The 129,455-nt window shown below is 38.3% G+C and overlaps 1 protein-coding gene across 1 annotated transcript; it reads left to right on the forward strand.

Moving 5' to 3' along the window:
* Nucleotides 1-9,554: 9,554 nt before the first annotated feature.
* On the forward strand, nucleotides 9,555-85,768 carry LOC136330032 (selection and upkeep of intraepithelial T-cells protein 1-like). Its single transcript, XM_066266552.1, has 11 exons — nucleotides 9,555-9,588; nucleotides 14,535-14,615; nucleotides 26,251-26,598; nucleotides 29,043-29,324; nucleotides 41,241-41,351; nucleotides 46,565-46,657; nucleotides 47,438-47,545; nucleotides 60,460-60,582; nucleotides 78,907-79,062; nucleotides 84,634-84,710; nucleotides 85,481-85,768. Exons 1-11 carry the CDS (start codon nucleotides 9,555-9,557, stop codon nucleotides 85,766-85,768), a joined length of 1,701 nt encoding a protein of 566 aa, XP_066122649.1.
* Nucleotides 85,769-129,455: the final 43,687 nt, after the last annotated feature.

Below are 129,455 nucleotides of genomic sequence, written 5' to 3' on the forward strand. Positions count from 1 at the left end.
TCTGTCCCTGTCTATCTCTGCCTCTGTAAAAAAAAAAAAAAAAAAAAAAGAATGCCAGATGATAGAGGAGCAAAATTTTTAAAGTGCTAAAGAAAGAAAACCAATCTATATATATATATATATATATATATATATATATATATATATTAGATGACCTTGGTTTTTAATAATTATCCAGCAAAACTTACTTTTTTCCTTTTTGGTATATGGCTATATTAAACTTATCACATGCATAGATTGTGGAATCACCACCACAATCATAATATGGAGACATTCCATCAATCCCCAAAATGCTGTATGTGTCTCCTCACAGACACACCCCTAACTCCTAGCAACATTGTCATATTTTGTTTTAGAGAAAGTCACGCAGTGGAACCATGAAGTGTGTTACCTTTTGAAAATAAATTCTTTCATTCAATACAAAGCATTTGAGATTCATCCATATTGTGTATTGATACTGCATTCCCTTTTAATTCTGAGTAGTATTCCATTGTATAAATATGCCCCAATTTGTTTATTTATTATCTCATTAAAGGATATTGGATTGAAAGGATATCTCATTTCCACAAATTTGATTGATTGATTCCAGTTTTATTGAGGTATATTAACAATTTTTACTTGTTAGTATACCTCAATACTAACATGATGTTTTGTTTTTTTTTCTGAAGCTGGAAATGGGGAGAGACAGTAAGACAGACTCCCGCATGCGCCGGACTGGGATCCACCCGGCACGGCCACCAGGGGCGACGCTCTGCCCACCAGGGGGCGTCGCTCTGCTGCGACCAGAGCCACTCTAGCGCCTGGGGCAGAGGCCAAGGAGCCATCCCCAACGCCCAGGCCATCTTTGCTCCAATGGAGCCTTGGCTGTGGGAGGGGAAGAGAGAGACAGAGAGGAAGGAGAGGGGGTGGAGAAGCAAATGGGCGCTTCTCCTATGTGCCCTGGCCGGGAATTGAACCCGGGTCCCCCGCACGCCAGGCCGACGCTCTACCACTGAGCCAACCGGCCAGGGCCCATGATGTTTTGATATATGTCTACACTGTGAAATAATTATCACAGTCAAGCTAATTGATATAGCTATTACCTCACATAATTACATTTTGGTGTGTGTGGTGAAAATACTAAAGATCAACTCTCTTTTAAAATTTCAAGTGTACAACACAGTAGTATTAATATACTCAGCATGCTGTACATGATACCTCCAGAGTGATTCATCCTGCACAGCTGAACCTTCATGCTGTTAGACCAGCATCTCTCCATTTCCCCCACACTGCCAGCCCCTCCAATGCCCATTCTCCTCTTTACTTCTATGGGTTTGACTTTGCTATATTTCATTTATGAGTAAGATGATAAAGTATTTGTCTTTCTGTGTCTGGCTTAGTTCACATAGCACAACACCCTCTAGGTTTATCCATGTTGTCACGAAGTGCAGGATTTTGCTTGTGGGATTATTTGTGTAAATTGCTACAACTTGGAAAAGTGTTTGACAATATCTATTAAAAGTGAACATATGTATACCATAAGAGCCAGTAATCCATGTCTATGTATCTAACAGCTGTTAGTGCTTTTGTCCAAAGACATGTACAAAAATATTCACAACAGCTTTATTTATGTACATAAATAAATATATATCACATGTGCCAGGTATCTTAACAATTTTATTTCACAGGGAGGAGGAAATGGGTGTAGTCAGCATCTTAACACTTTTATACATAAAAGAACAGGAACCGGGTGTAACCTCTGCCTCTCCCACAAAGTAGATGACTGCCCTCTTTCCCACCTGATCAGTCTCCTGCCCTGCCTCCTGTCATTCTCATCAATACCCAGCAGGTGGGTGCAAACTCCTTTTGCATCTGCATCTGCTAGGATCTATACTGTCATGCTAGCCCACACTCGGCCTTTATCTGCTCATCAGAATTTCAGCTCCCGTATTCACACGTTTCAGTGCTGATGGTACCTTCTCTTCTTCCCACGCTCCACCCAGGTAAGTCAGTGCTTGTATCTCTTCTATTCTTGGCAGTTTCAGGCTACCTTTTCCCCCTGCAAACCCAGCAGTGTTCAAGAAAAAATTATGATTTTGTTGATTATCCAGCTTTTCTTGGTTGTTAGGCTTAGGGCAACACTCTGACTTTATGGATCCCACGCAGAAGCCAGAAACCTTTAACATTGTATTTGAACAAGAGGAAATTGTGAATTTTGATGAGGTTTATTCATCATTCTTTTGTTTTTATGGTTGGTTATGTGACCACTCTAAGAAATAATTGAAGATCATATAAATCCTCCTACACTGTTGAACTCAGTTTTCCCATCAACCACACTGAAACTCTGACTGTAAACAAGAGTGAAAGCAGGTGTCCTCATTACCTAATGCAACAGACGGAGATAACAACACATGAAGTCTCTTCTTTGCAAGATGAAGCTTGTTCCTCCACATGACAATGTAGTCCCACACTCAGGATTGGAGAATAAAAGTAGTCACCGAACAGCAGAGTAAACAGGACTCGGAATGTCCCCAATACCATTCCCAATACCTCCAAGTGAGAAAACTTCATTACTCTGCCTCTCACATGCTTCCAGTCACAGGTCCTAGAAAATTGTAAGGGCGTGTCAGAAATGTTCATTAGCTATAGAGAAATAGTTTTCAATGTGGTTTACACAATGCAATCATCTGGAGAAACTTTAGAAATTACCAATGGCATCAAAAAAACAGAACTTGCAGAAATAGAATAGAATGGTGGTTACCGGGGACTGAGGGTTTGGGAGCTGTGGAGATGCTGTGTAAGGGTACAAACTTGAAACGGGAGATAGATTAAGTTCTGGAGATCTAATGCACAGTGTAGCTATTATAGTCAACAAAACTGTGGTACAAACTTCAAAGTTCTAAGAGACTATATCTTGATTATTCTCACCACAAAAAAAGAAATGACAATTGTGAGATAGGATAAAGATATCAGCTAATGCTATGGTGGTAGTCATATTGCAATATATAAATGTATCAAATCAACATATTATATGCCTTCAACTTATACAATATTATATGTTAATTATATCTCAAATTTTATAAAAGAAGGTTACTATAATGAGGAACGCAGTGATGAAATAAAAAATGATAAAAACTGAACAAAGTTTGTAAACTAGTTAACAGTTTTTAAAAAGTGGATGTTTATAAATAAAATACTGTTCACCCATAAAAGGAAAGTAAGTACTGGTCCTGGCTACAGCATGGATGAAACTTGAAAGTGTTTTCTGCTAAGAAAAAGAAGCCAGTCATAGAAGCCACATATTATATGATTCCATTTATATTTATATGAAATGTCTACAATGGGAAGATCAGTAAAAACATAGTAGGTCAGTGATTGCCAGGGAATGGGAAGAGGTGAAAATTGAGAGGCACAGATTCTTTGGGGGGGTGATTAAAATATTCTGGAATAAGATAGAGGTTATGGTTATACAACTTTGTTAATACACTAAAAATCATTGACTTGTACACTTTTAAATAGTAAATTTTATGTTATATGAATTTATTCTTAATTAAAAATAGATACACTTTTTTTTTCTTGAGGAATCTCCATACTGTTTTCCACAGAGCCTGCACCAGTCTGCATTCCCACCAGCAGTGCAGGAGGGTTCCCTTTTCTCCACATCCTTGCCAGCACTTATTCTGTGTTGTTTTGTTGATGAGCGCCATTCTGACTGGTGTGAGGTGATATCTCATTGTGGTTTTAATTTGCATTTCTCTAATGATTAGTGATGTTGAACATTTTTTCATATGCCTATTGGCCATCTGTATGTCCTCTTTGGAGAAGTGTCTATTCATTTCTTTTGCCCATTTTTTGATTGGATTGTTTGTCTTTCTGGTGTTGAGATTTACAAGTTCTTTATAAATTTTGGTTATTAACCCCTTATCAGACGTACTGTCAAATATGTTCTCCCATTGTGTAGTTTGTCTTTTTATTCTGTTCTTATTGTCTTTGGCTGTGCAAAAGCTTTCAGTTTGATGTAGTCCCATTTGTTTATCCTGTCTTTTATTTCCCTTGCCCGTGGAGATAAATCAGCAAATATATCGCTGCGAGAGATGTCAGAGAGCTTACTGCCTATGTTTTCTTCAAAGATGCTTATGGTTTCACAACTTACATTTAAGTCTTTTGTCCATTTCGAGTTTATTTTTGTGAATGGTGTAAGTTGGTGGTCTAGTTTCATTTTTTTGCAGGTTGCTGTCCAATTTTCCCAACACCATTTGTTGAAGAGGCTATCTTTACTCCATTGTATGCCCTTACCTAGATGGGACATAAAAATGAGACTCAGAGACATGACAAGAATGTGATGATAACAGGGAGTGGGGTGGAGGGGTGGGGAGGGAGTGAGGAAGGAGAGGGAGGGGGTGGGGGGAGGGTAGGGGCACAAAGAAAACCAGTCTGAGGACGATTTGACTTTGAGTGAGGGGTATGCAGCATAATCAAAGGTCAAAATAATCTGGAGATGTTTTCATGGAACATATGTACCCTGATTTATCAATGTCACTGCATTAAAATGAATAAAAATAAGATTTAAAAAAATAGATACACAAAACCAAAAATAAATATGTAAGGAAGTAAGTCAGTAAATAATGCCAATGGCATTCCCTTCTCCAAAGCAGTTCTAAAATATTCCCTAGTTGATTCAAATGTCTGATCTGGATGGAGAACCTGATACAGAAGTTATCAGAAGTGCAAGGTGGGTCTTTCTGTGAGGCAGAGGAGTTCCTGTCCTTTACTGAACAGAGGATCAAGGATAAACCATGAGCTATAGAGCCAAATAACTAAGGCCCTCTTGAATACATATTATCTCCTCATATTTCAAAAGTATATTTAAAACGGTCTGTCTCAAACAAAGCATACTTCCAACCACGACATTTTACCCTCATGTATAAAAACTGCTCTTTCTCCCTTAAGCCACATCTCAAATAGTATTCTCCCCAGTTATATGCTGACCTCTGGGAGAAATCCTGAAACTCATTTCCCTCAACTCTACCTTTCAATTCTATGTCCAAATGGTTCTCAAGTTTTTCCAATTCTGCATCATCTGCTTTGCCTCTACTTTAAGTTCTCATTGCACTTGCCCCTGATTATTTTTTTACATATGCATGTATGTATATGTATATGTTTTTGTTCAGCATATACCCATATGTGCTTTATAGTCCATGTTTGTGTATGTATAAACAGTCATATGTGTATGTACAGACATACAGTATATATACCTATATCATCACTTACACATGTACATATATACATCTATAGGCTATGTAAGCATGTGCATAAAATACATATGTACATTTATTTATATTTATGCAAGCATGCATGCATAAATATGCATAATTTATAAATATGTACATCTATTTACACACACATGTATATGCTTATATATATAGCTATATACTTTAGTATTATGTATGAATATTATCTATGTTATATGAAAATTAGATATGTATATGTATGTATGTGTATAGATATATTTAAATATATATTACATACATTTCTTATCACTCAAACCACGGTTTTCCCTTTGTTTCTCTGTAGAACTCATCTACCTCATTCTCTGATCATTATCTTCCACTCCTGCCATAGTAAACTACCTGAATATTTCTGAGTTGAATATTTTCTCTCTCAAATGTCTTTCAAGCTGTTGCTCCCTTAGTCTGAAACCCTATTCATCTCCTTCTGTGCCTCTTCTTAAACAGTCTAACTGTTCATCTTATTTCAAGACTCGCTCTCAGCCATTATCACCTCGCAGAAGCCTTCCTTGAATGCCTGATCTGATTTTAGTGCCTTTTATTTGTGCTTTCAGTTTCCTTCCTGTCCAAGTACAGTGCAGCATTCAAAATAAATTATTTATTATAGCCCTTGTGTTCAGCACAAGTTGCATAAAATACATCAATCATATTGCGTTGCTTCCCTTCAGAGTGGGCAAGTCCTGCTAGTACTTGTGAGGTTAGTACAGTGAGGCCAGGTGCAGCCACTGAAGTTTAACAAAGACTCCACCACAGACTGGAGCAGCCAGTGTCCTTGGAATTTCCCTTGGAAAGGAACAGACTGGCAGAACCAGGTGCTCGGAGGTGGAGGGCAGGCAGCAGTGAAGAGTTTGTTAAGTAGTCTGCCTGGTTCCGGTGCGGTCAGTACTTCAGGTGACTCATCTGGGACTCATTCTCCAGGGACAACGGAGAGCTGCCTGGGGTTCCCTGGTAAGTGTCAGTTTAGGATCAGTTTTCTCTTCATAGATAGACATCACCTCTTTCTTCCCTTCCTCTTCCTTGTACCTTCTGGGAGACCTCCTGTCCCTACATGTTAAGGGACTTGATAGATATAATTACAGACTAGTGAGATGGTGTGAACAGAGGTGTCAGTTACCTCTAGGGAAAATCTTTTCTCAATGTTTTTTTGTGGACCATTTGAAACTCACTCTACAGTATTGTGTCACAGCAAATGCTGGGCCCCATCTGCAGAGCTGCTCTGATCAGGTGTGAAGGAAATGTTACTCTGATGCATGCTACTCCCCATCACCTGATCGTAGTCAGCAGTCACCACTGCACAGCGTTCTTTGCCACCTGAATTCCACTTCTTTAATGTAGCTAGCTGAGATTAACAAAAATAGGTAAGGACAAATGCCTCATTGTAGAATATTTATGATGAGTTTTAGAATATTATATTTGCTGAATTATTGTCTGTCAAAATATAACACGAATGACTTTCATAAAAAATATTTCAGCCCATCCTCAACAGACTAGGAGGGTAAATCAAAAACACTTTGTTTTGCTTAAAATAAAAACAAAATTGACAGAAAAATGGTGAATTAGACACTACTGTTTCTATAATAGGAAAATTGCTGTGCTAATACTGGTTAAAAACATGCATCTCTTCTTTTTTTCTTTTTAAATTTTACCATTGGTTTGAGAGAAAGAGATTGAAGGGGGGAGAGAGAGAGAAGCATCAACTTGTTATTCCATTTAATTGTCCCATCTAGTTGTGTACTCATTGGTAGTTTCTGGTACATGTCCTAACCAAGATGGAACCCACGTCCTTGGTCGGTATGCAGGGAGGGTGCACTATCTACTAGGCAACCCAGCCAGGGAGACATGCATCTATTCTTTTGGGATAAGATTCATTTGCCTGTCAGGCTGAATGTGATTTGTACTAACTTTTACAGTCCTTTGCTAACATATTTGCTTTTTGTCAGAATATTTAAATGTTTTATATTTTTTACATTATACATAACAAAATTGACTATTTTAAATGTACATTCAGTGACATTACAATCATACTGTTGAGCAACCATCACCACCATCCATCCAGAACTTTTCCATTGTCCCAAACTGAAACTCTGTAACCAATAAACACTAAGTCTGCATTTTTCAAATGTGTTTTAAAAATATTATACACTGCATGAAATATATACCTGATCAGGATTCTCATTTGAGTGAGATTAAAATTTCTGCAAGGTTTCAAAGGATACTTACTATTACAAATTCACTCCTGTTAATCTCTTTTTCAAATATCTATATTGGCTTTCATCCCAATTTTCTTACAAATTCCCCTTGGAAAGGTAGGGGAATGGGTGTGAATGGGCAGAAGGGGGTAGCCAATGCAGTCCACCACCTTTGCCTCTTACTTAGCAAGAGTCTCAGCCACAACCTAGTCCTGTCCTTCAGCTTGCTGAGAAGTTTGCATCCTTACCAAAGGGGAGCCCAATCCTACGAGCTACCATATCATGCTGGATATTATTTTAGCCAGATTTCCTGCCTGGGACTTAGATCATCACAATCAATATAATTCATGTAAAGTATCTGGGAAAATAGGTAGAAGTCCTGGTTAATAAACATAAAACATTACTGTTGTACATCCAGGTGGTCACAAAGGTCTAACAAGGTAATGGTTGCTGCCGTCTTACACTGTTTATTCTGTGTTTCTCTTCCCTCCAGTCAGTGCCTCAGCTACCTGGGTTTCTTAACCTGATGTGTCCTTCAAATCCTTGTTTTTATGGAGCTGAGCCTTTGGTTGTCTTACCTTTATTTGAGTTGTTCCAGTTTTGCATTGACTGGGACTATCGGTTCAGGTACCTCCCTGTTCCCTGGATCAGTTTCTCCAATCCTCCAGGGGCCCACCGTTTTGATCTTGGTTTAGAGATATGAGAAACCCCAAAGTGGCCAAGGGACAGCCTCAGCTTCTGATTAGTAAGATTCCTAGCACCAAGAAAACCTAAGACTTTCAAAAATATGAGGTGAAGAATATAAGAAGGGAGACAAAAATTCTTCAAATAGGTTGTATAAAGCCTTGTAGTGAGTGGATCTCATACCTCTTCCTTGCTCTCCAGTGCTATACAGTCTGCATAGTTGGGCAGCCACTAGTTCAAAGCACATCCTACATGTCACAGGGAATCCTCTAGCAGGGGTCCCCAAACTACAGCCTGCAGGCTGCATGTGGCCCCTTGAGGCCATTTATCCAGCACACGTCGCACTTCCGGAAGGGGCACCTCTTTGATTGGAGGTCAGTGAGAGGAGCACAAGATGCATCCGCATCCTGTGCTTCTAGTGTACTGCATGTGGTGGCCCTCCAACAGTCTGAGGGACAGTGCACTGGCCCCCTGTGTAAAAAGTTTGGGGACCCCTGCGTGGTATCGGCTGTCAGCTCCTATATGGTGTCTTACATAATCTTTTATCAGATTCTGTTTTCAGCTGTATCTGAATCACAGGCACTTGCTAAGAGTAGTGAGTTTCATGGTCTTGATCCCATACTACACTCCTTTGCTGTAAAATGCATCTGCAGATCAGAGGCAATGTTGTGAGGGATACCATCAAGATGAATAAGGCACTTTGTACATATATGAATGGTTGTGCATAAAGAAATGCTGCTTGCAGGAAAGTCAGTTCCAGTGATAGAGTAAGTGTCTATCATTGTGAAGACAAATTAACGTCCCTTCTATGATAAATGCCACCAGCCCACCTGCCAGTCCCCTGAAAATAAAAAGCTGAACAACTCAGCAGGGTGATAGCCATTTGCGCTGACTGCAAGGACATCCATGTTGTTGATCTCATGCTTAGCCTTGTTCATGCATGTCCAAACATCTTTGTCCCATGGTTTTGGGTACCAGGATGTTCTCCAGTGTCCTTAACTTGGCTTAAAGACTTCGTGAGGTGGAGCATAGTTGTTGCTCAAACTCTATAACGCTTAAAACTAGACCTTGTATCAGTCCTCATAGGCAGCTCTTATGCCAAAGGAGAAGATGTGTGACTCTTTCAGAGCTGCAGTAAAGAACTTGAGGCTCCTCACAAGTGTTCTCAGTGGATTGTTCATAGATTTTAATTTCCCTGTTTCCATATGTCCATCTTCTTGGGCAGTCCATAGAAGCTGGAAACTCTACAATCTTTATAATTACAATTTTGCTATACTGACAAAGCTATTGGTTTTCCTTCCCTATGCCTTGCTCTCAACTGCTCTTAATTCCAATATTGGCAATTTGAACAAGTTTGGTGCATGGCTTGCCCATTTGTCTCCTGTAAGAACGTTAATTCTGTCCCCCTAAGTACATGAACAACCCAACTCCAGACTCACATTTTGAAGGTTTGTTAATGGGAGCCTCTTTCAATAACAATTTCTGTATCATCCAGGGTTCTAGCAAGAAAGATGACACTCAACTTTGAGGAGCATTAAATAAGATGATTTATAAATGTATGAACGAAGTGTGGAGAAACCCTTAGGCAGAGTGCAGTACCTGGAACTGAAATAGAGGGGCTGTGACCATACACCTATGCCTGAAGGAAGGGGGCAGAAAGCAGTAATTAAACCTGAGGACAGAGAGGGCCGCATAGTGAGGATTTTTTTTTTGTGTGTGTGTAGAAATTATGACTTTTGGTAAGGCATACAGCTAACCACAGCAACCCAGAAAGATCAAGAACTGAGACAACAGCAGTCTCTCTCTCTTTCATTCTGCAATCTCTGGCTTACTTATCTTTACTAAATCTGACTAGAATCCAGAGGGAAGGGAATCAATTGTTGTAATTCTTATAGGTCAGTTTTCTGGGAAACTGAACATGGAGACTGAATCAGGAGAGCAAACAGGAGATACCGAGAGAAGTTCATGTGCTAGACACACTGCAGAATTCCATAGCACATATTGGGATGAGAAGATATAATTCCAATACTTAAAGACTTAAAGACCTAATGGTGAAGTCACATACATGTCCTAAAAACTGTAACAGAGTGTGATGTGTATAAAAATGTCAATATAGTAAAGAAACACACACACTCAACAATTGCATAGAAACCTTAAATTTGACCTGTTCAAGGCTCAATTGCTTTTTCCCCATATCCTGCCAAGATTAATGACATAATTTATCCACACACAATCACACATTCTGAAAACCCAGGAGACATGAAAATATATTTCTCTCATTCCTTATGTTCAAAGGCTCATTGAGTCCTAGCAGTTGTGCAATTATTGTGTCTCTTATATACTGATCTTTCATTGCTTATCCAACTTCATCGGCTTGGGCTGAAACATTTGTTACAGCTTGCCATGTGATATTCCTTTTCTGACCCCGCCCTGTTCTCCAGAATCATATTTCAAATACGCAAATCTGGATATACTAGGCCAAAGATAACATCTTCCTTAATAGCTAGAGAGAACATTTTCTTTTTTTATTATTATTTTAGTGAGAGGAGGGGCGGCAGAGAGACAGACTCCCGCATGTGCCCCAACTGGGATCCACCTGGCAAGCCCACTAGGGGAGATGCTCTGCCCATCTGAGAATCTTCCTCCATTGCACCTGGAGCCATTTTTTAGCTCCTGAGGTGGAGGTCATGGAGCCATCCTCAGTGCCCAGGGCCAACTCACTTTGGCCAATTGAGCCATGGCTGTGGGAGGAGGAGAAAGAGAGAGAGAGAGGAAGAGAGAGAAGGAGAAGGGGTGGAGAAATATATGGTCACCTCTCCTGTGTGCCCTGACCAGGAATCAAACCCAAGATATCCACAAGCTTGGCCAATGTTCTACCACTGAGCCAATTGCCAGGGCAGAGATAAAATTATTTGAACATTTGTTATGTTCCCCTTTGTAAACTGAATATTCAACTAATTTAACTCTATCGCATATGTACTTTTATTATCTGTGTTTCCAGACAGTGAACTGAGGCACAGAGAGCTTATGTCAATGACCTGAGGTCACAGATCTAGTAAGTAGCAGGGCCAGGATTTGAATCTAGTTTCAACACTCCCACTTTTCATCACTATAAAATACTAAACTTCCATAACACTAGGAATTAAGACTACAAGTATTTTATTGTTCTTATATACTTAGTGGTGCTTATACTTTAGTATTTACCAGGCACAAGTCTGATCACTTTAGATAGAGTAGTTCCATTAATTTTAATAATAAATATAATAAATATAAATCCCCCATATTCACAGGTGAAAAAATGGAATCAGGGAGAGATTTAGTAACTAGCCTAAAACTTATATAAGAAAATAGTAAAGCCAGGATTGAAACTGAGGTGCCATCTTTCCAGAACTATGACTGAACCACCAGGCATACCACCTCTCAGTTCCTTAGGAGCTCCTTGGCCTAGAGAACAGAGGCTCACTTCCCACCCTGGGCAAGTGAGCCCCTTCACAATCAGCTCTCTGCCTTACCCCTGAATCTTACTACACATATGTTTTCTTCAATTTCTCTTGCTTAGTAATGGTTCCCTGTGCTAAATCTGATGTGTGTCTACACTGCCTTTACACTTTACGAGAAATGTTTACCTCAAAACATAGACACAACATCACTAGTGAAGCCTTCATGGAGTTTCTTGCTACCATGAGGCTGAAGAGTGAATGGCTCTCTCCAGGGTCCGAAGAGCTGCCCGCATACACAGCGTGGCATTTTCACACTATTGTAACCATTCACCTGTCTCTCCACTCATATTTGTGTGCTGAGTCAATAGCCAAACCTTTATAGAACTGACAAAAAGCCTGCTTCATGTTTGACTGTGAAAGACAATTTCATTCTATCCTAGTATCTAATGGCCATATGAGTCAGCCCATCTCTCTCTTATTATGAGTTCTCCAGAAGCAGAAAATTTAGAGGGATTGTACCCACTAAGGGAAGACAGTCATATTTCCTTCTAAAATGGCCACTTGGTTCATCTGTCCAGAAAATAAGGCTAAATCTCTGTCTTAAACTTTTCTGTAACTATTTTTTTTATTTATTCATTTTAGACAGGAGAGAGAGAGAGAGAGCAGGAAGCATCAACTCCTATATGTGCCTTGACCAGACAAGCCTAGGGTTTTGAACTGGTGACCTCAGCATTTCAGGTCAACACTTTATCTACTTACTGCACCACCACAGGCCAGGGTACTTTTCTGTAACTGAATATAACTAATTCTGGCCTATGCTTGGATCTCTGGGACCTGGGAAGATGGGACCAATTTCCTAGATCTGTGTCCACTTTCCCTAGGGAAGCAGCTCACCTGATGGAGTTTACAGACAGGAAGACAATCAATGTCTAGCCTGGAGGAAGCAATCCTTCAGTGGGAATGAAACTTATGGCTGGACTTGGTCATATTAGTGGTCATTCTTAACCCTTTGAGTAGTACGAACGTTCATGTACATCCTTGTGCCTCCTGACCATCCAGAGTATGATTGTACATATGTAAGACAACGCCTTTGTTAATAACCAAGAAAGCGGGCCACTGAGATAATCCACATGGTTCTCCAAGTGGCTGCATTCCGCAGTGCAGTATTATTTCTGTCGGTGGTCCCTTTTTAAAAAAAATTCTTTTTATCTTTTAAAGCATTTAATTTTATTTTGTGACAGAGCCAAAAAGAGGGCAAACAGAAAAGTGGAGAGATGAGAAGCATCAATTTTTCATTGCGGCACCTTAGTTGTTCATTGATTGCTTTCTCATATGTGCCTTGACCCCGGGCTTCAGCAGACTGAGTGACCCCCTGCTCCAGTCAGCGACCTTGGGCTCTAGCTGGTGAGACCTTGGGGTCTTGAACTTGGGTCCTCTGCGTCCCGGTCCAATGCTCTATCCACTGCGCCACCGCCCGGTCAGGCTTATTTCCGTTGGTGGTTCTTAATCTTAGCTGTGCAGTGGTGTCTTTACAAGACAAGTGCACCCATTACAGTCATGAAATAGTGTTGTAAATAACTTGCATAGGGGATATGAAACGACATAAATGCCTCATTTAAAAAAAAATAAACTAAAAGCATAATCTCCCTAGGAATGATGCTAGGCACGAGTACAGTGTAGTGTGGCTTTGGATGGCGTCCCTTGGGACAGTTCTGTGCCAAAGGAATGAGAAAACAGCTGCGGGGGTCCTAAAGCGCATCACACTTTTGCCATAGATAGACAGGCACTAGAAAGAACTAACTGGAAGTTAAAACGGTGGACCTGAGTCTTTCTCATATCTGAACTGGCTTTGTATTTGCTGAGCTGTTGGATATGCACTGATCTGTGGATGGCATGCTTGGGGTGCAGATATTGAAGATAAAAATAATAAAGGTGTGAAGAGTTGGGTTGACCACAAGGCCTGGAGCAAGAGTTTTAAGCAAAGGCAGACCTGAAGATTTCCAGGTGTTTATGACAGCAGCCATGCAGCTGACGAACTGGGTGAGAGGCAGCTGGATGGATGGATGTTCATGGGATAGATGATCAGACAATTTTGAATTTTAATAAATTTTTATAAATCAAAAAAAGGTAAATGTATGTTATTCTTGTTTCCATAAATTGGTTATCAAACAAACATGATTTTAGGTTAATAAAACCGGAACTGGAACTAATTTTATTTTTTGAAAAAAAAAAAACAACTCACTTCCGGGGGTTAGCAAGCATGAATAAAACTCACTACTCAAAAAGTTAAGAGTAGGGTTGCCACATATTAGCAAATAAAAATTATAGGATGTCAAATATGCATACCAGAAAATTATTCACTCTATGGACAAAAAAAGAGGTTCTATGGAATGTAACCTCATAAAGTGATCTCATCATAAATTCTTAACCTGGCATGTCATAGTGAGTAGTCATGCCACAGGCATATAACTTTTTAGTGAAAGGTTTATCATTGCCCATAGGAGCTCTTTCCATTGTTTCTGGGCATCTAAGTTAACACACCTTTGAAATAAACTGCAACCGTCAAGACAACCCATAATCTTGTAATCTATCCTGTAATCCAATCCCCGCCTTGCTTTTGCCCACTTTCATGTATCTTCCTCACATCCCTTTCTTAATTTCAAATGCATAAACCAAGTGGCAAAACTGTTATTCTCTAGAGCATTTGAGATTTTGCTCCCTGGCATATGTCATCAGTTTGGCTCAAATAACTCATAAAAATTATCTACAGATTTGGGCGTTCTTACATCAGTAACTGATTATTTGATATTCAAATTTATCTGAGACACTTATATTTTCTGGCAACACTATCTGAGAGCTCATTACTGCAGAAAAAAGAGATGGAAATATGTGATTTCTGAAACTTCTTATTCCTGCTTTCGCTGTTTCTGAACCCTCCTCATTTGTTATCACAGGTGTAATGGAAACTACAGGACTATCTCTCACCAGAGGCTTTGCTGTCATGCTCCTCCTTCAGATGATCTCACCAAGTTCAGGTATGACTTTCTCTCCTACCTGTATGAGCCGTATGCCTGGAAAAGCAAGGGCCAAACGAAAGGGTCAAGCTCTTTTGACCATTGTTTCTCAGGTTCAATACATAGTTATGTGATGAGGACGTGGACCATAGGATCCAGTTTATGGTTGGGAAAGATTAATTATTTCTAACCAGCAAGTCTCCTTTATCATGGAGCTGGATTTGTGTTAGGTTCCAGGGAGAAGAAACAAATAAAGAAGACCTAATACTTGCCATTGAGAACCCAGTATTCATAATTAGGAAACATGGTTTATCTATTACTTATAATACAGTGATAAAATGGTTTAGGATATAGATCCATTTTGCAACTCATGTGTGTTATCAGCACAGTAGGCATCACATGAGAAAGGATGGAATAGGTTGGTGGGAACTTGACAGGTGATAAAATTTACATGTGTAAGGAGATCAATCAAAGCAGAAATAAATATAGATTATTTAGAGACAAACAAAAGCTTGAGACAACAACTAGCATAAAACATAAACTTTTCTAGTAAAATTTACTTGTTAGAGAGAAGACATCTTACTGATGCACAATTTTTTGGTGCCCTGTCTTGGGCTGATAAAAGTAATGCTGTCACAAACAGCTTGCATATGGGTTTTCACAAACCATGTGAGTGCATTGGTAGAAAATATTGTTGTGGCCCTGGCCGGTTTGCTCAGTGGTAGAGCGTCGGCCTGGCGTGCAGAAGTCCCGGGTTCGATTCCCGGCCAGGGCACACAGGAGAGGCACCCATCTGCTTCTCCACCCCTCCCCCTCTCCTTCCTCTCTGTCTCTCTCTTCCCCTCCCGCAGCTGAGGCTCCATTGGAGCAAAAGATGGCCCGGGCGCTGGGGATGGCTCCTTGGCCTCTGCCCCAGGCGCTAGAGTGGCTCTGTTCGCGACAGAGTGACGCCCCGGATGGGCAGAGCATCGTCCCCTGGTGGGCGTGCCAGTGGATCCCGGTCGGGCGCATGCGGGAGTCTGTCTGACTGCCTCCCCGTTTCCAGCTTCAGAAAAATACAAAAAAAAAAAAGAAAGAAAATATTGTTGTGAGTAGAACTGCTGGTCAAGGTTATGTGCTATTTTGTTATAATAATGCAAATGCTTTTCTGAAGTAGTCACCAATGTACATTTCCACCACCAGCACATATGAGTTTGTCTGGTGGTGTCACTATCTCAGATTTCACAGATATGGCAGGCATCAGAGCACTTTATCTTTTCCAAAGATACAGATGAGAAATACACTTCATATTGATTATTATATTTTACCATTTTATTAATGAGTGAAATTAAGTATTTTTCAAAAAAAAATGTATTTCTTTTTCTTTGAACTGCCTGCATATGTCTCCTTTGTATTGTTGGTTTTTAAGAACTCTTCAATTTTAAAAATTAATTTTTGGTCTTTTATACCTGTTCCACATATATCTGATGAGTTTAAAACTTAATTCATTGACTTGTTAATGACTTGTTAATAAATTCATGGTTAATAAATTCAATGACTAGCCTGACCTGTGGTGGTTCAGTAGATAAAGTGTCAACCTGGAACACTGAGGTCACTGGTTAAAAACCCTGCACTTGTCTGGTCAAGGCACATATGGGAGTTGATACTTCCTGCTCCTCCCCCCTTTCTCTCTCTCTCTCTCTCTCTCTCTCTCTCTCTCTCTCTCTCACCTCTCTCAAATGAATAAATAAATTAAAAAAATAAATTCAATGACTTGTTAATGGATCCATATCCATATGTTTTGAATACACAGATTGTTATTTTTGTCTTGTATTTTTATTCTACTTTGTGGATTTAAAATTTACCCCTAACCAAATTTTTTTTCTTCATTGAATTTTTAAATTTTACTAGACTTTCTTTTTTAAAAGTTTTAGGTTTATAGAAAAATTATACAAAACACATAGTTCCCATGTAACTCCATTTTCTTTTTCTAACCCCCCTCCCCAATTTCCACTGTTTTTAACATTTTACTTGAGTATGGTACATTTATTACATTTAGTGGACAAATATTGATAGATTACTATTAACAAAGTATAGGTTTCTGAGTTTTAACAAGTTGTTAAATAAATAAACTCAAATGGCCTCTGTATATTGGTCCCATGTTGCTTATGTTTTTAAAGCAGGTTGTGATCCATTAGCTCAAAAGTCTACCATCATCAAATTTTTATATATCCAAGTGTTTTAAATGTATTTCACATAAAAATATTTTAGCAAATTAATGACTGTCTTCATTGTGTACTTAATGAAACGGCACCCAACATTTGCTAGCCATAGGTAAGCTAAGCCCTTCAACTCTAAAGACCCCAAGCCACTGCTTCCCTTCAGCACTGTCAACTCCCCACTGTGCTGGGAGTGACGTTACCCAGACACAGAAGACCCTTCTCCAACGCATTTTCCCCCTGAGAGTTCCCTTGCCCTCCTCCCTTCTGGGTGGTGTTCTCTGTGCCTCTAGAACAGTGGTCTCAATGTGTGCACCAGGGTGCACTGGTGCACCCTAGAAGATTTCCAGGTACGCCCTATGGTATTCCAGAGAAATATGTGCCTGTTGGCGACCAAAAAACCAACAGGGTTTTTGGAGTTTAGATTTTGGGGAGCAGAGGTGTGGGAAATTGGCTGTAAGCTGACAGTCTGCCCAACCCCCCACCTCACTTGCCTGATTAGGTTGCAAAAGGCTGTTAAGCTGTGGTGCTGGATTGTTTACACTAACCCCCATGTTCCCCAGAAAGACTGGAGGCAAGTTTCTTCTATCCTTTGTTTGGTGTAAAGTTAAGATGTTATGTTTGGTGGGGTTTTTCTGCACTCAACACAATTAAGAGTAAAAAGAGAGGAATTCTTCAATGTATTGATGAGGAAATGAGAGTTTGCCTTTCAAATATATGCCCAAACATTGAAGAAATTGCTAGCCACATCAGGCTCATGTTTCTTGTAAACACAAGAATGAAAAAACTTAACACATCTGTACCAGGACCTGTCAAATTTACTAAATCTTACTAAGATGTATCTATATATATAAAAAGATAACATTTTTGTCATTTTTAAATTTTTAACCCCTATTTTTTATGAATTCTAAAGAGCATAACTCAAAAAATATAACATAAAAATGTTTTTTAATGTATTTATTTCATTTAATTTACCATAAAAGCACACTTGGACTTTTTTTTTCTTTAATATTTGACTTAATTATTATAACATATTTATCAGAAATATGTAAATAGTGCTCCTACTATTTACAATTATTTGTAGGATTTTAAATGCACCCCGACTTCAAAAAGTTTGAGAACCACTGCTCTAGAAGTTCTCATGCTGGGAGACTGCCAACTATGCACTCTGTCAAATCTTGCTCAAATAAAAGCTTATTATATGCTACTGCCACCTTGTGGTCACATATATTTCCTCTATTCATCCTGAAATCTTCAAATTTACCATATAAATACATATTACATACTCACTATTACAGTATCACACAGAATTAATTTACTACTTTAAAGATGCCTTATGCTCCATCTACTCATCTCTTGCTCCCCCTGAAACTCTGGTAAATATTTTATACATCTGTCTTTACTGTTTGTATATTTTTGCTTTTCCCAAAATGTCATATAGTTTGAAGCATATAGTGTGTTTTCAGACTGGCCTCTTTTACTTAGTAATATGCATTTAAGTTTTTTCCATGTCTTTTTTTCCCCTTATTAAATTAAAAAATCATTTATTTTCCAATTACACTTGACATACAATATTATAGTAGATTCAGGTATACAACATAGTGATTAGTCATTTTTACACCTTACAAAATGATTATTCCGTAAGTGTAGTACCCATCTGACAGCATACATGATTACTACAATATTATTGACTACATTCCCTATGCTGTACTTTACAGTCCCGTAACTATTATATATTTATAACTGGCAATTTGTATTTAATCTTTCAACTTTTTCACTCATTCCTCAACTCACCTCTCATCTGTGGACCTCTCATCAATTTTTCTGTATCTATGGGTTTGTGTGTTTTTTTTTTTTCCTTTTTTTAGATTCCACATATAAGTGAATTCACACCTACCTTTGTCTCTCTTTGTTTGCCATATTTTACTTAGCATATCCTCTGGGTTAATCCCTGTTGTCACACATGATAAGATTTCATTCTTTTTTCATGGCTATGTATTATTATATTCTATATATGTGCCACCTCTTGATCCCTTTTGTCTATTAATAAAAACTTAGCTTATTTCCATATCTTGGCTATTGTAAATAATGCTGAAATGCACATACAAATGCATATACATATTTTTCTATGCAAAAACTTCTTGGTTTGACCTAATCACAGTTAAAAAAAAATTTTCCTTGCCCCAGGAGATTGAGAAAACATAACTAGGAGTGATATCAGACAGTTTACTGCCTATGCTTTCTTCTAGGAGTTTTATGGCTTCAGGTCTTACATTTAAGTTTTTAATTTGGATTTTGAATTTACTTTTGTATATGGTATAAGAAAGTAGTCCAACTTAATTTTTTTTTTTTTGCATGTGCTTGTCCAGTTTTGCCAATACTATTTCTCAAAGAGACCATCTTTACTGCACTGTATATTCTTGCTCACTTTGTCATGGATAGATTGACCATCTAATTGTGGGTTTATTTCTGGGTTCTCTATTCTATTTCAGTAATCTACCTGTCTGTTTTTTTTTATAAATAAATTTTTATTTTAATGGGGTGACATCAATAAATCAGGGTACACATATTCAAAGAAAACATGTCCAGGTTATCTTGTCACCCAACTCTGTTGCATACCCATCACCCAAAGTCAGACTGTCCTCCATCACCTTCCATCCAGTTTTCCCTGTGCCCCTCCCCCCACCCCTCCCCCTCTCCCTCCTTCCCTCCCCCTGCCCTCCGTAACCACCACACTCCTGTCCATGTCTCCTAGTCTTGTTTTTATGTCCCACCAATGTTTGGAATCCTGCATTTCTTGTTTTTTTTCTGATTCACCCATTTTACTCCATATAATGTTATCAAGATCCCACCATTGTCTGTTTTTATGCCAGTACCATGGTGTTTTGATTATTGTAGCCTTGTAGTAAGTTTGATATCAGGTAGCGTGATACCTCTTATTTTGTTCTTTCTTTTTTGCTTTGTCTATTCAAGGTCTTTTGTGGGTTCATATACATTTTTAAATTATTTGGTGTAGTTCTGTGGAAAATGCCATTGGTATTAAATCAGTAGATTGCTTTGAGTAGTATGATGTCACTTGCAAATAATGACAGTTTTACATCTTCCTTTCCAATTTGAATGTGCTTTTGTTTTTCTTGTCTGATTGTTATGGCTAGGAACTCCAATATTATGTTGAATAAAAGGGGTGAAAATGGGCATACTTGTCTTGTGCCTGTTCTTAAAAAAATATATCTTTCAGCTTGTTAGCTGTGTGTTTGTCATAGATGGTCTTTATTATGTTGAGGTATGTTCTCTCTATGTCTACTTCACTGAAAATTTTTTTATCATAAATGGATGCTGAATTTTGTCAAATGCTTTTTCTACATCTATGAATATACAGGGGGTCCTCAGGTTACAACATAGTTCTGTTCCTATGACAGTGACATAACTCAAATTTTGGTATAAGTAGAAACACATCCTAGCCAAACAAAGCAACACAAATTTAACACTTGTGCTTTAAACACTCCAAAATGGTGTAGGTAAGCATACTGGGAGATGCCAACTCCCTCACTGATATGTCACGTTACTGCATATTCTTCTGCTGAGTGCAACCAAACTAGTTTGCCCACATAGTCCATAAGTACAATGCTAACAGCATAAGCAGAAACACTCACTTCTCAATTTTTTAAGTTTTTATGGGAGTGAGCATTGTAAACTAGAAACATCATATATCAAGAGTCTCGTAACCTGAGGACCCCCTGTAATTGTGATTTTTATCTTTCATTTTGTTAATGAAGTGTATCACATTAAATGACTTATGGATATTGAACAAACTCACATCACAGGAATAAATACCACTTGACCATTGTGTATGAGAGGAGGGAAGGCAGAGAGACAGACTCCCGCATGCACCCCAAGTCACTTGCAAACTCCCTATGGGGCGATACTCTGCCCATTTGGGGCTGTTGCTCCATTGCTCAGCAACTGAGCCATTTTTAGCACCCAAGGCTAACTCACTCAAACCAATCTAGCCATGGCTATGGAAGGGGAAGAGATAGCTAGCTAGCTAGCTAGCTAGCTAGCTAGATAGATAGATGATAGATAGACAGAGAGATAAAGGAGAGTGAGAGGGATAGAGAAGCAGATGGTCACTTTTCCTGTGTTCCCTGACCAGGAATTAAACCCAGGACACCCATACACTAGGCTGACACTCTACCACTGAGCCAACTGGCCAGAGCCTGTGTATGATTTTTAAATATATTGCTGAATTTGGCTTACTATTGAATAATATTTTGTTAAGGATATTTGCATCTAGGTTCATCAGAAATATTGGCCTATAGTTTTATTTTTATGTAGTGTCTTTCTCTGGTTTTGGTATCAGGGTAATGCTGGCCTTGTAAAATGAGTTTGGGAGATTTTCCTTTTCTTCAAATCTTTGTAATAGTTTGAGAAAGATAAGTATTAACCCTTTTCTGAATAGTAAAATTCACCTATGAAACCACCCAACCCAAGACTTGTTTGTTGGCAGTTTTTTGATTAATGTTTTAGTTTCATTAGTAGTTTTTACTCTGTTCAGATTTTTTTGTTGTTTCCTGATTCAGTCTTGAAAGATTACATATTTCTAAGTATTAAACTATTTCTTCCAGCTATTCAATTTGTTGGTATATAACTAATTATTCATAGTATTTTCTTATAATCTTTTGTATTTTTGTAGTGTCAGTTGTCACTTCTCTTTTATTTCTGATTTTATTTATTTGGGTCTTCTCTCTTCTTTTTTCTTATAAGTCTGGATAACCATTTATCAAGTTTGGTTATCTTTTCAAAGAACCAGTGCTTAGTTGCACTGATCTTTTCTATTGTTTTATAGCCTCTATGCTGTTTTTCCAATCTAATCTTTATGTTTTCCTTTCTTCTGCTCACTTTGGGATTTGTCTTTCTTTTTCTAATTCTTTTAAATGTAAGATTAGATTGTTTATTTAAAATTTTTCTTGTTTGTTGACATAGGCCTTTATTGCTGTGAATTTCATTCTTAGAACTACTTAGGTGGTGTCCTATAGAATTTGACAGTATTATGTTTTCATTTTTATTTGTTTTAAGATAACTTCTGATATCTTTTTGATCTTACTGTTAATGCATTCATTGTTTAGTAGCATGTAATTTTTCTAGTTTTCTCCTAGTAATTAATATCTAGTATCTTATCATTGTTGTTAGAAAAGATGCTTGATATGGTTTCAATATTTTAAAATTTACTGAGACTTCTGTTGTTCCCTAACATATGATCTATCCTGGAAATTTTGGTGTAATGTTCTAAAAATAGTTATTAAGTACATCTTCTCTAATATGCCATTTTAAAGGCCAATCATCTATGTCTTTTCATGACTGGATAGCTCATGTTTTCTTATTGATGAATAATATTCCATTGTATGGATGCACCACTATTTATTCACTCACTTATTGGAGGACATCTTGGTTGCTTCCAATTTTTGGTAATTATGTATATTTTTTGTATATTTTCAATTTTTGGTAATTATGAATAAAGACACTGTAACATTTGTGTGCAAGTTTTGTATGGATGTAATTTTCAACTCATTTGGGTTATACCCAGATGTTTGATTGCTACATCATATGGTAAGCACATATACTGCTCACAAAAATTAGGGGATATTTTATTACTTCATATTCATTTTGAAATATCTTCTATTTTTGTGAGCATTATATTTAGCTTTGTAAGAAGCTATTTAATCATCTTCCAAAGTGCTTGTACCACTGTGTGTTTGACCCACAATGAACAAGAGTTCCTTTAGATCTACATCTTAATCAGAATATGTTATTGCCAGTGTTTTGGATTTTAGCACTTAATAGGTTGTGGTAGTTGACAGTTGAGGACTCTTCACTTCTACTATGCAATGGCCAACTATTTCTCCATCCTCCCTCAATGAGTGGAGCAGGGGACAAAAATGAGAGTATCTTTAATGGTTCCTATTCCCCATACCTTTATCTAGTCAGGGACTAAATATCAACTTTGAGAGTTTTCATTTCTAAACTGAATGAACATTTGTTGTAGCCCTGTTGCATCAAAAAGATAAATCAAAGAATGCAACATCTTAATTTGGGGACACTTGTAGGAGCAAGTGCTAGTGGTCTAAGACATCTTGCTGGTGATAGCCAAGAGACTATTGAGGCTATGTGTTGAATACAGAATTCATATAACAAGAGAATAGGGAAGTAAATAAATTAAACCTGTAATTGGTGAAAATTTTCCATACACTGCTCACAAAAATTAGGGGATATTTCAAAAAGAATATGAAGCTATAAAATATCCCTTAATTTTTGTGAGCAGTGTAGTTGAAGAAAAATGAGAATTATCCAATTCAAAAAGCACTATGAAGTAAAACCTAAATTTATACATAAATTCAGCATAGTTAAAATGCAGTGAATCTTAAAAGCAATCTAATAGAAAGAATGTTTATCAAGGAAGGAGCAGCAATTAGATGGCAGTTTTTTTTCTTTTTAACAACAGCAGTGGAAACTATATTTTTATATTTCTTAAAAGAAACAATTTGATAAACTATCATTCAAGTGCAAAATTAGGCTATTTTCAGAAAAATAAAACAATTTATCTTCAATAAAAAAGATTAAATTGATATAGTCTCAGGGAACTAATTATAAATGATCAGTATAAAGGTGTTTTATAAAGCTGGGTAATGTGAGTAAATTAAACAGTTTTTTCTAAAAACAACAAATATTTACAAAAGTTAGCTCAAAATATAGAAAACCATTCTATGTCAATGGTCATTTAAGTTAGTAAAGTGGAAAAAATATTAAAGAACTATCTAAAAACAAGCTTTGAATTTAGTTATATTTTTTCTCATTTTCAAAATTTTACAGAACTAATTTCCATGCCTTGTGAGGAACTCAAAAGAATAAAGAAAAATAGAAAGAATTTTAAATGATGTAACAATGACCATTAATCTAGATATCACAATCTGGAAAAATAATGCTTAAAAATAGGTAAATTTCACTTATGAGTATAAATTTAAAACTATGAATAAAATATTATTAAATCACAGTCAGTAACTTGTTTAAAATAATATTTACCAATTCTTATTATTGTACTGATCTCCAAATTGCTCAACTTTATTTTTAGAAAAATTGTGATGTAATACCTTATATCAATAATCCTAATTAGAAAGGTTCTATTTATATCAACGGTTTTTAAAATGGTTTAACCTCCATTATATTTTCTCCTCCATTTTTATTTTAACTCCATCTTTTTCATTCATGTACATTCTCTTTCTTCTCTTCTTCAGTTGTGTTTTGACACTCCTTCAACCATTACTCATTCACATTGATATGCATCTTGTCAATTTTTATGAAAAAAAAATTGTTGAGATTTTGGAAGTATAGTGAACTTATATTTTATTGAGGGAGGGAGATTTGAAACTTTTAAGAGATTAATTTTTCTCATTCATGAAAATTGTATATTGTTTTTCATTTATTTAATATTCTCAGGCTTAAAATATTGTCATGCATATTGTAAGTGCTTTAATATATTTTATCAATAATTGCTATTGCATTTTTAACCATGTCTGATCTTTCATTTCTTTTCTTACTCTATTACTGGATGACTTGTGTCTGGATGTGAAGTATATTTCTTTGTCATGCAAATTTGAGACACGTTTATTTTCTTATTTAAATACTTCTGTATTTAAAATCTTTCCATATGAATCTATAATACTGCATATTTACAAATAAATTAAGTTGAAATACATACATGAATAAACAAATATATTTTGTTTCTCAACACATAAAGATTTAACATACACCCAAGTTTTATTTTCTCTTTCAATGAGTTGAATGGTATGTGGCGTTCTGCTGTAAGGGAAAAAAGCTAACAAATTCATTTTGAAGTTTGTTATAAACTCATATATAATGACTGAGCAATGTTTACCCATCTTTGAGTCCAAATATTAAAAAACACTCCACCAACAGTGTGAGAGAAAATAATCTAGATTGTGTAGAAGTCCCCCCTACATAGTCTATTAGAGTGATATTTGAGAGATACAGAGAAATAATTTTTTAATTAAAAAATACACCCATAGAGAATATTTTTAAATTCTAAGGAGATAAGAAGAGAAATCTTTCAAGTGTCAGGGTCAGTGTGGATTTCTGCTGTCTAAGCAAGAATGGTTGGCAATTGGCCTGAGGCTGAGAGGAAGAACAAGGGAAAGATCACACACAAATATTTTTTGGAGAAGACTCTATTTGCCTGAGAAGATCAGTGAGCCTATATTATCTGATTAAGCACTTAGATTATAGAGTTCTTTGTTAAGACTAGTGGAACACTCTCTAACTGGTCTCCGTTTTCCTATTTTCCTCTCATTTTCATCTTGAGTTTATTTAAAGAGAATCAAAGAAAAAGAAAATACAGTGTGTCCATGAAGTCATGGTGCACTTTTGACCAGTCACAGGAAAGCAACAAAAGATGCTAGAAATGTGAAATCTGCACCAAATAAAAGGAAAACTCTTCCAGTTTCTGTAGGATGATGTGACAGCATGTGTGCATGCACAGATGATGATGTAACACCGTGTATACAGCGGAGCAGCCCATGGCCATGCCAGTCGAGATGTGAACGGTACAGAGGAAAGTTCAGAGTGTTCTGTGGCTTGCTAAATTCGAATCCATGACCAAAGTGCAATGTGAATATCGGCATGTTTATAATGAAGTGCCACCACATAGAAATAACATTACTAGGTGGGATAAGCAGTTGAAGTAAACTGGCAGTTTGGTGGAGAAACCCTGTTCTGGTAGGCCATCAGTCAGTAATGAGTCTGTAGAGGCTATACGGGATAGCTACCTAAGGAGCCCTAAAAAATCTGTGCATGAGTCACATCGAACTGCACTGAATAGGTATGAAACTGGGAGAGTTTTCCTTTTATTTGGTGCAGATTTCACATTTCTATCATCTTTTGTTGCTTTCCTGTGACTGGTCAAAAAGGCACCATGACTTTACTGACACACCCTATCGGCAATCTCTGACAAGATACTAAAATAGTTAGGCAGTCCTATAGGTGATATTTGTAGGGGATGTTTAGAACCCATTGATACCTAAAAAAGTGGGAACACATATTATTCTTATTAAGTCAAGTTAGAAAATAAATGTGAAATTATTAGGAACAGAAATATATATATATATGCATATTAGTACAATATATAAATATGGCAGAATGGCCTGCAACACCTCACTGAAAGATGTGAAATGACGTGTCTGTATATGTTTGTGTAATTATATATATATTTATTAGAAAGGCTGTGTGAATAATTATTTATATACATACATATATCTATATACATATATGTGTGTGTGTATATATATATACATATACATATCTATATTATATATAGATATATGGTGATTCAAATACAAGGTGCCATTTGGCTCATCCTCTCAGTATTCTGTTATCATCTCCCTTCCCAGGATGGTTTACAGTGACTAGCTTACAGGGACCAATCTTGGCTCCACTGGGTGGAGTAGTTGAGCTCAGCTGTCAGCTGTCCCCACCACAAACTGCAGAACACATGGAGATACGCTGGTTCAAAGATCGCTACACACAACCTGTTCACCTATACAATAATGGTAAAGACCTGTATGGAGAAACTATTTCCAGGTATGTGGAGCGGACAGAGTTCCTGAAAGAAGCTATTGGAGAGGGTAAAGTGACCCTCAGAATCTTCAATGTCAGCGTTGATGATGATGGGCAGTACCATTGCTTCTTCAGAGATGGTGATTTCTATGAGGAAGCCGTCATAGAAGTCAAGGTCACAGGTAAGGATGAATGCCTTTGAGGTGTTTATGCACCCATGATTCTCAACTCATCTGAAGCTGAATATTAGGAAAGTTCTCAATATTTCTATTTTCATATTATATTCATGGTTAGGTTAACAAGTTCTAATTCATGCATTCCCAGTCTTTGAACAGGGAAGAGTGCAGGATTAAGAATGCAAATTGTGGCCTGACCAGGTGGTGGCGCAATGCATAAGAGTACCGGACTGGGATGCGGAAGACCCAGGTTTGAGACTCCGAGGTCGCCAGCTTGAGCGCGGGCTCATCTTGTTTGAGCAAAAGCTCACCAGCTTGGACCCAAGGTCGCTGGCTTAAGCAAGGGGTTACTCAGTCTGCTGCAGCCCCACGGTCAAGGTACATATGAGAAAGCAATCAATGAACAACTAAGGTGTCACAACAAAAAACTGATGATTGATACTTCTCATCTCTCTCTATTCCCATCTGTCTGTCCCTATCTATCCCTCTCTCTGACTCTCTCTCTGTCTCTGTAAAAAAAAAAGAAAAAGTGCAAATTGTGTCTGCACACATTACCTTTATCAGCAAGAACTATTTTTCTATGTCCCCATACACTGTTAGATCTGTAAACTATCAACAGAATCCTTTCAGGATTTATTACTATTTAAAAAATTATTTCCGACAACATGCTAGTGAAACCTGATTTTGTAAACTACCTAAATCTTTATAATAGTCAATAGTCTCCCTAATAATATTTTTTTTTTTTTTAGCGTATGCCCACACATGAAAGAGAGAGAAGGGAAGGGAGAGAGATGAGAAACATCAACTCATTTACTTTAGTTGTTCATTAATTGCTTCTCATACGTGTCTTGACTGGGGCGGGGGTCCAGCTGAGCCAGTGACCCCTTGCTCAAGCCAGTGACTTTGGGATCAAGTTAGTGACCTTGGGCTTCAAACCAGTGACCTTTGGGCTGAAGCCAGCGACCTCAGGGTTTTGAACCTGGATCCTCAGTGTCCCAGACCAACACTCTATTCACTGAACCACTGCCTGGTCAGGCTAAATTGATATTTAAATTATCAATAAATAAACTTAAAAATCAATCCTCAGTCTCACTGATCAAATCTCCGGTGCTTAATAGTCTCATGTAGCAAATAGCTATTGTGTCAGACAGAACAAATATCAAATATTCCAATCATTGCAGAAACTTTTATTGGAAGAGCTGCTCTGGCATAACACTTTAAATCTTTATTATTCTTTCTTTACCCACACATTTAGTCAAGTCTTATGTCCCAGGCAATGTCCTAACATTTTTCAAAAACTAGTCTATATTCTCTAAACTGAAATGTACTGCTTTATTTTTATAGAATTGTATTTTCTATTTCATGTACATACCTATTATATACAAAAATGTACATATAGAATTTAATTAAAGTTGCAAACACATTTTATTATTTGTTACTTAGAACTTAGGGCAGTTCAGACATGAGTAATGATGAAGATATAAGAAAAACATTAGGTTATAAATTCAAGAGGACTGAGGTCTTGACTGTTCTTGTTCATTATTATATTCATAGACATAGCCCAGTCTCCTAGATTTAGGAAATAACCAATATACTTTTCTTAATTTATTTTTAATTGAATTTATTGGGATGACATTGGTTCATAAAACCATACAGGTTTTAAGTGTACAACTCAAACATCATCTGCATACACAATCGTGCACTCATCACCCAAACGAAAGTCTCTTTTTGTCCCCATTTATCCCCCCTTTGCTCATTTCCATCTGGCCCCCACAACCTCTCCTTCTGGCTATCACCACACTATTGTCTGTGTCTATGAGTTTTGTGTATATATGGATATGTGTGTATGTGCTTAAGTCCTTCACCTCTTTTTATCCAGCCCCCTAAACCCTCTCCCCTCTGACAGCTGTCAGTGTGTTCTGTGTATCTATGCTTCAGTTTCTATGTTGTTTGTTAGTTTATTTTGTCATTAAATTCCACATAGAAGTGAGATTATATGGTATTTTTCTTTCTCTGAATGACATTTCACTTAGCATAATAATTTCTAGGTTCATTCATGCTGCCACAAAAAGCATAGTGTCCTTATTTACAGCTGAGCAGTTCCACTGTGTAAATACACCACAGCTTTTTTATTAACTCATCTATTGATGGGCACTAGGGCTGTTTCCAGATCTTGGTTATTATAAATAACGCTGCAATGAACATAGGGGTGCATATATTCTATTGAGTTAATAAATGGAACAAATAGACATTTTCTCCCCTAACTTGTTTGTATAGCTTCTCAGTCTGGTTTAGTCTGTGGTTTGTAGTGAAAATCAGGCCCACAGTGCTTGGTTATCAGCCTATTTAATGGAATAGTGATTAGAGTGGGGGAAGGGAACTTTCTTTATATTCTGTTTCCCCCTTTTTTTCACCTACAAACACTACTTTTCCCCTTTCTTTCCAACCAGCTACAAGTTTAGAAATACAGATTCTTGTGCATCCTCCTAATACCAAAGGTGTATTGGTGGAATGTAACTCAGAAGGTTGGTTCCCACAGCCTCAAATGGAATGGAGAGACAGCAGAGGAGAGATCATTCCACCTGTATCAACATCCCATTTACAGGGTACAAACAAATTGTTCAACATGAAGATGACCCTTCTCCTTAAACAAAGCTCCCATGGGAATATCACATGCCACCTTCGAAACCCTCTAACTGGTCAAGAGGAAAGGACAAACATTGTCTTAGCAGGTGAGAGCTGTGTGTTTATTCTTCAAACAATGACCATTGTCATAAAATTTATAAACTAAAGAGAAAAATTAATATACTTTTCTTCACTTGGTTTCTAGGATATTACATTCTCTTGGTTTTATATATCATCTTGCTCATTTTCTTTCTTATCCTCTTCTGTACTTTATCTTTTATCTCTGCCTTTTATTTATTTATTAATTTTACTAGGGTAACATCAATGAATCAGGGTACATATGTTCAAAGAAAACATGTCCAGTTATCTTGTCGATCAATTATGTTGCATACCAATCACCCAAAGTCAGATTGTCCTTCGTCACCTTCTATCTAGTTTTCTTTGTGCCCCTCCCCCTCCTCTTTCCCACTCCCTGCCCCCCCGTAACCACCACACTCTTGTCAATGTCTCTTAGTCTCATTTTTATGTCCCACCTATGTATGGAATAATGCAGTTCTTGTTTTTTTCTGATTTACTTATTTCACTCCGAATAATGTTATCAAGATCCCACTATTTTGTTATAAATGATCTAATGTCATCATTTCGTATGGCTGAGTAGTATTCCATAGTGTATATGTGCCACATCTTCTTTATCCAGTCTTCTATTGAAGGGCTTTTTGGTTGTTTTCATGTCTTGGCCACTGTGAACAATGCTGCAATGAACATGGGGCTGCATGTGTATCAATGTTTCTGAGTTTTGGGGGTATATACCCAGTAGAGGGATTGCTGGATCATAAGGTAGTTCTATTTTCAGTTTTTTGAGGAACCACCATACTTTCTTCTATAATGGCTGTACTACTTTACATTCCCACCAACAGTGAATGAGGGTCCCTTTTTCTCCACAACCTCTCAACATTTGCTATTACCTGTCTTGTTAATAATAGCTAATCTAACAGGTGTCAAGTGGTATCTCATTGTAGTTTTGATTTGCATTTCTCTAATAACTAATGAAGATGAGTATCTTTTCATATATCTGTTGGCCATTTGTATTTCTTCCTGGGAGAAGTGTCTGTTCATGTCCTCTTCCCATTTTTTATTAGATTGTTTGTTTGTTTGTTGTTGAGTTTTATGAGTTCTTTGTATATTTTGGATATTAGGCCCTTATCTCAGCTGTTGTTTGAAAAGATCATTTCCCATTTAGTTGGCTATCTGTTTATTTTGTTGTCAGTTTCTCTTGCTGAGCAAAAACTTCTTAGTCTGATGTAGTCCATTCATTTATTTTTGCCTTCATTTCACTTCCCTTGCCTTTGGAGTCAAATTCATAAAATGCTCTTTAAAACCAAGGTCCATGAGTTTAGAACCTATGTCTTCTTCTATGTACTTTATTGTTTCAGGTCTTATATTTAGGTCTTTGATCCATTTTGAATTAATTTTAGTACAAGGGGACAAACTGTAGTCAAGTTTCATTCTTTTGCATGTAGCTTTCCAGTTTTCCCAGCACCATTTGTTGAAGAGGCTTTCTTTTCTCCATTGTGTGTTGTTGGTCTCTTTATCAAAAATTATTTGACCATATGTATGTGGTTTTATTTCTGGACTTTCTATTCTGTTCCATTGGTCTGAGTGTCTATTTTTCTGCTAATACCATGCTGTTTTGATTGTCATGGCTCTATAATACAGTTTGAAGTCAGATATTGTAATGCCCCCAGCTTCATTCTTTTTCTTTAGGATTGCTTTGGCTATTCGGGATTTTTTATAGTTCCATATAAATCTGATGATTTTTTGTTCCATTTCTTTAAAAAATGTAGTTGGAATTTTGATGGGAATTGCATTAAATTTGTATATTGCTTTGGGTAATATGGCCTTCTTAATTATATTTATTCTTCCTATCCAAAAACAAGGAATATTCTTCCATCTCATTGTATCTTTTTCGATTTCCCTTGACAATGCTTTGCAGTTTTCATTATATAGGTCTTTTACATTCTCTGTTATCTTCATTCCTAGGTATTTTATTTTTTTTATTGCATCGTGAAGGGGATTATTTTTTTGTTCATTCTCAAATGTTTCATTGTTGGCATATAGAAAGGCTATGGACTTTTGTATGTTAATTTTGTATCCTGTGACCTTACAGTATTGGCTTATTGTTTCTAGTAGTCTTTTTGTATATTCTTTGGGGTTTTTGATGTATACGATCATGTCATCAGCAAAAAGTGATACCTTTACTTCTTCTTTTCCGATATGGATGTCTTTTATTTCTTTGTCTTGTCTGATTGCTCTGGCTAGAACCTCTAGCAACAATTAAATAAGAGTGGAGAGAGTGGACAACCCTGTCTTGTTTTTGATTTAAGGGGGAAAGCCTTCAGTTTTGTGCCATTTAATACAATGTTAGCTGATGGTTTATCATCTATGGCCTTTATCATGTTGAGATATTTTCCTTCTATACCCATTTTGTTGAGAGTCTTAAACATAAAATTGTGTTGTATTTTATCGAATGACTTTTCTGCATCTATTGATAAGATCATGTGGTTTTTGTTCTTTGTTTTGTTGATATGGTGTATTATGTTAACTGTTTTACATATGTTGAACCATCCTTGTGATTCTGGAATAAATCCCACTTAATCGTGATGTATTATTTTTTTAATATGTTGTTGTATTTGATTTGCCAGTATTTTGTTTAGTATTTTAGCATTTGTATTCATTAGAGATATTGGCCTGTAGTTTTCTTTTTGTGCTGTCCTTGGCCGGTTTTGGTATGAGGGTTATGTTGGCCTCATAAAATGTGTTTGGAAGTATTGCTTCTTCTTCAATTTTTTGGAAGACTGAATAGAATAGGAACCAAGTGTTCTTTGAATGTTTGATAGAATTCACTAGTATAACTGTCTGGGCATGGACTTTTATTTTGGGGGAGGTTTTTAATAGTTTTTTCTATTTCTTGCCTACTAATAGGTCTGTTTAGACTTTCTGCTGCTTCTTGACTCAATCTAGGAAGGTTGTATTGTTCTAGGAATATATCCATTTCTTCTAGATTGTTGAATTTAGTGGCATAAAGTATAGTATTCTATAGTATTGTAGAATACTATTTTTCATAGTATTCTACAATAATTCTTTGTATATCTATAATATCCATGGTAATTTCTCCTCTTTCATTTTGGATTTTGTTTATATGAGTCCTTTCTCTTTTTTCCTTGGTAAGTCTTGCCAAGGGTTTGTCAATTTTGTTGATCTTTTCAAAGAACCAGCTCCTTGTTCTATTATTTAGTTTTTCTGTTCTCTATTTCATTTATTTCTGCTCTGATTTTTATTATCTCCTTTCTTCGGCTGGTGTTGGGTTGTCTTTGTTCTTCTTTCTCCAGTTCTTTAAGGTGTGAAGTTAAGTGGTTCACTTGGGCTCTCTCTTGTTTGTTCATATAGGCCTGAAGTTGTATGAACTTCCCTCTTATCACTGCTTTTGCTGCATCCCATAGATTCTGATATGTCGTATTGTCATTTTCATTTGTCTATATATATCTTTTGATCTCTGCGCTTATTTCTTCTTTGACCCATTCATTTTTTAAAAGTATGTTGTTTAGTTTCCACATTTTTATGGGTTTTTTTCCCTCTTTTTTGCAGTTGAGTTCTAGTTTCAAGGCTTTATGATCAGAAAATATATTTGGTACAACATCAATTTTTCTGACTTTGCTGATGTTGTTTTACTGGCCCAACATATGGTCAATTCTTGAGAATGATCCATGTACACTGGAGAAAAATGTATACTCTGTCACTTTGGGATGAAATGTCTTGTAGATGACTATCATATCCAGGTGCTCTAGTGTTTTGTTTAAGGCCAATATATCTTTATTGATTCTCTGTTTGGATGACCGATCTAGAGCTGTCAGCAGTGTATTGAGATCTCCAGGTATGATTGTATTTTTGTCAATTTTTGTTTTAAGGTCAATAAATAGCTGTCTTATATATTTTGGTGCTCCTTGGTTTGATGCATGTATATTAAGAATTGTTATGTCTTCTTAATTCAGTGTCCCCTTAATCATTATGAAATGGCCATTTTTGTCTCTGAGTACTTTTGGTGTCTTGTAGTCGGCATTATCAGATATGAGTATTGCTATGCCTGCTTTTTTTTGGATGTTATTTGCTTGGAGTATTGTTTTCCAGCCTTTCACTTTGAATTTGTTTTTATCCTTGTTGCTTAGATGAGTTTCTTGTAGCCAACATACAGTTGGATTTTCTTTTTTAATCCATTCTGCTACTCTGTGCCTTTTTATTGGTGAGTTTAATCCATTTACATTTAGTGTAATTATTGACACTTGTTGGTTCCCTATTGCCATTTTATACATTGCTTTTTGTCAGTTTTGTGTCTTGTTTGATTCTTCTCTTTTGTTTTTCCAGCCTTTGTTTTTGTTTGGTTGTATTCCATACTTCTTTCCTCTGTTGCTATCTTTTTTAAATCATGTGCTTCTGTGGTGGTTTTTTCAAGGGTGGTTACCATTAATGAAAAGGGTTTCTACCCTGTTCATTGTAATGCACTATCTTGTGAGTACTTCTGTATTCCATTGTCCTTTGCTACTGTTAATTTCTGTCCTCTCCCCCCTTTTTTTTGTTTGTTTTTGTTGTCACAGTTTAAATTTGGTTTTATTGTTTTCTTGGTGGAGCTTTTACTTGTGGTTTTCTTTTGTTTTGTTCTTTGTATCTGGTTGGAAAACTCCCTTTAGTAATTCCTGGAGTGGGGGTTTTCTGATGATAAATTCCCTCATCTTTTCTGTATCTGTGAAATTTTTTTTTATTTCTCCTTCATATTTGAAGGATAGCTTTGATGGGTATGGTATTCGTGGCAGAAAGTTTCTCTCTTTCAGGACTTTAAATACTGGGGTCCACTCTCTTCTAGCTTGTAGAGTTTCTGTTGAGAAATCTGATGATAATCTAATGGGCCTTCCTTTATATGTTATATTCTTCTTTTCCCTGGCTGCCTTGAAAATTTTTTCCTTGTTGTTGGTTTGTGCCAATTTCATTATGACATGCCTTGGAGTAGGATTTTTGGGTTTAAGAAAACTCGGTGTTCTGTTTGCTTCTTGAATTTGAGGCTTTAGTTCTTTCCACAGGCTTGGGAAGTTCTCATCTATCATTTGTTTAAATATGTTCTTCATTCCATTTTCTCTCTCTTTTCCCTCTGATATACCTATTATTCTTATGTTATTCTTTTTGATAGAGTCAGACAATTCCTGTAGGCCTTTCTCATCTTTTTAAAAATTATTTATTTATTTATTTAATTTATTTTATTTTATATATTTTTGCATTTTTCCAAAGCTGGAAATGGGGAGGCAGTCAGACTCCCACATGCACCTGATTGGGATCCACCCAGCATGCCCACCAGGCAGTGATGCTCTTCCCCTCTGGGGTGTCACTCTGTTGCATCCAGTGTCATTGTAGTGCCTGAGGCAGAGGCCACAGAGCTATCCTCAGTGCCCGGGCCATCTTTGCTCCAATGGAGCCTCGGCTGTGGGAGGGGAAGAGAGAGACAGAGAGGAAGGAGAGGGAGAGGGGTGGAGAAGCAGATGGGCACTTCTCCTGTGTGCCCTGGCTGGGAATCAAACCCAGGACTCCTGCACACCAGGCCAATGCTCTACCACTGAGCCAACCAGCCAGGGCCCTCATTTTTTTTTTTAATTTTTGAGTCTCTTTCTTCTTCTATCTGTTGTGACTCAAGTTGCTTGTCTTCTATTTCACTAATCCTACATTCTCTCTGGCCTGTTCTATTAGCTAAGCTTGTTACCTTGTTTTTCAGCTTATAAATTGAGGGTTTTTTTTATCTCTGTTTGATTTGTTTTTATAGTTTCAATTTCCTTGGTCATATATTCTTTGTGTTCATTGAGTTGTTTTCTGAGCTCCCTAAATTGCCTTTCTGTGTTTTCTTGTATATCTCTGAGTATTTTTAGGATTTCTATTTTAAATTCTCTGTCATTTAGCTCCAAGGTTTCCAATATATTAAATTTTTTCTCCATAAATTTTTCCTCATCTATCTGTGCTACCTCTCTGTCTTTTGTATCCATGGTATTTGATTTTCTTTTTCTTAATGGCATCTGAGGGTGGTTTTGTTGATAGTATTAATGAAAATTAATAAAGAATAAAAAGTTTTTAAAAAATTATAATTTCCTTTTTTTCCCCACTCCTCTCCTCTCCCCTCCTTCTTGAGAAAATCTTGTGGTGAACTGTGAATTATATTGTGCTAAATAGTACAAAAACTACCTATAATGGAGGGCCTGAGTTGGGGAGAAGTGATAAACGGGCAAAAAAGGGGGGGTATTGACCCACAAAATGCAAAAAAGGAAAAAATTTGGGTCAAGAATAAAATGATTTGCTTTTAGGTGATGGTTAACTAAGAGATATAATGGGAGGAATAAGAGGAAAACAGGAAAAATGGAAAAAATTAAAAAATTACTATTGTATTTAGTGGAGCAAAAACTAGATAAAATGGAGAGCCAGGGTTCGGAGCACTGCTAGTGAGTTAAAAAAGCAAAGTAAAAAAACCCCAAAGCACCACAAAGAAAAATTTGAGTCCCAGATAAATTAATTTGTTCGTGATTGAGGATTGAATTAGAGGAAAAGTAAAGGAGAAAAGAAAAAACAAATATAGAGAGGAAAAAAAAAAGAAAGAGGAAAACACAAAATAAAGAAAAAAGAACAAAAGGAGAGAGAGAGAGAGAGAGAGTTAAGGGTTTTGGAGTGCAACCCTCATAGAGAGAAAGGAAGAAGAAAGAAAAGATAATGGGAGATATAACACTTATGGGTAGTATAGTTCAAGGAGAAGAGAGAGTAAGACCGACAGAGAATTAAACAACCAAATTGGAAAAGGAAGAAAATAATCAAGACAAGAAAATAAGAGAAACAAACGAACAAATATAATAAAATGGGATAGGTTATAAAGTCTGTGGGTTATTCTTGATTTTGAGAGGTTATCTTCTTGATCTTTCTTTTCTCTCCCTCTTCCTGGTCAGTGACTCTGTACCCCGGGTTCTGCCCCTGTGGCACGTTTAGGTAGAGGTTTGCAGTTGATAAGTCTCTATGGCGATGTCATATATTGGGCTTCAGTCTCGTTGGCAGTTGAGGCTCATTAGCATTTATAGGCTCTGACAGTGAGAGAGTCCATTTTCCCGGAGCCTCTCTCCTATTCTTTTCTTCCTGAATTAGCAGCCTGATGATCCAGCTATGGGGTTGCTGCTGCCTCTTCCTGGAGAGTAAGAGGCTCAAAGAGCTGGAAAATCCCCACTCTATTCCCACTCAGCGCAGGGTTCTGGGTAAGGCTCTGTCAGTCAGGGCCGCTCCATAATCAGGTGGGGCTGGGAGCCAGTTGTTTTTAAGGTGCCTTTCTATGCGCCTCTAGGCATGTCCCGAATGCCTCAGTGCTCTGTGGGGCCCTTTTCCCCAGGCTTTTGGCACTTTGTAACCTGTTTTGGCTGGGTAGAAGGTGCCCTAGTCACTGTTTGCAAAGCAGGAGGACTTACAAGCTGCCAAATCCCTCTTTTTATTTTATTTTATTTATTTATTCATTTTAGAGAGGAGAGAGAGAGGGAGAGAGAGAGAGAGAGAGAGAGAGAGAGGAGAGAGACAGGGGGGAGGAGCTGGAAGCATCAACTCCCATATGTACCTTGACCAGGCAAGCCCAGGGTTTCGAACCGGCGACCTCAGCATTTCCAGGTTGACGCTTTATCCACTGCACCACCACAGGTCAGGCCCAAATCCCTCTTTTTAACATATAGCCCTGAGTATGCAAGCTCTGCCAATCAGAGGTTGCCTCCACCCCTATATGCATAGCATAACAAGAGGTACTAAAAAATATCTCCCCTCTTGTCTTAGATCGCTGACCTGAGAGAGATCTTGTCAGTTAGGGTTCCATAGGTCAGTTGGGAGGTGAGCAGACTGTGGGTAAACTAATCCTTTATGGGTGTGTTAGCTTGTATGGCTGGGTGAGGCACCCCACCCACCTGGAGAAGTTCAAGCATAAGGAATTTTGCTTTTGCATGCTGCTCTTCAGGGCGCAGGGGCGACCCCCGAGACTCCGGTCAGAGCCCATGCAAAGGCCTCTGACTCTGCCCCTCTGTCCGGTTACACGGGCGCCCACTCCTGGGGGAATCTCTCGCCCAATCTCCATGCTCGCTGACCAGGATATCACGCCGGCTGCCTCTCACTCCGGGTGAGGTGCCCCACCCGCACGAAAAAGTATGAGCGTAGGGAATTTCACTCCCGCTCACTCCCCGCGTGCCGCTTTTCAGGGCACAGGGGTGACCCCGAGACTCCGATTTTGGCCCACACAAAGGCCGCTGACTCTGCCCCTCTGTCCAGTAACACAGGCACCCACTCCCGGGGCTCTAGGAGGAATCTCTCGCCCACTATCTGCACGCACCGACCAGGAGATTGGGGCGGATGGCTGCCCCACTTGTTTTTCTTTGTCTGGATTTGGCGCGAGCATTAGCTTATGTTGACTGTGTTGCCACAAGCACAGTTTTTCCTAGGCTTGGATGTCCATGCCACAGCCTGGTTTGGGCGTTTGTGCCACAGCCTGGTACTATTCACACCCTATGCCCACCTCAGTTCCTATACTCCCAGTTCCCAGTGAAAGCAGCCCTTATTTAGGTTAGTGAGGAAGGCAGAGTGTTTCTTCCTTTGTCTTATTTCCTTCGGGGTTGATTATATATTTAGTCAACTTTTCACTCAATCACACCTTTGTATTTAGTGTGGAACTGCTGGAGGCTCCAAGGATAGATTTTTCTGTCTCTGGTTGAAGATCTTGTTGAATTTTGGGGAAGATTTATTGGTATCACTCCTTACGGTGCCATTTCTCTGATGTCACTTCCCTATTTCTGCCTTTTTTTTTTTTTTGTATTTTTCTGAAGCTGGAAACGGGGAGAGATAGTCAGACAGACTCCCACATGCACCCGACCGGGATTCACCCGGCACGCCCACCAGGGGCGACGCTTTGCCCACCAGGGGGCGATGCTCTGCCCCTCTGGGGTGTCGCTCTGCTGTGACCAGAGCCACTCTAGCGCCTGGGGCAGAGGCCAAGGAGCCATCCCCGCGCCCAGGCCATCTTTGCTCCAATGGAGCCTTGGCTGCAGGAGGGGAAGAGAGAGACAGAGAGGAAGGAAGGGTGGGGGTGGAGAAGCAAATGGGCACTTCTCCTATGTGCCCTGGCCGGGAATCAAACCCGGGTCCCCCGCACGCCAGGCCGACGCTCTACCACTGAGCCAACCGGCCAGGGCTATTTCTGCCTTTTTGATATAGGAGTTCCCCAAGGATTAGTTAGTCTTTGAGTATTTTCTCTTGTGTCTTAATTCCATCATATGGATTTAAATACTATCAATATGACAACACTTCCCCAAATGAGAGCTCTGACCCAGACTTATCTCCCAAACTCTAGAATCATCTCTAAACTTGACATCTCAATGTGGAAGTCTAATAAATATCCCAAATCACACACATCAAACACTAAGCACCTAATCACTTCCTATCCTGTGAAATTTACTGCCTTCCCAATCACACTTCATATTCTCAATTTAAAGAACAAAATCCTTGCAGCCATCCTTGACTTTTATCTTTCTCTCATACGCTATATCACATCTGTCTAAAGATAATCTTAGCTCTACCTTTAAAATGAGCCTCACCATTCTTCACCACTTAATTGCTGCCATCCAAGTCTGAGACACCATTACTCATGGTCTGGATATTGGCAATAGCATCTGAAAAGTTCTCCCTATTTCTACTCTTGTCCACTATGATATATTCTCAACACATAACTAGGAGAACCCATTTAAAACATGAGACATACAACATCACCTTTTGTTTAAAACCATGCAATGGTTTCATTTTATTCAGAGTAAAATGTCCCTCAATGTCCTGCATTATCTGTGCTCCCATAACCTATCTGACCTCATCCCCTAATATTCTCCTTTATCCACTTTAGTCTAGTCTAGTCACACAGACCTCTTTGCTGTTCCACAACCAAGCCAAACTGACTCCTACTGTAGGAGTCTTTGCTCTAATTGCTCCCTTTTCCAAGAATGTTCTAATTCTACTAAATTTCATTGTCTCTTTCAAGGCTATACTTAGCTCTCACTTATTTCATAAAGACTACATTAAAAAGGCAATTTAAAAAATGTAATCTGCCCACAATAACTAGGATCCCCTATCTCTCTACCCAACTTGCACTTTTCTACTTAGCATTATTGCCTTTATCTGCTCTGTGTGACCATAGGATCATTTCTAGGTGACCTTGAGGTTTCAAACCTAGGACCTCAGCATCCCAGGTGAATGCTCTATCCACTGCTCTACCACCTGGTCAAGCTAAACTACCTACCTACCCTTTGCCTGCAAGAGTTCATAGCAGAATATATATGTAGAAACCAAAAAGAAAAATGGATAAAATCTTTAACTTATTTACAACTTCAGTAAGTAATAAAAGACATATTTCCTGAGTTAACATGTAGACATTACAAGTAGATATGCACTTTTAAAAAACATATATTAAAAGAAATGTAATTAACACAAACTCTGGAGATCAAGTTAAAGTTCTGGAAAATAGAAACATCTGAGGGAGATCTTATTTTTTATTCACTGAACATTAGAAAACATGGATAATATTAAAAACTTATGATAATGAAAAGATCATATTCAAAATTCAGTCTCACTTAGCACTCTGTCCCTGTCTAACTTGTGAGCTGACAAAGCTATTTTTCAGCTCACTGGGTTGCAGCTCATCTGGACATAAAGTTGGCTCCAAAATCATGAAGTTCTCAGTCCCCTGAATTTCACCAGCTCAATCCTGGCTTCTGCCCACCAAACATAATTAAAATTGTGAGGAGCAGAATTTGTGATTAGCTCTCTAGTAACTTCTTCTGTTTACTTCCTTATACATAATTGTATGTTCTAGGTTAAATAGAGATTTTTCTAAGAAGAAAGATATAAGATTACCAAATAAAATGATAGGTTTCCATGCCCAGTATGTACAAGTCATTTTTAAGAGAATATGGAATTTATTAGGTATCAAATATACCTAATATATATATAAGGATGCAGAGAGTTCCCTTTGTTTCTCTAGGTTTTCCCACCCCAAACCCCAGAAGAACATTTGGCCATACACAATGGCTAGTAAAGAGTAAAAGAAGCAGCTTGTGGCATGGCTAGGCAGTGGCACAGTGGATAGAGCGACAGTGACACAGTGGATAGAGAATCGGACTGGGATGCGGAGGACCCAAGTTCGAAACACTAAGGTCACCTGCTTGAGTGCGGGCTCAACTGGTTTAAGCAAGGCTCACCAGCTTGAGCCCAAGGCCGCTGGCTTGAGTAAGGGGTTACTTGCTGTGCTATAGCCCCCTGGTCAAAGCACATATGCGAAAGCAAATAATTGATGCTTCTCATCTCTCTCCCTTCCTGTCTGTCTGTCCCAATCTGTCCCTCTCTCTGTTTCTCTCTGTCTCTGTCACAAAAGAAAAAATAAAAACAGTTTGTGCATAGAATAGAAAAAGAGGAAAGTTTACATGTATTTATGTCTCTAAATGTATTCTGAAGCATAATGCCAGACCCAGTGAATATACTGGAGAATTCAGGACTGCATGTATATTGATTGCTTAAGCAAAAGGACTGAAGGACTGATTTGGGTCTGAGGCTTGGTGGGAAAACACTAGCTCTGCCTCTTCCCCTTTAGTCAGGAAGAACATGAGATAGAGTGGATAAAAAAAAATAGAGTTGGCGGTGTGTGTGTGGGGGTGTTTCTTTACTCATCTTTACTCACAACTGGCTCAAACCCACTCCAGACCTTTTTTCCTTTTTTCATTTTTCAACCACCCAGTTATAACTGCCTCCCCAAACTGGTTTAGGTCTAATCTCCCAGGGTCATGGGGTCTTGAATGGAAAGGTGCTTTGGGTGAATCATCATTCCTGGTTTGGTGGCTCCAAACACTCCAAGATTCCTAAGTGGTAAGATTTAGGGCTCTGCATTTCAGATCAATTGTTTCCATGGAACGTTATTTGGTTGCTGACCCTGAGCATAATTCTGGCTCTGCTGGTGATCTTCATCATGGTGCCCAGTGTTGATCTACATAATAGATTGCAAGGTAAGTACGTTTGAAGGGTGGGAGATATAAAAGGCGATGAGGGAGCTAAAGCTGAAATAAGTTTAGTTAACATTCATCACTATAGTTACAGAACTTTTTCTTATAATAAGAACTTTACATTCTCTCTTACCAAATTTTAAATACGCAATGCAGTATTATTAACTATAGTTGCCAGTCTGTATATTATATTCCCATGACAAATTTATTTTCTAACTGAAATTTGATATTTTTTAAATCCCATCACCCATTTTGCTCATCCCCCATGCTCTCCCTCTGCCCATCACCAATCTGTTCTCTCAATCTATAAGCTTGTTGCTTTTAAAATTTTTTTTAAGATTCCATATGTAAGTGAAATCATACAGTATTTGTCTTTCTCTTTCTGAATTATTTCACTTAACATAATACTCTCAAGGTCCATCTATGTTGACACAAATATCAAGATTTTATTCTTTTTCATAGCCTCATAACATTCCATTGTGTGTGTGAGTGTATGGGTGTGTGCATGCAGATTTTCTTTATCCATTCATTCATTAATGGAAATTTAAGTTATGTCTGTATCTCGGCTATTATAAATAATGCTGCAATAAATATGAAGATGCATATATTTTTAAGTTAGTTTTTTATTTTATTCAAATAAATTATAGTCATTACTTAATGACAGAGATACATTTTGAGAAATACATCTTTAGGCAATTTCATCATTGTGCAAATATTACAGAGTGTACTTTCACAAACCTAGATGGTATAGCCTTCTATACACATAGGATATCTGCTATAGTCTATTGCTCTATAGGGAAGAAAAAAATAAGTTTCCTTCCACCTTCCTGGGTTCTTGGCTGAGACATCACCATAATACAAAACAACAAAAACAGATTAACATAAGAAAAACCAAAGTTTAATAACATGGATAACAGATTAACATAAAAAAAAACAAACCAAAGTTTAACAACAAGTATGTATATATCTCCTATATACATGGAAGAGACCCAGGAAAACTAAGTAACTCACCAACATGGCAAAAACTGGCACCTTACATACTATATTCAGTTGAGGGCTAAAGAAGATGTTGGGTTGGAGAAGTCAGTTATATGGAGTCACCAGAAATGCACAGTACACAAGTGTAAGGCTGTTATGTTGCATGTGGAATTGTAATTCTTCTATGGAGTCACAGAAAAACATTGCACAGGACCTGCATTTGGAGAAGATTAGACTTTTGCAGTAAGATTTTTTTAGGGTTGAAATAGGAGGCTGCCCACAGGTTTCCAGTGTCTCATTTCCATTTGTCCTACCCAGGGAAAATATCCAGTCTTGTCATCATTGAGAACAGTATAAAGACCAAAGTTCAGATATTCTGCATTATAGTTTAGTCCATATCAAAGTTTAGTTTAGTCCAGGTGCTGCTCAAAGCCTGTATTTGGGAGAACATGTGGCTCCCAGTCTGCAGGTGGCTGCCAGGCCACTCAGCATTGGGAGCAAACAAAGTAAGCACTTGTCTACAAGCAGAAAGGCTGAGAAAAGGCTGGATCATTGTTAAGCCTCTGTTTATATTTTTTGGGCTGAGAAGAACTATATTTTTCTTAAGTCAACTGTAAAGCCAGTAGCCACGGCCACCATCACAGCCGCCTGGCCCATGCACATTTGCATTTGATTCGGACAGACGGTAATGAAACAACAGAGCCAAGTACTTATGGTCCATTATCTTTAATCCTAGCTTGCACCCGGCAGGTAATACACACAGTGTGAAAACACTTCCCTTTCCATTCAGGGCTCCCAAAGCCACTGACTCATCCGAGTTTCCTAGAATCAAAGTTTCTAGCTCACCAGCCTTATTCACCTCTGTTCCCCATCACCTTCTCTCTACACAAACTCTGCACAAACTGGCTTCTCCTTCAGCATTCCGCCATCTTGGCTGCTTCTCCTCTCCCCCACATAGCCTTTCTCTGCTCCCCTCTCTAATACTAATCTCAGGAACCGAGACAGAGCAAGCTCCCGGTCTGCCCTATTTAATAGTGTAAAAATCAACACTTTAATACAATATACAAACAAGGAAGTCTCTGATACAAAGTCACTTAGGGTGGGAAAGGCTTAGTCTTAAAACTAAGCCTTAGGCAATAATGACCTTGCCTGCATACAGCCTGTCCCCCACACCCAATGCAAACTATAAGGGAGCAAACATATATATAATATTTACAAACTTATTTGACCAACATCAACCAATCTGTTTTTTTAAAATTTTGCAGTTTACATTGGTTCCTGCCACTAACCAATCAGAATCATCTTCTAGTCTAGACTGACAGGGCTTATGGCTGCCATTTTGGCTTTCACTGTGCCTGCTTCAAAGAGGAAGCACAGAAGCACCTCCCAGCAGCACCTTCCCCCACACCTTGGAAAGCTGGGAAAAGCAGTTCTTCCTCCTTGAACAGGAAAGGGAGTATTAATCTCTTTAGTTAAGCCATCTGCCCCCACTCCCACCACCCCCCATTCAAAATTATAAATGCTATAGCTTCCTGTTGGAGCAGAATTTCCAACTCCCTTTCCCCATCAATGTCTAGTTATCTACCTACATTAACAGTCATGCTTATTTAAGTAATTTTCTTCTGCACTGATACGAGTTTCCAGAGACAGACCTTGATAAAAGTTTCTAGAGACAAGGTCATCATCCTCTTCCTGGTACAACTATAAAGACACCGTACAAATGGAGATTTCCCTTACAATGTAAATTTATTAACTTTTACTTGGTTTTCAGAGCTTTTCTCATGTCTGCAGTTTCTTAAAATTAACAAACCTAAAATAATTCTTATAGCAAATAGACATATTTTGGGGACAACAAATTCTGTACCCAACAGCTCCTAGGCTACAAATTTGTACAGCATGTTACACGCCTGAATAATGTTGGCAACTGAAACACAACGATAAATATTCATGTGATGCATTGTGCTACTCTATTATGATGGCTAAGACTTTACTAGGAGATAGAGATTTTTGGATCCATTATAATCTTATGAGACCACCATCATATATGTTGTCTATTGTTGATTAAATGTCCTTAATAGCACATGACAGTACCCAGAGTTGAATTGCTAGAATGGTAGGTCTAGTTTTAATATTTAAGGATCTTTCATACTGTTTACAATAGTGGCCACACCAATGTACATTCTCACTAACACTGGGCATGCTTTCCCTTTTCTACACATTCTGGCCAACACTTGTTATTTCTTGTCTTCTCAACAATAGCCATTCTAACAGGTATAAAGCAATATCTCATAGTGGTTTTGATTTGAATTTTCCTGTTGATCAGTGATGTTGAGCATCTTTTTATGTACTTGTTGACCATCTGTATGTCTTATTCAGAAAAAAACATTTACTCATATCTTCTGTCCACTTTAAAAATTGAATTTATTTTTTGTGCTGAGTTGTATAAATTCATTGTATAGTTTGGATATTAGCCCCTCCTCAAATATACGATTGCAGCTGTTATAGATTCTGAGGCTCTCTCAGACCTTGTAACCATATGTTGGGCAGATAAAATATATTATGCTCACTTTGTTAAAGACGGCGCTGTCCACGAAGAGGCCCTCGCCCAGGTGATATTAATGTGTGTCTCTGTGGGCAGGTAGAATCCTTGTAGCCTGGGGCTTGGTTTTGGGATTAGGCCTTTCCCACCCGTTTTGATGTGGGGTGGTACAATCCAATCATGCCTCAGAGAAGTGTCTTTGTATTAGAGACTTCCCTATTTTGTATATTGGATTAAGAGTTTGGATTTCTACATTATAAAATGGGGACGGAGCGGGAGCTTGCTCTCTTGGTTCCTGAGATGATTAGCATGAGAGAGCAGAGGGAGCAGAGCAGAGCAGAAAGAGGCCATGTGGCCAGGAGAAGCAGCCAAGATGGCGGAGTGCTGAGTGAGAAGAGAGTTGGTGCAGAGTTTGTATCTGGGATAAGGAAGGAGATGGGGAACTGAGGAGAATAAGGCTGGTGAGCTAGAAACCTTTGATTCTAGGAAACTCGGATAAGTCAGTAGCTTTGTGAGCACTAAATGTGAGTGGGTTTTGGAGCCCAGTGTGTATTTTTACTTGCCCGCTGGGTGCAAGCTAGAATTAAAGATGACAGCCCATCAGTTTTTGGCTCCGTTGTTTCTTTACCAACTGTCCGAATCCAATGCGAACCTGCATGGGCTGGGCTGCTCTGATGGTGGCCCTGGCCGTGGCTTCTGGCTTTACACCATATATGGCAGAATCCCTCAGCTAGCGTGTGTTTTTTGGATGTTACAACACACCAGGCTGCTCTCAGTCCCTCTTTTTTCCCTAAGGGTGGCAATGCAGTTCTCCCTTGCCTGCACACCCTGGCCTGCTTTCTGCTCTTGCTCCCTGTATACCAGCACTTGCTCTCACTGTTGTTCTCCAGAGCAGAAAGAGGGAGCCAGCCACAAAGTTCAGGGAGGTGTGGATTTGGCTTGTGGTGTGCTGGGCATGCCAGCAGGCCAATTTTGAGGGATCCCTCAGTCAGGTTTTCCCCTTAGCTCATAGGCAATCTTCTTGATGAAATCCAGAATGCAGTCAGCAAGAACCATATCCTATTAATGCCCTCCTTAAATCTTATGTGTAGTCTCCTAGTCTGTTTCCTTTCCCCCACTGGTGGATACACTGGATATGCTGAGAGATGAATGAGTCTCTTTGTTTTTTTTTTGTTTTGTTTTTGTTTTTTTTTAAATAATTTTATTTTTTTAATGGGTCGACATCAATAAATCAGGATACATATATTCAAAGATAACATGTCCAGGTTATCTTGTCATTCAATTATGTTGCATACCCACCACCCAAAGTCGATTGTCCTCTGTCACCTTCTATCTAGTTTTCTTTGTGCCCCTCCCCCTCCCCCTTTCCCTCTCCCTTTCCCCTCTCCCCCCCCCGTAACCACCACACTGAAGGAGTCTCTTTGGAATCTCCTGCATAGCTGGAGAAGACAGGTATTTACTGCTGGCTCTCTCATCCCTAAGGGAGAAACTATAGCCATCTCATTTAGTCTTAAACTGTGCATCCTTGGGAAAAGGTAAGGCTGGTCTTCTTACCCTTTCCAATGCATCCACACTTATATACTTTTTGCTCCAGTGGAGTGCTGGAACACTCTAATGGAGTGCTCAAGACACCTGGATTTCTACAAGGCTCTCCCTTAGGTAGATAATGATTTAAGTCAATGTTTTACGTGTGTTTCAGAACTACAGCAGAATAAAGTGAGATCCAGTGTACAGTCTTCTGTATGTTCCAGAGTCTGTACCAAAGACTGCCTGCCTATTACCAGATGCTCAGGTGAGCAAGACTCCTCCTAGTTACCTTGGTATATGGTCCTGTGTCTCACAACTCTCACAGAAGCACTTCTTTTGTGAGTGGGTGCTATATTTTGTTGTTTAAGGGAGGGGGGAAGGACAGAAATGAGGGACTTCTTATGCCACAATAATGCTCATGGGTCCTAGTATGCTACAATTTACCCACAAAGTGAAACTGTCTAGAACTCTCTGGCAGAAGAATGGAAACTGCTTGCAGTAGTGAGCCCCCACACCATAGAAGATTTTCATGGAAAGACTTAATAGCCACAGGACAATATAATATGTACTTAATAAGATTTTAAATAATATGTTGCTTAATGACCCTTTGATTCAAGAGACTTTTAGGTGGTCAGAGCTCTCTAGAACTACCCTTCTCCTGGCCTCTTTCACACCTGGGTAAAGTGATAAATGTGTCATGCTCTCTGATAAGGCACACTGATGGGTATGCTGGATGGAGGAAAAGAAATGAGTTCCTTTTTTCCAAACCTGTTTAGCTCAGCCAAAAGCCTGACACATCCTAGAACAGCTCTGCTTCTTGTTCTAGTTGCCAGAAACTTTAGCTCTAAGATTTTAGAAACTTAAGGTCCTTTTGATTCTTAAACCAATGTTTTGGTCCTATTCTGTTTTTACTTTTATTAGTCTTATTATCAATGAATACAGAAGGATGACATTAAAATATAGCTCTTGCTTTCTTGGTGCATTTTTCCCCAATCTAAAATACCTCCCCACCAATAATCGGTGATTGTTTATCTCTTCTTTTCAGATTGCTCCAGAAAATTGAGAGCTCCTATACTAGTGGGCATATTAATAATCATGTCTTCAATTTGTGTAATCACCTCACTCGTTCTCTATTTACATCACAAAAGCAGAGGTATGTGGGATCAAAAAGGTGGGAACTTCCAGAAAATATTTTTTTTCCAAATACCCAGTCACTGGTAAAACATTTAGCCAAAGGAGAGTGATATGTGTTTGAATTACAGGGCCAATCAACACTTGGACCTCATGTGATAGGGTTTGGATTACAGCCTCCTAAATATTTTATGATTAATGATACAAACTGTTGATGCTTCTGCCCTTTAGGAAAAGAAAATATTTTCTTTAGTCTTAATAGCCTCAGTCATCATTTCACCTAAGAAAAGATGCCAATTGTTGTTATGGTTTTAGCCTAGAGGAGGTACTGTGTTTCCCCAGGAATAGGACAGTGTCTTATATTGTTTTTGCTCCTAAAGATTCACTAGGTATTATTTTCAGGAGATTTCTTATTTTTTCATGAACAAGAATTTACATCTATTGTTGAACAAAAAAAATCAACATTTATTAATTTACTGTAGTCATGACATCACAAACATCATCAGCGTAACCAGCCAAACTCTGAATTCCATCATGAATTTTTTATGACTCTATTTTCATGTCCAACCATCTATCCTGTTTCCCCAAAAATATGACAGTGTCTTATATTAATTTTTGCTCCTAAAGATGTACTAGGTCTTATTTTCAGGGGATGTCTTATTTTGGGGGAAACAAGGTAGTAATTCTGTAAATCTTTAACTTTTGTAAATCTTTAACTTTTGGGAGACACAAATTTCGGTTAGAGACTGAATTAAAAGGAAGGACCCTCTTAAAATAATTCATGTCCACACAGAATTTGCTTAATTTTGTAGTGTGCGTGGACACCTGAAACTGAACTTTCTCTTTGGCTCTCATTGAGGGTGAAATTATAAAGGAAATTGTGTAAGTTTTGGAGTCACTGACTCTAATACATCTGAAAAGTGTCCTCAGCTCTATCTTCGACATCCCCATGGAAATGATGTTTATAAGGCAGTGATCAGCCAGGTAAGGTAATTCTTCATTATAGGCTGGAGATATAACTCGAGCCAGAAACCCATGATGTGGATGGAAGTCATAAAGTAGAGCTGGATTATTCAGAGGATTTTATTTAGTAATTTTCTCCTTTGAAATTAAGATATGAATTACCTTAAATCAAACCACACTTAAAATGTTTTTTACATTTTATCTAAGAAAGTCTATACCTGAGTTTGGCATATTAACTATGTTAGCAGATTTAATGCCACATCCATCAGTATTATAAAAAATAAGCAAGATGCTATAATAATATGTAATATATATTATATATTGTGTGCATTCAATTTTATATAGATTAATATACAATTGACCCTTGAACAACATGGGATTAAACCGCATGAGTCTAATTATATGTAGATTTTTTTTTATATGTAGATTTTTTTCAATAAATATCTTGGAAATTTTTTTAGAGACTTGAAACAATTTGAAAAAGCTTTCAGGTGAAACTTGTAGCTTAGAAATATTGAGAAAAATAAGAGAAAGATTATGAACATGTAAAATATGAGTATATTTTTTCCTATGATTTTCTTAATATATTTCTCTAGCTTATTTACTGTACAAATACAATATATAATACATCTAACATACAAAATATGTGTAGTTCTTATGTGATCAATAAGGCTAATAATGAACAATACACTGTTAGTGGTTAAATTTTGAGGGCTCTAAAGTGATAGGCAGATTTTCAACTGTGCAGGTGATTCCGTCCCTAACCTTTGAGTTTCAATTGTCAACCGTATTAATTCTTCAGTGAATTAGGTTTTATTGGTGATAAAATCTGGCACACAAAGAAGTTGAATAGCTTATTTACATAGCTAAGTGATGGTGGAGCTTGGACTCCAGCTCAGACATTTAGATTCTGCAGCCATCTGTTTCAACAACTGTACTGTTCCACTATGAAAAGGAAATAACAAGAGAGAGATTTAGTCAGCTATTCTGTGAAAAGTAATAATCACTGCAGGGCAATATAGCTGGGCACCTAGTGATTTGTGAAGCTCCCAGGAGATAGCTCGAAGCCCCAAGGATAGGCTGCAAGTCAGTATCACTGTCATTGTCAAAGCTGACCTGAAATCTTTAAGAATGAGTCACAAAATTAAAAGTCTATTTTTGCTTGCTCTACCCTAAGAACCTAAAACCAAGTGCTCACAGAGGACTCTACCCACATTGCTGACAACTGCTGATCATTAGGTAGGGCCAGAGCCAGACCATCTACTCACTTCTTATTTAATTGCTACCGACCTTTCTTCTCTTTACTTAAAAATAGACTTCCCCTGAGGATATTGCTTCCTCTGTAAATGTCTCACTTAGCAGCCTCCCTCCCTATACAGCCAACTTTCTCTTTGCCCTGCCTTTTCTGGATTAATTTTCTTCTTGGTGCTTATCAATGGAGAAATCACTTACTAATTCATTTAACAAATATGAAGTGCCAGAAACTTCCATAACCGTTGTATACTTTAAATCTGTAACATCTTATGTAATGTCTATAATAATCTCCACCTCGGTGATGCAGATACAGAAGAACATAAAATTTGATTAGCTCATATCAGTTGATATGGCAAGTAATAAGATTATTCCTGATTTTTGAATCATGGGTCTCTTATTCTGAATATTTTACAGTAAATCAGATTGCTTTCCTAAATGCAGATAATTGTTTCTTCAAAAAAGAGATAGCCAGCATTGACATCTCGAACAGACATGATTTGCTTTGTCTGTTTTCTGTGAAGTTTATGCACAGAGAAAACTTTAAGAGATGTACACCACATATATCCCAGAATCAGTGCCAGACTAGAGCCAGACTCCTGTGGTTATACCATTACCTGTGTGTGAGCTTGGGAAAGTTATTTAGTCTCTGAACTGCAGTTTCCTCCTCTGTGAAATATAGATCATAAAATATACATATATTAGAAAATTATTTTAGATTAAATTTGTCTATATCAAAATCCTTTAGCTTGGCATTGCACATAGTAGAAACAATATTATTCTTTGCTATGATTATTATTAATCATTGTCACTATCACTAGTTAGGGATTCTGTCCTGAGTCCTTCTCTGGTGACCTCATGTGGTAGGAACACTGGACTGCATGTGCTTGCCATCCTCCGTCCCTCCTTCCTAAGGTCCTGCCCTGCCTTTCCTCGCTTGCATCTCACCATGATCTTAACCTGCCTTCTAAGCATGGGCCAGCTTCAGTCATGCAGAGAGGAAAGGAAATAAAAAGATGTTGGTTTAGATTAAACACACAAACACTCCTCTGAGTAAATACTCTTAGCAACTTTGGACTGTTTTATTTCCAAGTTTTTTCTTCAATTTAGTTTTAAATTATTTTGTATCCATAATGAGAAGAGGCCTGAAGTTCTCCTAAATGTTACTGTTAGAAAAACAGATGTATGTGACCCACAGAGAGACTTGCTGACTCTTCACTTTCTGATTCCTTTTTACAGTACCCAGAGCAGTATTGCCATGTAAAAAAATTCATTCTATTACCATGATAAGAAAAATCTCTGACCTCATCAAGGAAAATAATTTATCTCAAATTATAGGGGAAAGTAGATACTAAGTAGGTGAATACATTATACCTCATTTGCACTGTATAAGGCCATATGGAATATTTTGGCTCCTTGATCTCCATGACATGAAAGCTGAGGGTAGAAACCATAATTCCTCATAAGCCTTCTCTTCTCTAATAATAATATCATCAATTATTTCTATTTTAATGACATGAATTTAAGACTCCTTGACTCCCAGTACCCCATCCTCACCATCTTGGTTTTCATGCTGGAGATGCCAGGGGAAAAAGAAAATTTTTTTATACCTTTCTAGATTCTTTCAGCTGGTCTAATTATTAAATTAACAAAATACATTAACAATAGAAAAATAACCAAACTTAATTATATACATATATATAAAAACCCCACACACATAAGAGAGTTGGAGACCTCACATCCATGCGAGGTTTTGAGACAGAGTGGTAAAATGAGGTATATATGACACTCTGAGCTAAGAATACAGTAATATGCCTGGGGCTTCAGAGAGGAGAAGGAAAATTCACAGAATAAAAAGAGCAAATATTCAATAATTAAAAGTTTGTGCTGCCCTATAGATAGGCCATAAAAAGTTATCTGGGTAATAACTCCTACTATGGGAAAGACCCCAATTTAAGTTCTTGAAGAGAAACGTAAAAACTTCTCTTGAGCCTGCAGGGTCTTCATTTCTTTCAGCTGAAAATAACCCACATGCCAAAGTAGCACATCTTTGGGAGGCCTGTTCCGAAACTCTTCAGTACGAGTCAATGAACAATCTCTGACAGTGAGGCAAACTGCAGTTGGTATTGTAAAATAGGCAGAGCTGTTCAGGAACGAAACAGATATCGTAGCTGTTGGCAATAATGGTATTGCCATCACAAAATGTAACAACCAATTGTATAAGATGGGATATTTTCTTCTTTGGAATTACCCATAAAGGATGCTTTAAAGGAGAATTTTGCTCCAGATGAGAAGATAACTTTTGAAAATTTTAAGATCTCTTTCACCTCAGAGACTGTGCTCATTCTATTATAAAGTATCTAATCCACAATTCCGTAGGTTTTCATGGAGGCACATAGTCCAAATAAGTTTTGAAATGCTTTATTAAAGGAGGAAATTTATTAAATAGGCCGGCCGCATATAGCTTACATGGGCAGACCCAAAGTCCCAAATAGTGTGTCTCATTAATATTCCAGGGGTTGATTATATATCCTTAATTATACATGGGCAGGGAAAAGCATGACATCACAACCTTTGCCCAGAGATACACACATTAACTAGTTGCTTTCAGGAGGAGAGAGGTAGTTTCCATGGGGACAAATAGCTGTAAATGGCTCATTAATATAAGAAAAGGTTGAATTTATTTTTTTCTCCTCCTGCACCTGGATAGCTATTCACCCATTTACCCACAGGTGTCAGAGAATCCAAGTCTCCTTCCCCTTTGCATTTACAACACAATGCCATTGGCCATCTTGGTTTTATGCTAATCACACAAGTACAGAGATCATTTACAAAATCTCTCTGTATGCCTAGCCCAAGTTAATAAAATGTTCTTTAAATTTCCTAAAATATTAATATTAATTCTGTAGCCCTTGGTACCTTACAACAGTCCCCACTGGTTCTATTTTCTAAGTCAAATCCTTGACTTAATTTACTGATGAGCATAAGGCTGTTGTCTAGGAATATTAACTTATAACAGGTAACTGATATTTGACAGTATTAATAGCAATACAGTTCACTAAAGAAACAAGTATTACTGATTGATTCCCTATAAACTGCACAAATCTTTGGCACCTTACATAAAATTAACTGGCTTTTGTAATAATTTACTTTTAGTCAGAACTCTTAATTTTAAAACTTTTAACCTTTAGTGACAATTAAGCTGGTTTTCTTTTTACCCTAGTTTCCCTTTTTCCAAAGTCTGATTAAAAAGAGTCCTTAGTTTTCTCATATATTCACCATAGGTAGACCAATCAGTTTCCTGTTTGTGGTTGGAGTAAGACACACCTTCTATTTTGGCAGCAGTGGGAGTTGTCAGGATCAGGGTGTGTGGATCCATCCACGTGGAAGCTAGTCCCTGGGTGATGCACTTGATTTCCTAATAACACTGGAAGTGCCTCTTGGACAGTCTTTGAACAGCTTGCTGAGTAACCTGTAAATCCTGCAAGTATGTAAGGAAGGAGTGGTTACATTTCTTTTACTATTTGATTTATGTAATTTACTTGCCCTGAACTTTTGGGTACCTGTGGGCACAGTGTAACTTCAAATTAGTTTCTAATCAATATTGGGTTCCTTTCTTACTAGCTTTGAGACTGTGGACACAAATGTAGGTCCAACACTAGAATGGGCAAGCTAAACCTGGAAAAAATTTTATATAGCAATTTCCTAACAACTGCCAATTATTTCATTAAAGTCTGTTTTTAGATATTCCTAAATGTTTACCTGGGAAAAATTTTTTTCTTTCCTGTTTTTAAATTTTTTTCTAATTGGTTTTGAATAAACCTTTGGCAATAAGTATCCCCAAACCCCACTGGTTCTGGGTGGCATTTATTCATTTGAATTACTATGTTCCAATTTAGAGGCAGATTGGAAGACTATATAATTAATAATACAATTTAAATAGCTAATGTTAACAAATACTATAACAATTATCTTAATACAATAAAGTGACTAAAGCTTACTAGATTATTAAATAAAATATAACTAAATATATTAAATAAAATAAAATATAAATAAATATATTAAATTATATTTAACTAATATAACAGGATCCAAAATAAAATTCTTACAGTTACAAATGTTCTTAACATGTTAAAGTAATTTCACTAAGTCTATGTTGACACTATTACTGCTTTATATCATTTATATATAGAAACTAGAAAGCCTGGCGGTCATACAAAATGACCGCTGTTCTAGATATTATAAATTGTAATTAAAATGATTTGTGCAAAGGTGTCTGCTAATTCAAACTGAATTACCCAGGGCAGGCAGCAAGAACGCCCCTTTGCTTACTGCCCCACGGGGTTTTCCCCTTCTACTTGCTTAATTGCTTAAAGTAGAGTGCAATGAAGGAAACCACTGGTGGTACATTTCTTAAGAGCCACTGCTAGCTCAATAAATAAAGGTGATTTAAATAATAAAATGTTAATTCACATGTCAAAGATCTTTTTGTATACAACATTTCTTGTATAGATCTTTCCATCATTTTTAAGCTTGCCTTGCAGAGGACCATCAATTATTTTTAATTTTACGTCTGTTCTTTCATGAACTCTTGAACAGGCAACATAAAGTTGACCATGTCCAAATGCAGGCTCAGGTAAAAAAATGCCAACACACTTAAGCATTTGGCCCTGAGACTTATTGATGGTCATAGCAAAGGCAAGTTTTACAGGAAATTGTCTACATCTCAATTGAAATGGCACCCCTGTTTGAGATGGAGCCAAATCAATTCTTGGAATGACATGTATTTCACCTTTAGAGGAGCCAGTCAAAGACTTAGCTATTATGACATTATTTTTCAATTGGAGAACCTCTAGTCTTGTACCATTGCAAAGACCCCTTCTGGTGTTAAGATTTCTTAACAGCATAATAATTGCTCCAATCTTTAACCTCAATTTGTGAGGTGGCATGCCAGAAGGCAGGACTATTTGAATGCCGTGGCAACTTCACCCCATTGGCTAGTACAGTTACGCAAGCAATCAAAAAGCTATCGGCAACAAACAGACACTTAAGCTGCATATAATAAAGATATAACCCAATTTCTACTTCAGTCTGAGAAATATCCTAAAGAGCATAAGTCATACATAGTCAGGAAAAGTCTACAAGGCACTGGAAACATGGTCACATTCCTACACTTTGCAGCTATATTCTAAGTCCTAATGATCACTGCTTTTAACTGGAATTAGGATCAGGTCCCAGCCTACAATAGGCATGGGAGAATTGAGACAAGAGGAATAAAGAAGACACTGTACATTAAATAAAGCAACAGAAAATAAGACTACCAACACCTACAACAGAGATCTTCTAGGGATAAATAAAAATTAAATATTTAGGCAAGGCATAGTAAATGGCCCTCTCATTTACAAGAAATAAGATCAGTTTTACCTGCTACTTGGAAGAAATACCTTAGGCTCATAAACGGTGTTGTGAGATGGAGCCAACCTTTAATTCTTCAGGGGCAGGCCCCAGCAGGCTGGGCAAGGTCAGGTCACAGGTAGCTGGAAAGGGCTGGAAGAGACTGAACCCTCTCTCCATGGAGCAAGGGGCAGCTTACCTTCTCGTGTCCTTTTTCCACAGCAAAGACATGTCCCTCAGCTCAATGACCTTTCTTTCCACTCTTGAAGCAGGGTCCTGATGGAATTCTATGAAGCCCCTTTGGGGCCCTGGAGCTTTTAAGGGTATATGCCAAAAGATGGTATTTTCCTGATCTCTTTTGGGCTGTATTTGCCTTTTCTGTTTCTATCTTGGTCATTATAGACCTTAAAAGCCATGCTCAGAAGATCTCGCTGAGGGGCTTGAGATCCCTTTTCTGTCTATATAAACTCTTGGGAGAAGACAAAAGACAGCATTATTAGCTGGATTAAATCAAGAAAAACAGGTTTTGGTGCCTCCTTTAGAATTCCAGAGTCTCTTTGCAGCTGAATAACTCAATACATTAGTATTCAAAAGAAATTTTAACAAAAGCATGATAAAATAGATTTGCAGGATTTCCAGGATATGATTCCTTTTTCTTATATTATCTAATATTGTTTCAAAATGATAATAAACTAAACATTATATAAAAGATATTATTAAAAATTCCTAATATTTAAACTAAGATTCTAATATTACAGGGCTATAAAACAGCAAATAAAGAATTAACAAAAGGCTTTTGAAATAACATATACATTTTAACATGGAAAATACTTTTTATACAACAGTGGGGGTACAATAAGTCACTACTCCTAACTCAGTGGTTGGAAAACTTATTAGTTAATAGAGCCAATTTTCAATAGTACAATAACTGAAATTTCTTTTAAGAGCCAAATTTTTAAATTTAAACTATATATATAGGCACTATTGAAGCAGTGCCTACACTTGGCACTCCATTGGAGAGCTATATACCTAAGAGGCCTTATGTGGCCCACGAGCTGTTTGCAAATGGCAGTTTGCCAACCAGAGTTCTTAGAAGAGGAGAAAAGGAAGAGGCATTTGATGTGTCTGGCCCTCTTTGCACAACTCGAGGGCTGACTGAACCCTAGCCTGGCTAAGTGCAAGATGGCAGCAGTGACGAGGCTCTGGACTTAGTCCCAAAGTGGCACCCAACCTTTCCAGGACTCCCACTTCCCTCTCCTTAGCCGCCAGATGAGGGACACAGTTGCTAAGAAAGAGGTGGCATGGATGGGCGGGCGTTTGGACCCAGCATTTCCAAAAACCCAGCTGACTTTCATTCCCTCCCCCAGCAGCTATTTAGCTTTATCTGTTATAATAAAAGTAGCAAATAAAATACAATTTTTATAAATTTGCCTTCCTAACAGTGGGCTGTTTTAGCCTATATGAGGCTTTTAATTTTTCCCACAATTCCCTGAAAATTCTTTTTACAATTTTATTATGGCTAATGCAGCAGGTCTTCCCCTGTTCCTGCTGTTACTATAGGTGCTCAAGGGTTCAACAAAAAAGAGCCTTGGTCCCTTCAGTCCTAGAGATTTAGGATCTTAGAACTTTCCTTGGCCACTTGTAATGTGGGACATTTATTTTTCCAATGGCCCTCTTTGTTACAATAAGCACATTGATTCTTTCCTAGCTGACTCCTATTCTTCCTCAAATTATTTTCTTCTCTATTTTGGTCCTTTGGAAGCCCCTTATCCTTAAAAGAGTTCATCTCTAGGAGCGCTGCTACTACTACTTTAGCTATTCTTTTATCCTGTTTTACCTCAATTGTCTCCCTATTATAAAAAGCCTTCTGAGCTATTGAAATTAACTGGGACTTACTCATGCCCTCAAACCCTTCTAGCTTTTGAACTTTCTTTTTAATATCAGGCTGACTGTGACACGAAAGCCAAATTAATAGCCATGCTGTTTTTTGTAGCATCTGGTTCTATGGGGGTATACACCTGGTATGCTTCACAGAGGCATTAAAAAAATGCAGCAGGGGATTCCTGTGTATACTGAATAATTCCAGCAACCTTCAAGACGTTGGTGGGCTTTTGGGCCACAGCCTTTAGTCCTGCTAAGAGACACCAATGAAAAGCATCCAATGAGGCTTTTCCTTCCTGGGAGTTGTGACCCCCATTTAGGTCTAGTGGAGGGGAAGGCCACCTCAATGCATTCCCTATTTTCCTCTATTGATCATCCTCCAGGCCCTAGGACTGCCTTTTTACTTTCATAATTCTATCCCTCTCTTCTGAATTGAAGAGGGTATTTAAAAGTTGCTGGTAGTCTTCCCAGGTAGGTCTATGAGTTTGTAGGACAGATTCTATAAGCCCTATCAGAGCTTGGGGCTTCTCCAACAATAGAAGATTTTGGCTTTTCCAATTATATAGATCACTGGTGGAGAATGGGACATACACAAGGAAGGGCCATTCCTCATGGTTGGGATCAGTTCCCAAAGGGGGAGTTCCCTGAGTGGCAAGATAGGATCCCTTCCCTGCCCATATTCTGATCCACTCCGATTGTGGGGAGGGGATGTGGCACTGGAAGTTATAACCTCCTCTTGTAGCTGCTGTGTAGACTCAGGGGCTCTAGTTTTTGACCTAACGAAGGGTGGCAACTCAGTTTTCTCAGGAGACTCTGTGTGAACAGGAGGTCCTGGGGCACTCCTTACATTCCCTTCTTGCTTTAGACCCAAATCTGGCCTGACTAGGAAGACGTGGCACTCTCTCTCTATTGAACAAAATTTAGCCATAGTGGCGGATTTAATGTTAAATTTAGCCACTGATCAATGTATGGAAACTGATTGGGACAACCTGGATTCCCAGTTACTATATTCCAGACCGTTTTTACTATCTGGGGATTAAAAGTCCCAACTTTCAGCCATTTAACCTGAAAGCAGGCCGTTCTGACTCACAGAGAGTGTGAAGCCTTCTCTTAGACTATTTAATTCCATTCCCACAGTTGTCTTCATAAGCTTCTTGAAAGTGCTTTAAAAGACAACCTAAAGGGGTCTCCTGTGAACTGGCCCTTCTTCCCATATTTAATAGTCAAGGCTACCAATTACAGAATTAAAACTACATCAGAAAATCTAGAAATTAGTGCACCAATAAAAACAAAAAAATAAGACAGATAATTAAGTAGCACCCAGAATAAAAGGTGTTTGACTATAGAGAGATTAATTATTACACTAAACCTAGGGAAGAAGCCAACAGAAAAGAACAATTTCTTTCAGAGGAGAAACCTAACAGGTAGGGCCCCTTGAAGGCAGAGATTCTGAATCCAAGAGAAGATATGTAGTGGAGCAGGGGAGAGGGGTCCAAGACATGAAATATCATGAGAGATCTCTTGAAGAAACAAAGAAAATCTGCAGTATATACAAGTCACCATTTGAGATTGCTTTTTAGTCAGAAGTTTCCAATTTTATCACAAAAGACTGAAGCCAGGCTTTAAAACAGACACATTTTAGATATTAAACAAAACTTACACACACACACACACACACGCGCGCGCACACACACACACACACACACACACACACACACATGCTTTCATAGATAAAGGAAGGGCTCCCTTCGTGGCCTCTTAGACGTAATGCAGGCTGCATCCCTGAAAGGACTTTAAACTTAAACTCAGGAAAAGAAAGACTGAGATCTTGACAAGCACAGAGAAGTCTCTGGAAGTCTGAGGAGAGATTAATCCAGGTTAGCTCAGTCTCCACTGATTCAGTGTGATGTGAGACTGACTACTCCTGGACGGACTCAATCTCCACTATGCCTTCCTGGAGCACTACAAAGTCCCCACTATACTTCTCTAGAGAACCCGATGTCTCTTAGGACCTGTGGCAGAAATGGTGGACCTGGTCCACTCAGTTCTCACTAATGTCCTCCAGAATATGAGCAGATATCCCTTAGAGTGTGAAGCAGGATCCAGAAACTCTCCACCGACATCTTGGTCTTGGAGAGTGTACTGCGAACATGCCAACCACGTCTGATCTATTTCACCATACTCACTACAGAACAGAAAAGCAAGCATACAGAGACATACAGAGGAAAGCTAGCATTCAGTAAAGCAAAAATAGTTGCTTTACTTACCTCCTCGAATTCTCTGCCAAATAGTCCAAATTGTTGAATTTGGAAACCAGCAGTGTCTACCGGGAAACTGTCTGGACCTACAGGAAAACCGGGAGCCCCAAGGACATTTCAAGTGGTCCACCTCTTCTCGGGACTCAAGCGGGACCAGGCAGCGTCCTGGAGAGACCAGCAGATTCAGGGTGCCTTTACCCAGTGACACAACACACCATAGCCCCACGTTGGGGCCAAATGTTATAAAGTACCCAATTCACAACTCCGCAGGTTTTAGTAGAGGCACATAGTCCAAATAAGTTTTGAAAAGTTTTATTAAAGGAGGAAATTTACTGAATATGCTGGCCACATATAGCTTACACGGGCAGACCCAAAGTCCCAAAACTTTTAAATGTCCACAGAACCTGGACCAGAAACATGTCTTGTTAATATTCCAGGGGTTGGTTATATATCCTTAATTATACATGGGCAGGGGAAAAGCATGACATCACAACCTTTGCCTAGAGATATGCACATTAACTACTTGCTTTCAGGAGGGGAGAAGTAGTTCCCATTGGGACAAATAGCTGTAAATGGCCCATTAATATAAGAAAAGGTTGAATTTAATTATTTTTCTGCCTGCACTTGGATAGCTATTCACCCATTTCCTCACAGGTGTCAGAGAATCCAAGTCTCCTTCCCCTTTGCATTTACAACACAATGCCATCGGCCATCTTGGTTTTATGCTAATCACACAAGTACAGAGATCATTTACAAAATCTCTCTGTACGCCTAGCCCAAGTTAATGAAATGTTCTTTAAGCTTCCTAAAATATTAATATTAATTCTGTAGCCTTTGGTACCTTACAACAATTCTAGACTATTTTGTTTCACCGTACCCATCAAAAGATTTAGAATTATTGAGAGCCTACAGCACCAGATAAAAAGGTAAAGACATAATGTGTCGATCTATCATTCAAGGTCTGGCCAACCAAAACGAGTGTCATGCTTTTCGAGGTAAGAATATGTATCAGCCTCTACACAGCCCCTTCCAGACTGAGCCCAAGCACCCTTCTCTGCAGGCTCATCTACATAACCCAGCCTACTTCCTCCCCACCCTCTTATAAGCCTGGAAGTATGGAGGAATAGGACCATAAAGAGTAAATCTATTATAAACCTGGGACCCTTCTAATTCTTGCATCTCTCTTCAGTTCCTGTTTCAGACCCACATTTTGAATTGGATATTATGTGGTTGGAAGATATGACTGTGATCCTGTGTGTTCTGATTGTCTTCATCACCATGCTCATTTCCTTTGTTTACTTTAAATTCAGAGGTAAATGGAGTGGGAAGGGTGGTAACTCAGAGGTCTCATTCATCTGAGGATCTCTGGATGTCCCAAGAGGTGACTTTTCCAGTCCTTGTGCCTTTATAGCTGGAGAAAGAAAAACAAAACAAAACAAAACCTATACCCTATATAACGGTTTCCTGACTGTAGACTTTTGAAACTCCTGGGGTTTCTACAAGAACCAGTTTTAGTGTCTCAGCTTCCAACGACCATCTCAGCTTTGCCTTCATGATGTGACAACTCTCTCAAACAAGTTTCAAATGCCCAGCTTTTTTTTTTTTATCCAGAAGCATTCAGTAAAGCTTTCTGTAGCCTGAGTTTTGCAAGGCTGATGTATTTTCTTCTATTTTGATGTCTAAGTCAGAATTGAAAACTTAATATTATAGTTTCTCTTTCAAAAACTTTTAAATGTCCACAGAAGCTGGACCAGGAACATATCTGAACATGTTCACAGGAAGGCACATGACTTTGAGACATCCCGTAACTAAGGCCCCGAATGAAAGCCCTGGCTTTATTGTACTAATATGATATTAAAAAATGGAAATAAAGGCAGATTTATTCACCTAGGAAGAAAGAATTTAACACTTGATACTGTGCTCCACTAGTAACTAAAATCCTAAAAAGTTACATCTAAAAAGTTATGTAAGGTTATTTAAATATATATTCTTGATTACCAGTAGATTTCCCCCTCCCATACACAATGCAAATCCACAATAAGAGTGACGATGGTTAAAAAAAAAAAAAAAAAAAAAAAAAAAAAAAAAGATGAGTTACATGCAAGCCTCCAGGTTAGGCTGGAAACCACAGGGTCATACACTGCTGTGTAAGTACCTCATGCTAACCAATTGTGCCACCAGAGAGCTCACCCTACAGGGCCTTCTGATTCCTGTCGAAGTTAAGTCTCTGTTTTTAAATTCTGGCATGAGAAATTATTTTTAATTAAACAAAAAAGGCCCACAACCTAAAACCACAAAAATGGGGTACTTTTGCTCAATCTTTGTATCAGTTGACTCTAGGCTTTCTCTATAATACCTGTGGAGAACAGCCAGATGTTGAGGTGAACAATTAGGACAAAAAGCCAAACTGAAAGCAACAAGCCTTCATATACGTGTATGGTAGAAGCCAAGAAGGAAAATAGTGCTGACCCCTCCCATTTTGGTTCAACCCGTAAATCAGTTCGGGGCTAGGGTCAAGTGACATGCAGTGCAAGTGGGAAAATTGTGTCTTGTAAAAAAGGAGTACTAAAAGAAAGGATTTGTAGCTTTATGGAGTGTGGTGTGGTCTGTAGGGGTAAGGAGAAGAAAGAAAGACAGAGAAGGACTAGGAATAGGAAAGTACTGAGTCAAGTGGAGGAGAATAATTTACTCAAGACAGCCCTCACCCCCCCACCCCCCAAAAAAGAAAGGAAAATGGATCTTAGCAAAAGTGACTGGGAAGCATCTCAGCTGAGGCTCCAGTATAAAGGTCTCCAAAAGGAAGTCCTGGGCTGGGAATGCAGATGTGCATATGCACATGGCCACCTGTGTGATGGGGACAGGGTCCTTGACTGCAGCTCCCTCCAGAGACTGCAAGGCATTGGCTGTGCACCAAGCCTGATGTGGAGAGGACAGCTTTTCCACATAGGGCCTGACAAAGTCTGGGGTCAATTTCCTGTGGTCAGACATATTGATTACACATACGATTTTGGCCTCGAGTCAGACTCCTCATACCTCAGCAAAGTTGAGAAAGTCTACCGGTTGAAATTAAACCAATGCAAGGGACACGCATGTGCTTCCTAGAATACAGATATATGCTTCCAGTCCAAGTTTCTGCCACCAAGAGCAACCACCCATCCTGATTCCAGTGTCCATAGGCATGGATTAATGATAGAGGGAAGCAGTAAGGAGCCTGAAGCCTATTTCTTCTGCTCAAGTCATTTTACCTATTGAGCCATTAGAATTAAAAGTAAGTTCAGAGTCAAGGAGAAGTTTTACTCCTTTCATAGTAGAGGAGACCAGAATGCAAGAAACAAGTCCTATTTTCAGGTTTGTGAAGCTACAAGGCCATTTTCTAATGCTTCTCCTCAGTATCCCAATGAGACAAATGAAAAAATGCTTAGGCATTTAAGGATTTTATCAAGTATCTTTATTTTGTTTTCCCCATAATTTTATGGGAATAAAAAGATAAGACAATACATTAATTAATTTGAAGTATAGATATCACAGTGCAGTGAACTGAAAAGACCCAATTTATTCAATTTATCATCATTTGTGCTCTACTAATGTGTCCTACACCACTAATATAGAGTTTTATAGCAACAACCTCATGATAGCATAGCTAAATTGAAAATAGTCAAACTGGCCCTGGCCAGTTGGCTCAGCAGTAGAGTATCGGCCTGGCATGTGGAAGTCCCAGGTTTGATTCCCTGTCAGGGCAGACAGGAGAAGCAACCATTTGCTTCTCTACCCCCAGCCCCTGCTTCTCTCTCTCTCTCTCTCTTTCTCTCTCTCTCTCTCTCTCTCTCTCTCTCTCTCTTTGCAGCCTCGAGCCCTGGCACTGTGGATGACTCCATGGCCTCACCTCAGGCACTAAAATGGCTCGGTTGCTGAGCAACAGAGCGGTGGCTCCAGATGGGCAGAGCATCACCCTGTAGGGAGCTTGCTGGGTGAATCCTGGTCAGGAGGCATGCAGGAGTCTGTCTCTCTGCCTCCCTCTCTCTCTGCCTCTCACTTAAAAGAAATGATCAAACCTGGCTACAAACAAATGAAAAACATATATCCATAACACATGGATACAGACAACACAGTGGAAATAGCCATAAGGAAAGTGAGGGTGGAGGTTAGGGGGAGGAGGGCAAAAAGCGGAAAATGTGGGCAGAAAGAGACTTTGGTTGAGCAGGGGCAGGGCATGATATGTGTGTAGATGGTGTTGTATTGAGTTGAACACTGGAGACCTGTTGGTTTGGCAAACCATGTCACCCAATAAATTTAAAAAAATAAATATAAGTAATAAATAAAGAAATTAGCAGCTGGATTTTTAAATTAAAAAATTTAATCACCTCTCATAATTAAATCAATTGTATTTTACAAAGACAAAACAATTTCCCCAAATATATTTCTTACAATTTTCTTCTTTCTTTTTTTCTTTTCTTTCTTTTTCCTTCCTTCCTTCCTTCCTTCCTTCCTTCCTTCCTTCCTTCCTTCCTTCCTTCCTTCCTTCCTTCCTTCCTTCCTTTTTTCCTCCCTCCCTCCCTCCCTCCCTCCTTTCCTTCTTCCTTTTGAGAAAGACAGACAGGAAGGGAGAAAGATAAAAAGCATCAACTCATAGTTTTGGCACTTTGGTTGTCCATTGATTGTTTTTGATATGTGCCTTGACCTGGGTGCTCAAACCAGGCCAGTGACCCCTTGCTCAAGCCAGCAACCCTGTGCTCAAGCTAGAGACCTTGGGGTTTTGAACCTGGGATCTCAGCATTCCAGGTCAATACTCTATCTACTGTGTCATGACTGGTCAAGCTGCTTAATGTTTTTGGTTTTTTAATTTATGATTTTAATTTATTGCATTTACATAGATTGAAGTGTCTCACTGAATATATTACCCCTCAACCTTGTGTTCCCCTCGCCCTCCCTTAGTCCCCCCCCCATGCCTTTCCCCCCTTCCCTCCAGGATTTGCTGTCCTGTTCTCTATAATGCTGTTATGTATATATAACTTTACTAATCTCCTTCCCTTCTTTGATAACATCTTCCCTTCTACTTTCCCTCTGTCCGCTTTTCCTCTGGTCCCTTTGATCCTGCCTCTGCCTCTGTTCCATTCGCTTAATGTTTTCTTTCATTCTAACTAGTTTATGTTGGGGTTTTATGATAATTCCCATTGCTTTTTTTAGTAGCTACTTTTTTTGCCTATTTATTGACTGAGATCAATAAATCTCATATGTTGAAAATTGATTATTTCAATTCCATTTCTTTTATGTTTCACAGTTTCCAAGTTCCAGGAGGCTGAATAAGAATATTTAGAAAAATTTTAAAGAACAAATTCACAGACCCACTGCAACTTCTGATGTGTCTTGTGACAAATATCAGTTTTATTGTGCAAAAGCCTTTTGAAAGCAAATATTGATTTACTGTTATCTGTTTATGAGGGTGCAGAGAGAGAAAGAGAAAGAGATGGAATTCTTGATTAAAGTTTTACTAAGGTATATCTCTTTTTTTCAGCTGCAAAGAGAGAACATGCAAATCAAATCAGATTTCTTTCTAGAATTCCTTTATTCCTTTCAGGCTCCACCCTGAAGAAAATTCTCTCTTATTGATTTAAGCTAGAGAAATTGAGGTCATGACATCAAATAATAGTTGTTTCTCATGGATTTTCCCAAGATGTCTCTGGCACCTCAAAGGAAAGCAATATGTTCTCAAACATGTTTTCATTATAACTACTTGTCTTTAATAAAATGTAATTTACACTGCCTTGAATATAATTTGTTTCTTTGACAGGTTTCCTAGAAAGATAGGAGATTAAAGAAGTGCCAAACATCTTATCTAGAACTCTGAACAATGGCATAAAGTGGAACAATATGCTAAAAGCTCAGAAGAAAAGAACCGTGGACCTACAATTTTATATAATCAAGTAATTGCCAGGTGGAGGAAAAATAAAATGTATTTGTATATTCAAATTTGCATTTCATCTGTAGCTTTTGTAAAAACATTGTTAATAGTGATAAAATGATGGAAATGACATCAGAAGATAACAAATTAGGGGAATAACTGGAATAAAATCAATAATCTACATGGTAAAATGAAACTCTCTGAAAGTAAAAATAAATCCACATCAATTAAATGTCATATCTAACAGTAATGAAAAGAAAGCTACTCTTCAGTCTGTGATATGTACAAGAGACCTAACTAAACATAATGACAGGATGCAAGAACAAAACTGGGGGGAGGGGGAGGAGGATATGGGGGGATAAATGGTGATGAACAGAGATTTGACCTGAGGGGGGACATGAACACAATAGAATATATAGATGAGGTGTTGTAGAATTGTGCACCTGAAACCCGTATAATTTTGTTAACCAGTGTCACTCCCATATATTCAATAAAAGTAAAAAAAATAAAAACTGTGCAACTTCTATAAAAATATGTGAAAAGATATTAATAATGGGGAAAAATATAATTAAATAGAAATTAGTAAATATTAAAGGGTCACTCACAATATTAAGATAAGAACCATACACTAAAACTTTCTAAATATTACTACATAGTACATATACACTGATAATACGCTCTTAAATCTAGAAAGGCAACATTTAAAGAAATGCAAGTAAAAGGATACAATTCTAGAAACATTGAATAGGATTTTAATGTGCCTCTGGGTTTAGGAATTGCCAGATCAAAAAATAGTGATGGTTTTAGTGGTTCCTAATATACTGACCTGATTTAATATATGTGTAGCACTTTTTTCAGGATCTGGAGCTAAAAAAGCTTTATTTGTAAAATAAAATATAATAACTTCCTATGTAAAAAAATTCTTAAAAAATCACCATTTAGGGTAATGAAATCTGAAATAATGAGACTTTACGACTGTCAACAAGCAAACATTTAAAAGCATCAAGTTTTGGTGATTATTTGTGGAAATGGGAAATCATACATTCCTGATTTGAAAATACATTATTAAAAACAAAATAGAAATTGTTAATAATTAGTACAAAAATTTTAGCATAAATATTTTTTACAATTTTAATTAGACAAAATGTTTGTTGTGGGTCCAAATAAAATTATAAAGAGAAATACAGAGAGAACACTTATTTTTTAAGTTGAAAATAAAACTTAGTAAATAATAAAATAAACTTTCTTTCAATATTATGAATATATCTTAAGCATTTGCTGCAGTCCGATCAGACTGCTATAACCAAAGGCCATAGACCGGGTGGCTTATAAACGATAGAAATTTGTTTTCCCCCTGTTCTGGAGGCTAAGAAGTTCAAAATCAAGGCTCCAACAGATTGTCTGCTGAAGGTCCTCTTCCTGGTTCATAGACATACATCTTTTCACTGTGTTCCCACATGATAAAACGGCTGAGGTAGCTCCCTGGGGCCTCTTCTATAAGGGCATGATACCATTTATGAGGGCTTCACTCATGACCCAATCACATCCTAAAGGCTCCATCTATAGACATCCTCACATTGGAAACTGGGTTTTAAAAGATGAACTTGGGGTTGAGCGACACCAACATTCAGTTTATAGCAACAGATACTGTAGAATATGTTGGAATCCATGGGAGTCCAAAAGACCAGAGTAACAGGCTTTATTGAAAGGAAGAAAGGAACCCTGCTGGGCACTTCTGGGGGAGAAGAGCACCGGTTACAGACTAGGGGCGAGTTATATAGTGTTTGGGAGAGCCTGAGGGGATACTGAGGTAAAAGTCCTGGTATGTCCAGAATGCTCCTCCTTGGGGGCTTGGAGCATGTGGGTGTTGAATCAAAAATCCTGGTAAGTCTGGAGCCCTTCCTTGGGGCGGTTTGTCAGCTTTTGGAATTCCTCTGTCTCAGGGTCAGTAGTCCAGTAAGGGTGAGGTCTGACAGATAAGCAGAACATCAAGAGGGTAGTTTGGAATTTACATATCTATCAGAATAAGAACACAGTTACATCTTAGAAAAATGTACATCAATACATAATGTTGAAACACAAATACAGCTTAGAAAGAATAAATCAGGTTTAGCAGTAGTGATAAATTTGAAATAACATAAAATTAAAAAATATGAAATATATACTTATAAATACACATACAAAATACCCACAAAACACAAACTGCACACCAAAATCTAGATAGTTGTGTCTGGGTAAGTAAAAAGAAGAAATGTTTATTAACTATTTGGCTTTAATTGGCAAACAGATGAATACTTTAAACAAAGAGATATACAACAAAATGTAACCTCTGCATAATTTTGTTGATTGCTCATCTCATATTACAAATTGGAGAGCATTTATTCAAGTAAATATAGTGGGAATCTGTAGATATTTTAGCCACACTATGCTTCCAGCTCCCACACAGTAAATATGTTGGGCAGATAAAATATATTATGCTCACTTTGTTAAAGATGGCGCTGCCCATGAGGAGACCGTTGCCCAGGTGATATTAATGTGTGTTGGGGGTGGGCTAAAGGCAGGTAGAATCCTTGTAGCCTGAGGCTTGGTTTTAGGATTAAGCCTTTCCCACCCTTTTTGATGTGGGGCTGTACAATCCAATCACGCCTCAGAGAAGTGACTTTGTATTAGAGACTTCCCTATTTTGTATATTGGATTAAAGTTTTGGATTTCTACACTATAAAATAGGGGCAGAACGGGAGCTTGCTCTCTTGGTTCCTGAGATTAGCAGAGGAGAGAGCAGAGAGCAGAGAAAGGCCATGTGGAGGAGGCCAGGAGAAGCAGCCAAGATGGCGGAGTGTTGAGTGAGAAGCCAGTTTGTGCAGTTTATGCAGGGAGAAGGAAGGAGATGGGGAACTGTAAAGCCAGAAGCCATGGCCACTATCAAAGCAGCCTTCTGGCCCATGCAGGTTCGCATTGGATTCGGACAGTCGGTAAAGAAACAACGGAGCCAAAAACTGGTGGGCTATAGTCTTTAATCCTAGCTTGCACCCGGCGGGCAAGCAAAAAACACACACTGGGCTCCAAAACCCACTCACATTCAGTACTCACAAAGCTACTGACTTATCCGAGTTTCCTAGAATCAAAGGTTTCTAGCTCACCAGCCTTATTCTCCTCAGTTCCCCATCTCCTTCCTTATCCCAGATACAAACACTGCACAAACTGGCATCTCACTCAGCACTCCGCCATCTTGGCTGCTTCTCCTGGCCATATGGCCTCTTTCTGCTCTCTGCTCTGCTCCCTCTGCTCTCTCATGCTAATCATCCCAGGAACCAAAAGAGAGCAAACTCTCGTTCTGCCCCCATTTTATATTGTAGCTTCACAATCTCTAATCCAATATACAAAACAGGGAAGTCTCTAATACAAAGTCACTTCTCTGAGGCATGATTGGATTGTACCACCTCACATCAAAAAAGGGTGGGAAAGGCTTAATCCCAAAACCAAGCCCCAGGCTACAAGGATTCTCAACACATTAATTTCACCTGGGCAATGCCATCTTTAACAAAGTGAGCATAAGATATTTTATCTGCCCAACAGGAACAGAGGTGAATAAGTCTGGTGAGCTAGGAATCTTTGATTCTAGGAAACTCGGATAAGTCAGTAGCTTTGTGAGCACTGAATGTGAGTGGGTTTTGGAGCCCAGTGTGTGTTTTTTGCTTGCCCGCTGGGTGCAAGCTAGGATTAAAGACTATGGCCCACCAGTTTTTGGCTCCGTTGTTTCTTTACCGATTGTCCGAATCCAGTGCGAACCTGCATGGGCCGGGCTGCTTTGATAGTGGCAGCCCTGGCCGTAGCTTCTGGCTTTACAAAATATCAGGGAGACAGGTTTTCTGAAAAACTAGAAAAATTGAAGGATAAATATTGGTTTACAAAAATCCATGCAGTATCAGGTGGTGGAGCAATGGATGGGATGCTGAGGACCCAGGTTTAAAATCTTGAGGTCACTGACTTGAGCAAGGGCTCACCAGCTTGAGTGCAGGATCACGAGCTTGAGCATGGGATCATAGACATGATCCCATGGTTGCTGCTTGAACCCAAAAGTTTTTGGATTGAAGCCCAAGGTCACTGGCTTGAGCAAGGGGTCACTGGTTGGGCGGGAGCCCCTTGGTCAAGGCACATATGATAAAGCAATCAATGAACAGCTCAAGTGCTGCAACTACAAGTTGATGCTTCTCATCTCTCTCCCTTTCTGTCCCTGTCTGCCATCACACTCTTGTTTAAAAAAAGAAAAATCCATGCAGATTGAGCTTTCCTTGCCTGTTTGTTTGTTGTTGTTGTTGTTTTTTAAGTTTTAAAGAGACAGAGTGAGAGAGAAACATTGATTTGTTGTTCCACTCTTTTATGCATTCATTGGTTGATTCTCTTATGTGCCCTGACCTGGGATCCAACCCATAACCTTGTGTATCAGGATGATGCTCTAACCAACTAAGCTCCCTGGCCAGTACCAATATAACCTTGTATTGAATTTTATTCAAAAACCAGGACATCTTGGTATTTGACTGTATCTTCTTAATCTAAAGTAAAATCGCTTCTCTCGGATTTGATATAATCATATTTATTTAAGCTACATTTTTTAAGAATATTGTCACATAAAGGAAGCTCAATTAGAACTTATTTCCTTCCAGAGAGGTACTTTCATTGTTTTGTGCTTTCTGTATTATATGTTAAAAAGTTAGTGATCTGTTTTATGGCTTATATAAATACAATATGTTTTATTCTCAAGTTACCTTAAACATTTTTACTTCAACTTGTTTTTCATAGTCTGTTTCTAATGTGTTTGGTATGGTTTTAGTTATATTTATCCTGCTTGAGTTTCACATACCTCATTGAATACATGAATTTAAAAGTAAAATTCCAACCATTATTTCTTCAAGTAGTTTTTCAGTATCATGCTCTTTTCCATTTGTGTGTCTAGTTATGTGTATGTTATATCTTTTCATTGTGTCTCTTATCTCTCTATGCTTTTTTCTTTATATTCTATTCTTCAGTCTGAAACTTTGCAATTATAGAGTCTCCCAGTTCATACATCCTGTGTTTTTCAGGCCTAATACACTCTTTTAATATTTTTTTTCATAAGTTATATTTTTTTCTTATAGAAATCCTAAGTATTTTTCTATTTTAGATTCCAAACTATGGTGATATTATGTAACTCTTCCTCTACATGCTTGAACAAATAAATCAGTTACAGTTATTTGAAACTTATCAGCTAATTTCACTACCTCAATCAACTGTGGGACTATTGGATCTGTTTCTCTTGGCTATTTTTTTTCTTAGTTTACGTTTTGATGATTTTTTCCTTTCTCAGATATGTAAATTTTGGACACTGTGATATAGCTTTGTAATAATTTAACTTGTCTAGACTGAACTACACTTTCAGAATGGCCTTTCTTGTATGGATCAAGGTTGAGTGGGCCACAAGGAAAATCTGCAGATAGGCCTTCAATTGCTCTAATTTCCTATCAATCCATCTTCAACTTCCCTGACCCTAAGCCAAATGTGTGCTTAACTCTGTGATGAAGTACCATGGATTCTGCAATATAGTCACCTCAACAAGGTCAGAAACACTAATCCTGAAATATAAGGAATAAGAATAGACATGGATTTCACTCCATCTTCAATAAGTTGTAGCTCATCCATGTGGGTTCCAACCTGAATGTGTCTTTACCATTCTGCTCCCTCGTCCAGTACTATTAAGGGGATGCAAGCTGTTATTTCCAAGGTAACCATTGAGCTGAATAGAAAGGATTAAGTTAAAATACTGCAAAGCTCACTGTTCTTACTTAAATTCAGCTGTTCTTTTTTTCTTTTTTCTGATTAGGTGTTCTTATGGTTATTACAAGCTTTTGGTTAGTTTCTAGAGTTCTGAAAAAAAAAAGTTGATTTCTGACATATTTTTTCCAGGTTTACTTACTGTTTTATAGGGGAACTGTGTCAGTCAGCTTGGGTTGCCATAACAAAACACCCTAGACTAAGTGGCTTAAATGACAGACATTCATTTTCTCACAGTTCTGGTAGCAAAAAGTTCAAGATCAGAAGGACAACAATCTGTGGTGAGGCCTCTATTCCAGACTTGTTGGTAACTGCTGTCTCACTGTGTGCTCTCATAACCTCTTCTTGGGCAATATACACAGAGCAAAAGCAAGGTCTCTTGTCTCTTCTTATACTAATATTAATCCTATCAGAAATATGCTGAATCAGCACTTCAAACTCCACAACTCATTTACCTGTCATTCAATGAACTATATTAGGGTGTTCCAAGTGATGATTCAACCATACAGATCTCACAGAAGACCCTTCAAATGACCAGGAACTTAGGAGAGAAGCAAGACTGCTTAAAAACAAGCCAATCTAACAAACACTCTATTTCTTAGTTTTACTCAGTGTCTCCCTGGTTTATTGTCTTTTATTTTCTAAGCCCAACATAGTAACTATCTTAAATTCAATTTAAACCTTACACTCTCCAGAAATGTTTCTTTGAAGTGCTAGGTCTATCTCAAACTTTTCCTCTCTGACATTTTGTGTTTAGGTACAACAATTTACTCCCTTAAAGTCTCATGTAGACATTTAACATTGCATCAGATTATTGAGCACTGAGCTAGAAAAGTGCATCATGTCTAAATGTGTTGCCTTCCCCTATACTTTATACTAGATTATATATGCAGTCATCACAGAAATACAAATTAAGACCTCAACAAGACAGCACCCATCCAATCAGAAAGGCTATAATTAAAATACTCATACCTGTTATTATTAGAAGTAGCAATTATATTTTCTGTATAATTACTAATATTGTTGTAGGTATTCAACTATTATTTTCCAGGCATTTATTTTTCCATCCTTTTACATTGAAACTGTTTTCCAAATAGACTATATATAGAGAGAAATATATGAGAAAATTTATTACAGAAAATGGCTCATGTGGTTTTGAAGAACAAGAAATCCTACAACCTGCCACCTTCAGGCTAGAGAACCAGGAAAGCTGGTGGTATAATTCAGAGCAAGTCTGAAGGCCAGAGGACTAGGAAAGCCAATGGTATAACTCCCAGTTCAAGGCCTGAGAACTAGCAGCTCTTATGTCCAAGGGCAAGAGGATATAAACATCACAACCCAAAAAGAGAAAAAGAATTTGCTATTTCTGCACTATTTTGTTCTCTTTCTGCCTTCAGTGGATTAGATGACCCCTGTTCAAAGTGGCAAGAGCCATCTGTTTTCTTAATCTACCGATTCACATGTTAATCTCTTCCAGTAACACTCTCACAGACACACCCAGAAATAATGGTTTACCAGTTAGCTGGGTATCATTTAGCTCAGTTAAGGTGATTCATTAAGTAAATATCACAGCATATGTCCTGAAAATCAAACATCTACATATTTTGTAATTTCATCCAATTTGAGTCTCAGTTTGAAAAACAGTGATTTTGTTCCATTTATATATCTGATTATAATAAATTGGGATTACTATAACAAATATCAATATTTAGATCTTATGGTGCACTTATTTGTCTCTTAGCTTATCACTTTTTCTATATATAGATATCTTTTTTGCTTGAAATCTTAATTATGGTACAATTATATTTGGCCTATGTAATTTCTCATGTAAATTTGCAAGGAAAATATGTATTTACGCCCTGGCCCATTGGCTCAGTGGTAGAGTATCAGCCTGGCATGTGAATGTCCCAGGTTCATTCCTGGTCAGGGCACACAGGAGAATCACCCATCTACTTCTCCAGCCTTCCCCCTCTCGCTTTTCTCTCTCTTTCTTTCTCCTCCCATGCAGCCATGGCTTAATTGGAGCCAGTTGGTCCCAGGCATTGAGGATGGCTCTATAGCCTCCACCTCAGGCACTAAGAAGAGTTCTGTTGCTGAGCAATGAAACAATGACCCATTAGGGCAGAGCATCATCCCTTAGTGGGCTTGCCAGGTACATCCCGGTCGGGGCACATGAGGGAGTTTTGTTTATCTTCCTCCCCTCCTCTTACTGAGTAATAAAAAACAAAATAAAAAAAAACAAACAAAAAACCGATATTTAATAAAAATACTCAAAGACTACAAAATATTTATTTGGCTCTACACAAAAGTACAGGTACTTGGTCCAAAATGCCTTTTCCTCAAAGTTTTATTTTTTATTTTATTTTTTATAAAAGGAGGACAAATAAAGAAGTAAAGAAGGAAGAAAGGAGGGAAGATTAAAAAAAAGAGATTTTGTTACTTAATACCTTTGTGTTGGTGTGGAAGGAGGGGCAGACCCCCTCTTCTCTGAGAAGGAAGAAACGAAAAGAATACAAGGGAAAGGAGCCAGCTGGGGTAACTGAGTCAGCCAGTGATTAATTATCTATATCCTATAGTTACAATAAAAAACAAGAACAGCAAGATCTGTTTGTAACTATGGCCAGTTATCTGGAAACCCGTTCCCTCTTGCTGACCACACCAAAGCTTTCCTTCCCCTCTTCTTGAGTCCTAGGAAATCTTAACCAAAGAAATCACAAGCACATTGCTTAGATACTGTAAAGGTATATAACCTGTAAGAAAATCAACGTTGGGGAGCCTGTGTTTTGGAGCTACAAGTCCCATATGCTCTGCCGGCTTAATAAAGTCTCCTTTTTTTATCGATTGAGTTATCTGAGTATCTATCCTCCATTGGGTCACTTCCTGCTACAGATTTTGGTGTGTTGGCCAGGAAGCAAGAAGGAGAGACACCTGCATTTGATAGACTTTGGGTACCCCACTGGGGAGCCCCCAAATGGTCCTGTAGACATGCCTGCTAAATGTGCCCTGAGAATTTTCCTGTGTGGGCACCTCATAGGGCAAAAAGGGGAATTTCCATCTGCTGGTGCCAGCAAAATTCAGATAACAAAGGAACGAGAACAGAAGTGTGTCTGAAGCACGGTAAGGCATACCAGGAAAGGGTAACTAGCTGAGGTCCTGCCCTATTGGGCAGAAGGGAGGCCTGATCACCCTTCAGAGAGACTCTAATCACCCTCCATAGGTTAGGAGTGGCAACTGTGCACTCTCCCACTGGTTGTGGGGAGTGGACCCCACGGAGTGGTGACTTGTCACCCTCCACTGGTTGTGGGGAATGAGCCCCACAAGGTTAGGAGTGGTGACTCGTCACCTTACACTGGTGTGTGGGAGGTTGTGTGAAAGAAAGTGAGTGCAGAGTGAATGAGATGGACATCGGGAGAGGGTTCTGATTCTCTCCCACAGGGCCAAAGCAAGTGTTGGGTCCTGAACCACGATTCCTTAGAAAGCTTCATATGGCTGAGAGGCAGAATTGCATACTGACGGTTTATATCAGCCTGCCATAAGCCAAGAAGGCCCGCCATTCCCGTGAGGATAGTGGGTGGTGATATATTGAAGCGAGTAGTGTCCCCTCCAAGTTTCCCCTCCCATTCCCCTATTCTTTCTTGTGGTGTGATTGTTGTCTGTCGTGGGAGGAATGGGAGGTTCACAGGGGAAACCCACTCCTTTAGCCATGATGGTCAAGAATTTTAAGAAAGGATTCTCAGGGGATTATGGGGTTTTTATGTCCCCAGGGAAATCGAAGACCTTGTGTGAGTTAGAATGGCCCACTTTTTGGGAAGTGGCCATTAGAAGGAAGCTTGGATAAGTCTGTAATACAGAAGGTGTGGCAGGGAGTCACTAGAGATCCAGGCCACCCCAACTAGTTTTCCTACATAGACAATTGGCTTACTCTAATTTCACACCCACCCACCTGACTTAGAGGTTAGGCTTCTACAGTATTGGTAGCTAAGGCAGGCAAACATTCCACCAGACCCAGAGAGCCACTGCAACAGCCAAAGCCAGAAATTATAACCTCTAATGAACCAGAAGAAGCAGAAACTCTGACTCCTCAACTTTACGTACCAGCGAGGCTCCACCCATCCATACCTGACTCTCTGTCCACCCCTGTGACTGCCACTGACTCAGGCCCATCATCGCCAGATATATCAGGTCCCAGCATATGCTTGCCCAAACTCAAGCTGGAGGTGATTCCCACTGAATTGCCAGAATTAGGCCCAGGATCTCCTACCCCTAGTTTGGAGGTTACACTAAAAAACAATACCTGGTATGCAGATGCCTCTGAAAGAAGTAAGAAACACAGTAACAAATGAGCAAGGGATATAGTAGAGGGATGAATGCTGGTGTATCAACCTTTCACCACCACTGACCTCCTCAATTGGAAGCACCACACTCCCTCTTATACAGAAAAGCCTCAGGCCCTAGTAGACCTCATGCAATCCATATTCCAAACCCACAATCTTATATGGGCAGACTGCCATCAGTTGCTCCTCACTCTGTTCAACACAGAAGAAAGACACTGGATAATACAGGTGGTGATTAAATGGCTAGAGGAGAATGCTCCAGTGGAGCACCAGAATCCCCAGGAATATGCAAGGGTCCAGATACCAGGGGAGGATCCTAAGTGGGACTCGAATGAAGAACAGGGCTTGAGATGGTTGAGGAGGTATAGAGAGGCTCTCCTCCAAGGCCTATGGTAGGGAAGCCAGAAGGCCACTAATATCAACAAAGTGGCAGAGGATTTGAAAAGAAAGGATGAAAATCTGGGTGATTTTTATGAGAGATTGTGTGAAACCTACAGAATCTATACCTTTTTGACCCAGAGAATCCAGAGAACTGAAGAATGGTTAACATGGCCTTTGTCAGCCAGAGTACAGGAGATATATATATATATATATAAAACAACAACCAGAAATTAGAAGGCTTTGCGGGAATGAATATATCCCAACTCCTAGAAGTAGCCAATAAAGTCTATGTGAACAGTGATATTGCAAGCAGAAAGGAAGATGAGTGCTGAATGCAGAAAAAGAATTCAGAGTGGCAGTTCTTCAGCAGAAGAGAAAAGGAAACTCTCCCCTGTTCGAAAACAGAAAGAAGATAGGCAAGGGCAGGAAACGGCAGTTGGGCAGAGCTCCCCTGCAATGTGATCAGTGTGTCATCTGCTGGGGAACCAGTCACTGGAAAAATAAATGTCCCAACTGGGACAAGGGGGAGGCATGCTTGCCAGCTGCCCCTCAAGGGGAAGGCACCCTGTACAACATAGCTGGGGAGTCCCTCTTGGACTGAGGGTGACTGGACTCAGGGGTCCCCACTGAGTCTATAGTCCACATAGAGGTAGGGGGCCAGAAGATGGACTTTCTGATTGATACAGGGGTTGGACACTCAGTGGTGACATGGCCACTCTCCACCCATAGAGTGGATATTATAGGAAGTACAGGAACACAGGCCAAATAGGCATTCTTTCTGCCCCGTAAATGTACAATAGGAAGTCATGAAGGTATATTGAATACATCAATTTTCATACATACCTGACTGGCCAGTGCCCCTATCAGGAGGCGATCTGCTGAGAAAATTAATGGCTACCTTATCCTTTGCTGACAATGGCCAGCTGGACTAACAGGTGCTTAAGCCCAGGCTTGTTCTAACTCTAACCATCCCCAGAGACGAGGAGTAGAGATTTTTGCTGCTGCATCTGGGAAGCCTCCAAGCCAAAAACTAATTCAAAAATACCTTGGAGTCTGGGCTGAAACCCCCCACCCCCACCCCCATCTGGGCTGGCAAAAAACCAAGTGCCAGTATGGATAGAGTTAAAACCTGGGGCATTGCCTGTCAGCCAGAAACAATATCCAATTCCTAAGGAGGCCTTGGAAGGAATCCAGGTACATTTACAGAGACTCAAAGAGTACAAAATCATTATCTCATGCCAGTCACCCTGGAATAAATTTTTGCTCCCTGTCAGAAAACTGGGGACCAATGATTATTGGCCAGTACAGGATTTGAAGGTTATAAATGAGGCAGCAGTGACTCTGCCCCCGACAGTACCAAATCCTTATACTCTCCTAAGCCTCCTCCCTGCTCAAGTCACATGGTTCACTTGCTTGGACGTAAAAGATGCCTTCTTTAGTATAAGACTGGCTCCTGAAAGCTGAAAGCTGTTTGTCTTCCAATGGGAGGACCCAGCTACGGGGGCTAAGGTACAGTATACTTGGACTAGGCTCCCGCAAAAGTTCAAGAACTCCCTCACCATCTTTAGGGAAGCTCTCACATGGGAACTCCAGAGCTTTCCTGCACAGGACATCTGATATGTCCTCCTTCAGTACATGGATGACCTGTTGCTAGGTCATGAGACTCTCCAAGGATGTGCTCAAGAAACAGAGGAGCTTCTACATCATCTAGAGAAGAATGGATACAAAATCTCATAGAAGAAGGCCCAGATCTGCCAAAGGCAAATAAAATACTTGGGATTCTTTCTTCAACGGGGGAAAGAGGCTAGGGGTAGAACGGAAACAGGTCATTCAGAACATCCCAATGGAGACAAGTTAGAGTTCCTGGGTGCAGTAGGGTTCTGCCGGTTGCGGATCCCCAACTTTGTAGTACTGGCCAAACCCTTCTAGGAAGTCACAAAGGGGGGATAAAAAGAACCCACGGTCTAAAGGCCAGAATAGGACTGTGCCTTTCAGACTCTTTAAAAGGAATTACAAGTTGCCCCAGCGGTAGGTCTTCCTAACCTAGCAAAACCTTTTGTGCTGCATGTCTCAGAGAGGAACAAGACAACAGTGGGTATATTAACCAGGATTTGGGGTCATGACTGTGACTGATAGCCTACCTTTCCAACCAAATAGATGGGGTTACAAAGGCTGGCCACCATGCTTAAGAGGCCTAGCAGCCACTGCTATGCTGGTACAAGAGGCAGACAAACTAACTTTAAAACAAGACCTGAAAGTAAGGGCGTCACATGCAGTAGTGACTCTGATAAATGCTGAAAGACATCACTGGCTCACTAATGCCTGCCTCACTAAGTACCAGAGCTTATTATGTGAAAACCCAAGACTAGTAATAGAGATGTGTACCACCTTAAATCCAGCAACACTGCTCCCAGTGAGAGAGGGAAAGCCACAACACAATTGCTTGGAAGTACTTGATGCAGTATACTCCAGCCAGCTGGACTTGCTAGATCAACCCCTCAGAGAGCCTGACTGAAGCTGTATGTGGATGGAAGCAGCTCTGTCTACTCAAGGGGAGAAAGGCAGGCAGGGTATGCAGTAGTGACTCTAACAGAGACTATAGAGACATGACCTCTACCCCAAGGCACTTCTGCTCAGTGGACAGAACTGATTGCCCTGAATGGAGCCTTAGAGCTCAGTGAAATGAAAGGAGTGAATATCTTTACAGATTCCCATTTTGCTTTTCTCACTCTCCAAGTACACAGGGTAGTTTACAAAGAAAGGGGACTCTTAACTGCTTGGGGCAAAGAACTTAAATATCCAGGAGAACTTCTCCATGTTCTGGAAGCAGTCTGGAAGCCAAAACAAGTAGCAGTGATCCTCTGCCGAGGACACCAGAAGGGAGGAATGGTAGAAGCCCAGGGAAATGCCAGAGAAGATGTAGAGGCAAAGAGGGTTTCTATCCTACCCTACCACAAAGGTCCTATAGCTCCTAACATCCCGTGGGCCTTGGAACTTGTGCTTAGATATTCCGAGGGAGAGGAAAGGTGGACAGAGAAAGAAGGGGCCAAAGAATTAAAAGACAGTTGAGTGCCAGGTGGTAGAGTTGTCACTCCCCACATCCTGTTGGGACCAGTACTAGACCAGGCTTTGCATGCTGCCACCCATCTGGGACAAGAAAAGACAGAAAAACTGCTAAGAAGATATTTCTATATCCCTCTCTTGGTAACCCTAGCCAAGAAAGTCAGCCTGTGTTGCTCAACCTGCCATCAGAATAATGTGAAACAAGGACCTTCAGTACCCCCTGGTATTCAGTTCCACATGGCTTCCCCCTTTGAAGATATACAGGTGGACGTCATCAAGATGCCTAAAGTCAAGATTACCAGTACCTGTTGGTGTTAGTATGCACCTACTCAGGATGGGTAGAAGCCTACCTCACCCGGACTGAAAAAACTAGAGAAGTAACAAGGGCATTGCTCAGAGAAGTAATTCCAAGGTTTTTTTGGACTGCCACTTTGGATAGGCTCTGACAATGGCCCAGGCTTTGTGACTAAAGTAGTACAAGGAGAATATCAAGCATTGAACATCACCTGGAAGCTTCACACAGCTTACAGACTTCAGAGTTCAGGAAAGGTGGAATATATAAATAGGACTTTGAAGTTAGGATTTAGCAAATTTTGTCAGAAAACAGGTCTTAAATGGGGACAAGCTTTGCCTCTAATATTGTTTAAGGTTCAGTGTACCCCTGCCTGTGTCCCACCCAGGAGGGAATCCAGGGGTTCCACAGGAATGGACGGTGTCGGCACGAAACAAATGAGAGAACCAAATTCTTTTAGCTCATCTGCCAGGCATCTCCAAAGGTACAGCTTTATTTTTATACAAGAGACACACCTCAAAACAAAAGATACACATAGACTAAAAGTAAAGGGACAGAAAAAAAATATTTCATGCAAATGAAAATGAAAAAAAAAAAAAGCTGGGGTTGCAATACTTATATCTGAAAAAATAGACTTTAAAAGAAAGGCTACACTAAGAGATAAAGAAGGTCACTACCTAGTGATAAAGGGAGCAATCCAACAGGAAGATATAACCATTATAAATATCTATGTGCCTAATACAGGAGCACCTAAATATATAAAGCATATTTTGATTGACATAGAGGACGAAATCAACAGCAACACTATAATAGTAGGGGATTTCAATATCCCACTAGCATCACTGGATAGATCCTCAAGAAAGAAAATTAAAAGAGAAACAGCAGCTTTAAATGACACACGAGATCAACTAGATTTAATAGATATCTTCAGAACCTTTCACCCTAAAGCATCAGAATATACATTTTTTTTCAAGTGTTCATGGTACATTCTCTAGGATAGGCCACATGCTAAGACACAAAGTGAGTCTCAATAAATTTAAGAAGATTGAAATCATATCAAGCACATTCTCTGATCACAATGGCGTGAAACTAATAATTAACTACGATAGAAAAACTGAAAAACATTTAAACACTTGGAAACTAAACAGCATGTTATTAAATAATGAATGAGTTAAAAATGAGATCAAAGAAGAAATAAAGAATTTCCTTGAAACAAATAAAAATGAATATACAACAACTCAAAATTTATGGGACATAGCAAAAGCAGTACTGAGAGGGAAGTTTATAGCATTACAGGCATACCTCAAGAAGCTAGAAAAAGCTAAAATTAACAACTTAACCCTGCATCTAAAAGAACTAGAAAAAGAACAGCAGTAAAGCCCAGAGGAAGTAGAAAAAAGGAAATAATAAAGATCAGAGTGGAAATAAATGACATAGAGGCTAAAAAAAAAAAAAAAAAAATACAGAAGATTGATGAAACCCAGAGCTTGATCTTTGAAAAGTAAACGAGATTGATGACCCTTTTACCAGACTCACTAAGAAAAAAAAGAGGACTCAAAATAAATAAAATTAGAAATGAGAATGGAGAAGTAACAACTGACACAACGGAAATACAAAGGATAGTAAAAAAATACTATGAAGAACTTATGCCAAAATATTAGACAACCTAGGTGAAATGGACAAATTTCTTGAAACATATAATCTTTTAAAAATCAATCTGGAAGAATCAGAAAACCTAAACAGACTGATTACAACAACAGAGATTGAAACAGTTATCAAAAAACTCCCAACAAACAAAGCCCTGGGCCAGATGGCTTTACAGGTAAATTCTACCAAATATTCATAAAAGAACTAACTCCTATCCTTCTGAAGCTATTTCAAAAAATTCAAGAGGAGGGAAGACTTCCAAACTGCTTTTATGAGGCAAGCATAATCTTCATTCAAAACCAGGCAAAGACAATACAAAGAAAGAAAATTATAGACCAATATCTCTGATGAACCTAGATGCTAGAATTCTCAACAAACTATTAGCAAGGTGGATCCAGAAATACATGAAAAAAATCAATTATACATAATGATCAAGTGAGATTTATTCTGGGGAGACAAGGCTGGTACAATATTGGTAAATCAATCAATGTGATTCATCATATAAACAAAAGGAAAGAGAAAAATCACATGGTAATATTAATAGATGCAGAAAAATTATTTGATAAAATCCAGCACCCATTTATTATCAAAACTCTCAGCAAAGTGGGAATACAGTGAACATACTTCAACATGATAAAGGCCATCTATGACAAGCCCACAGCCAACATCATAATCAATGGGCAAAAATTAAAAACAATCCCCTTAAAATTAGGAACAAGGCAGGGGTGTCCCCTTTTGCTACTCTTATTCAACACAGTTCTGGAAGTCCTAGCCACAGCAATCAGACAAGAAGAAGAAATAAAAGGCATCTAAATTGGAAAAGAAACAAAATTATCATTATTTGCAGATGATATTATATTGTATATAGAAAATCATAAAGTTTCAGTCAAAAAACTACTGGACCTGATGAATGAATTCAGCAAGGTGGCAGGATATAAAATTAATATTCATAAATTAGAGGAATTTTTTTATACACCAACAATGAACTGTCTGAAAGAAAGTTAAGAAAACAATCCCCTTCACTATTGCAAAAAAAAAAAAAAAAAAAAGAAAGAAAAGAAATAAAGTACCTAGGAGTAAATTTAACCAGGAAGGTTAAAGACTTGTACTTGGAAAATTTTAAACATTGATAAAAGAAATCAAGGAAGATACAAACAAGTGGAAGCATATACCATGTTCATGTTCATGGATAAAAAAATAAACATCATTAAAATGTCTATATTACCCAAAGCAATTTACAAATTCAATGAAATTCCTATTAAAATACCAATGACATACTTCAAAAATATAGAACACATATTCCAAAAATTTATATGGAACCAAAAAAGAACATGAAAGCCTCAGCAAGCAATCTTGGAAAAAAAAAAAAGAATAAAGTGGGAGGTATCACACTTCCTGATATCAAGTTATACTACAAAGCCATACAAAGCCATTGTACTCAAAACAGCTTGGTACTGGCATCAGTGAAACAAGACAGAGAACCCAGAAATAAACCAACATCTTAATGGACAATTGACATTTGACAAAGGAGGTAGGAGCATACAATGGAGTAAAGACAGTCTCTTTAACAAATGGTGTTGGGAAAATTGGACAGCTACCTGCAAAAAAATGAAACTAGATCACCAACTTACACCATTCACAAAAACAAACTCAAAATGGATAAAAGACTTAAATGTACATTGTGAAACCATAATCATCGTAGAAGAAAACATAGGCAGTAAGCTCTCCAACATTTCTTGCAGCAATATAATCGCTGATTTATCTCCATGGGCAAGTGAAATAAAGAACAGAATGAACAAATGAGACTATATCAAACTGAAAAGCTTTTGCACAGCTACAGACAGTATGAACAAAATAAAAAGACAAACCACACAATGGGAGAACATATTCGACAAGACATCTCATAAGGGGTTAATAACCAAAATTTATAAAGAACTTGTAAAACTGAACACCAGGAAAATAAACAATCCAATCAAAAAATGGCAAAAGAAATGAATAGACACTTCTCCAAAGAGGACATACAGATGGCCAATAGGCAGATGAAAAAATGCTCAACATCACCAATCATTAGAGAAATGCAAATTAAAACCACAATGAGATACCACCTCATGCCTGTCAGAATGGCACTCATTAACAAAACAACACATAGTAAGTGCTGACGAGGATGTGGAGAAAAGGGAACCCTTCTGCACTGCTGGTAGGAATGTAGACTGGTGCTGCCACTGTGGACAACAGTATGGAGATTCCTCAAAAAATAAAAATGGAACTGCCTTTTGGCCCAGCAATCCCACTTTTAGGAATACATCCTAAGAATATCAAATCACTGATTCAAAAGAAGAAATGCACCGCCATGTTTATTGCAGCATTGTTTACAATAGCCAGGATCTGGAAACAGCCTAAGTGTCTGTCAGTGGAAGAGTGGATTAAAAAGCAGTGGTGCATATACACCAGGGGTCCCCAAACTTTTTACACAGGGGGCCAGTTCACTGTCCCTCAGACCGTTGGAGGGCCGGGCTATAAAAAAACTATGAACAAATCCCTATGCACACTGCACATATCTTATTTTAAAGTAAAAAAACAAAACGGGAACAAATACAATATTTAAAATAAAGAACAAGTAAATTTAAATTAACAAACTGACCAGTATTTCAGTGGGAACTATGCTTTTCTCACTGACCACCAATGAAAGAGGTGCCCCTTCCGAAAGTGCGGCGGGGGCCGGATAAATGGCTTCAGGGGGCTGCATGTGGCCCGCGGGCCGTAGTTTGGGACCCCTGATATACACAATGGAATACCATGTGGCTATGAAAAAGAAGGAAATCTTACCTTTTGTCACAACATGGATGGACCTAGAAACTATTATGCTAAGTGAAATAAGCCAGGCAGAGAAAGAAAAATATCATATGACCTCACTCATTTGAGGAATCCAATGAACAATGTGAACTGAGGAACAGAATTGAGACAGAGGCAGGATCAAAGGGACCAGAAGGAAAATGAACAGAGGGAAAAAGGATGAAAGAATGGGATCAGAGAAGGGAAAGAGATTGGTGCAATTATACATATATAACACAGTGTTATAGAGAGCAAGAAAGCAAATCCTGGAGGGAATGGGGAGGGCATTAGAAGAAGAGGGGCAAGAGGGATGTTGAGGGGAACACGGGAGTGGGGGGAGTGTATTCGGCAGGACACTTTAATCTATGTAAACACAATAAATTAAAATCAATAAAATTAAAAATTAAAGAAGGATGAGACATTGAAAAAGAAGGGCATTGGATAGATCTTGAAATTTTCCCTGGTACTTTAATCTTCACAGATGCTATGCTGCTGTGATCTAAGTACCAAGCAACACTAGTCAAAGGAGTGTTTAATTGAGAAAGTTGCTCTGGATAATACTGGGGAAGGTAGGGCTCCTCTACTTAGAAGTACATTGGAGGTTTAGCCCTCTGAGCAATCATTGAAAAGAAATAGCCCTTCCTAGTGCCTCTGGTAAGTATAGCTCTGGGTTACTTCAGACAATCCTGCCCCTCCCCACCTCTTAATTATGCCTCAGTTAATTGCATATCTCCTTCTGTAGCCTCATTTTTTTCATCTGTAAAATGTGGCTCATAACTTGGGTGGGCTGATGGAAAAGATGAATGAGAAAGCCCTTGTAAACTATAAATTGCTTTTCATAAAGTTAATGTGAAATGTTTATTACAAGGTATAATATGATATTGGTGGCAGTATTATTGTATTATTAATATCATCTGCCCCACTCCTCATACATTGAATGTCATTTAAGGAAAAGGGCATTCACATTTTCAGAGGTATTTTTTAAAGATGTCGTAACATCAGTATCTTCTCTTGTGGTGAAGACATGTTCACATTTTTATGATACATCTTTTTTCTCTGGGCCTTCTGCCAATTGCTCCTTCATAAATCCTTCTTCCCTCTTCTGAGTTCCTCCCCCGTCCTCCATTGCAACCCTCCTCTCCTCTTTCCACAGTGCAAGGACTCCTGAAACTGCCCTTGACCAGGTAGGGTCAAGAGACAGCTCCAAAAGGTGCCAAATAACAGCTCTGGCTTTATTTATTTTTGGCTTATGAAACCTGGAGCTTATCTTGAGGAGAGTGAGTTTGCACTCACCCTTTTCCCCAAATGTTCAGCCATTCAGAATGTCAATAATTTAAGATAGCACTGGGGGGCCTGGGAATGTCTGTTTATATGTGTGCACACACACAGCAGCATACTGGCATGAGCCATGTTCTTCCCTATCAGGAACAACCAGGGGCACTGTGAGGAACCAGCTGTCCGACCCTGCCTGACTCACCAGTGTTGCAATTTGGGAAACGTAGTCGGGCCTGTTTATCTCTCGCAGGACAGGGTCAAGCTTGACCAGTGGAGCCTCTGATCTCGGAAGCAGCTTCTTAAAGGCAAGAAAATAAGTTTGGAGAGAATGTGACACTTTGAGCAAGGCACCAAGAGGAGGTAAGATGAAACTAATCATTCCGTGGAGTGAGTGGGAGAGCCTAGCCCAGCAGCTATTCTGTTACCTGTTAACCCAAGGGCACTAAAACCAAAATAAATGTGTCACTGTCACCACCCAATGTGAAAGTCCCCCAAATAAGGCCTTCTGATTCCGTTTGACCATTTCCAGTGGGAAATAGGTCTCTCTGAGCTGGTGTTCTTGGTATCTGAGATCACGGCTCCAAACCCCTTTCTGGGCAATAGTATCAACAGTTTCCTTGCTACTATGGAAATGAAAACTTAAAACATTTCAACTTATCTTTATATAACTCTGTGACAGTCTGTCCCCACAGAAGCGGTCATTGGCAGCACAGGAACATGCAGGCCACACAGCAGCAAGGACTCGAAGATTTCATCTCCTGCTTTGCAGTCATTCCGACGTTGTCTTTGCTACCTCTGCAACATGCTCCTAGAGAAAACACCATCCCCCAAAGCAGCAGGATTCAGTGTGAGCTTGAGACTTGGAGACAGATGGCCCCTCCCAGACCTAGGTCTGCTACCTACTAGTGATGTACAGGCGAACCTAGGAGATACTGTGTGTGAGTTTGGTTCCAGACCACTGAAGTAAAGCGAGGATCACAATTAAGCAACTTGTAATCTTAAATATATATATAGTATGTCAACTTTAATTAGAAAATAAATTTTTTAAAAAGCCACAGCCAGTTTCTGAAATAAAGTTATTTTGATTTAAAAAAATATGTAGAAAAAGCTAAGATCCAATAAAGTGTATAGTGTTTGGTTCAGGAAATTCTTAAACAATAATTTCTTTAAGCAAATTGTTTGCTTTCCTGAGCAAAATAACTCACTTTTCAGGATAATAGAGTCTTCACTTTGGCAAACCCCTTACTTACAAAAAACAGTTTACTTATCAAGAGTCTTTCAAAAACCTCACCAGTCTTGAAATATTATAATGAATTTTGACCAATCCTAGTTACCCGAGTGGAAAAAAATAATTTTTAAAAATCATTTGTGCCCAAATTCTTTACAATCTATAAATACCTTCCTCTTACCTCTCTGAGATCCTGCTAGGATTTTGTCAAGATGGTATTTCCAATTACAACAGTATTTATAATAAACTAAAGTTCATTTGGTAAAGAACTTATTCATGTGATCTTTGTGGGAAGCTGGTTGTTGACACAATTAAACTGACTGGCATCTTGTCCAAGAAATTAAATATTTTCTCCTTTTGCTCTTCTTCTGTCTGATACCACTTTCTCTGCTATAGTCTTAGGTAATGGATTGCAGAAGCATAGTATTTCCTGGAATAACTGCTCTAGAGGATCTAAATCTATTTGGATTGTTTTCTCATTTTCATAGGTGTAGTAACAATGTGGGGTCCTTTAAACTCACGGAACTTCTCAAAATGGAGCACATAAGGAAGTGAAGTAACTAATCTTCTAAAGTCAGTAAAGAGCTACACCACTTTTAAAGTGGCAATCCTAGGGACCCTGGTGATACCTAGGCAATTAGAAAATTCTCTGTTAATACTGGACAAAATTACAAAATTTAAAAGGGTTATTTTGGGATTTGAATTACTATTCAATTTACTTACAAGAACAAAGCAAAGGATGGTAGGGGAAGACTGGATCACATATTCAACAGCCTGACTTTTCAGGAAGCTACCCAAGGGATTGCTTTTTGCCTTGAATCTGAGCTACACATAAAGGGCTTCAGACTGGACCTGCTGAGAACAAAGGTGATGGTTTGAACTGGTATGACTCATTACCTTAGCCCCTTACTCTGGCTCAGAATGACACCATCAGAAAAATTCACAGCTCTCAGATTCTCCCTGGAGAGAGATAGAGAAGATTGAAACTTATGTCCAGTGTTCAGTTCTTCTGGTGGTAGGGAGAACTAGTTTTCATCTCTCCTGTCTTGAAACACTCACAGACCTGACATACTCTAGATGCCTGGGGATCTAGAAAGCAACAACATCTGAGAACAACACCATCAAAGAGCTGACAGCTGTGCTGCTGCTCCAGAGGAAGTGTAGGTATAGAAGACAAAACACCACAGGAGCAAGGGATTAGGAACTCCTGAAAACAGAAATCAGGAAATCTCTCTAAGTGAAAATTTACACACCCAAGTCCAGAGAAGGCACATCCATAGAAAAAGGTTGAGGCTTCTAGAATCTCTAGTCAAGCTTATTGATAAATGTCTTCCTGTGTATGAAGCCAGTTCATAAAGACCAAGAGAGATAAATTTTTTTTTTTAATGTAGAAATACCAACAAAACATGTCAATGAGCAAGTTCACTATTCATAGTGCTTAAATTAAGACAAACAATCAAGAATACCTCATCCAGGAAAACTATTCCTCAGGAAGGAAGGAGAAAAAGTTTCCTGATGCACAAAAGCTAAAGGAGTTTATCAATGCTAAACATGCCTTTCAAAAAATAATAAAGCAGTTATTCAAGTTTAAATGAAAAGATGCTAAACAGCAACACAAAAACATACTAAAATATAAAGCTTGCTGGTAAAGTATAATAAGGTAAATACATAGATAAATACAAAACACTATAAATCTGTAAACCAGAAGATTGTAAATCATTGCTGATTCTGGTATACAAATTAAAAAGCATAAGTATAAAAATTATAACTATAAAAACTTTTAATGGATATACAATATAAAAATATAATTTTAAAAAATAATAACAAAGTTGCGATATATAAAAGTGTGGAATTATATGTGATTAAGGTTAAGTTGCTATTAACTCAAAGTAGATTGTTATAAGAGGTTTTATAAGCCATTAAAAATACATATAGAAGGTACACAAAAGAAAATGATAATTTAAACAAAACATACCATTGCTCCCCCAAATCAACAAGTTAGAAAGGAAGACAGCAAGAAAGAAAAAGAAAGACAAGAAAAGCTATAAGGGACTGACCAGGTGGAGGTGCAGTGAATAGAGCAACGACCTGGAATGTTGAGGAACTAGGTCTGAAATCCTGAGGTCACTGGCTTGAGCACTGGCTCATCCAGCTAGAGCATAGGGTCACTGGCTTGAGTGTGGGATCATAGATATGACTCCATGATCGCTGGCTTGAAGCCCAAGATCACTGGCTTGAGTATGGACACTGGCTCAGCTGGAGCCCCTCAGTCAAGGCATATATGAGAAAGCAATCAATGAACAGCTAAAATATTGCAATGAAGAATTGATGCTTTTCATCTCTCTCCCTTCCTGTCTGTCTGTCCCAGTCTGTCCCTCTCTCTCACTAAAAATAAAAAAAAGAAAGAAAGAAAAGCTATAAGGGAGACCAGAAACAGTTATCAATGGCTATAGTAAGTCCTGAACTATTAGTAATTACTTTAAATGTAAGTGGGTTAAAATCTCCCCTCAAAAGACAGAGGGTGGCTGAATACCAGAACAGTCAAACAAATAAAACAAGACCCAAGTATCTGCCCTCTCCAAGAGACTCATTTTAAATTTAGAGATAAACACAAGATGAAAGTAAAAGATGAAAAAAGGTATTGAATGTAAATGGAAACCAAAGAGAGTTGGGTGGGCATACTTTTATCAGACCAGTTACACTTTAAATTGAAAGCTGCCAAAAGGGACAAAAAGAAAAATATATTGTACAATGAGAAAAATGCCAGCTCACCAAGAAGATATAACAATTACATTGGGAACAATTTTTTTTCATTTTCTGTTGCATGATGTTTTAGAACTTTTTCTATATATTTCTTCATCACTGATTTCAAATCTGAAATCCATTTTTTGGTGCATGCTCTAATTTTTATGCAATCTTAATTTCTTTTTGTTACAGTTAATGACATGCATTGGTTTTTAAATTGGACTTAAAGGGCAATGACTCTTGGATTGAACATAACCACAAGGCAATTAATGTATTACAAACATCACATTTTTGTAATTGTAGCTGTTTTCAAATGTGAAAAATTATTATCTGATAAAAAACACCCTCTTATTTTGTTTTAAGATTGCATCATGGCTTCTTCGAGTAGGAATAAATGTAAGAATAGTCCTGACATCTTCTGTTATATATGTGGCTGTTACACACTTCAACGTCAAAAGTGCAATATTTCATCATTTGTGACATGTGCATATATTGCCTATTTTCAAGTTCCCCTTGGTGATCAAGACAAGAATTGGGCTCCTCATATTATGTGTCATAATTGTGAGGAAATGTTTTTGACTGAACAAAAGGAAAATGCAAAGGAATGCCTTTTGGTATTTCCATGGTTTGGCGTGAACCTAAGGACCACAGCAGTGACTGTTATTTCTGTCTGATCCATACAAAGGGCATTGGCAAGAAAAAACAGCATGTGATCGCATATCCCAATATTCCTTCAACAATATGACCTATCCCACACTCTGAGACTCTCCTGTTTCCCATTTTCAATGGTTTTATTTCTTCTAAGGACGAAGAAAGTGAACATGGTGATCAAGTGTATTTTGATAAGATGCATGAGGAAATGGTTGTAGAATCTAAAGGGTCTTCTTCTTTTTTCTTTTTTTTATATAAATAAATTTTTATTTTAATGGGGTGACATCAATAAATCAGGGTACATACATTCAAAGAAAACATTTCCAGGTTATCTTGTCATTTAGTTCTGTTGCATACCCATCATCCGAAGAGAGATCGTCCTCCACCACCCTCCATCCAGTTCTCTCTGTACCCCTCCCCCTCCCCCTCTCCCTCCTTCCCTCCCCCCATGCCCCGTAACCACCACACTCCTGTCCATGCCTCTTAGTCTTGCTTTTATGTCCCACCAATGTATGGAATCCTGCAGTTCCTGTTTTTTTCTGATTCGCTTATTTTACCCCGCACAATGCTACCAAGACTCCACCATTCCGCTGTAAGTGATCCGATGTCATCATTTCTCCTAGCTGAATAGTATACCATGGTGTATATGTGCCCCATCTTCTTCATCTAGACCTCTATTTTTTTTTACAGTGATTAAAAGCCTTTAAGCAAACTCTTGGCCAATACAGCAAGGATCCATAAAAAAGTAGTGTCCTTAACATGTTCACCAAGTCCAAGTTGGCCCCATCACCATGCCAAATCCCTGAAAAATGCAACCCAACCACAGTTCAGTCTGTTAGGAGCTGTCACAGGGAGCAGGAGTCCAGGAAAGTTCCCCACAGGAAAAGTCCGCATGGCACTGGAATTGTTGTACCATTCTATACTTTGCAGCTCATGTCCAAGTCCCAATGACCGCTGCTTCTAGCTGGTAATGATTGAGGTAAACTGGAAAAAGCCATTTGCAGGATGCGTGGATATGGAGCTTCTGTTCTCCTCTGCCTGGAGAGTTGAGACCAGGTTGCTTTTCCCTGGAGCTCTGTGACTGTGGCATGGTAAAGAGAACCTTGGGATACACTAAACTAGGTGGCAAAGGTAAATTCATAATACAAGTTGGCAAAAGGAGGAAAGAGAGCTCTAAATTAGGAGTAGGTCCCAGCCTGAAATATGAGTGGGGCGTTGAGGTAGGAGGGATAAATAAAACACTATATATTAAGCAAAGCAGCAGAAAATAGGGCTATCAACACCCACAACAGAGATCTTTGAGGGAAGAATAAAAAACCTGACTATTCAGGCAAAACATAGTTAAGTGGCCCTTGTGCAAATGAGATCAGTTTACCTGCTTCTTGGAAGAAATACCCTAGGCTCGTCCACAGTGTCGTAGATGGGGCCGACGGCCCTGGGCACCTTCAGCCTTCAGTGGAAAACCCCAGCTTTCTGGGCAACGTTAGGTTATAGGTGGCTGGAGCAGGGCTGGAAGAGACTGAACCCTCCCTTAGAGGAGCGAGGGGGAATCCCACCTTCCAGTGTCCCTGTTTCCTCACAGCAGAGGTGTGTAAGCCTGCCAGGCTTTAGCTCAATGACCTTCCTTTCCACTATTGAAGCAGAATCCAGATGGCATCCTATGAGACCCCTTTGGGGTGTTGGAGCCTTTAAGGGTGTATCCTAAAAGCTGGTAGTTCCCCTGATCTCTATTGGGCTTTTCTGCCTCTAGGTATCTTAAAAGCCATTCTCAGAAGATCTTGCTGAGGGGTTTGAGGATCCCCATCCACCTACATAAATCTTTTCCATATATCTGGAGCTATTTGGAAAAAGACAAAACAGTGTTATTAGCTAGATCTAATAAAGAAGGTAGTAGTTTGCAGGCAAAAAAGATTTGGTGCCTCCTGTTCATCAGCATTCAAAAGAAATGTAAATTTTTTTTTTAAGTAAAAAGCATGATATGGTAGACCCGTCGGAGTCATTGGCCTGGTGTGCAGGATTCCTGGGTTCGATTCCCGGCCAGAGCACACAGGAGAAACGCCCATCTACTTCTCCACCCCTCCCCCTCTCCCTCCTCTTCGCCTCTCTCCTCCCGCCCGCAGCCAAGGCTCCACCGGAGCAAAGCCACCCCGTGCACTAAGGATGGCCCCACGGCCTCCACCCCAGTCACCAGAATGGCTCCGGCCGTAACAGAGCAACACCCCAGATGGGCAGAGCATTCCCCCCTGGTAGGCACGCCAGGTGGATCCCAGTCAGGCGCATGTAGGAGTCCGTCTGACTGCCTCCCCATCTCCATCCTCAGAAAAATACAAAAAATAAATAAATAAAAGAAAAAATACCACAAAGAAAAGGGGGGGCATTTCCTTGTGCTCCAGGGGGCATGGAGTGAGCTTGAGTATGTCCTATGAAACATGGAGCTCTATGTTGACATATAAGTCTTTGAAGAAGGAGGAACTGCTGAAATAGTTTATTAGCATTTGTCCCTAAGACAGCAGTCTTTGTAGTGGGAACACCATACGTAAATATTTGCTGTCTATAGATTAAGGGGGGAATATGGCAAATGCTGAAAAGCCATGATCTTTGTGCCCCTCCCCTCCCCCAACCCCCTCCCTCACCTCCCCTCACCCTGTAACCCCAACACTGTTGTTCATGTCTCTGAGTCTCATCTTTATGTCCCACCCATGTATGGAATCATATAGTTCTTAGTTTTTTCTGATTTACTTCTTTCACTCAGTATAATGTTATCAAGGCCCATCCATGTTGTTGTAAAAGATCCTATGTCATCATTTCTTATGGCTGTGTAGTATTCCATAGTATATATATACCAAAGCTTTTTAATCCACTCATCTCTGATGGACACTTGGGCTGTTTCCAAATCTTTGCTATTGTGAACAATGCTGCCATAAACATGGGGGTGCATTTCTTCTTTTCAAACAGTGCTATGGTGTTCTTGGGGTATATTCCCAACAGTGGTATAGCTGGGTCAAAAGGCAGTTCGATTTTTAATTTCTTGAGGAATCTCCATACTGTTTTCCACAGTGGCTGCACCAGTCTGCATTCCCACCAGCAGTGCAAAAGGATTCCCTTTTCTCCACATCCTCGCCAGCACTTATTCTGTGTTGTTTTATTGATGAGCGCCATTCTGACTGGTGTGAGGTGATATCTCATTGTGGTTTTAATTTGCATTTCTCTAATGATAAGTGATGTTGAACATTTTTTCATATGCCTGTTGGCCATCCGTGTGTCCTCTTTGGAGAAGTGTCTATTCATTTCTTTTGCCCATTTTTGGATTGGATTGTTTGTCTTCCTGGTATTAAGTTTTACAAGTTCTTTTTCTTTTGCCCATTTTTGGATTGGATTGTTTGTCTTCCTGGTATTAAGTTTTACAAGTTCTTTAAAAATTTTGGTTATTAACCCCTTATCAGACGCTATGTCAAATATATTCTCCCATTGTGTAGTTTGTCTTTTTATGCTGTTCTTATTGTCTTTAGCTGTGCAGAAGCTTTTTAGTTTGATAAAGTCCCATTTGTTTATTCTGTCTTTTATTTCACCTGTGGAGACAAATCAGCAAATATATTGCTGCGAGAGATGTCAGAGAGCTTACTGCCTATGTTTTCTTCTACGATGATTATGGTTTCATGGCTTACATTCAAGTCTTTTATCCATTTTGAGTTTATTTTTGTGAATGGTGTAAGTTGGTGGTCTAGTTTCATTTTTTTGCAGGTAGCTGTCCAGTTTTCACAACACCATTTGTTGAAAAGGCTGTCTTTACTCCATTGTATTGTCTTACCTCCTTTGTCAAATATCAGTTGTCCATAGAGCTGTGGGTTTATTTCTGGGTTCTCTGTTCTGTTCCATTGATCTATGTGCCTGTTCTTATGCCAGTACCATGCTGTATTGAGTACAATGGCCTTATAATATAACTTGACATCTGGAAGTGTGATACCTCCCACTTTTTTCTTCCTTTTCAAGATTGCTGAGGCTATTCGTGTTCTTTTTTGGTTCCATATAAATTTTTGGAATATGTGTTCTATGTCTTTGAAGTAAGTCATTGGTATTTTAATTGGTATTGCATTGAATTTATAAATTGCTTTGGGTAACATAGAGGTTTTAATGATGTTTATTCTTCCTAACCATGAGCATGGTATATGCCCCCACTTATTCGTATCTTCCCTGATTTCTTTTATCAATGTTTTATAATTTTCCGAGTACAAGTCTTGAATCTCCTTGGTTAGATTTATTCCTAGGTACTTAATTTTTTTGGTTGCAATGGTAAAGGGGGTTGATTCCTTGATTTCTCTTTCTGACAGTTCATTATTAGTGTATAAAAATGCCTCTGATTTCTGAGTATTGATTTTATATCCTGCCACCTTGCCAAATTCATTTATCAGGTCTAGTAGTTTTTTGACTGAGACTTTAGGGTTTTCTATATACAATATCATGTCATCTGAAAATAATGATAGTTTTACTTCTTCTTTTCCAATTTGGATGCCTTTTATTTCTTTTTCTTGTCTGATTGCTGTGGCTAGGATTTCCAGAACTCTGTTGAATAAGAGTGGTGAAAGGGGGCACCCTTGCCTTGTTCCTGATCTTAAGGGGATTGCTTTTAATTTTTGCTCATTGAGTATGATGTTGGCTGTGGGTTTGTCATAGATGGCCTTTATCATGTTGAGGTATGTTTCCTGTATTCCCACTTTGCTGAGAGTTTTGATCATGAATGGGTGCTGGATTTTATCAAATGCTTTTTCTGCATCTATTGAAATTATCATGTGGTTTTTCTCCTTTCTTTTGTTTATGTGATGAATCACATTGATTGATTTGCCAATATTGTACCAGCCTTGCCTCCCAAGAATAAATCCTACTTGATCATGGTGTATGATTTTTTCCATATATTGCTGGATCCGGTTTGCTAATATTTTGTTGAGGACTTTTACATTTAAGTTCATTAGGGATATTGGCCTATAATTTTCTTTTTTTGTGTTGTCTTTGCCTGGTTTTGGAATCAAATTATGCTCGCCTCATAAAAGGAGTTTGGAAGTCTTCCTTCCTCTTAAATTTTTTGAAATAGCTTGAGAAGGATAGGAGTTAGTTCTTCTTTGAATATTTGGTAGAATTCACTTGTGAAGCCATCAGGCCCAGGACTTTTCTTTTTTGGGAGTTTTTTGATAGCTGTTTCAATCTCATTTGTTGTAATTGGTCTGTTTAGGTTTTCTGATTCTTCCAGATTGATTTTTGGAAGATTATATGATTCAAGGAATTTGTCCATTTCATCTAGGTTTTCTAGTTTTTTGGCGTACAGTTCTTCATAGTATTTTCTTACAATATTTTGTATTTCTGTTGTGTCAGTTGTTATTTCTCCACTCTTGTTTCTAATTTTATTTATTTGAGTCCTCTCTCTTTTTTTCTTGGTGAGTCTGGTTAAAGGTTCATTGATCTTGTTTACCTTTTCAAAGAACCAGCTCCTGCTTTCATTGATTCTCTGTATTGTTTCTTTAGCCTCTATGTCATTTATTTCTGCTCTGATCTTTATTATTTCCTTCCTTCTACTTCCTCTAGGATTTACTTGCTGCTCTTTTTCTAGTTCTTTTAGATGCAGGGTTAAGTTGTTTATTTGAGCTTTATCTAGCTTCTTGAGATATGCCTGTAATGCTATAAACTTCCCTTTCAGGACTGCTTTTGCTGTGTCCCATAAATTTTGAGTTGATGTATGCTCATTATCATTTGTTTCTAGGAATTTTTTAATTTCTTCTTTGATCTCAATGTTAACCCTTCCATTGTTTAATAACGTGCTATTTAGTTTCCAAGTGTTTGAATGTTTTTCAATTTTTCTATTGTGGTTGATTTCTAGTTTAATGCCATTGTGATCAGAGAAAGTGCTCGATATGATTTCAATCTTCTTAAATTTGTTGAGCCCGCTTTTGTGCCCTAACATGTGGTCCCTTCTAGAGAATGTACCATAAGCGCTTGAAAAGAATGTATATTCTGCTGTTTTAGGGTGAAATGTTCTGAAGATATCTATTAAATCGAGTTGATCTAATATGTCCTTTAAGTCTGCTGTTTCTTTGTTAATTTTCTTTCTTGAGGATCTATCTAATGATGTTAATGGGGTATTGAAATCCCCTACTATTATAGTATTGCTGTTGATCTCGCCCTTTAAGTTCATCAAAGTCTGCTTTATATATTTAGGTGCTCCTATATTAGGTGCGTAGATATTTTTAATGGTTATATCTTCCTTTTGGATTGCTCCCTTTATCATTATGTAATGCCCTTCTTTATCTCTAACTATGGTCTTTGTTTTTTTTTTTTTTTCAATTTTTTTTTTATTTATTCATTTTAGAAAGGAGAGAGAGAGAGAGAGAGAGAGAGAGGAGAGGAGAGAGAGACAGAGAGAGAGAAGGGGGAGGAGCAGGAAGCATCAACTCCCATATGTGCCTTGACCAGGCAAGCCCAGGGTTTTGAACCGGCGACCTCAGCATTTCCAGGTCGACGCTTTATCCACTGTGCCAACACAGGTCAGGCCCGGTCTTTGTTTTAAAGTCCATTTTGTCTGATATAAGTATTGCTACCCCAGCTTTTTTTTTCATTTCCATTTGCGTGAAATATTTTTTCCACCCTTTTATCTTCAGTCTGTGTGCATCTTTTGATTTAAGGTGTGTCTCTTGTAGACAGCATATGTATGGGTCCTGTTTTCTTATCCACACAGCTACCTTATGTCTCTTGATCAGATCATTTAATCCATTAACATTTAAAGTTATTGTTGATATGTAATTGTTTATTGCCATTTTTTTTCTTTAAAACTGTTTTTCTCTCTTGCTATATATATTTTTTTCCTTTGATCTATTTACAACAGGTCCCTTAGCATTTCTTGCAGCCTTGGTTTGGTTGCAGTGAAATCCTTGAGTTTTTTTTTGTCTGTAAAGCTTTTTATTTCTCCTTCAATTTTAAATGATAGCCTTGCTGGATAAAGTAGTCTTGGTTGTAGGTTCTTGTTCTGCATTACTTTGAATATTTCTTGCCATTCCCTTCTGGCCTCAAGTGTTTCTGTTGAGAAGTCAGAAGTCATCCTTATGGGGGCTCCTTTGTAGGTGATAGTCTTTTTATCTCTAGCAGCTTTTAATATTTTCTCTTTATCATTTAGCTTTGGTAGTTTAATTATGATGTGTCTTGGTGTTGGTTTCTTTGGGTTTCTCCTTAATGGAGTTCTCTGTGCTTTCTGAGCATGTCAAATGTTTTCCTGCCTTAATTGGGGGAAGTTTTCCGCTATAATATGTTTGAACAAAGTCTCTATCTCTTGTTCTTTCTCTTCTTCTTCAGGAACCCCTATGATGCGGATGTTATTTCTCTTCATGTTGTCACAGAGCTCTCTTAGAGTTTCCTCAGACTTTTTGAGTCTCTTTTCTTTTTTCTGCTCTGCTTCCGTGCCTTTATTTATTGTGTCCTCTAACTCACTGATTCGATTCTCTGCTTCATCCATCCTGCTTTTAATTCCTTCCATTGTATTCTTTATTTCAGATATTTTATTTGTCATTTCTGACTGATTCTTTTTTATTATTTCAATGTCCTTTTTTATATTTGTTATCTCTTTATTTAGGTTTTCGTAATGGCCATCTATGGTTGTTCTAATATCTTTGAGCATCCTAACAATTGTTGTTTTAAACTCTGCATCTGGTAATTTGGTTATATCTGATTCACTTAGGTCCTTTTCTGGGGATTTCTCTTGGTTTATTTGTGTTGTATTTCTCTGCCTCCACATTTTCTCTTCACGGGAGTGGCTATGATCACGTGCTTGGGTGCACAAGGGTTGGTGGCCTTGGCCTTTGCCTCACCCCCGTGTGTGATGTTATGCTCAGTCCTGAGGGCACTGGTGAGCACCTTTGCTCAGCTGCAGGTCTCCGCCTGTTTCCGAGCTTTCGCCCTGCCCTTGCTGGAGGATCCCACTCAAGGAACAGCTGCTAGCCTTGGCTCTACCGCCGGGCAGGGCTGTGTGCCCAAGCTCAGCTCCGTAGTGGAACTCTGCCTCTTCTAGGATTTTGGCTCCACCCCCACGGGAGGAGCCAGCTACCAAGTCAGACTGCAAGCCTGGGTTGCATGGGTGGGGCAGGGCTGTGCTTCTCTGCCCTTGCTCCGGGGCTGGTCTCCACCCTTTCCAGGGTTCCTGCCCTTCTCCCCGAGGCTGGATTACAGGCTTCCGGCAGCTGAGCTTGACCGCTTTTGCACGCCCCCTTCTCCCCAGCCGGGCAAGATTGAGCTCACACCTGAACCCAGTGGTGGCCAGCCGGCTTCCACCCCTGCCAGCAGAACCGCGCTTTTGTCTCCCGCTGCCGCCCGCTCTCCAGTGCGCCCTCAGCTGCGTGGTTGGGGGCGTTGCAGCTCAGACCCTAAGACTCACTACTGTAGACCCGAAAGCTTCCTCCTTCTATGCAACTCTGCTCTGAATGCCGTGTGGGAGCTTGTTTGGCTGGTCTCCTACTTCCCTTTGCTGGTATTGCTGTTTCTGGGGAAAATATTCACTTCAGCTTTGGGGAGTGACTCATCCCAGGGGTTAGGGTGGCTATCTCCCAAAATGTTTCTCCCTATGCCTCCTAGATTACACTCTCTTCCTGTTACTCTGGTCCTCTCTTCTCCCCCCTGTCCCCAGGAGCCCCAGGTGATTGTTTTTGAGAGAGATGTTCTGCACAGTCCCTTTAAGAAGGATCCTGGGTCTAAGAAATCAGATTTTCTCACAAACAGTCTTCTGACTTGTTTCCAGCTAAATACTGTCCTTATGCCTCTTCTGGGCTCCGGGGCTGGAGGCTGGGGCTTTGTTCCTGGGGCTCAGGACCCTTTTTCCTCTGCTAAACTCACTTCCCGCCACGTGAGTCTCTCCCTGCTGCCGTTCGCTCCGAGGAGCTGGGCAGCCCTGTCCGCCTTTCTATGTTTCTGCTTTTTCTACCAGTCTCGGTGTGGCTTCTTCAGTGTTCCTTCGTTGAAGAGTCCTCTTAGTTTAGTCCAAAGTTGGTTTTTCCAGATGATAGTTCATAAAATTAGTTTGTAATCCACTTTGGTTCTGGGAGGTAGATGCTGGTACGTCCACCTACTCCAGCACCATCTTGTCTCTCCTTGAAGGGTCTTCTTCTGATGTCAAGCAGTCATTAACCCCTCAGCAGTTTAGCCAATCCAAATTGAATGACTTAGTAAAAGATTTGGGCTTATCAAAAAAAGCAGCTGACTTATTAGCCTCCAGGCTTCAAGAAAACAATCTACTTCACCAGTCAACTAAAGTATCCTATTTCAGGAAGTGTGAACAAATTATTGTGGACTTTTTTTTCTGAAAACAAACACTTTGTTTACTGTCATGATATCAGTAGTCTTCTCAGACAGCTAGGTGTTACGACTTACAGTCCAACAGAATGGCGGCTATTTCTTGTCAGCTCTAAATGGAGTCTGTAATGTGTTCTTCTACACAAAGGTAATGTTTATGCAGCAGTTCCAATTGGTTATTCAACTCATCTGCAAGAAGATTATAATGACATAAAAATTGTCCTCGACTTTCTGAAGTATGAGGAGCATAACTGGATCATTTGTGTGAATCTTAAAATGGTAAATTTTCTGCTAGGACAACAGAGAGGTTTCACGAAGTATCCTTGCTTTTTGTGTTTGTGGGACAGCCGAGATCAGGAGAAATGCTAGACACAGAAGAAGTGGCTGAAATGTAAAGCTTTGGAAGTAAGGATGCAAAATACTGTGAATGAACCTGTAGTTAATCAAGACAGGATCATTTTTTCCCCCACTTTACATCAAACTTAGCTTAATGAAGCAGTTTGTTCAGGCTTTTAATAGAGAAAGTGAATGCATTCAACATACTATTTTTGCTTTTCCTGCCTTGACTTTCAAAAAGATAAAAGCAGGTGTATTCGATGGACCTCAAATTTGAACCCTCATACATGACAAAGAATTTTCTAGGAAGATGAATAAGGAGGAGAAAGCATCATGGCAATCTTTTGTGACAGTTACAAAGAACTTCTTTGGCAACAGAAAAGCAGAAAACTATAAACTTCTGGTTCAAAGGATGTGTTGGTTTTCCACGACATTGAATGTAACAGGAGCATTAAGATTCACTTCCTGAACAGTCACCTTGATAAGTTTCCTGAAAATCTTGGAATTGTTAGTGATGAGCAGACTACTGCTGGAGCATCAAATGAGATTGTCCTCAACAAGTACAAAGATGCAAGAGCTACAAATGCAAATTTTTGCCTGAATACAATTTAAATAAATAAGTTTTGCACAAATTTTATGATTAAAATGAGTGTTTTAATATGTTTTATTTTGAAACTGTGAACAAATTCTGATGCAATCATATCTTAGTGTATTAGTGTATTTACTGCATTATATAAATTATTATATTTTCACAAAGAGATGCCCAAGAAGACATTCTACTTCATTATGTTAAATTAAATGTTCAAAAATTTACAATAAGATGAAAACCTAAAATCTTGAATTGCAAAAAGAATTGTAGCTTACAGAGAAAAACTAATGTCAGATTTGAGATCAGCACACTTGAATTAGGTAAGAACATGTGTTTTTGTGGATGCAACAAGAATTTTGTTCCCCAGTGTTATAAATATATATGAACCAAAAAAATCTAAATAAATATAGGAAACATTGATTGAACTGACAGTAGAAATAGACAGGAACACAATAATAGTAGAGAATTTTAATATGTCACTTTCAATAAGGCATAAAACATCCAGACAAAAGATCCATAAGAAAACATTGAACTTAAAATGACTTTGTATCATATGGACCTAACAGATATGTACAGATTATTCCACTCAACAGCAGCTGAGTACACATTCTTCTTAAGCACACATTCATCAAGACAGATCACGTTAGGTAACAAAACAAGTAATAAGAAATTCAGGAAGATTAAAATAATACATAAAAATATAATTGAAAAAAATGTGTTTTCTGACCATAAAAGAATGAAACTAAAAATCAGTTACCTAAGGATAATTTGAAAACTAAAAATATGTGGAAATTAAACAACAGACTCCTGAACAACAAATGTGTCAAATCTAAAAGGAAATTTAAAATTTTCTTGAGACAAATGGAAGTAGAAACACACATACCAAAATGTATGGGATGCAGCAAAAACAATATTAAGGATGAAGTTACAGAAAGAAAGAGTTCCAATAAACAACTTAACTGTATACCTCATAGGACCAGAATAAAAACAAACAGAACTCATTCAGCTGAAGGGAGGAAATGTAAAGGTTAGGAAAAAAAAAATGAACAGAGAATAAAAAACAATAGAAAGAATAACAAAACTAAAATTATGTTTTTAGAAAAGTTCAACAACATTGACATAACTTTAGATAGACTAAGAAAATAAAATCAGGAATGGCAAGAAATATTCAAAATAATGCAGAACAAGAGCCTACAACTAAGACTACTTTATCCAGCAAGGCTATCATTTAAAATTGAAGGAGAAATAAAAAGCTTCCCAGAAAAAAAACAACTTCAAGGAATTCATTACAACCAAACCAATGCTGCAAGAAATGTTAAGGGGACTGTTGTAAATAGATCAAAGGAGAAAAAGAATATAGCAAAGGAGGAATACAGCTTTAAAGAATAAAATGGCAATAAACAACTACATATCAATGATAAACTTAAATGTAAATGTATTAAATGATCCAATCAAAAGACATAGGGTGTCTGCCTGGATAAGAAAACAGGACCCATACATTTGCTGTCTGCAAGAGACACATCTTAAAACAAAAGATGCACATAGACTGAATGTTAAAGAATGGAAAAAAATATTTCATGCAAATGGAAATGAAATAAAAGCTGGGGGAGCAATACTTATATCAGACAAAATGGACTTTAAAACAAAGGCTATAGTAAGAGAAAAAGAAGGTCATTACATAATGATAAAGGAAGCAATCCAATAGGAAGGTATAACCATTATAAATATCTACGCACCTAATATAGAAGCAACTAAATATATCAAGCACACTTTGATGAATATAAAGGGCAAGATCAACAGCAATACTATAATAGTAGGGGATTTCAATATCCCACTAACATCACTAGATAGATCCTCAAGAAAGAAAATTAACAAAGAAACAGCAGACTTAAAGGACACACTAGATTAGAGGTCAGGAAACTTTTTGGCTAAGAGAGCCATGAACACCACATATTTTAAAATGTAATTCCATGAGAGCTATACAATGACCCGTGTACGTTATGTATTATCCAATAAAAATTTGTTGTTGTCCCGGAGGATAGCTGTGATTGGCTCCAGCCATTTGCAACCATGAACATGAGCGGTAGAAAATGAATGGATTGTAATATATAAGAATGTTTTATATTTTTAACGTTATTATTTTTTTAATTAAAGATTTGACTGTGAACCAGATGCAGCCATCAAAAGAGCCACATCTGGCTCGCAAGCCATAGGTTCCATAACCTTGCACTAGATCAACTAAATTTAATAGATATCTTCAGAATCTTTAACTCTAAAGTGGCAGAATATACATTCTTTTCAAGTGCTCATGGTACATTCTTTAGGATAGACCACATGTTAGGGCACAAAAGCGGTCTCAACAAATTTAAGAAGATTGAAATCATATCAAGTATTTTCTCTGATCACAATGGCATGAAACTAAAAATCAATCACAACAGAAAAACTAAAAAATACTCAAACACTTGGAAATTAAACAGCATGTTATTAAATAATGAATGGGTTAACAATGAGATCGAAGAAGAAATTAAAAAATTTCTAGAAATGAATGATAATGAGCATAGAACACTCAAAATTTATGGGACACAGCAAAAGCAGTACTGAGAGGGAAGTTTATAGCATTACAGGTATACCTTAAGAAGCTAGAAAAAGCTCAAATAAACAACTTAACCCTGCATCTAAAAGAACTAGAAAAAAGAACAGTAAGTAAAGCCCAGAGGAAGTAGAAGGAAGGCAATAATAAAGATCAGAGTGGAAATAAATGTGATAGAGAATACAAAGGATCCATGAAACAGGGAGCTGTTTCTTTGAAAAGGTAAACAAGATTGATGAACTTTTAACCAGACTCACCAAGAAAAAAAGAGGATTCAAATAAATAAAATTAGAAATGAGAGTGGAGAAATAACAACTGACACAACAGAAATACAAAGGATCATAAGAAAATACTATGAAGAACCATATGCCAAAAAATTAGACAACCTAGATAAAATGGACAAATTCCTTGAAACATATAATATTTAAAAAATTAATCTGGAAGAATCAGAAAACCTAAACAGACTGATTACAACAAATGAAATCAAAACAGTAATCAAAAAACTACCAAGACTTACCAGGCGGTGGCACAGTGGATAGAGCGTTGGACTGGGATGCGGAAGACTCAGGTTCGAGACCCCGAGGTCGCCAGCTTGAGCACGAGCTCATCTGGGTTGAGCAAAAAAAGCTCACCAGCTCGGACCTAAGGTCACTGAGCAAAGGGTCACTCAGTCTGCTGAAGGTCCACAGTCAAGGCACATATGAGAAAGCAATCAATGAACAACTAAGGTGTCGCAATGAGAAACTGATGATTGATGCTTCTCATCTCTCTCCATTCCTGTCTGTCTGTCCCTATCTATTCCTCTCTCTGACTCTCTCTCTGTCCCTGTAAAAAAACAAAACAAAACAAAAACAAAACCAAAACAAAACAAAAAAGAAAAAACTACCAACAAACAAAAACCCGGGGTCTGATGCCTTCAAAAGTGAATTCTACCAAATATTCAAAGAAGAACTAATTCCTATTCTTCTCAAGCTATTTCAAAAAATTCAAGAGGAAGGAAGACTTCCAAGCTCCTTTTATGAGGCGAGCATAATTGTGATTTCAAAACCAGGCAAAGACAACACAAAAAAAGAAAATTATATGCCAATATCACTGATGAATCTAGATGCTAAAATCCTCAACAAAATTTAGCAAACTGGATTCAGCAATATATGAAAAAAAAATCATACATCATAATCAAGTGAGATTTATTCTAGGGAAGTAAGGCTGGTACAATATTTGCAAATTAATCAATGTAATTCATCATATAAACAAAAGGAAGGAGAAAAAACACATAATAATTTTAATAGATGCAGAAAAATTATTTGATAAAATTTAGCACCAATTCAAGATCAAAACTCTCAGTCAAGTGGGAATACAGTGAACATACCTCAACATGATAAAGACCATCTATGACAAGCCCACAGCCAATATCATAATCAATGGGCAAAAATTAAAAGAAATCCCCTTCAGATCAAGAACAAGGCATGGGTGCCCCCTTTTGCTACTCTTATTCAACATAGTCCTGGAAGTCCTAGCCACAGCAATCAGATGAGAAGAAGAAATAAAAGGCATCCAAATTGGAAAAAAAGAAACAAAACTATCATTATTTTCAGATCATATGATATTGTATATAGAAAACCATAAAGTCTCAGTCAAAAAACTACTGGACCTGATAAATGAATTCAGCAAGGTGGCAGGATATGAAATTAATACTCAGAAATCAGAGGCATTTTTTTTTTGTATTTTTATGAAGCTGGAAATAGGGAGAGACAGTCAGACAGACTCCAGCATGCGCCCAACCAGGATCCACCGGCACGCCCACCAGGGGCGACGCTCTGCCCACCAGGGTGCGATGCTCTGCCCCTCCAGGGTGTTGCTCTGCTGCAACCAGAGTCACTCTAGCGCCTGGGGCAGAGGCCAAGGAGCCATCCCCAGCGCCCGGGCCGTCTTTGCTCCAATGGAGCCTTGGCTGCAGGAGGGGAAGAGAGAGACAGAGAGGAAGGAGGGGGGTGGAGAAGCAAATGGGTGCTTCTCCTATGTGCCCTGGCTGGGAATCGAACCCAGGTCCCCTGCACGCCAGGCCGACGCTCTACCGCTGAGCCAACTGGCCAGGGCAATCAGAGGCATTTTTATACACCAACAGTGAACTGTCAGAAAGAGAAATTAAGGAAACAATCCCATTCACTATTACAACAACAACAAAAAAAAGTACCTAGGAATAAATTTAACCAATGAGATTAAAGACTTGTACTCAGAAAATTATAAAACATTGATAAAAGAAATAAAGGAAGATACAAACAAGTGGAAACATATACCATGCTCATGGTTAGGAAAATAAACATAATTAAAATGTCTATATTACCCAAAGCAATTTATAAATTTAATGCAATAGCAATTAAAATGCCAATTACATATTTCAAAGATATAGAACATCTATTCCAAAAATTTATATGGAACCAAAAAAGAACACGAATAGCCTCAGCAATCTTAGAATAAAGTGGGAGGTATCACACTTCTTGATATCAAGTTATACTACAAGGCCATTGTACTGAAAACAGCTTGCTACTGGCATAAGAACAGGCACATAGATCAATGGAACAGAACAGAGAACCCAGAAATAAACTCACACCTTTATGGACAACTGATATTTGACAAAGGAAGTAATACAATACAATGGAGTAAAGACAGCCTCTTCAACAAATGGTGTTGGGAAAATTGGATAGCTACCTGCAAAAAAAAATGAAACTAGACCACCAACTTACACCACAAAAATAAACTCAAAATGGATAAAAGACTTAAATGTAAGCCGTGAAACCATAAGCATCTTCAAAGAAAACATAGGCAGTAAGCTTTCTGACATCTCTTGCAGCAATATTTTGCTGATTTATCTCCACAGGCAAGTGAAATAATGGACAGGATGAACAAATGGGACTATATCAAACTAAAAATCTTTTGCACTGCTAAAGAGAATAAGAACAGAATAAAAAGACAAACTACATAATTGGAAAACATATTTAACAATACATCTGATAAGAGGTTAATAACCAAAATTTATAAAGAACTTGTAAAACTCAACACTAGGAAGATAATCCAATCAAAAATGGGCAAAAGAAATGAATAGACACTTCTCCAAAGAAGACATACAGAAGGCCAATAGACATGAAAAAATGCTGAACATCACTAATCATTAGAGAAATGCAAATTACAACCACAATATGATATCATCTCACACCAGTCAGAATGGCACTCATCAACAAAACAAAACAGAATAAGTGCTGGCAAGGACGTGGTGAAAGGGAACCCTCCTGCACTGCTAGTGGGAATGCAGACTGGTGCAGCCACTGTGGAAAACAGTGTGAAGATTCCTCAAAAAATTAAAAATCAAACTGCCTTTTGACCCAGCAATTCCACTTTTAGGAATATTCCCCAAGAACACCATAGCACTGTTTGAAAAGGAGAAATGCACCCCCCTGTTTATGGCAGCATTGCTCACAATAGCGAAGATCTGGAAACAGCCCAAGTGTCCGTCAGTGAACAAGTAGATTAAAAAGTAGTCATATACAATGGAATACTATGGGGCCATGAAAAAGAAGAAAATCTTACCTTTTGCAACGACATGGATGGATCTGGAAACTATTATGTTAAGTGAAATAAGCCAGGCAGAGCAAGGAAAATATCATATGACCTCACTCATTTGAGGAATCCAATGAACAATGTGAACTGAGAAACAAATTGAGACAGAGGAGAAATCAAAGGGACCAGAGGAAAAGAGGACAGAGGGAAAGGGGATGATAGGATGGGATAAACCTGAAGGGAAGGGGGGAGGGTCCTATGGGGAGTGGGGCAAGGGAGATCTTGAGGGGAACACGGGGGTGGGGGGGATGTAGTCAGGGCAACACTAGAATTTATGTACACATAATAAATTAAAATCAATAATAATAATAATAAAAAAGAAAACCTTTACTCTATACTGTTCAGTGAATAAAGAAAATGATAACCAGAAAAAAAAGAAAATAAAATCATAAATAAAAAAGAAGACATTACATCTGATGCCACAGAAATATAATGGATCATAAGAGAATACTATGAACTTATTACTCTAAAAAATAGAATAATCTAGAAAAAAATAAATTGCTGAAAATATATGCTATACCAAGTCTGAATTATACAAGATGTTTTTAATAATTAAGAAAACTAGTGTAGGCTGTAAAGGGACATTTGTCTATCTGTACTTTCTTGCTTGTAGGTTCCTAATTAATGGTAGAACACAGATAAAAAAGAAAAGCATCTGTGAAATTAAAGAAATGATCCAGTCAGAATAATACAGAGAAAAATTATTAAATAATAATGAACATAGTATCAAGAATATATATGATAATAAGGCCTAACATACATACAGTTGGAACCCTGAAAGTAGAAGAGACATTATGAAATATAATTTTTTTTTTTTTTTTTTTTTTTCATTTTTCTGAAGCTGGAAACAGGGAGAGACAGTCAGACAGACTCCCGCATGCGCCCGACCGGGATCCACCCGGCACGCCCACCAGGGGCGGTGCTCTGCCCCCCAGGGGGCGATGCTCTGCCCATCCTGGGCATCGCCATATTGCGACCAGAGCCACTCTAGCGCCTGAGGCAGAGGCCACAGAGCCATGCCCAGCGCCCGGGCCATCTCTGCTCCAATGGAGCCTTGGCTGCAGGAGGGGAAGAGAGAGACAGAGAGGAAAGCGCGGCGGAGGGGTGGAGAAGCAAATGGGTGCTTCTCCTGTGTGCCCTGGCCGGGAATCGAACCCGGGTCCTCCGGAAATATAATTATTTTTAATTCAGAAAAATATTTAGTTATAGATGTTGGAATCACACAAGCCTCAAGCAGTATAAATATGAAAGAAATCACATCTAGGAACATGAGAATCAAAATGCTGAAATACAAAGGGACATCATCTATACATAACACATAGATACAGACAACAGGGTAGCAATAGCTGGAGGGAAAGGGGAGGTTGTGGAAGGGGAGAAAAAAGGGGAAATGGGGGCCTGATACAGTATGTAGAGGTTGTTATATTGAGTGGGACATTTGAAACCATGTCAACACAATAAATTAATTAAAATTTAAAAGAAAAGAAAATAGTCAAAGGGGGAAAACATATTTGAAATAGATAAACAACTCAACGATTACTGATTTTTCCTCAAAGAATGCCAGAAAATAGAGGAGCAAAGTTTTTAAAGTGCTAAAGAAAGAAAACCAGTCAGCCAATATTTTTTCAGATTATCTTGGTTTTTAATTATTATCCAGTGAAACTTACTTTTTTCCTTTTTGGTATATAGTTATATTAAATTTAACACATGTATAACCCTGACCAGTTGGCTCAGGGGTAGAGTGTTGGCCTGGCATTTGGAAGTTCCAAGTTTGATTTCCTATCAGGGCACACAGGAGAAGGACCATCTGCTTCTCCACCTCTCCTCTCCCTCTCTTCTCCTCCAGCAGCCATGGCTCAAATGAGCAAGTTGGCCATGGGCGCTGAGGATGGCTCCATAGCCTCATCTCAGGCGCTAAAATAGTATGATTGCCAAGCAGAGGCCCCAGATGAGAAGAACATCAGCCCCAGATGGGGGTTACCAGGAGAATCACCATTAGGGCACATTCAGGAGTCTGTCTCTGCCTCCTTACCTCTCACTTGATTAAGAAAGAAAGTGTATAGATGGTGTAATCACCACCACAACAATAATATAGAAACATTCCATCAATCTACAGAATGTCTTATATGTCACCTCACAGACACACCCCTAATTCCTAATAACATTCTGATGTTTTGTTTCTGAGAAAATCACACAATGGAACCATGAAGTGCGTAATCTTTTGAAAATAACTTCTTTCATTCAATACAAAGCATTTGAGACTCATCCATATTTCTGTGTATTAATAATGCATTCCCTTTTAATTCTGAGTAGTATTTCATTGTATAGATATAATGTACCCCAATTTGTTTATTCATTCACTCCTTAAAGGACATTGGATTGAAAGGATATCCCATTCCCACAATTTTGATTGATTGATGCCAGCTTTATTGAGGTATACTTGAGAAGTAAAAATGGTATATATTTAAGATGTATAGCATGTTTTGATATATGCATACATTGTGAAATAATTATCATAGTCAAGCTAATTGATATATTTGTATGTGTATTAAAACAACTCTCTTTTAAAATTTCAAGTGTACAACACAGTAGTATTAATATACTCAGCATGTTGTACAGGAGACCTCCAGAGTGATTCATCCTGCACAGCTGAGCCTTCATGCTCTTAGACCAGCATCTCTCCACTTCCCCCACACTGACATCCCCTGCAATGCCCATTCTCCTCTTTACTTCTATGGGTTTGACTTTGTTAGATTTTGCTTATACGTGAAATCACAACTATCTGTCTTTCTGTGTATGGCTTAGTTCACTTCGTACAATGTCCTCCAGATTTATCTATGTCACAAAGTGTGGGATTTTGCTAGTAGAATTGTTTTTTGTGTGTGTGTGTAAATTTGCTTGTGTAAATTGCTACAACTTGAAAATGTATTTGACAATATCTATTAATAATGAACATATGTGTACCATAAGAGCCAGTAATCCACTGAAGTGTAGAAAAGAAAGGCTTGTAACATAAATAATTTTTGGCAAACTTACTTTCTTTAAAACAGAGACTTTTAGCAGAACTTACTTTTTCTGAAAGTATGTTACTCCCTATTGGCCTTGAGGCTGGTTTTCCCAGACTGTGGCCTTAGGCTAGTTTGCGAAGTAGCAGGTGTTCTCAGAATGTTTCTCCCTGAACTAACCCTATAGGTAAACATTGTAAGAAAGCTTGTTTCACTGCTTTGTTTTACTGGTAGGCTTTCTCTCCTCATTTCTCAATCAGAATGTAATTCTCCCTATAAAACCTAACTCCAAACTGTATGCACAGCCGCATTGATTTGAATGACTTAGGTTTCCATGCAGACTGCGTAGCCGGCTATTTAAATATTCCTAATTTCTTTTCTTTCTTTTTTTTTTTTTTTTTTTTTTTTTTTTTTTTTTGTATTTTTCTGAAGCTGGAAACGGGGAGGCAGTCAGACAGACTCCCGCATGCGCCTGAGACCAGGATCCACCCGGCATGCCCACCAGGGGGCGATGCTCTGCGCATCTTGGGGCGTCGCTCTGCCGCAATCAGAGCCACTCTAGAGCCTGAGGCAGAGGCCACAGAGCCATCCTCAGTGCCCGGGCAAACTTTGCTCCAGTGGAGCCTTGGCTGCGGGAGGGGAAGAGAGAGACAGAGAGGAAGGAGAGGGGGTGGGGGTGGAGAAGCAGATGGGCGCTTCTCCTGTGTGCCCTGGCCGGGAATCGAACCCAGGACTCCTGCACACCAGGCCGACGCTCTACCACTGAGCCAACCGGCCAGGGCCAAGATTCCTAATTTCTTAATTTCGCTAATTGATTGATTGGGTAGCAAGACGTTTGTTTCTCACTGTTCTGATATAACATCCATGTCTAAGTATCTAAAAGCTATTAGTGCTTTTGTCCAAAAGATATGTACAAATACATTCACAGCAGCTTTATTTATGTATAGAAATAAATATATATTCATATGTACCAGGTATCTTAACAATTTTATTTCACAGGGAGGAGGAAAAGGGTGTAGCTAGCATCTTAACACTTTTATACATAAGAGAGCAGGAACTGGGTGTAACCTCTGCCTCTCCCACAAAACAGGTGACTGCCTTCTCCCCTGCCTGATCACAGTATCCTGCCTGCCTCTCTGGTCATCCTCATGAATACCCACCATGAAAATCGGGCAGGTGGGTGCAAACTGCTCTTGTGTCTGCATCGGCTAGGATCTACTGTCATACTAGCCCACACTTGGCCTTTATCTGCTAATTAGAATTTTAGCTCATGTCTTGATATCAGTTTCAGTGGTGATGGTGTCTTCTTTTTTTCCCATATTCTGCCCAGGTAAGTCATTGCTTGTGTCTCTTGTATTCTTGGAAATTTCAGGCTACCTTTTCCCCTGTAAACCCGGGAGGATTTGAGAAAAATTATGATTTTGTTGATTACCCAGCTTTTCTTTGTTGTTAGGCTTGGAGCAACACTCCAACTGTATAGATCCCATGCGGAGGCCAGAAACCTTTAACACTGTTTTTGGATGAGAGAAAATTGTAAATTTTGATAAGATTTATTCATCATTCTTTTGCTTTTATGGTTGGTTATGTGACCACTCTAAGAAATAATTGAAGATAATATAACTTTGAATTTCTGACTGTAAATAAGAGTGAAAGCAACAGACAGAGATAACAACACATGAAGTCACTTCTTTGCTAGATGAAGCTTGTTCCTGCACATGACAATGTAGTCCCACACTGAGAACTAGAGAATAAAAATAGTTACTGAACAGCAGAGTGAATAGGACTTGGAATGCCCCCAACACCATTCCCAATACTTCCAAGTGAGAAAACTTCATTACTCTGCCTCTCAAATGCTTCCTGTCACAAACCCTGAAAAATTGTAAGGGTGTGTCAGAAATATTCATTAGCTACAGAAGCATAGTTTTCAATGCGGTTTGAACAATGCTATCATCTGGGGAAACTTTAGAAATTATCAATGGCATCTAAAAAAACAGAATTTATAGAAATAAAAGAGAATGGTGGTTACCATGAGCTGAGGTCCTGGGGAATTGTGGAGATGTTGTATAAGGGTACAGACATGCAATATAATAGTAGACAGATAAACTAAGTTCTGCAGATTTAATACAAGTAAATAGCTATAATAGTCAACAAAACTGTGGTATAAACTTCAAAGTTCTAAGAGACTATATCTTCATTATTCTCACTGCATAAAAGCAATGACAATTGTGAGATAGGATAAAGGTATCAGCTAATGCTATGGTGATAGTCATATTGCAATATAAATATGTATCAAATCAATATATTATATGCCTTAAACTTATACAATGTTATATGTTAATTATATCTCAACATGGCTACAACATGGATGAACCTTAAATGTTTTTGCTAAGTGAAAGAAACCAGTCACATAAGCCACATATTATATGATTTCATTAATATGAAATATCACAATGAGAAAATCAATAGAGACAGAGTAGGTCAGTGATTGGCAGAGAATTGAAGAGGTGAAAATTGAGAGGCACATGCTTTTTGGGGGATGATTAAAATATTTTGGAATAAGATGGAGGTTATGGTTATACAACTTTGTAAATATACTAAAAAACCATTGACCTGTATACTTCTAAATAGTACGTTTTATGTTATGTGAATTTATTCTCAATTAAAAATAGATACACAAAACTAAAAGTAAACATGTAAGTCAGTAAATAATGCCAATGGCTTTTCCTACTTCAAAGCAGTTCTAAAATATTTCCTAGTTGATTCAATTGTATGATCTGGATGGAGAACCTGATACAGAGGTGTATCAGAAGTACAAGGTGGGTGTTTTGGTGAGGCAGAGGAGTTCCTGCCCTTTACAGAACAGGGGATCAAGAATAAACTGTGGGGAAATGGCCTGAGATTTGAATGTTGCTTTGAACAGAGATCATGGGTGCAGACTTAGGAACACCGAGTCCCTGCTGGAACAGAACACTGTTCTGGCAAGCAAGCACATGATTATCTGCACAAGAAGCTTCTGTATTCTGTGTGCCATTTCCTATTCCCCTAGTATGCACTTACAAAAGCAAGCTTGCCCTGATATAGTAGTGGACGATTACCTCATGTATTGAAGCTTTATGATAGAGATAAAGAAAAAGAATAAATATGATGAGGTCTTGCATATTGGGACTCTCAGTCCTTGAGGCTGGGAGATCCCTGGTCCCATCTTTGCTGCATCCTGTGTCTGTGATTTCTTTCAGTTTTGCAATGCTTTCCACTTGGGACTATCCTTTGCAGAGCCGGTCTCTGCAATAAACCATGAGCTCTAGAGAGCCTAATAACCAACATACTCCCAACCACCACATTTTAAATCCCTCAAGTAGTAAACTTGCTCATCCTCCCTTAAGTCATATCTCAAATAATACTAATCTTACTCATCTAATCAGTTAAATGCTGACCTCTGGGAGAGATCCTGAAAGTCATTTCCTTCAACTCCCTCATTCAGTCAATTCTACATTCTAAGTATATCTCAAGTCTTTCCAATTTTCCATTGTCTGCTTTGCCACTACTTTAATTTCTCATTGCACTTGTCCCTGATTATTTATTTACATATGCATGTACATATATGTAAATGTTTTTGTTCACTATATACTTGTATGTACTTTATAGGCAATATGTTTATGTACCATATGTATAAACAGTCATATGTGTATGTATAGGTATATATATGCAAGTCATCACTTACACATGTACATGTACATATATACATCTCTAGGATATGTAAGCATATATACAAAATACATATGTACATTTATTTGTTTATGCAAGTATACATGCATAAATATGCATAATTCTTTATAAATATGTACATCTATTTGTGAATACATGTATATGCTTATATATAGCTATATATTTTAGCATTCCTGTATGTATATTATCTGTATTATATGAGAATTATTATGTATGTGTGTGTCTATATGTACTTAAGTATATATTGCATACATTTCTTATCATTCAAACCACAATTTTACCTTTGTTTTTCTGTAGAGCTCATGTATCTCATTCTCTGATCAAATCTCTCATTCCAGCTATAATAAACTACTTGAAGTTTTCTGAATTGAATATTTTCTCTCTCCAATGTCTTTCTTTTTTTAAATTAAATTTAACAGGATGACATTGATCAATAAGAGTACAAAGGTTTCAGGTGAACATTTTTTATAGCATTTGAGCTGTTGATTATGTTGCACGCCCATCACTCAAAGTCAAATCATTTTCTGTCACCTTATATTTGTCCCTGTTTACACCCTTTCCCCCACCTCTTCCCCCATACCCACTTCCCCCAACCCCCTGGGGGATAACCACTTCACTTTTATCTATGTCCATGAGTCTCAATTTATATTTTACCTATGTGTGAAATTTTGCAGTTCTTAGCTTTCTCTGATTTACTTATTTCACTCAATATAATTATTCTCAAGGTTCATCCATGTTGTCGTAAATGGCAATATGTCATCATTTCTTATGGCTGAGTAGTATTCCATAGTATATATGCACCACATCTTCTTTATCCAATCATCTATTAAAGGGCTTTTTGGATGAACATGGGACTGCATGTGTCTTCTAATACCAATGTTTTTGAGTTTTCGGGGTAGATATCAAGTAAAGGAATTGCTAGATCATACAGTAATTCTATTTTTAATTTTTTGAGGAACCATCACACTTTCTTCCACAATGGTTGTACTAATTTGCATTCCCACCAACACTGAATGAAGGCTCCTTTTTCTCCACAGTCTCTCTAACACTTGTTATTACCTGTCTTGTTGATAATAGCCTATCTAACAGGTGTGAACTGGTATCTCACTGTAGTTTTGATTTGCATTTCTTGAATACCTAGTGAAGTTGAGCCTCTTTTCATATATCTGTTGGTCATTTGCATTTCTTCCTGGGAGAAGTGTCTGTTCATGTCCTCTTCCCATTTTTTAATATTGCTTGTTTGTTGCTGAGCTTTGTGAGTTCTTTGTATATTTTAGATATTAAGCCCTTATCAGAGCTGTGTTTGCAAATATCCTCTCTCATTTAGTTGGCTGCCTATTAGTTTTGTTGTCAGTTCCTTTAGCTGTGCAGAAGCTTTTTAGTTTGATCTAGTCCCATTCATTTATTTTTGCTTTTACTTCTCTTGTCTTTGGCATCATATTCATAAATTGTTCTCTACATCTAAGGTCTATGAGTTTAATACCTATGTTTTCTTCTATGTAATTTATTGTTTCTGATCTTATATTTAGGTCTTTGATCCATTTTGAATTACTTTTGTGCAGGGGACAAATTGAAGTCAAATTTCATTCTTTCACATTTGGCTTTCCAATTTTCCCAGCACCATTTATTGAAGAGACTTTCTTTTCTCCATTGTGTCTTTTTGGCTCTTTTGTTGAACATGATTTGTCCATATATATGTGGTTTTATTTTGGGGCTCTTGATTCTATTTCATTAGTCTGTAAGTCTGTTTTTCTGCCAATGCAATGCTGTTTTGATTATCATGGTTCTATAATATAATTTGAAGTTAGGTAGTGTGATACCTCTGACTTCATTCTTTTTCTTCAGGATTGCTTTGGCTATTCAGGTTTTTTTACGATTTCATACAAACCTGGTGATTTTTTGTTCTATTTCTTTAAATAATGACATTGGAATTTTGATAGGGATTGCATTCAATTTATATATTGCTTTGGGTAATATGGCCATTTAACTATGTTGATTCTTCTAATCCATGAACATGAAATATTGTTTCATTTCATTGTGTGTTTTTCAATTGCTTTCAATAATGACTTGTAGTTTTAAGTATATAGGTCCTTCACATCCTTTGTTAAGTTGTTTTTTTTTTTTTTTTTTTTTTTTTTTTTGCATTTTTCTGAAGCTGGAAACAGGGAGAGATAGTCAGACAGACTCCCGCATGCGCCCGACCGGGATCCACCCGGCACGCCCACCAGGGGCGATGCTCTGCCCACCAGGGGGCGATGCTCTGCCCATCATGGGCGTCGCCATGTTGTGACCAGAGCCACTCTAGCGCCTGAGGCAGAGGCCAAGGAGCCATCACCAGCGCCTGGGCCATCTTTGCTCCAATGGAGCCTCGGCTGCGGGAGGGGAAGAGAGAGACAGAGAGGAAGGCGCAGCGGAGGGGTGGAGAAGCAAATGGGCTCTTCTCCTGTGTGCCCTGGCCGGGAATCGAACCCGGGTCCTCTGCACGCTAGGCCGACGCTCTACTGCTGAGCCAACCGGCCAGGGCCTTTGTTAAGTTTATTCATGGGTATTTTACTTTTTGTTGTTGTTACAATTGTAAAAGGAATTGTTCTTTTACTTCATTTTCTAAAGTTTCATTTTTGGCAGAGAGGAAAGCAATGGACTACTGTATATTGACTTTGTATTTGTGACTTTACTATATTGGTTTATTGTGGAGGCTTTGGGGTTTTCTATATACAGAATTATGTCATCTTTAAAAAGTGATACCTTTACTTCTTTCCCAATACAGATAGATGCCTTTTATTTCTTTCTCTGGCCGATTGCTATGGCTAAAACTTCCAGAACTATTTTCAATAAGAGTGAATCGAGTGGGCAGTCTTGTCTTCTTTCTAATTGTAGAGAAAAAGCCTTCATTTTTTCACCATTTAGTATAGTATTAGTTAATGGTTTGTTATATGTGACCTTTATTATGTTGAGATATTTTCCTTCCATTCCAATTTTATTGAGTGTTTTAAACATAAAGGGATGTTATTATATCTTAATAAATGCCTTTTCTGTATTTATTGATATGATCATAAGATTTTTGTTCTTTGTTTTGCTGATATGGTGTATTAAATTGATCGATTTTCATATGTTGAAACATCGTTGTGCTCCTGGAATAAATCCCATTTGATTGTGATATATTATTTTTGTAATGTGTTGTTGTATTCAATTTGCTAGTTTTTTGTGTAGGATTTTTGCATCTCTATTCATTAGAGATATTGGTCTGTAGTTTTCTTTTATTGTGTTGTCCTTGCCAGGTTTTGGTGTTAGGGATATGTTGGCTCATGAAGTGTGTTGGGGAGTATTGTTTCTTCTATTTTTTGGAAGATGTTTAGAAGGGTAGGTATCAAATCTTTGAATGTTTGGTAGAATTCATTAGTATAGTCATCTGGTCCTGTACTTGTTTTTGGGAAGGCTTTTTATAGTTGTTTCTATTTCCTCCCTGCTTATGGGCCTCTTTATGTTTTCCACTTCTTCATGACTAGGAAGATTGTATAGTTTTAGGAATTTATTCATTTCCTCTACGTTGTTGAATTTGGTGGCATATAATCTTTCATAATATTCTACTATAATCTTTTGTATATCTACGATATCTGTGGTAATTTCTCTTCTTTCATTTTGGATTTTGTTTATATGAATCCTTCTTCTTTTTTCCTTAGTGAGTCTAGCCAGTGGTTTGTTGATTTTGTTGATCTTTTCAAAGAACCAGCTCTTTGTTGTATTAATTTTTTTCTATAGTGTTTTGTTCTCTATTTCACTTAGTTCTGCTTTAATTTTGACTATTTTATTTCTTCTGTTGACTTTGGGTTGTCTTTGTTCTTCTGGTTTTAGTTCCTTAAGATGTGATATTAGGTAGTTTACTTGGGATCTCTCTTGTTTCTTGATATAAACTTGTAGTGATATAAACTTTCCTCTTATTACTGCTTTCACTACATCCCAGAAATTTTGATATATTGTGTTGTAATTTTCATTTGTTTGTATGCATCTTTTGATCTCTGCTTTTATTTCTTCTCTGACCCAGTCATTTTTTAGAAGTATGTTGTTTAGTTTTTACATTTGTGTGGCTTTCTTTCCTTCCTTTTTGCAGTTGAATTCTAATTTCAAAGTCTTATGGTCAGAAAATATGCTTGGTATAATTTTAGTCTTCCTGCATTTGTTGATGTTAGTTTTGTGGCCCAATATATGGTCTATCTTTGAGAATGTTCCATGCACAATGGAGAAGAATGTATAATCTGATGTTTTGAGATGACATGTCCTATAAATGTCTATTATGTCTATTTGGTCAAGTGTGTCATTTAAGGCTGATATTCCTTTATTGATTTTTTTGTTCCAAACAGATCAAATGCCTTTCAAGCTGTCACTCCCTTAGCCTGGAATACCTATTCATCTTCTTCTGTTCCTATTCTTTTTTTTTTTATTATTAAATTTAATGCAGTGACATTGATAAATCAGGGTACATATGTTGAGAGAAAATATCTCTAGATTATTTTGACATTTGATTGTGCTGTATACCCCTCCCCCAAAGTTAAATTGTCTTCTGTCACCTTCTATCTGGTTTTCTTTGTGCCCCTCCCCTCCCCTAACCCCTCTCTCCTTCTTCACCCCCACCCCCCTCCCCCAACCTCCCATCCCTGTTGCCATCACATTCTTGTTCATGTCTCTGAGTCTCGTTTTTATGTCCCTTCTATGTATGGATTCATCTTAGTTTTTTTTCTAATTTACTTATTTCACTCCGTATAATGTTGTCAAGGTCCATCCATGTTATTGTAAATGATCCGATGTCATCATTTCTTATGGCTGAGTAGTATTCCATAGTATATATGTACCAAAGCTTTTTAATCCACTCGTCCTCTGACGGACACTTGGGCTGTTTCCAGATCTGCGCTATTGTGAACAATGCTGCCACAAACATGCGGGTGCATTTCTCCTTTTTGAGCCGTTCTATGGTGTCCTTGGGGTATATTCCTAAAAGTGGGATAGCTGGGTCAAAAGGCAGTTCGATTTTCAGATTTTTGAGGAATCTCCATACTGTTTTCCACAGTGGCTGCACCAGTCTGCATTCCCACCAGCAGTACAGGAGGGTTCCCTTTTCTCCACATCCTCGCCAGCACTTATTCTGTGTTGTTTTGTTTGTAAGTGCCATTCTGACTGGTGTGAGGTGATATCTCATTGTGGTTTTAATTTGCATTTCTCTAATGATTAGTGATGTTGAGCATTTTTTCATATGCCTATTGGCCATCTGTATGTCCTCTTTGGAGAAGTGTCTATTCATCTCTTTTGCCCATTTTTGGATTGGGTTGTTTGTCTTCCTGGTGTTGAGTTTTACAAGTTCTTTATAAATTTTGGTTATTAACCCCTTATCAGATGTATTGTCAAATATGTTCTCCCATTGTGTAGTTTGTCTTTTTATTCTGTTCTTGTTGTCTTTAGCTGTGCAAAAGCTTTTTAGTTTGATATAGTCCCATTTGTTTATCCTGTCTTTTATTTCACTTCCCCGTGGAGATAAATCAGCAAATGTATTGCTCCGAGAGATGTTGGAGAGCTTACTGCCTATGTTTTCTTCTAAGATGCTTATGGTTTCACGGCCTACATTTAAGCCTTTTATCCATTTTGAGTTTATTTTTGTGAATGGTGTAAGCTGGTGATCTAGTTTCATTTTTTTGCAGGTAGCTGTCCAATTTTCCCAACACCATTTGTTAAAAAGGCTGTCTTTACTCCATTGTATTTCCTTACCTCCTTTGTCAAATATCAGTTGTCCATAGAACTGTGGGTTTATTTCTGGGTTCTCTGTTCTGTTCCATTGATCTATGTGCCTGTTCTTATGCCAGTACCAGGCTGTTTTGAGTACAACGGCCTTGTACTATAACTTGATATCAGGAAGTGTGATACCTCCCACTTTATTCTTCTTTTTTAAGATTGCTGAGGATATTCGTGTCCTCTTTTGGTTCCATATAAATTTTTGGAATATATGTTCTATATCTTTGAAGTATGTCATTGGTATTTTAATTGGTATTGCATTGAATTTATAGATTGCTTTGGGTAATATAGACATTTTAATGATGTTTATTCTTCCTAACCATGAGCACAGTATATGCTTCCACTTGTTTGTATCTTCCTTGATTTCTTTTATCAATGCTTTGTAATTTTCCGAGTACAAGTCTTTAGTCTCCTTGGTTAAGTTTACTCCTAGGTACTTTATTTTTTTAGTTGTAATTGTGAAGGGGATTGTTTCCTTAATTTCTCTTTCTGACTGTTCATTGTTGGTGTATAAAAATGCTTCTGATTTCTGAGTATTGATTTTATATCCTGCCACTTTGCTGAATTTATTTATCAGGTCCAGTAGTTTTTTGACTGAGACTTTAGGGTTTTCTATATACAATATCATGTCATCTGCAAATAATGATAATTTTACTTCTTCTTTTCCAACTTGAATGCCTTTTATTTCTTCTTCTTGTCTGATTGCTGTGGCTAGGACTTCCAGGACTATGTTAAATAAGAGTGGTGAAAGGGGGCACCCCTGCCTTGTTCCTGATCTTAAGGGTATTGCTTTTAATTTTTTCCCATTGAGTATGATGTTGGCTGTGGGTTTCTCATAGATGGCTTTTATCATGTTGAGGTATGTTCCCTGTATTCCCACTTTGCTGAGAGTTTTGATCATGAATGGGTGCTGGATTTTATCAAATGCTTTTTCTGCATCTATTGAAATTATCATATGGTTTTTCTCCTTCTTTTTGTTTATGTGATGAATCACATTGATTGATTTACGAATGTTGTACCAGCCTTGCCTCCCCAGAATAAATCCCACTTGATCATGGTGTATGATTTTTTCCATATATTGTTGGATCCGGTTTGCTAATATTTTTTGAGGATTTTAGCATCTATATTCATCAGAGATATTGGCCTATAATATTCTTTCTTTGTGTTGTCTTTGCCTGGTTTTGGAATCAGAATTATGCTCGCCTCATAAAAGGAGCTTGGAAGTCTTCCTTCCTCTTGAATTTTTTGAAATAGTTTGAGAAGGATAGGAGTTAGTTCTTCTTTGAATATTTGGTAGAATTCCGTTGTGAAGCCATCGGGCCCCAGACTTTTCTTTTTTGGGAGTTTTTTGATAACTGTTTCGATCTCATTTGGTATAATCGGTCTGTTTAGGTTTTCTGATTCTTCCAGATTGATTTTTGGAAGATTGTATGTTTCAAGGAATTTGTCCATTTCATCTAGGTTGTCTAGTTTTTTGGCATAAAGTTCTTCATAGTATTTTCTTACAATATTTTGTATTTCTGTTGCGTCAGTTGTTATTTCTCCTCTCTCATTTCTAATTTTATTTATTTGAGTCCTCTCTCTCTTTTTCTTGGTGAGTCTACTTAAAAGTTCATCAATCTTGTTTACCTTTTCAAAGAACCAGCTCCTAGTTTCATTGATCCTCTGTATTGTTTCTTTAGCCTCTATGTCATTTATTTCTGCTCTGATCTTTATTATTTCCTTCCTTTTACTACATTTGGGCTTTACTTGCTGTTCTTTTTCTAATTCTTTTAGATGCAGGGTTAAGTTGTTTATTTGAGCTTTTTCTAGCTTCTGAAAGTGTGCCTGTAGTGCTATGAACTTCCCTCTCAGCACTTCTTTTGCTGTGTCCCATAAATTTTGAGGTGTTGTATGCTCATTGTCATTCGTTTCTAGGAATTTTTTTATTTCTTCTTTGATCTCATTCTTAATCCATTCATTATTTAACACCCTGCTATTTAGTTTCCATGTGTTTGAGAATTTTTTAGCTTTTCTGCTGTGATTCATTTCTAGTTTCATGCCGTTGTGATCGGAGAAAGTGCTTGATATGATTTCAGTCTTCTTAAATTTGTTGAGAACACTTTTGTGCCCTAACATGTGGTCTATCCTAGAGAATGTACCATGAGCGCTTGAAAAGAATGTATATTCTGCTGCTTTAGGGTGAAAGGATCTGAAGATATCTATTAAATTGAGTTGATCTAGTGTTTCCAATAAGTCTGCTGTTTCTTTGTTAATTTTCTTTCTTGAGGATCTATCTAGTGATGTTAGTGGGGTATTGAAATCCCCTACTATTATAGTATTGCTGTTGATCTCGCCCTTTAAATCCATCAAAGTCTGTTTTATATATTTGGGTGCTCCTATATTAGGTGCATAGATATTTATAATAGTTATATCTTCCTGTTGGATTACTCCCTTTATCATTATGTAGTGGCCTTCTTTATCTCTTACTATATCCTTTGTTTTAAAGTCCAATTTGTCTGATATAAGTATTGCTACCCCAGCTTTTTTTTTCATTTCCGTTTGCATGAAATGTTTTTTTTCCATCCTTTTACCTTCAATCTATGTGTGTCTTTTGTTCTAAGGTGTGTCTCTTGTAGACAACATATGTATGGGTCCTGTTTTCTTATCCATGCAGCTACCCTATGTCTTTTGATTGGATCATTTAATCCATTTATATTTAAGGTTATTGTTGATATGTAGTTGTTTATTGCCATTTTCTTCTTTAAAGGTGTATTCCTTTTTTTGCTATATTCTTTTCCAACTTTGATCTGTTTACAACAGGCCCCTTAACATTTCTTGCAGCGTTGGTTTGGTTGTAATGAATTCCTTTAGTTGTTTTTCGTCTGGGAAGCTTTTTATTTCTCCTTCGATTTTAAACGATAGCTTTGCTGGATAAAGTAGTCTTGGTTGTAGGTTCTTGTTCTGCATTACTTTGAATATTTCTTGCCATTCCCTTCTGGCCTCAAGTGTTTCTGTTGAGAAGTCGGATGTCATCCTTATGGGGGCTCCTTTGTAGGTGATAACTTTTTTTTCTCTTGCAGCTTTTAATATTTTCTCTTTATCGCTTAGCTTTGGTATTTTAATTATGATGTGTCTTGGTGTAGGTTTCTTTGGGTTTCTCTTTAATGGAGTTCTCTGTGCTTCTTGGACTTGTGAGAGTTTCTCTTGCATTAATTTAGGGAAGTTTTCAGTTATGATATGATTGAACAAAGTCTCTATCCCTTGTTCTTTTTCTTCTTCTTCAGGAACCCCTATGATGCGGATGTTATTTCTCTTCATGTTGTCACATAGCTCTCTAAATGTTTCCTCTGACTTTTTGAGTCTCTTTTCTCTTTTCTTCTCTGCTTTCATGCCTTCATTCCAGTTGTCCTCCAACTCGCTGATTCGATCCTCAGCTGTATCCATCCTGTTTTTAATTCCTTCCATTGTGGTCTTCATTTCTGATATTGTATTTGTCATCTCTGACTGATTCTTTTTTAATATTTCAATATCCTTTTTTATACTTGCTATTTCTTTATTTAGGTTTTCAAACTGCCCCTCCATTGTTGTTCTAAGATCCCTAAGCATCCTTACAATCATTATTTTGAACTCCACATCTGGAAGTTTGATTATTTCCATATCACTCAGCTCATCTCTCAAAGGTGTCTCTTGTGGTTTCATTTGGGTTGCACTCCTTTGTCTTCTCATAATGGTGTTTTATTTGTAGAGTTGGTTGAGTCTAGGCTTGGTGTTGTCTGCCTCCAGTTTTCAGTTGTGTTATTTCTAGGTCTTCTTGGGTTGGTATCGGCTATTATTTGTAATCCACTTTCGGATTTGGGCAGCTTTGAAGTCTTGATTTGTTTGTTTTCTTAACAGGTGATAGTCTTGTTAACTGATCTCAGCAGGGGGCTTTCTTGAAACTGTAACCAGGAATGCTGTGGGTGTAACCTGAGACGCTGAAGGTCTCTTCCACCAACTAATCTCACTGGGGGCAGGGTTTTTTCTCAGCTTCAGTAGGGGGAGGTGTATCTCAGATCTCCATGGAGACCTGAGTTACTGCCCCTCCTCCCCACTTCTTGTTTTCAGCTGTGTCTTGTTGCGCTGATTGGAGCTGGATAGATGTCCGGAGATCTCTGATCTGGAAGCACTTCAGCTCTGTTTTGTGAAAGGTTCAGTCCCTCCCCCAGCTATGGCCACCTCCAGCACGAATGAGTCAGCTTTTTTATTTTGTTTCTTGCATACCTTAGCCCCTCACAGTCTGTCCCTCTCCTTGTCCTTTCCACTTGGGAGATAAGCTGGTTTTTTCAACCCACCTTGCTCCCTGGTCGCCAGGTAAGTGGCTGTGAGCAGTAGTTTCTGCTCTTTTTCCTCTGTGAAATCCTCTCTGGGCTCTCAGCCTCACACCCCCCCCCACTGTTCCTGTAAGCAGAAGAGATTCAGGCACTCCTTACCAGGATTATTGTGGCTTCCTCTTTGCTCCTTGGTTTTTGAGAGCTGTTCTTGCAGTTCAGTGTTGGATTTTCATGCTGATTTTTCCTCAATTGATTTGTATTCCAGTTTGGTGTTGAGAGCTGGGCATCTGTGCATCCGCCTACTCCACTGCCATCTTCAAAAGCCTCTCTGTTCCTATTCTTAAATAGGCTAACCATTCATTTTATTTTAGGACTCAACCTCAGCCATTATTGCCTCATGGAATCTTTTTCTTGAATGTTCTGAATTTAGTGCCTTTTATTTGTGCTTCCACAGTTCCCTTCCTTTCCAAGCACAGTGCAGCTTTCAAAATATATTCTTTATTAAAACCCTCATATTCAGCAAAAATTACATAAAATGCATCAATCAGATTGTGTTGCTTCCTTTCAGAGTGAGCAAGTCCTGTTAGTTTATGTGAGGTTATTACAGTGAGGTTAGGTGAAGTCACTGAAGTTTAACAGAGACTGGAGCAACCAGTTTCCTTGGAATTTCCCTTGGAAGAGAACCAACTGGCAGAATTAGGTGCCCAGAAATGGAGAGCAGCAGTGAGAAGGAATTTGTTAACTAGTCTGCCTGGTTCTGGCACTGTTAGTACTTCGGGTGACTAATCTTGGACTCATTCTACAAGGACAATGGAGAGCTGCTTGGGAATCCCTGGTAAGTGTAAGGTTTAGGATCAGTTCTCTCTTCATAGATGGTCATCATTTCTTTCTTCCCTTTCTCTTCCTTGTGCCTTCTGGGAGACCTCCTGTCCCTACATGTCAAGGGACTTGATGAATGTAATTACAGTCTAGTGAAATAGTTTGAATAGAGGTGTCAGTTACCTCCAGGAAAAAATCATTTATCAATGTTTCTTTGTGGGTTATTTAAAACTCTACATTATTGCAGAAAACATTGGGCTCAATCTCCACAGTCTACTATGATCAGGCATTAAGGAAATGTTATTCGTATGCATGCTTACTCCCCAGTCGCCTGGTTGTAGTGCAGCATTCTTTGCAACCCGAATTCCTTTGCAACAGCATTCTTTACAACCCGAATTCCTCTTCTCTAATGTAGCTAGATACGATTGACAAAAACAGATAAGAAGAAATAACTCATTGTGAAATATTTATGATGAGTTTTAAAACATTATATTTTCTGAATTATTGGCTATCAAAACATAACATAAATGACTTTTATAAAAAATATTTTAGCCTATCCTCAACAGACTAGGAGGGTAAATCAAAAATACTTTTTTTCTGGAAATAAAAACAAAATTGACAGAAAAAGGGTGAATTAGACACTACTGTTTCCATAATAGGAAAATTGCTGTGATAAAACTGGTTAAAGACATGCTTCTATTTCTTCTTCTTCTTAAATTTTACCATTGGTTTGAGAGAAAGAGATGCAGAGTGGAGAGAGAGGGAGAGAGAAGCATCAACTAGTTGTTCCATATAGTTGTGCACTCATTGATAGATTCTGTCACATGTCCTGACCAAGATGGAACACACACCCTTGGTGGGTGTGCAAGGAAGGATGCTCTATCCACTAAGCAACCTGTCCAGGGAGACATGCATCTATTCTTTTGTGATAAAATACACTTGCCTGTCAGGTTGAATGTGATTTATACTAATTTTTTATAGTCCTTTGTTAGCATATTCGTTTTTTGTTTGAATGTTTAAAATTTTTTTATAATATACATAAAAAAATTTACTATTTTAACTATTATAAGTGTATATTCAGTGATACATTGTCAAGCAACCATCACAACCATCCATCCAGAACTTTTCCATCATCCGAAACTGAAACTCTGTAACCAATAAACACTAAGTCTGCATTTTTCAAACATGGTTTAAAAATATTATACACTGCATGAAATATACACCTGACCAGCACTCTCATTTGAGTGAGATTAAAATTTTTGCAAAGTTTCAGAGGACATTTCCTATTACAAATTCACTCATTAACCTTTTTTCCCAATATCCATATTGGCTTTAATCAAATTTCTTACAAATTTCCTTTGGAGAGTTGTGGAGAATGTATGGGGATGGGCAGAAGGGGGTAGCCAATGCAGTCTACCACCTTTGCCTCTTACTTAGCAAGAGTCTCAGCCACAACCTAGTCCTGTCCTTCAGCTTGTTTAGAAGTTTACATCCTTACCAAAAGAGAGCCCAATCCTATGAGCTAAAATATCATGCTGGATATTATTTTGGCCAGATTTACTGCCTGGTACCTAGACTATCACAGTTAATATCATTCATGTGAAGTATGTGGGCAAATAGGTAGAAGTCATGGTTAACAAACATAAAACATTGCTGTTGTACATCCAGGTGGTCACAAAGGTCTAACAAGGTAATGGTAGCTGCCTTCCTACACTGTTGATTCTGTGTTTCTCTTCCCTCCAGTCAGTGCCTCAGCTACCTGGGTTTCTTTCAAATCTTGGTTTTTATGGACCTGAACCTTTGGTTGTCTTACCTTTATTTGAGTTGCTTTAGTTTTGTATTGATTTGGACTAGTGATCCAGGCACCTCTCTGTCTCCTGGATCAGTTTCTTCAGCACTCCAGTGGCCCATTTTTCTGATCTGAAGTGATCAAGGGACATCCTCTACTTCCAATTAGTCAGTTTCATAACACCAAGAAATCTAAGACCTCCAAATATATTAGGTGAAGAATATAATAAGGGTGACAAATATTATTCAAATAGTTTGTAAAACCCCATAGTGAGAGGATCTCATACCTCTTACTTGCTTTCCAGTACTATACAGACTGTGTAGTTGGTTGGCCACTAGATTAAGGCATATCCTATATGTCACAGATAATCTATCTTCTATTGCATGGGGTTTCAGTCAGCTCCTATATGGTGTCTTACCTAATCTTTTATCATATTCTATTGTCATCTGTATATGGATCATAGGCACTTGCTAAGATTAGTGAGTTTTATGGTCTTGAGCCCACTACTGTACTTCCTTTGCTGTAAAATACATTTGCAAATTAGAGGCAATGTTGTGGAGCATATTATGGGGATGAATAAGGCATTTTGTACATATATGAATGGTTAAGCATAAAGAAATGCTGCTTGCAGGAAAGTCAGATCCAGTGGTAGAGTGTGTATCATTGTGAAGACAAATTAATGTCCCTTCTATGATAGATGCCACCAGCCAACATACCATGCCCCTGAAAATAAAAAGCTAACCAACTTAGCAGGGTGATAGCCACTTATGCTGACTGCAAGGAAGTTCATGTAATTGATCTCACGCTTAGCCTTGTCCATGCATGCCAAAACATCTTTAACCCATGGTTCAGGGTACCAGGATGTCCTCCAGTACCCTTAACTTAGCTTAAGAGGCTTTGTGAGGCAGAGCATAGTTGTTGCTCAAACTCTGCAGCCCTTAAAATTAGGTATTGTATCAGTTCTCACCTGTAACTCTTATACCAAAAGAGAGGACATGTGATTCTTTCAGAGCTGCAGTGGATTTCTTGAGGCTCCTCACAAGTGCTCTCAATGGATTATTCATAGCTTTTTAACATCCCTATTTCCTTATGCCCATCTTCTTGGTCAGTCAGTAGAAGCTAGAAGACTTCAAAATTTTTATAATTGCTATTTTGCTATAGTGACCAAGCTATTGGTTTTCCTTCCCTATGCCCTGCTCCCAACTGCACTTGATCCCAATATTGGCAATTTGAACAAGTTTGGTGCACAGCTTGCCCATTTGTTCTCCTGTAAGAACGTTAACTCTGTCTCCCTAAATACATGAACAACCCAACTCCAGACTCACATTTTGAGGGTCTGTTTATGGGAGCCTCTTTTAATAACAATTCCTGCATCATTCAGTGTTCTAGTAAGAAAGATGACACTCAAGTTTAAGGAGAATTAAATAAGATGATTTATAAATGTATGAACGAAGTGTGGAGAAACCCTTAGGCAGAGTGCAGTACCTGGAACTGAAATAGAGGGGCTGTGACCACACACCTAGTCCTGAAGGAATGGGGCAGAAAGTATTAATTAAACCTGAAGGCAGAGAGGGCCGCATGGTGAGGATTTTTTTTTGTGTGTAGAAATCATGACCTTCGGTTGGGCATACAGCTAACCACAGCAACCCAGAAAGAACAAGAACTGAGACAACAGCAGCCTCACTCTCATTCATTCCTGCAATCTTCAGCTTATTTATCCTTACTAAATCTGACCGGAATCCAGAGGGAAGAGAATCAATTGTTGTAATGCTTATAGGTCAGTTTTCTGGGAAACTGAGAAGAAATGAACAAAATGGGGACTAAATCAGCAAGAGCAAACAGGAGATACTGAGATTCATGTGTGCTAGACACCCTGCAGAATTCCATAGCACATTCTGGGATGAGAAGATATAATTCCAATACTTAAAGACTTAAAGATCTAGTGGTGAAGTCACATACACGTCCTAAAAACTGTGACAGAGTATGATGTGTATAAAATTGTCAATATAGTAAAAAAAAAAAAAAAAGTTGCATAGAAACCTAAAATTTGACTTGTTCAAAGCTTAATTGTTTTTCCCCATATCCTGTCAAGACTTATAACATAATTTATCCACACACAATCAAAGATTCTGAAAACCCAGGGGACATGAAAATACATTACTCTTATTCCTTATGTTCAGAGGCTCTCATTGAGTCCTAACAGTTGTGCAATTGTTATATCTCTTATATACTGATCTCTCATTAATTACCCAACCTCACCCACTTGGGCTGAAATATTTGTTACAGCTTGCCATGTGGTATTCCTTCTCAGGTCCCTCCCTGATCTCCAGAATCAAATTTCAAATACACAAATCTGGATATACTAGGCCAAAGATAGTATCTTCCTTGTTAGCCAGTAACATTTCTTAAACATTTGATATATTCCACTTTGTAATCTGAATATTCAACTAATTTAACCCTATGGAATATGTACTTTTATTATCTGTGTTTTCCAGACAGTGAACTGAGACACGGAGAGGTTACATCAATAACCCAACGTCATAGAACTGGTAAGTAGCAGGGCCAGGATTTGAATCTGGTTCCAACACTCCCACTGTTCATCATTGTAAAATACCAAACTTCCATAACACTGGAAATTAAGAATACAAAATTTTGTGGTCCTTATGTACTTAGTGGTGCTTATACTTTAGCACTTACCAGGCATAATTCTGACCACTTTAGATATAGTAATTCCATTAATTTTAATAATAAATATATGATATAATGAGCAAGAAATTATTATCCCCCTATTTACAGGTGAAAAGACAAAATTAGGGAGAATTTTAGTAACTAGCTTAAACTTATATAAAAATATAGTAAAGCCAGGATTGAAACTGAGGTGCCATCTTTCCAGAACTATGACTGAACCACCAGGCATACCACCTCTCAGTCCCTTAGGAGCTCCTTGGCTTAGAGAACAGAAGCTCACTTCCAGCTCCTTCACAATCAGCTCTCTGCCTTACCCCTGAACCTTACTACACATACATTTTTCTCAATTTCCCTGCTCAGTAGGTTCCCTGTGCTGAATCTGATGTGTGTCTACCTGCCTTTACACTTTAAGAGAAACATTTACCTCAAAAAATGTACACACTATCTCCTAGTGAAGCCTTCATGGACTTTCTTGCCGCCATGAGGCTGAAGAGTGAATGGCTCTCTCCAGGGTCCTAAGAGATGCCTGAATACACAGGGTGGCATTTTCACACTATTGTAACCATTCACCTGTCTGTCCACTTCACCATCACTAAGCACCTTCCAAATCTTTTTTTTTTTTTCAGGGAGGAAAGGATGATGATTACATTTGTGTGCTGAGTCTATAGCCAAACCTTTACAGAACTGACAAAAAGCCTTCTTCACATTTGACTGTGAAAGACAATTTCACTCTGACCTAGTTCCTACTGGCCATATGGGTTGGCCCATCTGTCTCTTATTATGAGTTCTCCAGGAGCAGAAAATTCAGAGAGATTGTACCCACTAAGGGAAGAAAGTCATATTCCCTTCTAAAATGGCCACTCAGTTCATCTCTCCAGAAAATAAGCCTAAATCTCTGTCTTTAAACTTTTCTGTAATTGAATATAACTAATCCTGGCATATGCTTGGACCACTGGGATTTGGGAGAATGGAACCAATTTTCTAGATGTGAGTCCACTTTCCCTGGGGAAGCAGCTCACCTGATGGAGTTTACAGACAGGAAGACAATCAGTGTCTAGCCTGGAGGAAGCAATCCTTCAATGAGAATGAAACCTATAGTTGGACTTGGTCATGTTAGTGGACATTCTTTAGTGTAGGGTTGCCATATATTAGCAAATAAAAATTATAGCATGTGAAATATGTATGCCAAAAAATTATCCTCTGTATAGACGAAAATGGGACATTCTATGAAAAGTAACCTCATAAGGTGATCTGATCATAAATTCCTAACCTGGCATGTCATATTGGGTAATCATGCCCCAAGCATATAATTGTTTAGTAAATGGTTTATCTTTGCCCTAAGCAAGCTCTTTCCATTGTTTCTGGTCATCTAAGTTAACACACCTTTGAAATAAGCTGCAACCGTCAAGACAACCCATAATCTTGTAAATTATCCTGTAATCCAATCCCTGCCTTCCTTTTGCCCACTTTCATGTATCTTCCTCA

The sequence above is a fragment of the Saccopteryx bilineata genome, chromosome 3 (genome assembly GCF_036850765.1).
Source record: "Saccopteryx bilineata isolate mSacBil1 chromosome 3, mSacBil1_pri_phased_curated, whole genome shotgun sequence".
Taxonomy (NCBI): Eukaryota; Metazoa; Chordata; class Mammalia; order Chiroptera; family Emballonuridae; genus Saccopteryx; species Saccopteryx bilineata.

Coding starts and splice junctions, on each gene's coding strand:
- LOC136330032 (XM_066266552.1), top strand. CDS start 9,555: ATGAACAACCCAACTCCAGACTCACATTTTGAAG. Junction 9,589..14,534: donor TCCAGACTCACATTTTGAAG/GTTTGTTAATGG, acceptor TTGTTATCACAG/GTGTAATGGAAACTACAGGA. Junction 41,352..46,564: donor TCTACATAATAGATTGCAAG/GTAAGTACGTTT, acceptor CGTGTGTTTCAG/AACTACAGCAGAATAAAGTG.